We start from the raw sequence: 139,665 nt of genomic DNA, 5'->3' as shown, positions 1-139,665 counted from the left end.
GGATGGCGATGTTGGGATGCAGTGATGTAGGGTTTCAGGTGCTGGGTTACGTAGGTGTTGGGATGCAGGTGATGCTGGGGATGTGGAGGTTACTGGGGGATGTGGAGGTTATTGGGGGATATGGATGATGTTGGGATGCTGATGTTTGGTGCAGATGTTGGTGAATGCAAATGTTGTTGGGGATTCAGCTGATGTGGGGATGCAGATGTTGGGGTACAGTTTGTGATGGGGTGAATGTGGGTGTTATTCGGGGTTGGAGACGTTGGGGGTGCAGATATGGGGGTGCACATGTTGGGGACGTGGATGATGTTAGGGTGCAGATATTGGGATGCTTGTTTAAATTCAGGGTTTTGCATACTGCCCTCAGCAGAGCAGCACTGAAGAAGTGACTGCTGGAGAGGAGACTGGCTGCAAAAGCAAATCAACTTGTCTTGGGGTTGGGTTTCTTTGCTCCCACCCCGCTGCAGGCAGCGTGGTCCCAGATGCCTCCTTTCACCTCCAGCCTTCACTTCCAATCTGCGAAACCAAGCAGAACAAACTGCTGCTGCTCCCTACAGCCCCACGAGCTGCTCTGCACGGTGCACGACACAGAGCTGGGGCGCTGGGCAGTAGTGTTTTATTGGGGCAAAAATAGAATCCTGAGCTGAAATTGCTTGTTGTGCCTGATGGGGGACCGGCGGCTGCTTCGTACAGTGCAGGATTCATGGCTGAGACTTAAATTTGGTGCAGTTTGTTCAGTGTGTTCCACCTTATGAGAAAGCATGTAAGAAAAGCTTGTGAGGAGAAATGCATCCCTGGGGACAGGTGCTTTCTGACTGCACTCCTGCCCAGAAGGCTGCCTGGCCGGTGTGTCAGCAGGGCAGAAGGGACATCTCACTCTGGCTGGTGATGGAGCGTGGCTTGAGAATGCTTTTTTGCTACAGATTGGGTCTGAACCTGCCCAGTTTTACTGCAAAATCTTCATCCGTTTGAGCTGTGCTTTAAAGTAAAGGCTCGTAAGAAACTGGGGGTTGGAACTGGATGATCTTTCAGGTCACTTCCAAGCTAAAGAATTCTACAGCAAGCTGCCACTATTCTTTAGAAGGCAGTCCGTGGGACTCTCAGCGGGCTGTGCTTCTGATGGCTGGGGGATGGCTCTCTTCTTGTTAATGAAATGTCTGTCATTGGAAATGAATAGGAAAAGGGTTACAGTAATGAAGTGGATCAATAGGAGATGCTAACGAGCGCTCGGCCATCCCTGGGTACCCGGGTGATCTCGGCTGGAGCCGGCAGCGAGCGATTCCAGCTCCGTGCAGTGGGCCTGGCCAGGAGCTGGAAGCCAGGAGTGTGCAGGTGATGTGTGACCGTGTGCCTGTGCAGATGAGCCCGTGTCTGTGCAAACAGCCCCGTGTGTGAGTGCGTGGGGAATCCTGCAGCCAGGCGCCAGGCACCTGCCTGGGAATCGCTCAGCGTCTCTGGCTGGCTGTGCTCGCTTGAAACCAAATCTGTCCATAGGAGCTGGAGCAAGGAGGTCACACGTGGGTTTGCAGGGCAGGCGTAAGCTCTGTTATTTAGCAGTGGGTTGAGGAGAGAGCAATGAAATAATCAGAAAGCCGTTAAACAACAGCCTGCAGTGAAGGCGGAGGGCGCTGAGTGCTGCTGCACCTCTGCAGCACCCCGTCCCTGGCTGCGTGTTCTGTGTGTGCGTCAGCTCCTGGCAGGAATCGTGTTTTGCTACAAAAGTCCCTGATAAAGGTGGTAAAAAAAAGATTCCGTGGGTTCCTTGAGGACTTCTGGCCTCGGGCTCTGCCGCCCCTGTCCCAGCTTTCAGTGCATCCCGGCTCTGCCACCATTTGGAAATGCAAGCATGTGGCTCCGTGGCGTGTTCCCAGAGCCCAGGGATTTGCTAGAGAATCAGCAGCGCTGCTAAAAGCACGAGGGCATATCAGCACGGTCCTGTTTTTAAACCATCTCCGTGGGGGAATTCCATAGGCACTGGCCTGGCCGGGGGTTGTCCACGTGTCAGCAGTGGGACTGGGGCCAGTACTTTGCATTTCCATCCCTTTCAGCACGTTTTCTCCTACTCGGCTGGCGTTACAGAGAGTTCTTGAAGCTGAAAAAGAGAAAACTGAACAAAAATCCCAACACAAAAAAAGCCCCACCAGCAATTCTTTTCCCCCCAGCTTTCCTTTTGCAGTTCACCTTTCTTTCTGGACTTGTAATTTCTGCTGGGGCTTCTGGCTTCCTAAAGGATGGTGAAAAAGTAAAAAGAAAGCAGACGTTTAATAATAGATCAAAACTGAGATTAGGCAGTAAGTCAGCCCTGCCCTACGCTCTCGCTTCTCAAAAAGCAACCAAATAAATTGCAAATTACACTGAAAAAGGGGAGTAGAAACAGTGAAGATCAAAACCCAATGTTAAGAATAGATGAGGTGTTTATATTTTATTTAATGGCTGTACACTGCCACCATCTCCCAAACCAGCCTATGGTTCTGTGAAAAGCTGCCCTGCCTTGAATGGCTGTTTGTGATGAATAAAACAGCAGAGGTGAACTGGAAAAGGGTAAAATTCAGCAGGTGCTGAGCCCTGCAGGTGGATGCAGTGCTTGTGACTAGTGGGTGACATTGGTGCTGGCCCTGGTTGGAGGTGGCTTCCAAAATCCACGATAGTTCTTGCTGCTGTCTGTCTCTGATGGTTTTTGGACCACGTTTGGTGGAGCAGAGGTCTCGGAGGGAAGGAAAGCCCACAGGCTGTGCGCAGGATGGAGGGAACGGGCAGAAGTTGCAGTGAGCTCACGGTGGTTACTCAGCAAAGGAGTCTCTTGGCGTGTCTCAGCCTGGAAGAGCATTCGATCAAGGCAGATGCGTGATGAGACACGAATCTCCTGGGAGGGAGCCCTCAGCCTGGCACCAGGCGTTGAGGCCTTCAGCCCCGGGCTTGGTTTTGTTGCTGTGGACCTTCTGGATCCTTTGGGCTGTGGTTTTTGGACCTTGGTTTTGGTGATGCCGTTGCTGCCTCTTCACTCGTGGAGATCCTTGGAGTTTGTGGGGAGCTGCTGTTGTCCTGGCTTTTTCCAAAGGCCTCCAGAGCCCACGTGGACGTGGCCTAGGTTGTCTGTGTGGTCTCAGGGAGTCTTGCTGGGAGAGCTCTTGCACTGTCCCTACAGGAAGCCAGGTGGCAGAGGAAGGAGGTTTCGTTCTGCCCCAGGCTGGCTGTTCCTGAGGTCTTGTTTGCACTCATAACCAGCAAAACATCATCCAGGATATGAAGTAAAGGCAAACCTCTCCGATGTCATCCCTGCCATCACAACAAATGGATTGACATGATGGGTCAACAGTTGGACAGTGGGTTGGTGGTTGGACAGGATGGTCGTAGTGGTCTTTTCCAACCCTAATGATTCCGTGAGTCCAGCCTAGGTTGCACCGTGGAGATAAAGATGCATGTGTGCAGCTGTAAACCTTTTCCTTGCTCAATAGCCCAATATTAAGTTCAGGTGGTCTCACAGCCCCTGTGACCAAAGTGGGGGAGCTTCATCCATCACAGCTGGGGGTGGGCCGGGCATGGCAGGAGGATGTGGGCAGCAGCCCTGTGTGTGGGTCTGGCACGTGGGGCTGTGGACATTGCTGACGGCTGCCGTGGCAGAGATCTGCCTTCCTGCTGGGAAGCACTGCTCCCACACATGATTACTGTCCTCTCAGTACTGTTTTCTCTTGTTTGTCACCTCCTTGCTCACAGCTCAGTACTTTTCAACTTGGAGGAGGGTTTCATTACCTACAGGGCTGCTGCTCTTCTTGTTTGTTCTCTAGAAGGAGAAAACAAGATGTGCCAGAGCTTAAACTCTGGGGAAAAAAATTACAGAGCTTGGAATAGCTGCTTGAAGGTAGGATGAGCCTCAACAAGAAGACGTTTTCCTTCTACCTTTTTCTGAGGCTGGGTACATGTAACGTGCAGGGAGAAGATGGGGCAAGGTTTCCTTTGTGTGAATGCTGTTGTCTTCCAAACGTGGGGCAGTTGGGATGTTCTTGCAGAAAACCTCAGCTTGGTGGATGTGGGATGGAGGCAGGGTCGCACTTCTGTGATCTGCCTGCTTTTACCTTGAGGCAGAGCAGCAAAGTGAGGCCGTGCTGCCCACTGCGTGCTGCTTTGAAGAGCTCTTTCCCCCCGTGTCCCTTTTCCAAGGACGGTATGGGAATGAAGATACGCGATTGAGTCAGCAATGCAGATGCCATCAAACGCCTGCCTTGTTCCAGGATATGAACTGGAGGGCCAGGTGTCAGAGCCTGATACCCTGCATCACCTGATAACAGCGCAGTTACCTCCAAGGAAACAAAACATGGAGGGATCCCAAACCCCGGCTGCTGTGAGCGCTTATAACTCATTGGCACCAGCAGGCCTGATGTTATTGCAGCTCTTGCAATAGTGGGTGTGGGTTTCTTTTTTAAATCCTGCAGACTGTAGCCAAATTTGCAGAAGTGATCCAGCACACATTCATGAGTATATAAATAGGGCTGTTTTCTGGAGCAAGCCTTTTTGTTAACCCTGTTAGACCATTAAGGGCCGTGTGCGTCACCAGCATGGGTACCGACTGCTCATCCTGCAGGCTGTGTAATGCAGCATCTGTTGCTTTTTTGGGGAGCTTCGTTTGACTTTCCAGCTGTTTGTTTACCTCCAAACTCATCTTAATTTGAGAATTAAAATTCCTCCCTTGGTTTGATTTGGATGTTCTATGAAGGAGTGAAGCCCTGGGTCCCTAGAGGTTTTCTGCTGCTCCCTTGCCAGGCTTTTCCATCACCTCTTGCTGGTTCTGCTGGTACAGACTCAGTGACAGCATTTCTTCCTGTTCTGGTGCCCTGCACAACGGTGATTTTGTATGAGCCCCACAGCCATGTGCTCCTGCAGCCCCATGCCTGCACCCAGCCTCGCAAGGGCTCAAAATGGTGCAGATTATATCCTTCTAAACCAGATGGAGTTGTGACATTTTGCACAAAGCTGGCTGTGTTGTCCCCTGGTGACAGAGGGGAATTGTGTAAAAGGCACTCGTGCTGCTCTGGCAGTGGTGGGGGCAGAGAACAACAGTTTCTCCCCAATCCCTCTTTTTGCTCATTCCTTGGGGTCTTAAAATGGAGACTACAGAATTTGTGGGGATGAAGGATATTTGTGGGGTTCCCCATCTGTAGATTGGAGGGAGCCCTATGTCAAATGTCCTATGCTGCGTTACAGATCTCGCTGCAGAAATGCAGGGAGCAGACATCAGTAATCAGGGATTGCACAACAAAGTGCTGGAATGTCTCACACGTGGCTGATGTCTCGCACACAGCTGATGCTGTGCAGAGATCCATGTGAAAGTTCTATGCAGCTGGGCTGGAGAAGGCTGCACTCCCACCTGAGCTTCTGTAAGAGAAGGAAATGGGAAGGAAAAACCATATTGCATCCCAAAAGGCTTTGTGTTCTGTAAGGCTCAAGCCTGGGGACTTTAAGGTGCCCCCTATTATACAGTGTTTGTATAAGGAAATGATGCACATTAATGGTTATTTCTTCCCACTTCTTCAAAGCCAAGCTGCCTCCTATTGGACTCCTAACATGAAAAAAGAAATAAACTTCTGCACTGTGATGGAGGATGAGAAATGTCTGTTCCCTGGGGTCTGTGTCCCTGCGGTCTGATGGTGAGAGCTCTGGGCCGTGGGATGACAAATGCCACTTCTTAGCTGCTTGTTCACACCGCTGCAAGCGCGTGCCTAAGGTGTAGGCATCTCCCAGGGACAAAGTTCTTACCAGCTCTTAGGTGAATATTCTGCACTTTTCCAGATGCAGTTAAAAATAATCTGAAGGCTGGTGGTATTTTGAACAGCCACCTCGGTGGAAATGATGACCTTGGATCTATTCAATCAAATATTATAAAGATTAAGAGTGAAAATAGCTGAGCTTGTCAGCCACGAGGAATTGTCTTGGAGCCCGGGCTCAAATCCATCACCTGAAATCAGGATGCTCTGGCAGGGTATTCCTCATTCATCAGCAGAAGGCATTGCAGTGAGATCATTTCGCTGCCATTCATCAATTTGCCCAGCTAGTTGATGAAACAGGGCTGGGAGAGAGGCAGGAGGTGGGGCAGTGCCCAGGAGCTGCGCACAGGCAGCTGTTGCACGAACAGCTTTTCACCCTGCAACTGTTAACAAGGTAATTTACATAATACTGAATATAATTTTTAAGTGTAGAGTACTTTAGTAGGTGAGCATAGGCTGAGTTTGCTACTGAATTGACTTTCAGGAGTCAACTGACAGGAGTCTTTCAGCTCCTTGCCTCTTGATGCTAGCTTGAAGCACGAGGGATGGCTTCTGTATTCTTTTGCTGTCCAGGTCGTCTTTGCAGCCCCTAAAACTGCAATGTCATGACTGCAGGCTTCTTGCCTCTGGATGCCAAGGCAAGTCTGCAAGGAGTGCTTTTCTCATCATCCCACTTCCAAGCTCTGTTAAAAGCAAAGCAGGGACACCTCCCTTATTCCTGAGTATTATTTTTTTTTTGAGTGGCTATGCCAGAATCTTTAGGTCTCTCTGCTTGGCTCCACAGTGGCACTCCCTTGTTTTGCCCTTACGGCATCCTTGTTGTTTTCTTACTAAGTTACACTCCATCTCATCCAGTCTCACCACACGTTTGCACCACCCCCATCCTTCCTGAACCTGCTGGAAGATTTCAGCCAAGCCTGACGAAGAGAGACAGGTCCGCAGAGCTAATTAAGGTTGCACAAGTGCAAGAGTAGCAGGCAGAGGGACAACCCAGGCGCTCACTGAGCCTTGGGAGAGCTGCAGCTCAGCCAGCGTGAGCAGACACTGGGCAGGAATCGTCCCCTGAAGCAGCTGTAGCCCCTTGTTGCCTGTGTTTGGTGGCCTTCATAGGCAGCAGCAATTGTTCTGCATTTCAGTGGGGTGGTGGTTTGGGAAGAACTAGAAGAAACCTGTTACTCCATGGGAAGTGGAGCTGCTTAACTTGCCAAAGTCCTCAGGAAGGACTCAGGATAGCGAGTGCTTTTTTCTAGTAGGGTTTCCTTCAAGCCCAGTTGTTTTCCCCCAACAAAACCAAGGAGATGAAGCAGAAGAGATCATTAACAAGAGGACAGATGCGGGATGTGGTTTAGTAGGCACAGTCATGATGGTTCGAAGGTTGGGCTTGATGGTCTTGGAGCTCTTTTCCAGCCATAATGGTTGTGTGATTCTATGATTAAAGCCAAATTGCCTCGTGCTGTCCCTTGCACACGTGTGCACCAGGCGCCTTCTCCTCGTCCACCATGGGCAAACCATATCGAGAGCGAGACTGTACAAATTGGGATGGCAGGAAAAAAAGGTGATGAGTCGGCTGTAATCCTGCCTACCTGCACCCAGGAGGCCTGCCTGGTGCTCCTGACAGATTCTTGCAGAACAGATGATGCATCAGGTGATGACAGCCCTAAGATTTACTGCAAGCGGCCTGAAAATTGCCGGTAGGTACTTGAACGGCGCTGCCTGCACAGGATGAATTGTGGTTGAGTCGCAACAATTTCCCTAAAGCTGAGTATATTAGCATACAAATACCAAAGATGTGTAATCTTTGAATTTTTATCTGTTTCGGCTTGAGAGGCAAATAGGCGCATTATCAAAGTGCCATCCATTTGAGTCAATTGTCATTGCTGCATTGTGAAAAGGATGCAGCTGGGTTTATTGATAACAGCATTAAGGTGCTTAAAAACACAAGTGTGCTGGGTTTATTCTCCCTTTAGGAGCATATTGTTGTTCCTAGCGTTTTTTAAAATCATTTTTTCAGTTCTCTGTAACAGAGATGTACTGCATTTCCATACCGTCTTCCCTCCAAGAATTTGTTGTGAGCCTGAACTTGTTTCATGGCTTTCTTGAAAATTTCAAGGTAATTCCTTTTGCTGGAGGAAAAGCAGGGGTGTGGGCCAACGAGGAGGCTCTGCTTCTGTCTGCCTTTTTCATTTTCCCTTGGTTAAAGCCCAGCTGAAATGCAAGTAGTTGGCCAAAGCTTTCTGCTGATCTCCACCGTGCTATCACTGCGCCCATTTTATTTCCTGAGCTGCTCTGCCCGTCCGTTTTTGTTCATAAATGGGAATCTGGGTTTTGGGGGAAATACCTGAGGTTGTGGGCGCCTCCCAGCACCAAAGAACCTCAGAGGAAGCCATGCCTTGTGACTGGGAGCCCAGCATTGCTGCCTTCTGCCAAGCTGATTTAAAACATTCCCTTTTAGGAGCTGTGCCCAATGACTTCAGCGTTTTTCCTTTGTCCCAGTCTTTCAGCAGCCCCTGCACCCCAGGAGGTGGTTGTGTGGATTAGTGGTTGGTTTCGGAGCTCTTTGAAGATGGAAATGGTGTGTGACAGCTCAGCGTTTATGAATGGTAGAGCTTAATATCGTGAGTAGGAAGTTGAGATCTGCCGGGATGGAGCCTCAGCCGTTGGAATGGGCACAGCTTCGCCGCTCTGCCTGGCCGAGCGCTGGTGCCGCCCGATGTCTGGATGCCCGAGTTGCATCCCTCAGAAATCCTGGCTGCTCCTGTAGCGAGCTCTCCTTCCCCTGGCCTCCTGCCATGGCGTACGCCAAGTTCAATCTGCTTCTGTGTTTTTGGCTTCATTCCTCCTCAGTGTTTTCACTGTTGGCTTTAACTGATCCCAGTGGCATCTTTTCACGATGCTCTATATTCAGCTTCTTCTACTGCTTCAAGTATAATAACGCTTCTAAAGTCCAACCAATTTTTTAATCACCAAAAAAGAGAAAGTGCAGTGTTGTTCTGTCACACTATTAAAAATAAAAGGGATTTTCCTTAATCGTGAGTTGGACTCACTGAACCTCGTGGTCCCTTCTGACTCAGGATATTCTGCGATTCTGTGGTCTTTAAATTTGAATGAATTCAAAATTCAGCCTAGTGGTTTTGGGGGAACATTGCTGTAATTGGGAGGGCAAGTTATTCTTTTTTCGTGCTCTCTGTGGATTCATATTGATTAAAGAGGAGTATTGCCATCTGTTGGATGATCTCAGGGTTTCTGATGAGTTCCAGAGCATAGAGCTGCCCCAAAACTGTCCCAAAAGAATCAAGTGCTCGTGCTCTGCCCAACATTTAAGACAGGACTGCAATCAGCAGCTCTGCTCTTCCCATCTGCCTTTGCTTGCTGATGTTGCTCTTCCTTCGCTCTGCTAACAGAATTGTTGGGAGCAACACCCAGTGTGGAAGTGAGTGGTGGAAGTGATCCAGGTTAAAAACAATAAAATGTTCAATGAAAGAGTTTTTGCTGCGTCCATTTTATTTTAGGAGCAGCTCGTCCTTTGTGTGAGAATAGAAATTAATTTTGTTCCAAGTTCTGAAAACCCAAAGACATGCTGAATAGATGAAATTGTTTCTGTTTATAGGCTGCAGAATTCCTTTGTACAATAAAAGTGTTTTAGTTTAAGCTATGCATTCAGCACATTTAGCTTAATTTTATTTAACTGCAAGTCTTACATGCTGTTTTCCTGCATTCTAATTGTTTTTTAAGTTTGTGGCATAAATTCTAAGTATAATTAAAAAGTCAGGCTGCTCATTAGCAAACTTCATTTACCATTTTTAACATAAAATGCGTTAACTTCCTTAGTTTATTAATTTATACAAGTGCCCAACTGTGGAAGTAGGACAGCTTTCCCGTTATCCAGAGGCCTGATTTACAGAGAAATGAGCCTTTGTTGTTCTCCAGCAGCAAAAGGCAGACTTTAATTAAGGGGAAAAAAAAGACTAAAAATACAAAGCAAGACAGGTTAAATCAATCACTTAGGAGCAAAGTGTGGCTTTGCATCCATAAATCTTGTCATCACAGAGGTAGGAAAAGGGAGGATGGCCGAAAAAGGATTGGCAGACAAGTCAGCAATAGCGTTCCTCAAGGACTGCTCCCAGCACTGCTGTTAAGCACTGTATTAACAGATGGAATAGCAGAAATCAACTTTTTGGGGTTTCATCAAACCTGGGATAATAGAATCATAGAGTCTTTAAAGTTGGAAAAGATCTCTGAGGTCTCCAATCCCAGCCCACCCCACCGATGACCACTGTGTCCCTCAGTGCCACATCCCCCCAGTTCTGGAGCACCCCCAGGCACGGTGACCCCCCACCTCCCTGGGCAGCCGTGCCACTGCAGCACTGCTCTTTTGGAGCAGTTTTTCTCATATCCAACCTGAGCCTCCCCTGGCACAAATGAAGGCCATCACCTCTTGTCCTGCCGCGTTACCTGGGAGAACAGACTGAGCCCCACTTCACTACAGTCTCCTGTCAGAGAATTGTAGAGTAAGACATGGAAGAAGATTGGATGGCTTCAGGACTGGCAGAGGGCACAACGAAAAGGAGCCGGGGTGGTAAGCCAGTGGCAAAGGCAGGCAAAGGAAAAGGACATTCCTGGTCTATAAATACACTGGTGTAAACACCAGAGAGGGAGAAGAGTTAATTAAGTTAAATGAGAGTTTGGGCATGAGAACTAATGGCTCTGAATGAGTTTAGGCTGGAAATGAGCAGAGTGGCTTCAAACCAAGAGATCCTTGATGAGCTGTCTAATAGGCATTGTGCAATGGGGTAACAACCTGAGAGCTATGGGGACGGAGCACGATAAAGTGTTTTAATGGGATTATGCAACGTGGTTTACTTCAAAAGCATAGGAGGTTTTCATTTAAAGAAATGTTTTCATAACGATTCACCTCTGAGTTGGTTTCTCCATTTCTAATGCACTAACAGTGGAACTGAGTGAACTGTGGAGAGAAGAAAGTATCCCTTCTGTGCTGAGAAAGGCACAGTTGGCAACCGCTGCCCTATTTTAGTGGTCGATTTTGGCAGCAGGCCTGCACCACCTGGATGTAGATATAGATATTCCCATTTAAATCATTTTGGTGCATGATAGTAACTTTAGGCCTTGAAATAGATTGTGCTTAAAATGGTGACAATTATTTATTATCATTTAACTTTGTAACGATGCTTTTAAAAAAACCTGCAGCTCTTAATGCACAGCAGTGTTTATTATCGATCTCACCGTTCTCTCCATCGATGCCTGTTTCCCCCCTTTGCTAATAATTCCCCAGATTTTTTGTTGCTTTGCTAAAATCCCAATAAATAAGACTGAACGCCCTTTTGTCAAGAGACCAGTTATTTTATCAAAGGCAGGTGCTGAGTTATTTTAGCACGGTGTAACTTGGATCCAATGGTGCATTTTACACTCAGTATTTCCATGCCTGTTACGTTTCAATTCAAACTCTGTCCTCAAGTTTTGCGTGCAGTTGATGCCACAGCTTTTCTGAGCACTGCCTCCTCTTTCCTTGAGCAGATTCTGCACAAAGGCCTCTGCAGTAAGAGAGCTGCTGGTGGAGGTGGGCTGGTGCTGGTGGTGTGTCATGCTGCTGCTTCTTGAGAGTGTCAAACACACGTTGACACTCTCAAATGCAGGCTGGGAAGGTTCATCCCAGAACTTCTTGGCTTGTGAATATCATCCCAGCACTTTGAAGCTTGTGAATAATTGTGAATTTTAGGTCGGGTTTTTGTGTAAACTCTGAGCATTCCTTGCTTCCTTGGTGTTTCAGCAGCACAGAGCTTTCTTCTCTTTGCTTGCCCCTCCTGGCAGGTGCAGGTAGGCTTCCTCCTAACGCACCTTTACCCTCTGCTGTACTCGTGGAATGGCTTGGGTTGCTGAACAGGGAGGCGACCATCTGATAGCCAGGTGCTTCTGTATTTGTTAAGCCTAGAGGCCTGTGGCTATGTCCAATCTCCTGCATGTTCTCACAACTTCCCTCTGTGTGCTTTTTATTCACCTCTTCCATTCAGGATGCACGTGACAGATGGGTTGTGTTCTCTGGTTGGATATTAGGAGACATTTCTTCACAGAAAGAGCAGTGCTGCAGTGGCACAGCTGCCCAGGGAGGTGGGGGGGTCACTGTCCCTGGAGGTGTTCCAGAACCGCAGGATGTGGCACTGAGGGCTGGGCATGGCGGGCTGGGTTGGGCTTGGGCTTAGCAGTCTTTTCCAACCTTAATGGTTCTGTGGTGCTGCGTTCTTTGGTTTAAAATCTCCTGGAGCCTTTCTGCCTTTCAGCCTGGTCAGATTCACAAACTTTTCTGTTTGAATTGAAACCCTTGCGGTTTTGCTTGAACTGAACCAATTTGTGGCAAATGGGCTTGAATTGAGCGATCACAAGCAGCTATTATTATGACATCCTCGCTATTTGTCAGCAGTCTGCAGCAGGATCACCTCGTGTTTGTTCAGTGATCGTTTTGTAAAGAAATCTGTCAGCTATTACAGCTAAGACTTAGGGCCCCGCTGTTACTATTTGTTCTTCCTTCTAGATCCAGAATTTAAGATTCCCTTATCAGCCAGTTCCTAGGAGTACGTCTTTCCCTCTCTAGGCACTTTAGAATGCTCTCAGCACACTTCCAAATCTGATGGCACAGTCTCCAGTGGACCTCTAGCACAATCTTGGCAGGCAGCCTTTTACAGCCTTTTCCCAAAGTGACTTTAATCCAGAGTGATCGTTTCATGCATGCTATCGCTTTGGATTTCCAGCAAGCACAGATGATTCACTCAGCTCACAGAAACAACTGCGGAGCGTTGTCCCAAAAATTATTTAAGCACAGTTTGGGGAGCGCACATTTAGGGCTACGCATGCAATGTGCATGCTCAGGTCTGGCTTTGGTTTGGGGTTTTGAGGGTTCTTTCTTTTTTAACCATGTGTGGATGTGTTTATTGACCCTGAATGTATTCTGGCAATAATTTCTAGCAGAGATTTTTCTAGCAGTCGCATATTATTTTCTGGTTTTGGGTGGGCTTGGGTGGAGGCAGGAGTTGGACTCAGTGGTCCTGATGGGTCCCTTCCAACTGGGGGTATTCTGTGATTCAGTGTCTCTGTGTAGGAAGTATTAGCTCCAGTTTTCACTTGGCAGCTGGGCTGGGGGACAGGTGAAACACTTGGTTTGAGCGCACAGGTCTCAGTGAGTTTCTCAAGACTTCTGTCTTCCCATGCACTGCTGGGGGTCTGGCAGGTTGTCAGAGCCCCTCGTATTGTGTGGACTTGAGGGTGAGCTGAAGTAGTGGAAAGTGGCAGCCCTGAGCCTGGTTGTCTGATGTAACAAAGCGCACGCTAAACACGATGCTTCGTGCTTCACCAAGGAGGGGCTGGGCTGCTTACTTTGCGTTCAGTTTTAATTTCATTTTTAATACTGCTGAATGCTTAATTAAAAAAAGTGCTTTTGGTAGGCAAGAGTGCAGTGCCCAACTGCACTGCAGTTCCAGTGTGTAGTTTAGGGATTATGTTATATACAAGTGAAATGATTGCTTCTTTTTTAACTCCCTGTTTAAATATAGTTCAAATTATGGAATATTTAGTAGAACAGAATCAGCTGTGGCTTGCCAGCTTTTTCATACCAGTGGTTACCAGATGCTTCTGTATTTAAAACCTCACCATCTGTTACAGGGTGGAGTTCGGGGGTAGTCTAGGTGTTTGGATGTGTCTTCCTTCTTGGGTGTCTCTGGAAAACTTCAAAGCATCTGTTTGGAGATGAAGGGGAAGCACGGCTAGCTGTAGCACTTCAGGAATTCAAGGGAACTTTACAGAAATGGATTGCTGCTTCCTGCTTTGGAGCCTGTCTTTATTCAGTCACTGAAATGTCCAGGAGTGTTGTGATACGAACACCTTTTAATGTGCCTTGTTTTTAATTTCTGTATCTGAATTTTATATAGATGCGTTTTAGTTACTCTTTTTTTAATGCTGGGTGACTCTTTTTTTTTTTTTTAAATCGGGGTGATAGAGTTAAGTCTAATAAAAAGAGCAATGTGCAGCATCTTATGGCTTACTCACCTTCCTGTGAGTAAGTGCACATCCCATAAGGAGCGAGGTGAAGGTGGGAGAGGACTTGCTGGTAATTCAGTCATCGAATCATGGAATTGCAGAATGGTTCAGGTTGGAAGGGACCTTAATGATCATCGAGAGCCAAGCCCTGCCATGGGCTGGTCGCCACTCACAAGATGAGGCTGCCCAGGGCCCATCCCACCTAGCCTTGAATTCACCTGGATAGACTTGATTCCTACAGAATGACTCTGCGTGACTCTGAGCGTTTCATTTTTGAGGTAAGTGTAAAAAAATGCAAAGGAAATGCAGGCAAGGTCCACAAAAGTACAGTAGAATTGCTGCAAGTGGTTACAGAAACGCAAGGTAGGAAGGCAACACCCTCTGCCTTCGCCCTCTCACACTGTGCAGCTCCACCAAAGCCTGGAGGGACTTGCCATACTGAAATCGGTGTGCAGTAGTTTTGGGGATGAGCAAAACCATATTTGGGTCAATAAACTGCTGGTGAAAAATAGTCAGTGCTAGTAACAGCTTTCAGTCGCTAATGATCTGGGACATGCTGGGGGAGGAGGAAAGCTGCATGTCTCATTACCCATCCTCTGAGCCATCTGGTCTCTCACGGTTTATTTGTAACCACTGTCCTAATCTCTCTTAACTACATTGTTGCTGAAATACTGAAATTACCCTTTTAGGCACGGAGGTTCGCCAAAGATAATAACGTGGTCTGGTGATGTGTAGTTCTATAAACAAAGCATAATGCAATCATTTAATGAATTTTTCCAGAATGTTTATTCTTCAAAAAATGTGTGGCAGTGCAACTTGACATACTCTAAGTGTGATCCATAATATTACATCTTAAAACCTTCTGCCCCGTTTCTTTCCTTCTTATGTTCTTTCTTTCAAATATCTAGCTCAAATAAGATACACTCATCGGGCCTCTGTGAACAAGGGAACAGACATTTCTGTTCCTCGTGCCTTTTCACTACCTGGCCGTATCCTCAGACATCCCAGCATCTTGCTCAAAACTTTCTCTGCTTTTATAAACTTATTTTCTCCTGCCATCATGATCTCGTTTCCCTGTGCAGGATGCTAAGAGTTCATTGGCTTTGCTCTTCGGATTCCAGCTGGAGCTGCACTGGGTCCAAGCCTGAATTAGCATTTTGGAGGAAAAAGTTCTTGTGCTTTATGCCTGTGTCCATTCTTACGTTAACTTTTCAATTACAGGTTCATAACATGCTCTACGCTTCACTTTATGCCCAGCAGTGGAGTGTATTATTAACAGCACTTCTTGTGCCCATGGGGTCTTCGTGAGGTACTTTATTTAAGCAAATGAGACGCCTTTGCCTATTGCTAAAATGCGGCTACTTACATTGCAGAGCCTGGCAGCTGCTCCAGCAGTACCAGACCACTGCTTTTATGGCATAAAGGAAGGAGAAAAAACCAATCCATATTCACTCAGAACTGCAGGGAGAATGTAAACCATCCAAATGTTATTACTTAAGCTGGAATTTGGCCAGCATTCCAGATTAATTACTGCTCTCTTGTGAAGCATACTGTGAGATACCTGAGGGACAAAAGCGGTCAGAGCCTCGGCAGAACTGAAAATTTAGCTTTCTCACGTATGTGTAGTTGTCCCAGTGGGGCTGGGAGATGTGTATTAGAGATGTGTTTTACCTGTTCAGCACCAGGAGCACCCTGGGGCTAACAAGCGACTGAATCCTGTGAAATCTGATAGGACTGTTGAGGTTAGGAGTGTGGTCTAAAAAACATTCCACAAGGCTTGTGGAGTCTGCAGGTGGTCAGGCCTTAGTACTGTCTCCTGTGGAAGGGAGGAGAAAGAGGTTAAAAAAGTTTTGCCAGAAGGACTGTAGCCTTCTGGCAGGGAAAAGATGTAAGTTTAGTCTTCCCCTCAGACTGTTATTCCTTTGAAGAGGAACGGATGTTTTCCTGAGGTTTATTTCAGGCCATGGAAGTATGCCATGGGGCTGTGCACTAGCTGGCTCTGAAACTCCTTAATACCTGCTCAAAATGACTTGGTGTAATCTACAGCAGAGGTGAAACGTTAACGTGTTGGAAGTGAGAAAAGCTTGCAGGGGGGATGAGAAGCAGAATTTGGTCCAGATAAAGAAAAATGGCTAAGTGGAGACTATTCAAACAGAGAAGAGGGCACGAAGGAGTGATAGCATCCACGGCATTAAATTGCAGCTACAGAGAGACCTGGGCAGGCTCAGTGCCTGTGCCAACTTCGTAAGTTCAACAAGGCCAAGTGCAAGGTCCTCCACCTTGGTCGGGGGGATGGAGAATGGCTTGAGAGCAGCCCTGAGGAGGAGGATTTGAGGGCGTCTGTTCATGAGAAGCTCAAGATGAGCCAGCCATGTGTGCTTGCAGCCCAGAAGGCCAACTGTATCTTGGCTTGGTTGGATCAAGAGAAGTGTGACCAGCAGGTTGAGGGAGATGATTCTGTCCCTCTGCTCTTGTGGGACCCCACCTGGAGTACTGCGTCCAGTTCTGGGGGCCCCAGCATAAAAAAGCTGGGAAACAGGACCAGAGGAGGGTGACAGGACAAGGGGTAATGGCTATTAACTAGAAGAGGATAGATTCTGACTAGCTATCAGGAAGAAATTCTTCACAGTGATGGTGATGAGACACTGGAACAGGTTGCCTAGAGAAGTTGTGGGTGTCCCCACCGTGGAGGTGTTCAAGGTCAGGTTGGATGGTCTGGAAAAGATAGACTGTTTCTGAGAGCCTTAGAGTACCTATTCCTACCCCTCCGTCCTTGTCCCCTGCTTGTAGGATTGTATTTCAATGTCTAACAACAGGTAGCCTTGCTCCCCCTCTCACCCTCACCATTTTTTCAGGATAAAAGTTAGTTTCTCCTTGCATGCTTTACATACGTGTAAATGACTGTTAAAAAAGTGCAGAGTGGTGGAAAAGTGGTTTCTCGCAGTTTTGAAGTGCTCACGTTGTATTAAAGCAAAGATTCCTGAAGATACGCCACAGTTGCCACCCTTCCTGCTGCTCCTATGGAGGTAAACCTGTTTCTTCTCTCAGATCCCTCAGTCCCTCACAAGCTAACAGGTTTTGTGTTTTGGGGTGAGACTTGGTACCCATAGATATGAAGTCCTTTATGGGGCATTAATACATATGTAAAATGAAAGCACATAAAGTAATAAACAAGAAGTACTGAAGCTGCTGGAGTTGGCTTTCTTGTAGGATGATGGCTGTCGCCATTCCTTGCCTTTCTTCTCTTTATTTCCCCACTGCTTTGTTACTTGTTTGTTTTTTGGTTTTTTTTTTCCCTAATTCTTTTGCTTCAATCCTCATCTTTTGCATGGTATGTTTGGTACTTGTCTGCATAAATTTGATGTTGCTGCTCTTACTAGGTGCTGTTGGCAGTGTAAATGCTGTTAAGAAGTTAAATCCAGAAATCATATTCTACATCACTTTTGTCCAGACCGAGTTTTAATTTGTAGTATTAATCCAAACTGTCCAGCTTGGATCTTGAGGCAACTCAGTAATGAAATCCCATCTGTAGTGGTCTGGCAGTACTCATAAGCAGGGCCTGCATGTACCAGCATCCCAAGACACTGTGGTTTGTAAAACCCCTTCTGCCAGCAGCCATCTGGACATCTGTGCAGAGAATGCGCCACCTTTGCAGTCCGCATGGTAGTTTCACCACAGAGCTGAACTCTCTGTGTGCACTCTCAGCCTTGCAGGGGTGCTGGAGCATGGCTGGAGCCAACTCGGTGTGCTGTGGCTAAAGCTTGGGGTGTGTTTGCCCACGCAAGGGCTGCGTGGGGCACTGAGCGAACGCAGACCCATCATGGCCGCTACTCGCTGAGGAGAGCAGGCAGGGCAGCACGTGCCCACCTTTAGGCGGGAAAAGAGCCTCCCCGCAGTGCGCATGCGTGCTGGCCAGCGAACCCCTCTGGACTGGAGGGCGGTGATGCTCCGCCTCCTGCGGCACTTCGGCTCTTCTCGGTAGTTTCCGGAGAGAAGTCTCCTCCTTCGCCGTCCTGGCTCCCGCCCCTTTAGCCCTTCGGCTGTCTCCGTCCGTGGTTCGGCTCTCTCCGCTCACCCTTCGGAACGGGCCGTTAAGTTCCGCCGCCACTTCGGCAACTTCCGCCAGTTCGGTCGGAAATGGCCGAAGACGTGAGAGATCCAGCGGTTTAGGGTAGAAGACCGGCCGGCTTTTCGGAACAAACCAACTGCGCCCAGATCTGGGGGGGGGGCGCCGGCCCCGGGGAGGGCAGCCGGGGGGGGAAGACGAAACGGAGGCTGGGGCTCCCCCCCCAGCCACTCGCAGCGGGCGCCGGCACCGCGGTTCCGCCGGGAGGGTGAAGCGAGGGCGTCTGGAGGTAGGCTGGAGCGAACCACGCGGCGGGGGGAGCGCAGGGGGAGCGAGTGTGAGAGAGGGGCGGCACGGCCCGGGGGAGACACTGAGGGGAAGGCCGGGCGGGGTCCCTCGGGGATGAGGGAGGAGGTGGGGGTCCCGCGGGGAGCCAGGACTCCATCCCGCGGCTCGGTGATGAGGGGGGCTGCGGTGGGCTGAAGCTGCGAGGGGCCCTAAAGCAGCCCCTCGTCCCGCTGTGCCTCACGGGGCCGCCGCCTCCCCGCTGCTTCCGCCCGCCGCCCCCGGCCCGAGGTGGGTCTGGGGGCTCGAGGCCTAGCACCCTGCTCGGCCTTCAGCTCTTTGCTGAAGTTCAGCTTTGTGCTGGGCTTTTTTCCCCCCCTCCGATTTCCTTCGGCGTTCCCTACTGCTTTCGACCTTAAAAACATTCGACCTTAATCAAAAAAACCATGGGCTAACTAACACGTTAATGCCCAGCCCCCGGTTGTGCCCTAAGCCAAAAAATTTTGCAGCTGGAAGTCATTCAGTGGGTGTTCAGGATACACAGAGGAGCAAAGCATCCGCTGCAGGAGCGCCTTTCTGCCGCTGCGTGTGTTATAAAGCAGCGAGTGTGTCTCCCTGCTTGGTTTCTGGTCTCTTGTTGCTTATGCATGCATCTGATAAGTGTGCCTCGATACCCTGATATGATAGCTTGGCTTCAACATTTCTGGGTTTCCGTGTGGCAAGTCTGGTATCTGTAAGTAGGAGATTAAATAACTTCGTTTCCTGAGTTGTGTGTCACGGGCAGGTCGCTCTGACTGATATTTCTGCTTTTGTGGAGAAATCTGTGTGAGATGTCAAAGTCTGACGCACGCGTTGCAAATGTGTTTTGATTGATATTTCTGTTATAAGTGAGATAATAAGGTTCTTGGCACATCGGGTGTGTTTTCAGGCTTTAGTAAGTAGTAAATAATCCGAAACTTCTTTCTATGCAAAGGTAGCATCAGAAATGAACCACAGTCTGAATTTGGAGTGATGGGAGAAGCGTTCCCCCCACAAGCTCCCCTGGTTTCATGTACCATCTGAGGATCACAGAATCACAGAGTGGCTAGGGTTGGCCATTGAACCTCAAGGATCACGAAGCTCCAACTCCCCTTCCCCCCCCCCCCCCCGCCATGCAGGGCCCCCAGCCTCCCCATTTCATAGCAGCCCAGGCTGCCCAGGGCCCCATCCAACCTGGCCTTGAACACCTCCAGGGATGGACGGGGCATCACAGCCTCTCTGGGCAGCTGTTCCAGCACCTCACCGCTTTCATGGTAAAGAACTTCCCCCTGACATCCAACCTAAATCTTCCATCCCTCAACTTAAAGCCATTTCCCCTTGTCCTGCAGTTATCACCCCTTTCAAAGAGTTGATAAGAGGGTTCTGCTGTTACTCGTGGCTTTACCCATATTCACTTAATGGCTTTGTGATTTCTCTTTTTTTTTTTTTTTTCAGTTTTCCTTCCAGAAACCAGAGTTTGCATCAGTTCAGCTCAGTGTTAAGAGATTCTAGAGCAGGGGTAATGTCTTCATTTGAGGGCTGTCTTCATTTGAGCACGGCACAGCCAAATTCTTCTGGCAGCTCAGCTGGGGTACTGACAGTTCTTGAACTTCTTGATGTCTCTTTGCAGAAGGGAAGTCTAAAATAGTTTTTTGATATTCTCTAGTTTTGCAAGTGGAGACTGTTAGCTCTCATGTTTGTTTGCATGCGAGGATGGCTTTTGGCAGTTGTCAAATCAGAGCAAAAGCAGCAAATGTGCAAAACAAGAAAACCACAGTTGTTGAAATGCTGTCGTTGAGGCTGTTTCTCAGTGGTAAAAATTGGAAGGCTGTTTGTGTGCTGTTAAGGTGGGATGGGAACGATCATCTTCCCCTGGGTGTTTGTAGCATGTCACTGTTCAGCTGTGTTATTAGGGCTTGTTAGCTTGTGGGGAGCCAGAGGCCACCTCGAATCTGCTTTCTGTGACTATTCAGTTTTGAAATCCCATGATATCATCTTCTTAATGTTTTTAGAGTTTACCTTTCTTTTTTTCTTCTGGCTCTGTGTATTTGTTCTCTCCCCTCACGATCTCTGGTGCCTGATTTTCCTCCCTGCTGTTTGACTCCTGTCACCTTCCCGTTTCCCCAGGGCATTCCTTCCCCTTCTCATGCCAATTCCAGCGGGCTGGGAGATGCAGCTAACCAGATGTGCCAGCGATTTGAAGCCGAGATCACTGTGGTCAGATGTCTGTTGGTTCCTAGTCCGGAGGCAGTTTTTCTGCTTTGGAAGCCTCACAAAACACAGAGCTGGAAAGGACCAACCGATCACTAGATCACGACTCCTCACCAGCAGGGAGGTTTTCCCTGTGCTTGTTGTCTCACTCGCCTACCTGTTATCTGTGCTAAATACCCCTTTTTGGGTCATGCACAGGCAGAAGCAGCTCCTAACACTGGGGTTTTAACCCAAGCTGGAATTTTTGCATTGCTGTAATGAATGAATCCTAACCCAAATGGAGATCCCTATGACCTAACCACTCAACATGCAGAATACGTGGGGGTCTGTGAAGAAGACAAGCGATATCCATGTGCGGGTTCAGGCATGGGGCATTTTGGTAAAGTTAGTTTGTATCTCTGCTGGAATGCAGCTGCTGGGGTAGCATTTGCATGGGATTTGAGGCACGCAGCTGGGCCAGACAGCTGTCCGTACAACTGCCATTGTGCTTGCTGGGCTATGGCTGCCCTGAGTGTGCTTGTAGCACTGTGGTTGCAATTTAGACATATCCTCAAAAGCAGAGCCCACAATTTTCTTCTTGGACAAGACTTTAAAGTGCTGTTTACTGGTGATTGTCGTGGTTGAGTTGGCTCCTGCAGCTGAGATGTCTGATTCTCAGATGCAAATAAGGTGGATATTGCCTGAAAAGAGGTGCAAAGCCAGTTTGAGGTTTCGGGGTTTGGTAAGAAGGATGAAAGCAGGAGCGTATATAGCTCTATGGCTCACACCTAATTGATCCCTATCTGGCCTGGGGTGTAGGAAGCCCTGAGTGCTGGCCAACCAGTAATAGGTGTTATTACACAGCAATCGCAGGCCCAGTTCTGAAGCACAGATTGCAATCCTGTTTTTGTGAAATCATTGCTGTTAGTTAATTGATGTCTGCTACCAGCAGGAGCCATTTAGAGGACTGACTAATCTATTACAAATGTATTTGAAAGGGCATTTCGTAGTTTTTTCCTTGGCTTGCTGGACGTTTCTTACAGGATTGTGACAATTTTAAAGCAGGTTTCAATACATGTTTTTTAATTCAGTGTCTGCTGACAGTTCGATCTACCTCGGCTTTTATGTAAGGAATGCACAGGTGTGCTGTGCTCCCTCTGCTGGCATCTGCCCCTGCTCACTGGCAGTGGCTGGCGGTGGGTCTCAGGGCTGTGGCATTCACAGTGACTACAGAGCGAGCAGTCCTTTATTGGTCACAGGGAGTGGAACACAGAAAACTGAGACTTGTCAATGAAGACATGTAATCTTTTCTTGTTGTCCAGGAGAAGGGAAGCTGAAGGCTCCCGCTAATGACAGTGACCTAATAATGACTTAGGACAAGGGGGAATGGTTTTAAACTGAGACAGGGGATGGTTAGGTTAGATCTAAGGAGGAAGTTTTTCCCCTAGAGGGTGGTGAGGCACTGGCACAGGTTGCCCAAGGAGGCTGTGGATGCCCCATCCCTGCAGGCATTCAAGGCCAGGCTGGATGTGGCTCTGGGCAGCCTGGGCTGCTGGTTGGTGACCTGCACACAGCAGGGGTTGGAACTGGATGAGCATTGTGGGCCTTTGCAACCCAGGCTGTTCAATGAGTACAGGTAGTTTGCTGTAAAGGAGTTTCTTGCACCCTTACCATCAGTTCCTTAGATGGTTGGGATCTCAGTGCATGGAGTTGGCTGTGTGTCTTTTTCTACCTGTCCCCTCCCCTCCATGAGTTTTGATGCATTTTGCTACAGATGCGGGCATACCGAGGGCAGTATGAGAGCATCCCATGAATGCAGGAAACCCTGACAAGTTTCTTCTAATACAAAATGCTAAGAACATTTCTGTCTCTACAGGTAACACTGTTGGTTTTTTTTTTCGGCATAGTTTCCAGCTGGTTAACCTTTTACCTGTCTTGTTTCATAAAATGCCTTCCCCATGATTCAGAATACTCAGAGGTGTCTGCTTACCTGACGTTCTTCTCGGGGATGCTGGCAGCACACGTAGCCTGAGGATTGTTCCCTTCCCGTTGTGTTTTGGTGAGAGCACTGCTGTGCTGAAGCACGCGTCCTGACAGCTGGCTCTGCAGGATGAGCTTTCTTACTGATTTGTACTACTTTGTGTTACGTGAAGGCATTGTGGAGCTGTGTAGTCATCCCAAATCTGCGCCAGTATGTTGGTCATCTCTGTATTCGTTTGAAAGTGAGTTCTATTGGAATGCCAAAATGTCATCTAGCAGGAAACAAGTTGTTCCGTGTGTGTGTGGTTTCCCTTAGGGGACGCTTTATGGCAGGTTGAGTACTTTCTAAGGGCAGTCAAAGAGAAGATGAATTCATTGGGCAACTTATTGTGGAAATTGGACCCTTTGCTTATATAGAGGCAGCACAATTAAAACCATCAACACCCTCCATTACATCGTGCCATCAACACGTCCTAACTGCTTTGCTTTTCCTTGTCTAATATGTACCACACCTTGGGTCCAGATTTGGATGTGATGGAATAAAGCACGTCACTGAATGTGGGGAGGATTATCTTCTCCCTCCTCGATTAAATGCCTTCACATCGTATGTAATGCCAGAGCACATGGGAATGGGATTTGTACTCATCTTTTAGTGCTTCTGTTATAGGCACGAGGAAGTAATTATAGTGTAGGTTTGCTCTGTGCAGGCACTTAGTGGGAAATGATGTGTTCTGGACTGTGTTGGTGCTGCTGCAGGGTGCTGCTGACATGCAGATGGCTACTGTAAAAGGTTGGCATAAAGGCATTGGAGCTCGTGACAGGAAGAGCTGCTGAACAAGTGGTGAGCTGGGAGTGAGAGCAGAGCCCAGATCTGTGGAGCACGGGGTGAGCTGCTCTGTGGGTTTCTTCTGGAGGATCCATAAGGCTTTTGTGTCTGCAGGGGATCTTGCAAGGGTCTGCTGTAAATAAAACAGACCAAAAGCCTTTGGTGTAAGCGGATCAGTAATGTCACAGCCATGATCTGTAAGCAGCAGGTGGGCAGAAGGCAGGGCAGCACAATCCTGCCTTCCTCTATTTGCATTAAGTTGCTGGCTGGACACGTGCAGCATGGCTCCCATCATCTAGAAATGCACTGTACATCTACTTCATGTCACTGGGCACATTAACATCTTCTTCAGATTATTAACGAAGATAGCGGGCCCATAGCAGATGGTTTAAAAAAGCAACAAACCAAGCAGGCATTGTTTAGGGAAGATATTTCTTTCCTTAGGCATCTCTTCTGGGAGGCCCTTGGTAAATGAATCTGCTACCTTGTGTGCCTTGATTTTAATGTGGGCATCGAGGAGGAGGCAGCTATCAGAACGTGGCCAGAGGTGGATGCACTGGGAAGCTGCCACTAATTGCTGTGGTGTTTGACAATTCACTGGTGTTAAGACTTCCCTTGCAGGTTCTCAGCTGTACATTTGGAAACAAAAACTAAGGTGTGGAAAAAGGTGAGAGTTTGCCCTGGTCGTGGTCACGGTGTGCTGGGTGGTTCTTTTGCTGCCCTTCCTTAAAGTGGAGCACAAGGAACCTTTTTGATTTAATGCTGCTGGGCTGCACTGAAGCACACTGCCGTGTGTTATTATTGATGTAAATCTCAGGCTTATTAACGGGAATTAAGACTCGATGCAAATAATAAAAGATGGAAAGAAATCTTGCCACTGCTTTCTCCCGTTTGCCTCCAGGGTTTGCTGACTTTGTTTTTACTTCATGGCAGTGAAGAATAGCACCAAGTCTCTTGCAAGTGTCTCAAGGGTGCAGTTAGTTGGGAGCAGCCATTGAGCTGGAGCTGGCAGGTATCTCAAGGCTTTTGCACTGAAGCTAGCTCTTTTTCCTTAGGAATCAGCTCTGCTTTTTTTCTTTTTTGCAAATGACTTTTAAAAATACAAGGACGACAGTCTTGATTAGAAAGGCCAAGCTATGCAATTATTTCTTCCCTGTGAAAGGAGGTGTCAGGGAAAAAGGTATTTTTCTCTCCGTCGTCTGTCTGCCTTGCTGAGCTCGCATTTCAGGCGACGTTACTGAGGCAGCAATGCCCAGAGCATCTTCGGAGCAGTTCACACAGGTGCAGCCCGGGCTCTGCACCGACTTGCATCTCGGTATCATTCCATTGACTTGGAGGAGTGACACATAATCTCCAGACAGATCTCAAGTCTGTTTCAATATGCATCTCTGATACATAATACATGCGCAGCCACAGCGATCCTTTGGTTACTGCTGGCAGCGGCTATATTGGGCAGAGAAAGTGGCAGCTGTTTGACAGACGTAATAGAGTAGGTTTATAAAAAGAACCAAAGTGAATTTCCTCTTCCTAAAACTGATGGAAGCAGGAGCGGCACCGCAAGTATTTCTTGTGAGCTCCGTGCTGCTGTGCAGGGATGTCTTATTTGCTGTCCCTGTGCCTGTTCTTAGCCTGGTTTATTAAGAGCTCGTGTGAGCGTATTGAAGAGGTGCAGTGCTAAGTCATGGTTCTGTGTTGGCTGTATGCTTGTGTGGTGCCTTCTGGGGAAAGAGGGGATTATACCAGACCCCTTGGTCACCTTCCGTTTGTTCCAAGCTTCATTAATTTTCAGGAAGTAAAGGTTCTCGTTCCCATGGTATCCCAGTGCTGGAGCTAGGGAGGTGCTGGGTAGGAGCTGGCCTGTTCCTCAGGAGGCAAAAAGCTTGAGGCAGCACAGGAAAGAAGCTGGGTTTGCTTCTCCTTTGCTGCTGAATAGGAGAGTAGGGACGGCTGCCTGCTCCTGAGGAAGGTTACGTGTATGCTTTGCCTCTTCTTTCAGCAACAGCAGTAGCTGAGCACTGTAAAGCGTGGACAGGTGGATAGCAGGTATTGAGGTCATATCTGGTGTCGGGGGCTTGCTCCCAGCCTCTTTTATCCTAATTGCAAATCCTGAGCCTGCTCAGGACCAGGAAGGGTAATTTAGTGAATCTGTGGGACTTGCTATACATGAGCATGCTGAATGGACAAGAATGGCTCACTGTTGTGTGTGCCTGTGAAGGTCACTGGGATAGGATGCTCATTTTTCAGTTCCTGCGTGCTGCTAGGCGAAAGTTTTGTGCTGACGCATGCAGTCCCTGTTAATGGGGACTGGAGTTGCACTGAAAGAAGAAAATGCCCCATTCTGAAGGCTGCTTGGCAGGGAGACAGCTGGGAAGACTTGTGCTGTTGGTGCACATCTTTGAGATTTGAGCGCTTCCTTTTATTGCCTGACTTTTTATCCCAAAGCCTCCTTCCCGTGTCTTCTGCTCTCCTATTATGAGAAGAGAAATTAATAACCTCCGTTATTTCCCATACATGGCAAGGAATGTCTTCGTTCTGGCCCCAGTTTGACTGCGGATGAGATCTGTTTTGGGAACTGCACTTGGCAAAAGCAGAGGCAGAAGAGGAAGCAAACACTTGTGCAGCCTGCTCACTTTGCAGTGCAATTCTAATGGTTCCCTGGTATTTGCACAATGGCTGAACGTGGCTGTGTAATCCTCGATGTTGTTACTCCTTCCACGTAATAACTAAAGCTGTAAAGATATCTTGTTAAACTGAAAAAAGCGTAGGCATATGTTGCTTTTAGCATTGCGTTGTAGTAATTGTTTGCAGTGACCTTTTGCAATCTCAGAGTGAAAATTTGTTTGCTTGACATTCTCCCAAATCAGCTGCTGGCTATCTCCATATGGAACAGAGCGGAGTGGTTTTGTTGTTTGTTTCTTTTTTTAATTACATCCTGACAGCAAAGCCCATTCTTCTCTGTTTATTACAGTTCTGGCTGTTTCGAAGGGTAATTTACCTTTAACAGGACTTCCACAGAGTTTTCTTTTCTTTTTGTAGAGTATTTTATTCTTAGAGCCCCCATTGCTCATCTATTATTCAAAACAAGCCTTTCACGTTTTTTAAATTGAAAACAAAATTTCTCACTGTACTTTTGAATATCTAAAGGCGTGCTGGTGAAAGAGCTGTATTCCAAACCTGTGCCAGTTTTAGAAGGAGAGTCCTTGTTTTACAGAGTTTAAGTTGTTGTAAATCTTGTTCCTTGCTTGGATGCCCTGCCTTGTGCTCAGTGGCCATCGTGGGTTGGTACACATGTCAAACATATCAGAGGTCCTCAATCTGCACAGGCCGTGTACCTATGTGTAAAACTTTCTCTTCTTGGGGATGAGACCAATGGTTCCTACTTTAGCTGTTTGGAAATGCTTTGCCTGGCATTCTTCCACTTTCCAACATCTGACAGCTCTTGAGTTTGACGAGCTGCAACACCGGCTTGTGTGAAACCTCTCGGATCAACTGGGTGCTTCAGTTTTGCAGCGAGAGCCCATTGCATCATGGTTTTTGAAGCTGCGCCGACAGAGTCTGTGAGAGCCTGGCCCTTCAGCTTCACCGAAGAAAGCTCTGAGAAACAAGTGTTGAAAAGCAGGTGCTGCGAAATTAGGGTTCTGCCAAGCTTTGAGAAACGAGATTGCACCAACAGATGTGTGGGGAGTGAGGGAAAACAAGTCTACAAGTTGAAGAGAACAGGCACTGATGCCTCCAGCAGCTCAGTTTGCAGCTGATCCTTCTCTGCCTCTCAGTGAGGCCCATTAAGGCGGTGTGGCAGCTGGGACTGGAATCTGCAGCTATTTGGGTAGATGGCAGAAATGGAAGGAAGGATCAGGTGGGCTCTCACCGCTCGTCTCATCACATCTGTGTCTGGCAGAGCTGGGTGAGTTCAGCCCCCAGTCAGTGATCCCTGTAGGTCCCTTCCAACTTGGGATGTTCTTTGATTTTGTTCTGTGATTCCATTATTTTGCACAGCAGAACTTTGAAAAAATGGGCTTTTCATCCTTGAATCTGAATAGATAGGCCTGAAGGGCACTCTGCATTTCCTGCTAAATTCTAGATAAAATCTGCCGTTTGAACTTGCAGAGCAGTTTAGGTGTGTGCTTCCCTGCAAAGAGCTTGATCCACCCCTTCATTTTGTTGAGTCTGTTAGGAAGAAATGATGTTTTTTAAGCTGTGAACAGAGCAGTTCAGCTTGGAAAAAAAAATAAAATCCTTGCAAATAGATGATGTAATGCCTTGTGTTTCAACAGCAGCTAATTTGCCACGGGATAAACTGGGTTAAATCATCAGGCTTTCCAATTCCCACATTCAGCAGAGCTTTGTTCTTTGTGCTTTCAAATGCAGGATAGGATGTGTGTGTCCACTGCTGTCAGTGTGATTTCCTTCAGCTTCTCCAGCTGCAGGCTGTCTAGAGGTGCAAGAAAAGTTCTGCTAATTAGTTGCTACATCCTTTTATATCTTTTTAAGTTTTGCACAGTGATGTGGACTAAAAGCACAATGCCACCTGAACTGCAGCAATACAAAAAGGGGTTTCTCTTGGTTTGGAATTTTTGTGGGTGCATTTTTTTGCCAGGTGAAGTCAAGTCCTTGCAGCACTGCTGGGTGGGGGACTGTGTATGGACAGGCAGACAAATAGGAGTCGTAGAATCATAGAACGGCCTGGGTTGCAAAGGCCCACAGTGCTCATCCAGTTCCAACCCCCTGCTGTGTGCAGGTCACCAACCAGCAGCCCAGGCTGCCCAGAGCCACATCCAGCCTGGCCTTGAATGCTTGCAGGGACAGATGTTAAACTCCGTGGCCATTTATAGGTGTATTAAGTATTTGCCTGGCCGTTGTGTGAGCAGTGTAGTGTTTCTGTTTGTGCAAAAGATACAGGAAACTTCAACCTCCTCTGCCTGTGCTTGGAATGGCCACTGACTTGCTAAGTTGAGAGCAATGGAGGCACTGTTGGAGAGGATCTGCAAGCACATGGGTTGTTTTCCAAATGAAGCTGCTAACAAACAGCGCAGAAAACCAAACCTGTTGCAGTTAACTGTTGTTCCTGTGTTTATATCTGTCCTCCCTGCTTTTTCCTTTCCCTGCTTTGTCAGGGGCCTGGGCCTGTTTCCTGTTTATTTACTTGGTGTTTGGACTCCTTTCCCAGTCTGTTAAGTACAGCGCAGGGAACGTTTGGTTCATGCACACGTAGCTTTGTTTGCAGTGTGCAGCCTTCTCTGCTGGTGGCAACTCTGCCTTGGTAGTGCAGAGAGGGAGGTTTGGTCAAAACATTGTTTTTAATTCCTGTCTCCCTGTGATGCTCTGTTTGTTGGGATTTTGCACTGACCTGTTGCTTTTACTCTTCAGCTTTGGCACTGCTCCCAAGGGCTCGTATAAGTAAGAACTTTGCCAGCTAGCAGGAAGAACCAGCACATGTAACGGGGTTACGGAGATCTAGAAGCTTTTGTATTGGTCTTTAACCACAGAGGAAGAGGAAAATTTGCTCTTGGTTCTATTTTATCTACATTTTTATGTTGATGTTGTTCATATGAAAGCTGATGCAGTTTGGGGTAAATCTATTTCTTTGCTATGTTGTTAAGCCCATTTGGCATGCTGGGTGCTTTTAGCAGTCTTTATTCTGGCCTGTGCTGGCACAGAGCTCAGGGCTGCATTGATGCTGTGCTTGGTGTTGAAGTTGTGGGCTGGTACAGATGACAGGCCTTTAGTTGGATTGCCTTAGCAACCCCTCTTCTCTGAACGGTGGGACGTCCTCACTTGTACACAGCACAGCGTTGCCCCCAGGAAAGCTAGTTGTTCCTCGCAAGGTTTGGAAGATTGAGCTCAGATCCTGCTTTTCCCTCACCTCCTTTTTGTGACAACAGGAGGCATCCAGCTGAAAGAATTCTGTGGTTACGAAGTGCAAGTTTTTGTCCTCCAAATCCCGAGCAGCGTGTCCTGTTGTGTCTCATCCTCTGCTAAATCCGCTCTTGTGGGCACGATTTTAAATAAATCCCAGTCCTTGCTAAATATCTGTCAAATATTGACTTAGTCTGTGGTGAGAGCTGACTAAGCTGAAGTTAATGGTGTAATTTGTGCTTGTTTTGCACGTGCGTATAGGCAGTTTCAATGTGGATGAGCAGGAGTGGAAATGAAGATGTTGCCTTGAATCTATTTCAGGGAGAGGAAAGAGGAGCCTGAGGCCTGCAGTGGCAGTAATGGAAGTAGAGGAGTTGCTAGTAAAGGTGTTGTGTGAGTGTTATTAAAAAGCCCATCTTCCTAATGAATGAGGCCACGAGACAAAATTGAGGAGAGGCTGTTAATTGCGTGCTGTTACAGATGTCTTGAAGTGATCTCCTGCACTCTGGTCGGTTGCCATACCCCTGGGATAATCTTTCTTAATCTGCTGAAAATGAGATCTAAAAAACAAGAGTCTGGCTGGGATTTCTGTGTAGATCAGCAGACACAGTGCAGGTATCTGCTGGTTTCATTTCTTCTGTGGAAGCTTTGCCTTCTGTGAAGATAAGAGAATCCAGAAGGGCACCAAGGCCTCTCCTGCCCTTGGGCTGAGGTTGCATGGGCAACTCCACGTGTTTGAGATGCTACAGCAACAAGATGAAGTGCATCCAAACAGCCAAGAAATGGAGATGCAAAGAGCTATCAAATGGCATGAGTCCTTGGAATGAGCTGCTGGCAGAACAGAAGCCAAATTGTTCAATTTCCCTCATGTTTCAGAGCTGTGGCCTTCAGCCTCCTGGAAGGTTGGTTTCTTGGAGTCATCTCCAAGGGATCTGTTGATGGCATAAGTGGGGTTTTGGGACTCAGCACAAAAAAGGTGCAGCTTTAAGACTCTGAATCTGTTGGAAGCTTGGCAGCCCATGATTTGGACAGGTATACTCGTTGCTGGGTAAAAACTGGCTTGAAGGCAGGGCACAGAGAGCAGTCATGAATGGAATGAAATCCAGCCTGTGGCCGGTCACAGCCCCAAGGTTCGGCTGAGGCCAATGGCATAAAGTTCAACAAGGCCAAACGCCAGGTCCTGCACTTTGGTCACAACAACCACAGGTAATGCTACAGGCTGGGGGCATAGCGACTGGAAAGCTGCAGGAGAAACAAGGTGTGAGGGTGTTGGGTGATGCTAGGCTACCTATGCTCAGGTAGACAAGGAGGCCAGTGGCATCCTGACTTGTGTCAGAGGTAGTGCAGCCAGCAGGAGGAGGGAGGTGATCATCCCCTGTACTCAGCTGTGGTGGGGCCTCACCTCGAGGATTGTGTTCAGTGTTGAGCTCCTTGCTACAGGAAAGATAGTGAGGCATCTTCGGTGTTTAGAGAAGGGCAGTAGAGCTGTGAAGGGTCTGGAGCACAAATGTGATGGGGAGAGCCTGAGGGAACTGGGATGGTTCAGTCTGGAGAAGAGGAAGCTCAGGAATGGCCTCAAATTGCATGGGCGGGAGGTTCAGACTGGATATTAGGAACAACTAAAGAGCAGTCAGGCATTGGAACAGGCTGCTAGGGAGGTGGTAAGGTCCCTGATCCATGGTGGTGTTCAAGAAATGTGGAGATGTAGTACTTAGGGACATGGTTACGTGGGCAGTATTGGTGGTAGTGGGTTAATTAGATGATCATGCACACCTTTACCAACCTTATCGATTGTATGAAGTGATGAGCTGCTGCATGTTTGGTTATTTCTCCCTCTTCTCTCTGAACCCTGCAGCTTTTCAATGCAGTTTTGTTCCAGGTGGTAATGTCTCTGTTGTGGCTTCCAGCATTAGGGAAGCTTCATGCCTACAATTGATCCTTTGTAGACCAGAGAGCAAACATAATGCAGCAAATGCGTTCTATGCTGAAATGTTTATCAAATTACTGTAAAGGTCCTGGATGGCTCAGTACAATGAAATCCTGAATCTTTCCAAAATGGCCAGTCACCACTCTATTTGAATGCTGTGACTTTTTAAAGGGAGTGAAATAGAATCACAGAATCATTAAGGTTGGAAAAGATCTCCAACTCCATTCAGTCCAGCCCCAGCCCACCCCACCATGCCCACTGCCCACATCCCTCGGTGCCACATCCCCACGGTTCTGGAGCACCTCCAGGGATGCTGACCCCATCTCCTCCCTGGGCAGCTGTGCCACTGCAGCTCTGCTCTTTTCAAGAAGAAATTGTTCCTAATATCCGGCCCCTGGAACAACTTAAGGCTATTACTTCTCATCCTAAAATACGCTCTCCTGGGCACATGCTCTTGAGATGTGGGCTTGGATCCTCTGTAGGCCAATACAGAGCTGCTGTACTGCATCTGAAAGTTCACAGCTGTTTTTAATTTTACTGTGTGTACTGAGGCAGGCATGAAGGACAAAGAAGGAAAAAAGTCTTCATTTAACCTTGGTTTGTTGGTGGTTTTTTTTTTTTTTTTTTTTTTTTCTTGATTTAAGTGATTTGCAGAGTCATGTAACAAAATCTCTATGATCTTATTTCTATTAACATTAAGTAATCTTGCTATTAAGTAGACTTGCTATTAATGCTGAAGGGTGTTTTTGCTCCTGCATGTATTGGAGTGTATTACTGCATAGCACAATTCGAAAAGATAGCAAAGGCGATACTTCTTGGCCATGAGACAGGCTGGGATCTGCCTTCTCTCAAACATGAAGTATCAGTTGGCAAATGGCTGCAGGACTGCCAGGAACCTTTCAGATGTTTTCAAAGGTGTGTGGCTGTTCCCTGCTGAAGGGGCCCTGCGTGGCGTGGGGCACTCAGCTGGGCCAGTGGTACGCAGTCCTGACGTCTGGCAAGTGTTATTCAGGCAGCTGCTACCCAGTTCTTTCTCATAATGGAACATAGAATATCTGAACTTGGAAAGCACCCATCAAGTCCAGCAATAATGCCATGACTGAAGGAGGTTTAGCTTGGATGTTAGGAGGAAGATTTTCACCCAGAGGGTGGTGAGGCACTGGCACAGGTTGCCCAAGGAGGCTGTGGATGCCCCATCCCTGCAGGCATTCAAGGCCAGGCTGGATGTGGCTCTGGGCAGCCTGGGCTGCTGGTTGGTGACCTGCACACAGCAGGGGGTTGGAACTGGATGAGCACTGTGGGCCTTTGCAACCCAGGCCGTTGTGTGATTCTATGACTTGAAGCAACAGTTAAATGGCTGAAGAGCATTTTGGAGATAGGCGTCGTGAATATGGATTAACTGAAGCTGTTTATTATCAAGGCTGCATTTCAAGCCTTGCTGTCTGTGCTAACAATATTCAAGTCTTCCTGGCTTCTCATGAATGTGATGAAGTGATGAAGGCTTGCTGCCTGCTGTCGGCCTGCGATCCTCACTTTAGTAGATGGGGACTCGTTCATCTGCCAGGCAGTGGCTGCTGGCACACACATTTGTCACCTGTGGCCACTCCTCTCACTGTGTTGTGCTCTTTCCTCGCTGCACAAGGAGTTTTGCTAATTGGAAGCGAGCACTGAAGGGGCCACGTTCGTTGTTCAGCATCATGAGTGAGCTCTCTGCCTCAGTGCCCATTTCAGGCAGCTGCATGAGGTTCAGCAGCTTTGTCTGCCACCATCAGACAGATCTCTAGATAATCTAGCAAATCTCTTTATTATGAGGGTGGGAAACAATGTGCTTTGATTTACAGATGTTGCTGCACAAAAAGTGCTTATGTGGAGTCTCTGAATGGCAGTATCTGGGTGTGTTTAGCATCCTTAATTTGAGTACATCCCTGTTCTGAACGCATCCTGCATTTCTGCGTGCTCTTCTGGACAGAGCACTCGTTGGCTTGCATCTGTAATGTGGATGGCCCTTTACAGACAAGCAGATGATGAATAATTTTTTAGCAGTGTTTCAAGCCAACTTGAGGGGTTTCTCTGGGTCAAGAGTCCTTGAATTTAATGGTAAGAAATACGAAACAAGCACTTCATCCCTTCCCTCTTCAACCCTGCCTGTAAAATTAAGACACACAGTTCTGCTCTCTCATCCTTTCTGTTTGTTTTTGTTTGTTTTTTTTTTTTATTAACTCCTGTAAACACCTTTGCTTTCTCTCCCTCACGAAGCTGCAGAAAAACTTGAAACCATTTTCAAGTGCCGGCTCCTGTATATGCAGGCACGTCTCTATGCTGGCTGTGTGGTCAGCTTGATCGGTAAATGATTGGGTTGAAACCAACTTGCCTGACAGAAAAGCTTAAATGTAACCGTGCTATGCTGTGCAGGTACACCACACTTGTACTGGGACCAGGGAGAGGAGAGAGAGAAATGATGGTGGAGTAGGAATACTCCTGTAGGCTCGGCTTGGTTTGAAGAGCTAATGAACTTAGGGTATCAGTTTCTTTACTGTTTAAGATGAGGACAGCATTTGAATGGAGGCATTTATGTCTTTTATACAGATGTAGCTGTCTGTAGCTAAGCTGTTTCTTTTCTTTCCCTGAGGTCTGCTTTATAGTCAATGGAGAAAAGCAGCCGTTTGTGCGGGACGATTCATCTTGTCCTAAGTAGACATCTTGAACCAATCAAGTTTTATGTGGCCTGGAAGTGCCTGCTTCTTTTGCCAGCTACAGAGAGCCAGATCAAGCTCGTTCACATGCAGCAGTAATTGATCATGGCCAACCACATCTCACTGAATGAGAAGTGGCATGCACAAGGCCAGAATGGGAGGCTGGAGAGGCTGTGTGAGCTGCTCTGAGCTGCAGCTTCCTCCCTTTTGAAATAACAACGAGGTGATGTGATCTCTGGATCCAGTTGTGCTGTATGGTGGCAGGTGGGGCTTTGTGATCCGTTTCTTCCCGTTACAAGGAGAGTCATGGTACAGTGATACAGGTTGCTGTGAAGAAGTTGAAGGGTTTTTTCCCCCGCTCTCCTGATCCTGGAAAGATGGACCAGTTTGGAATGATCCAGCTGGATGGGGAGATGTCTTTGTTGAAAGTTTGGAAAGAGACTTGTACTGTCACAAGGAGGAAGGGAACAACATGAAGGGCTTTTCCCAGTGATTTTTGTATCTCTGGTCAGATGTTACTGGAGGAAATAGCACTGCAAATGTTTTAACTCTCTAACTAGAGCTGAGACCATACAAAGCAAACCCTCAGAGCCTGAAAGGGGGGTTTTGTATAGGAATCAAGCTTATTGTCAGATGTGGTGTTCAGACCCTTGGGAAATCGTGACCATTGTCTGGGCTATTATTGCTTAATAAAAGCTTTGCATTTCCTCATTCAGACTCTCAGAAATCTGGTTCTCTGCTTTCAAAAATAACTCCGCGTGAGCTGCAATTGGGAGCGTTCAGAGGAAATTCTTCAGCCATTTAAAACAAAGTGAAGGGAGGGGAAAGAAGCCTTCCTTGAAGTGCTTTTACTTGTCAGCAGAGAGTGATTGTGTCTGAGTCGTGCTTCTGCTCCCTGGAGGAAACGCATCGGGGCGAGAGCTTGCTTCTGTCCTGCCGAAGGTTTGTTTGCTGCAGCCTTGGATTTGGAGGATTTGCTGGGGAGACCTGATGTTGGGACAGGTGCAGTGAAAGCCTCCTCTTGGCACGCCGCTGGTGCTGGCTGTCTCCAGGCGGGTGATGGGACAGCTGCAACTGATGCCTTTGGCTTTGAGGCTGCTCAGGAGGAAAAACCTGTGCCCATGGGCACCAAAGGACGTGCAGCACTTAGGGCACCCACTCGTGCCGACTCGGTGCTGGCCTCTGGGTGCAGCCCAGGGCAGGCACTGGTGGGTCCCTAGCAGGGGACAGACACAGAACCAGCACCTTTCACAGCTGGCCTCTTCACTGCTGGATGCTGGGCTGGGAGTTTTGCTGAGCAGGGGAGGAGGCAGGGAATGATGCTGCGTGCAGGAGAGATTGTGCTGGGGGCTCTGCGGGATGCAGCAGCCCTGAAGTCCGTTCTCTGTAGTTTCTTCCTGACTCCTGCTGTAAGGCTATGGCCTGGCACTGAAGCCCTTGAACTATTTTGAAAATGCATTTTTTTGAGACTTGTTTCTTTCCTCATGTGTGTGTTCTTTGGGTTTATTTTCCTTCCCCTTGTGTGGGAATAATTACATTGCTTGTTTCTTATGCTCTGGCTTTGAAGAGGAGGAAGAACGTATTTGGGTTTGGTTTATTTTTTTCCTCCCGCATCAAGCAGTGCGGTTTCTGCTGTTAAAACGTTCTGGACAGCAGTTGCTGCCCACGTAGAGCACAGAAATGTGTGTTTAGTGGTTGTGAGGCATGCTGGCTCTGGGCGTGCCGCCTTGCTTTGTTCAGTGCCAGTGTAGAGCCATAACTTCTCATCCCATTAAGCTGGGGAGATATCATTTACGTTATTAGCAAGTTGTGCACTGTGCAGGCCAGAATATATATACTTGGACATATACATGTATGGGGTATGTACATAGGAAATGTGTTTTGAACTAGGAATTGGACGTGGTGATCCCTATGGGCCCCTTCCAACTCGGGATGTTTTATGAATAAAGCCTTTCTTTGGAGCTGCAGGTGGCTTGCAGGATGGAGGCCACAGCAGGAGGTGCATGGGATCATGCAGTGCCATAGGAGGTGGTGGTGGGAAGGCTGTCAGCAGGGGCATGGGCTCAGTTTTACCACCGAGATAGTAAATTTTCCACTGACTTGCCTTTTCATTGCATTGAGCAGCTTACAAGCTGTAATGAGGTAAGAAAGCACAAAGAGGAACACTGGAGCAACTGTGGGCTGAGGCATGAACAGGCATTTGCTGTGTGAGAACGTGGGGAAAAGGCACGGTCCTGCAGCAGCAGACTCTTTTCACCTTTGTGCAGATTGATGGTGATTTTCTGAGTCCTCGTGTGCACCATTAACATTCCACACTTGTGTTTGGAGTGTCTGCTGTGGTTTAGTTTGTAGCCATGTGACTTATCCAGGCCCATACCTGAAGAATATAGGTGCTCCCCCTTCTCTCTCTTTATTTATTTTTTTAATTTTTGTTGTTTTTTTAACCACTGGCATCTAAATATATCTAATAAAAATGCAGCCTGGGGCTCTTTAATGAGGCAGTAAGTCATTCCTGCTCCTTCTCTTTTTCAGAAGAAACCACCTCACACGCTGCTTTCTCTTTGTGCGAACTTCTGCTTTGCATTTCCACCCATTCATCGTAGTGTGAAGCCTCGCACAAAAGGCAGTAAGAAAAGGCTCTGCTGCTCCGACCCTTTTGGTGAGCGTAAACCCGAACTCTCGCAAAGGGAAGCAGCGAGTCCATGGGTTGCGGTGAGATTCTCTGATTTTTGAACCTTGAATTTCTGGGAGGAAATGGCTCTGCTCCAGGAACAGCTCTGGTTTTCGAGCGCGCTGCTGCTGCAGCAAATGGGCCGCGGTTGCGGTTTGACAGCTGAAGTCGGGAGACGCCTGTGAAATCAGATTATGGTGGTGGCTGTGCGTGAAATCTCGGGTGGCTGAGCAGCACCGTCCCCGATGCACCACGTTCCTGGAGCAGCATTCCCTGAGTCGCCGTGCCTGAACGCTTGTTTGCTTCGCAGTGCTGCTGCTTTCAGCAGGACATCTGTTGCAGGGTTGGGCTGTGATCTGCAGCACTGAGGTGTGTGAATGGGGGAAGAGATGCACTTGTTTTGGAAGGGCTTGTTCCTTTTTTTTTTTTTTTTCTCCTATTTTTTCCTCTTCTCCCACAGCTCATAGGCGTGCGACCGCCTCCCGAGGTTCAACAGAGCCAAGTGCAGAGTCTGCACCTGAAGTCACAGCAGCCCCCGCTGTCAATACAAGCTGGGGATGTAAGAGTAGAGCACAGCCCTGTCGAAAAGAACCTGGGGGTAATGATGGATGGCAGCTGAACGTGAGCCCGCACTGTGGCCTCGCTGTCCAGAATGCCAGCTGTATCCTGGGCTGCATCCAAAGCAGTGTGGCCAGCAGGACAAAGGGGGGGATTCTGCCTTTGTTTACTGTTCTGGTGAGGCCTCACTTGGAGCACTGCATCCAGATGTGGAGTCCTCAGTACAGGAGAGACGTGGACCTGTTGGAATGCATCCAGAGAAGGGCCACAAAAATGATCCATGGAACGGGACACCTCTCATAGGAAGAGAGGCTGAGGTTGCTGGGGCTGCGCAGCCTGGAGAAAAGAAGGCAGCAGAGAGACCTGAGAGTGGCCTTTCAGTACCTAAAAGGTGGCTGTAAGAAAAGAAGGGACGGATTCTTTATCAGGATCTGTTGTGATAGGGCAAGGGGAAATGGTTTCAAACTAAAAGAGAGGAGATTTAGGTTGGACTTAAGGAAGAAGATCTTTACAATAAGGGCAGTGGGGCACTGGCACAGGTTGCCTCGAGAGGTGGTGGGTGTCTTGTCCCCTTCAGACAGCCAAGGTCAGGCTGGACAGGCTCTGAGCTGTTCCTTCTCATGGCAGGGAGTGGGAGCAGGTGGCTTTTATGTGTTCTTTCTAACTCAATTCTGTGCTGATTCCAGGTGGGCTTTCATGTGGTAACAAGCTGTAAGTTGGGGCTCCTTTTGCCAAAGATGGATTGTGTAGCTGTGCTGCTTTACCATGGCTTTGGAGGAAGAGGAGGAAGGAGCCTTTGCAGCTCCATGCTGTGAGGGAGGACTGAAAGTCTGTGTCTTATTTTAGTGCAGAAAACAATGGGTCTGTGAGTAATTGTTTAACCACAAGCTATGTCAAAGCAGCTGTGGAGAAAGAAGAGGAGTTGACTGAGACTTCAGAGATGCCAGTCCTCATGAGAAGCTTCTGGGGGAAGGCAGGCAGGGCTGTGGTTTTGAATTTAATACCTCTTTTGACGGCCAGTCAAACCCCAGCAGTCAGATGCAGCTGGGCTGTGCACAGGCTGAGGTGCTTTATTTACAGACTGGGCATTCATTCGTTCGTGGACATTAAGGCCCAAGGATAAATCATTAACTGCGATACTGAAGCAGCAGCCAGGTGCTGAGCTGCATCCTCTCGCTGCTCCCCAGCGCTGTGCGTCTGCTCGCTGCTAATCCACAAAATCCAGCTGTTTGCAGAACAGGTCTCTCAGTTATTGACATTAATTAGCCAAGTTCTGCTCTATGAATATTCCTGTGTTCTGCTCTTCCAAACCATACAAAGTGCTGAACCCGTGTGACGAGCACCTCTGCAGCCATCACTAATTGGCTGCGTGCTCCTGAGGATGTGTCCACCTCTGGGGAGTGGGAGCTTTGGTGTTCTGCTGCCGGGGAGCCAGTCCCCTGTGGGCTCTCTGACAGACGTGTGCAGTAGTTATGCTGTTACATTTCTGGCCTTTGTTGTAATCGTTAGTTTCTCTTCTGTGCGTTCCACTTAATAAACAGCATGGTTTTTAATGTTATTTATTACCAAATTTGTCATTAGTGCGTTCCTGTAATCGGTGCCGACGAAGCGCTGCGTTTGACATATCCTCCAGGTGGGGGTTGTGATTTAAGTGCTCTTCTGAAAAGCTTTTATGCCATGAGAGAGGCGCTTCTCGTGCTGCCAGCAGCTCTAAATCTCTGCCTCCAAAAACCCATCCCGCAGCACCACCTCTTCTTCCAGCTCTGCACCACGGAGAGTCGCATCCCCTGCAAATGGTGCTCTTTGCTCTATAGGTAAACAGGAGGGCTGCAAAGAGGAATCAAGTTGGGCTTGAATTTTTGTGTATGTTGGGGTTGAAGAAGCAGTGTGAGCCCAGCAGGTGTTCTGTGTTTACGGCAAGGAGGGATGTTCTCTCAAAATCAGTACGCCTTGTCCTTAATTTGAAGTTTTTGGTCTCATCCAGAGAACTCCTGGTTTTGCCATTTGATTATAATTTGCATTTAGATTGGCTGCCTGAAGCGGTGTCTCTCACGAGGGGAGATGGGGCTGAGTCCTTTGCAGCTCTGACTGAGAGTAATGGCATTTACATAAAAGCCATTAGCTCTGTTATTGATAAACATGAACAACATCCGTTTCGAGTAATTTTCTGATGAGGAGTCTTTAATATAAGCACACAATAGTGTGCCAGCAGTGACTCTCCTGCCCCTCATCCCTCCTCGCTGGCCCCTTGTTGTTTTAAGGGCAAGTTTGAATGGAGATGTTATTGGCAGGGAGATGAGGAGGTTCCTATTCCATTTCTGTGGAGTGGCCAGTTATCTCCGTGCATGGTAGGGAATTATTTAATGCCCATCTTAAGGGAGGTCTTTGTTAATTGAATGTGGATTTAATGTCTCTCTGAAGCACAATTGGTCTCTGTGTGATGTACATTAATGTGTATGGCTAGTGATGTGTTTTACTTTTCTTTGCATCATAACACCACTCCGTAGGTAATCTGCTTGATCACAATGGGGTTAAGCAGAAGCTGAGTGGCCCCTTCTTACAGAGGTACAATTTGTTGAACCAGTGTGTCTGTTAAAGGCACTCCTCAGTGAGTGCTGGATTACAGCCCTTGTATTCCTTCTGGGCTGCATCTTGCTAAGGGAGTTCTCGTTTCCCCGTGTAATAGGCAGAGCACACGTGTCATGGTGCTTTTGGTGGTCAGGTGTGCATCACAAACAGACACAGTTCTCTGTAGCAGCCATTTTTTGTAGCTGTTGGTGCCATTCTCTTACATAAATATCTTGCTTTACACTTGGATCAGGTTGGCCCTTCTTGTGAGCCTCTGGAGGCAAGCAGTCTATAGCTGATTTCAGGCACTGCAGCAGTGCTCTGAGCTTTGCCAGCATTCTTAGTTCTCGACTTCAGTGTTGTGAAGGATCTGCCCAGCTTTCCTCAGCTGGCCTACTTCTTGGCTCTGTCACTTTGCCTATACTGACAGCCTTTTTTTCCACTCCGACAGGATCCAGGTGAATGAGTGGACAGCTGGCTACAGAGGAGAGACAGATTGTTTGATCACCTTTTCCAGTAAGTACACTTACGTTTCTAGGATGGGACTTTCTGTAATGCCTTTCTGAAATGACTTTCTGTTGTCACACTGTGTAGTGTCTTCAGGTTGACTTCACTGGAGAGGAGCATTAACTCTGCTTACTTGGACAACGCTGCCGTAGAAATGCAAACTCCCTTGGCTTAACTTTTGTTTTGAGAGAAATGGAAGCTGATGGTTCCAGTTCCTTTTATCCAAAGTGCTACATTCTGCCTGTACCCCACTTCCAGTGGTGTGCACTTTCCAGCAGAACAAAGAACCAATACAGCTGTGCCTTGTACCTGTTGGAGGCTGTGGGAAATCTATGCTGAAGGCATTGCCACATAATTCAATCATGTGTCATGTGTGGTTTCCTGTGCTGCAAAGCAGAAAAGGCCCTGGGGTCAGGAGAGCAAGAGTTCACCTGCTCTATTGCAGCCTTGCTGAACTCGACGAGCAACCTGCTCAAATCAGGGGTTACTCTTAGAGGCATGCTGTAAAGTCAGTTAAATGAGGCTTGACTTGACTTATGGGATGGAAAGGCTATGAAGACAGAACTGGAAAGCACTGCCTAGTACGTGGCAAGGATGGCTTTTTTTTTTTCCTGAAAGGAGAAAATTCTTATTTCATGGGGACTTTTTACACATTAAAATATCTTGCACGCATACTAATGGGCTGAAATAACAAGCCTATGCTTTATGAGGTGTCTATAAGTATTATTAAACTTGTTACTGTGAGGGACCTCAGTTAATGCATACTGGTTAACTGGAACATGTTGGTCCATCTGGTGCACAGCCAGGCTGAAATAGTTAACTGCCTACTGTAGGCATCTGCAAGCTGACTCTCAGCTTTTGGATGTAAAATGCAGGCACAGACACAGCAGGTGAGCGTGGGAGCTGCGATGGCTGAGACCACAGCACAATTAATTTCATTGTAATGACCCTAGCAGGTCGCTCTCCTAAGGATGGGGTGGTGAATTTTAGAACTGAAGGTGTTCATAAACAAAGGACAAGGGGAAATGGTGTGCCTGGAAACTGGACTGTGTTAGCAGGTTGGTTTAAAAACATCCTGGGAGCAGGGCAGATAATGCTTGTGCTTCTATGCAAGAAGGGGAAAAAGAAGCTTTCTGATGTGTGGCTTCTTATTTTCTCACCTCTGGCAAGTATCGTGAGACATGCCTGATGTCCTTGGTTCAGCTGATCTGTTCCTACCTTACGCACCATTCATTTAGCTGTTTGCTTCTGAATTCAGGACAGTCTTTCTACCTTTGGCACCTTTTGTAGTGTGCCATACGCAGTGGGGACTCCCTTCTCAGCTGGTACGATGGCTGCTGCAACAAACAGCATGAGGAATGCTAAAACTGAAAGGAGCAGAGAGGTTGTGGGAAGAACAAATGATGCTGCTATTGGTCAGTGCTGCCCCGTGGTCATAATCGACAGGTCTAATCCCAAGTGTGCTTAGAGTCAGATCCGCTGACTTCAGGAGCTAAAATAAGTCAATATCATTGAATTCTCTTTCTCCTTGTGTATCTTAAGGAGAGTACTGTAAGTTGTAGTCTGACAGCTGTGCAATCTGCAAAAGGCCACAGGGCTGCGTCTGCTTCCCCAAGGGCGTAATTTGGCCTGCAGAACTCTTATTACAGCCAGTGCTGTGTATGGCAGGCTCAGCACTGACCTTCAGAACCAGGTACGCTTCTGTGAGCCTGATGAAGAACAGAAGTGGGAGACAAGGATTTGAGGCCTGGAGTCCCTTTGTAGGGCAGAAGATTGTGATTCAAGCAAGAAATCTGCGTATATGAATTCAGATCAGTAGGAAATGGCAGAGGAATAGAACAGATGAGATGTTGGAGACAGGCTCTGTCTTTGACTGCCATGGATTGGAATGGGAAAAGAAACTGTTTCAAAGAAGTCCTTGACAAGTCATTGTTTCTCAAGACTGTGCGCTAAATGTGTATGTAACTGGGCTGGGGTTGCAATATTAGGAAGCTTCTCTTCAAGCATCACGTGAGGCTTCGTGACTTGGCAGGAAAGGTACGTGTTGGGGGAGGCTGTATTGCAGGGCCCTTGCTGTCAATGGAGGTGGTTGATGCTTCCTGGGCTCACTGTGGGTGTGCTTGCCCTCTGTCTGCTCACAACAGCAATTAAGAACTCAAAGTGAGGGCGGTTTGGTATTGCACTCTAGTATTCCAGGCTGAAGGATCCAAAGCTGATTCAGCTGTCCTCATTACAGATGTTCAGTGACTTCAACCATCTTCGCTGCTCTTCTGCCCTCTTTCCTTCTGATCAGAACTTCTGGTTGTGGTGCACATCTGGGTTTTCCTCTCTTGAATGTTCTTGGAACCTTACTTGTTAGAAGCTTGAAAGAGCCCTTTGGTTTGGGGGCCAGGCTTTTTGTTTCAGTGCTGTGTTTATCACCCTGGAAAAGAGGCCAGGAATTTTGTGTGCTCCACATAATAATAAGCCATAGATATCTTTTTTTCTAAAAGGCAGAAATTTGTGCCTAATCTAAAGACTATCAGAAAAGCTATGAATAAACGTGATGCATTCCAATGCACTGAGTCACTGGGACAATGTAGTATTTAACAAAGAGCCCGGGCACATATTGTGTGCCTTTGTGCTAAAGCTGTCAGCCAGGATATGTGACATATCTTTGTATCCTGCAGCAATTTCAGGAAACTAGATGGCTGTTAGCGTGCACTGCCTCTTCTAAACGGGGACACACAGTGCTTCAGATGTTAAAGCTTCTCCCACCCTGCATTGGTTAAGAGGGGAAATTGTATCAAAGAACAGTTCTTATCTGGATAAACATAGAACTGTGTCACCAAACAGGTACTGATTCTGCCAGGAAGAGACATGCTCCTCCATCCCCAGTGCTTTGCATAAGTGCTGTTTATTTTATTAGTGCTGAGCTTCCCAAAAGTAGAACTGAAATACAACACAATTAAAATCTTAGCGTTGTGGTCCCAGGTCTGCACTGATGGTCTGCAGACTGACGTGCCAGGGGCTGAGCCAGCTCTGTGGTTTTGTATTTCAGCCCTGACTCACATGTGTGGCTTTTGTGCTACTCTAAGGTGAATCACAGCTCAGGTGAGTGTGGTTAAGGTCCTGCCCTGCGGTCAGACTGAGAAGCCAGGTTCTCAAGTCACAGTTTTCTTCCTCAGCACTGAGTTCACAGCTGTGTGACCTATCTAGAGAAGTGTGCGAATCTCCATGTCCCAGGGCATCCAAAAAGTGGATTTCCCTTGGGCAGGGGATGTGCTTGGCACGAGGAGCAGGAGAGATACATGCAGAAACCATGGGATGATCAGCACTCTTCTTGTATAAAATAGTTCTTTCTCATTATTCTTTTAACACATGCACATGTGAAGTTGCATGCGGCTAGCTGAGCAGCCTTCAGGCAGCCCCCAGCGACAATTTCAGGAATGGTTTAGTAAAATAGTAAATCGAGAGTAATTTTTAATGTGGTTAGGATCCAAACAGCCAAATAACTGTTTCTCTTGTAGGATTCGATGTTATTTTTGGCTAGGCTGTCCTTACAGGGTGCAAATGTGCCAGATGTTGATCTCTACAAGAGATCAGCTCTTCCTGGACAGCACTGGAACACGCTCTGTGTATTTGTCCTTGTATAGTACACTGATTGAATAATATGGCCAGCATGGAAAGGGCTTGTAAAATGCTTACTTAAGTGTTGCACTTCTGCTTTGCACAGGAAAACAGCCTGTGGTGGAGACACTGCATATAGTTTTAGTCCTCATTTTGCTTGGAGCAAGGGATGGTTTGGTGCCCTTGCTGGGATCCCTGCTCTGAATGGGGAGCTCCAAGAAGCCAACTTACACCATCACCCGATTACTTCTTCGTTTAATACAGCCATTGAACTTCGGACTTGAGGCTGCATGGGACAATGCTGTAATGGTGGAGTGGTAACAGGGAGCCTTTGTGACACAGTGACAAAGCCAGCTGTATGTGCTGAAGTGCTCCTGCTTGCTAAGCCTGTAATATCAGTCCCAGTTCTGTTCTCCTCCCTTCCCCTCCAGGAATTGGTTTGTACTTAGGTAGAATAAGTCACTGTTTGTGTGTTTATTTCTTTTCTGCTTACATTTCTCACTGAATCCCACAGTGGGTAGGAGGGGGAGAGCTCAAGTGAGGCTAAAATCATGTCGTATGCAGATTTGCAGTTCCCCATCCTTCCTATCCTCTTGGTGTTAGGTTTTTTTCCCCAATATTAAATCACAAAGTTCAGCTGTTCCCCAGCTGATCTTCTCCGAACTGGGCTCATTGCTGAGCTGCTCAGGACAGTGCCTGAGCAGGTTTGCCAGCCGTATTTGCCATGCTGTCTCTGCTACAGGGACAAGCTGTAGAACAGTTTCTTCCTGCTCCTCTTATGCCTCCATCCTAAAAAGGAGAAATATACAGAATATACAGAGATATCATTCAGGACTTGTGTCGTAGAGAAGAGCTGGAGTGCATGAGCATGGATATCTGTGGGATGATGTGAGGCTTTCCCTGCAAACTGAAGAATACCTTGGCTCCAGCCTGCATCCTGACCAGGTGAATCAGTCCAGATTACCTCCAGATGTTGCCAGAAGGATGTTGAATATGGATAATAGATGATCTTAAATGCTGGATGGAGGCCAAAGACCTGACCCAGCAGAGGTCCTCCTGGTGGTCAGATGGTTGCTTTGATTTGCTCTGTTGTCTTCCATCAAGCACCCCAGGTACTGTAGCACTGAGGTATGGCTCTTTGGCTTTCCTCAGTGCCTCCTGATTACAATATTACTCATGTATCCAAGGCTGATTGGAAGTAATTCATGTATGTCTGGACTTTGGCACCTGGGACTGGTGTGGTGTTGCAGACTGTTAGCAAGAATACTTGAAAGTACAAAACATGAGAACAGATGATAACTTGCGTGATAAGAAGATGTTCTGGTGGTTATTTAATAACAAAGCTATTTCAAAGTGGTTAAAAAAGTATTAAAGGGGCTCTCCAGGAGTTTCACATTACTATAGTAACAACTGCGAGGCAGGGAACAAGTTAAATAATGTTTGCCAGAAGCACTAATTTGCTTCTGTGAGTAAAATCTATAGACAGCTGGAGGTAAACACTTTCTGAATAGCCTCAGACTTGATAAAAGATTGAGTAGTGAAGTTTCAGTTTGGATGAAAGTACATCATCTCATGCTGTCAGCTGGAGCCATTGCTACGCTGCTGGTTTGCTGGGAAGTTTGGAGAGGGGTGCCTAGGATTGATAAGGGAAGCACGAGTGAAATCCTCCTCCTTTTGTGTGATTGAGGATGTTTCCAGTGCAATTTGATCACAGAAGGCCTCAATATGAAAAGGATTTACTTTGTGGAATTGTTCTGTCATTACTCAGTGGGATAATTGACTTCTGATTAGGAAGAAAATAAAGCTGAACGTGTGTGTTTGAGGTTATAAAGTCTTCTTCAAAAGGCAGAGCTCTTACACAGCGACAGCTCTGACAAGAACAGGATGCTTGTGACTCCTTTATGCTGGCATTGATGTAACAGCTGTTGTTGTTTAAACAACTTGTTCCTTCCTTCTTTGTGCTCCTTCCTCCTCCTGTTGTAAATCAAAGGAAGAAGAGTGGGAATCAATGTTGTTATCTTATAAAAAGAAAAGGTAATTACATTTTTTCACCTCTGGAAATGGTTTTGTCATGTGAATCATAGAATCCTAGAATGGCCTGAGTTGAAAAGGAGCACAGTGCTCATCCAGTTCCAACCCCCTGCTGTGTGCAGGTCACCAACCAGCAGCCCAGGCTGCCCAGAGCCACATCCAGCCTGGCCTTGAATGCCTGCAGGGATGGGGCATCCACAGCCTCCTTGGGCAACCTGTGCCAGTGCCTCACCACCCTCTGGGGGAAAAACTTCCTCTTAAGATCTAACCTAAACCTCCCCTAAGTCATGGCACTATCACTGGACTTGATTATCCTTATGGATGCTTTCCAACTTCAGATATTCTGCGTTCCATTTTGAGAAAGAACTGGGCAGCAGCTTGCTGAATAACACGAGCCAGACTCTGCTAAGGAGTCTATGCCCTTCTTTCTTGTTGCCTTCCTTTAGATTACTGGGCTGAAGTTTCATTTCTGTTTCTATGTGCAAGCTTCAGCTTGGATCTCTTTTAGACAGTGCTGCAGGAAAAATTACCTGGAAACACGAGTCTTTAATAATCATCACTGAAGAGCCAGGTTATGACCCTGCCTGTTAGTATTTCCATTTCTGACAAGAGTCAGGGTGTGGGTGGCTGACCTGGAATGGGTTCAGCAGCATTGCGCAGTGCCTCTAGCCCTCTTGTGCAAATGTCCAGCTTGGCTGCTGCTCTGAATGATGCAGATCTTACAGGTGTCCTTCAATTCTTAAAAGAACACTTTCAGAGTAGAGTTTTCAGTTGGAAGAAGTGGAAGATGAATGCATTGCTACATTGAAACTGCCCATAAGGAGGGGAAAACACACTTCTTCCCATTCGTCCTGAATCCTCTGTTTCATCTTGTGCTGATCCAGCTGCTCTCTTTCCCTGCAGACAGATTTAGTGTCCTTTTAATTCTGCCTAAAGCCCTCACTGTGAGGCATGGCAGAGCTGATGCCTTTGAGAGGGAAAGGAAGCCTGTCTTAGGTCTCTGGGGAACTAATTTGTACCCTTACTCTTGGTTTGCTATTCAAGTGTGCCTCTGTTGCTATATGCTTCTACCTTTGAGATGCAGAGTGAGATGGTTCATCAGGTCTGCTGCTGGCTGTGGGACTGTAAACACAGTTCTTGATCTTTTACATGATGGAGCAGGAGGGATTTTGTATCAGCAGCAGTGTAGCCTGCAGGAATGGTGGTAGTTCATCTGTACTATGCACTCACGTTGAGTACTGTGCTCTGTTTAGGCCCCTCGCTACAAGAAAGACATTGAGGTCCTGGAGTGTGTCCAGAGAAGGGTAATGAAGCCGTGATGGGTCTGGAGCATAAGTGTTAAGGGGAATGGCTGAGGGCACTGGGATGGGTCAGTCTGGAGCAGAGGAGCTCAGGGGAGACCTCAGCACTCCCTGCATCTCCCCAAAAGGAGGTTGTGGTGAGGTGGGGATCGGGCTCTGCTCCTGAGTAGATGTTTGCCTCAAGTTGTACCGGGGGAGGTTCAGGTTGGATATTAGGAAACATTTCTGCTCTCAAAGGGTGGTGATGCAGTGCCACAGCTGCCCAGGGAGGTGGTGGGGTCAGCATCCCTGGAGGTGTTCCAGAGCTGTGGGGATGTGGCACTGAGGGACGTGGGCAGTGGGCACGGTGGGGTGGGCCGGGGTTGGACTGGATGATCTTGGAGGTCTTTTCCAACTCCAATGATTCTATAAATTGACAAAATATTTGTCCTGAAATAGGATGGTTCAGTAATTCTGGTCAAAGTTGGATTTTGTTCTTCTTTCTCAGCAAGTTGTGGATTCAGCCCTTAACCTTTTTACAGAGGAACTTTTATTTATTATTAGTAGTAGTTTTATTTTGCAAGTGACACTAGCAGATTAGGATGTGTGGGAACAGAATAACTTCACCCTTGCCAGCCCTGATAGATAGCACTGATATATTGTTGTCTGGTTGGATTTTATTTCGGTATGGTAAGAAATCCTTGCATATATAAAGAAAGTATATAAAGAAGGGTTTATGGCTGTTTGGTTTTTGTTTTTTTTTTTGGTTTTCAAATTGTAGTTAGGAAAAAAAATGGGGCAGTAGTTGGCTGCTAGCTGCTGAAGCAGAATATCCGAAATAGAAGGATGTCTGTGTCTGCCTCGAACACGGAGTTCACACGCTCCAGAAACTTGAAGTGGAGCAAATCCTGAATGGGAAAAGCTTTTTAAAAGCTCTGTGAGAAATCCCAGACCAACAGGGGGTAGATAGAAATATCAACAGGAGGAAACAACCGTGTCTTCTGCCCACGCAGCCCGGAGTCTGTGCTCAGAGAGGCTTTCCTCTTGCAGAGAAGGTGGAAATGCAGAGCGGCTGAGGGAAGTGAGCTGTGAAACCCAATGCCTGATGCCATCACTGAGTCTTCTGGTGGTTTTCTCAGGCAAATTGAGGCCTGCAGTTTTGTTGTTTCTTTTCTTTCTTTTTGTTTCTCCTGTTTGTTTGTTTTATTCAGAGCAAGCATTCCCATTACACCATGCACATGAAAGGGATTTGGTGCTGTCTGAGATGGATGAGAAGTGAATAAGCTGAGAGCAGTGTAGGTCATCACCTGTCAAGTGATTCTCAGAAGCATTAATGAGCAGCAGCCCAAGCCCAGGTAAAGTCATCTATAGGTTTTTTTCCCTTTCCTTCTAAACCTGTGATCATTCCCCTCCTTGGGCAACCTGTCCTTCACCACCATTAGCTTTGTCTCCCTTTTCTTTCTCCGTTCTGAAACGGAACCGCTTTAATGACAATTGATGTCTGCTCCTGTGGGGTAGAGAGCTCTGTGGTGATATCAGAGCATTTATAATAGAATAGCTCATCCTTGTGTTGGGAGAGGAATAATGGATGTGAGATACGGCTTTATAGTTAGAAAGCTATCTAAATTTAGAGTGCACTTGTGCATTGTAGCTGAACTGATACATTGTCAAGCCGCTGCTGTGAGGGAAGGTTCAGCTCCCAGCGTTGTGCTCCCACTGATCTTTTTGTGCTGATGTGTGCCTGATTCCTCCCAGCCTAACTCCCCGAATCCTCTCACTGAGGACGCAGGCTTTGGAAGTAGGGAAGAGATCTCTTTTCTGCAGCAAGATGCCTTTAGATCTGCTGAGCTACAACGCAGAACCACATCCTAAGTGAAGTCTCAAGTGTTAATGTTTGAAAGGTATTTGCAGTTGGCCAGCTCTCTCTCACAGAATCATTAAGGTTGGAAAAGGCCTCCAAGATCACCAAGGCCAACCCCCAACCCGTCCCATCACCACCGCTGCCCGCATCCCTCTGTGCCACCTCTCCATGGTTCTGGACACCTCCAGGGACGGTCACCCCACCCCCTCCCGGTGAGAAGTGATGTGTGGGGCAATTGGAAAAGCAGTGCTTTCGTATTATGGTGCTTTCCTAAATCAAATTGCTCCCCTGGAAATAGTTGTGTTCGCTTACAGCCACCTTGCTTCAAAAAAAGGGCAGGACTTGTGGGCACGTTGTTTAGGCAGCATATGCTCTGTGATGTTTTCTGTGCTAGAGCCAACTTGGAGAAAGAATGAAAAAAGAAATGTTTCGCTCGTTCTTGCTGGATACTTAATGAAGCTCATTGGCAGCAGTGTTTCCTCCCCAGAGATCTTTCCAGAGTCATTAGGCTCAGTGAAGGATGATCTGGAAGAGTCTGCCTGTAAGAAACTTCTGCTTCTCTGAAGTGTGAAATGTTTCCTGGCTATAGGAGCTGTCAGCCACCCCTGAGCAGCTGCAAAAAGATAAGAGGAGCTGGGAAGGGCAGGCTGAGAGATTAGTACCTCTGTCTGTAAATATGTAATAACATATAGGGCAAAAAATCCTTCAACTTAAAGGGTAGTACTACCCCTGCAAAGGGAGGTGGATAAGAATTTGCTGCTCTTCTGCTCAGCTGGGCTGCCCTTTAGAAAATGGCCATTTTCAAGAAGGGTTTTGGTGCAATTTCCAGGTGTGACTGTGATGATGTTTTCAGTGCAGCATTTTGAGGTAGAAACCTTTACTGAGCATAACCTTGGGCAAAATTTAAGAAAATCAAGGGCAATAGGGAGTGATAAAAGAGTTGGCAGTCATGCAGCTGTGGATATGTGTGGGAAGGCCGAAAATGCGCTCTGCCTCTTGTCATAAGAAAGGGAATAACTCTGTTGTCAGGAAAGTAGAAGGGTACCTCCTGCTGGCTCCTGTCCTCCTGAGTATCAGCCGAAGCACAGCTGTATGTTGTGTTGCAGGGTCCTCACAGGGAGGTGGATGTGCCAAATGAGCTCCAAAGCCATGAGCATTTGTTGGAAGGACCCCAGAACAGCAGCCAGGTACAGTCAGTGCAGCTGCATCACATTGCAGTGTGTTAAAACAGAACAGCAGTTCTTGTCTGGAAGTGCCTTGATTGGAAGGTGTCAACAAGATGAGGTGTACTGCAAATAAATAGATTTCTGCAGGACTTGTTCAGCATGCAGTGGATGCATTTAATGATGTCACAATATTTACTCATTTATCTAGAAGCCAAGGGCATTGGTGAAATTTTGAGCAAAAAAACCCCCACCATTGATTCTATCACTAAAAATGCAGTTAAGACACATTATTTTAACTCCTGTGTTACTTTCATTCTCGGGGAGCAGATTGGAGAAGCAGCAGTGAGCAGTGAGATGGCAAAGGAAACAACCTGCAGCATGGGAAGAGCCAGGGCTGGGGCTGAGTGCAGTGAGCACATAGGGGCTCCCACGAAGGCAGGAGATCAGAAGGGCTAACCAAATGCAGCTGCACACATCTGCTGGCCCCACTCCAGAACTTTTCTGATGTCTCCTCACAGTGGCAGATTGTAACAGCACGTGTAATGTTGGCATTACACCACTGGCTGTCTGCTTCTTTAGTCAGGTTTCAGATTTGCTGGTTTTAGGCACTGCCTTGGCCTTGGATTGGCAGAGAGAAGGTTGTCAGTGCCCCATACAGTAGCCACTAAGCTGACTTCTCAGGGATGGCCACAGTATGCTGTTCTACATAGCAGCCTGGTTCTGCAAGCCTTGCCTTGCAGCTCCTCCAGATCATTGCTCAGGCAGTCCATGAGTCCAGGGGAAGCTTTGTGTCCCTGCTGGGTCTCCCTGTCTTTAGGCAGGCAGGCCCATGCTGCTGGAGAAGTGAGGTTAGAGAGCAGGTAGAGTTGTGATGGACAGTTTGAAAAAGCCCTCACCTCCCGTGCTGCACGCAGGGAAACGTGTCTGGAATGATGCTGGATCTGAGTAAAGTATTCTAGACAGTGAGACTGGATGGTTTGAAGGACAGCTTGTATCCCTAAGCTCCTATTTCCTGACAGGTATTTTAGTTTGAAGAATGCTTTAACTCAATGTGCTCAGCGCATAGTAAGCCTCATAGGTGAACTGGTAACTGCTGCTGAACTGGTGCATGCAAGGGATTTGAGATGGACTCGGCTTCACTCAGGCATCAGTTGTCTCCGTAGCAAGCGTGGGATATGCGTTTGTGCTGAGGTCAATGGGCATCACTGCACGAGCAGCAGTGTAAGGCACAAGGGGTCTTTGTCGAGTGTTACAGAAGAAATTAAAACGGGAACAAGGTTTTAAGCTATGTATTTTACACTGTGCTCGTTTCCAATCTTCTCCTAGCTGTGCTGTGTTGAAATGAAATGTTTTAAAGTAGTTGATTTTATGCCTTTTGCTATCTAAAGTCTTTGGACGTGCTCCACTTATTCTTAGGTTCCCTTTCCATTTACATCATTAGATGCATTTCCATATGAAATACATACATAATCAGCTGTCTGAAGGGCATTTTTAGATGGGGAAGAACTCCAAATATTCATATTCTCATGGTAAGATTGCAAGCATTGCTGCACTGTGTATTTTAGTTCACACTGTGTGTTTATACATATTCTTCCTGTCCCTGCAGATGTTCCCAGCTTCTCTTTATAGATCCATACACTGACCCTTCTCAAGAATACAAAATTCTCCATGTCACTTTAGCTAATGACTGTTTTAGGTTTTTGGTTTTTTTAGATCTAAGCTATTCTGCATAAGACAGGAACGCAGGTGTCTCAAATTCTTCATGCCTCTTCATGATAAATATTTCACCAGCCTTTCTTTCTCCCTGCTTTCACTCAGGACACTGGACGACATTGGCGCTAACAGCGTTTTGTTTTATCATGCTGAGGAGCAGTGTCTAGATAGTGCCATATAGAATAGGCAGCTCCTTTGGGTTGGTGGCAGTTGCTGTTGATGTCTAAGCATAAAGCTACTTTCAAATACTTGGTGTGCTGATACAACGTGTAATTAGAGAGAGGGTGGATGGAACTTGTTTGCTGCTGGATTCACAGGGCTTGCCTGGGGCTCAGCGAGGAGGAACTCAGCCAAAGCTGAGGCTCCAGTCCCTAACTGGAGCATTGCGTGGGGGAGATGCGGGAAGCATTCCTCCTCTTTCAGCAGAGCAGAGCTAAGGGTGACAAGGATGCGCTTTTCCCTCCCTGCTGTGGAGCTCTTGAGCTGGAAACGCGTGATCTGAGCGTGAGTGAGTGGCCCGAGAGCACAGGACGTGTGCCTGGGCTCTGAGCACACAGCGGTGGGTGGCTGGAAAGCAGCGTTGGGCAGCACAGGGAGTAGAGCAGAAGTGAGGGAGAAATTTCACAGCTTGAAGCCCTGTATTCTCGCAAGGCTGGATGACTGTGATAAAGGAAGCTCAAAGAAAGAGCAGTTGCTGGTTTTTTTTTTTGTTTTTTGTTTAAACAAATCATAAAGGGGTGATATTGCATTAAAGCTTGTATGCAGCGTTTGTGTTTGCCTCTGCTGTTGATCTGCGCAGCCACAGCTGGCTTGCTTCCTTGTGAAGTCAAGATTTCTGCTGGGGCAGTAGGCATGGGGAAAATAGAATCATCATCAGCCCTGCCCTGGCTGTATGCTGGGGACAGCTGCTGGACTGGGAAGGGTAACGTGTGCTTTTGATGCTGTGTGTATCTATGGGGCATTTCATAAGCAAAAAGAGCAGATACCTGATGTGAAAAGTACCAGAGAGATTAATTCCTTTCTCTACAAAATAAGGATAAATACTTCTTGAGCTGCCAAAGCGGGCTGTGTGGATTTAATTAACTTCAGTAAAATGCTTGTGGATAGCATCTTTCATCTGAGAATGTAAAGGCAAAATATATTCTAGGCATTCTCACTCAGCTTTGCAATTACTCCTCCAGCTGTCGTGAGCCGTGCCAACAAAAACTACTCTCCTGTCATCAAGGGGTTGTTGATGCCTTGTGACTTGTTTTGAGTTTGATATTCTCTTTCCCCCAACTCGTTCTCCATGGTCTCTATGCAAAATATAGCATGCTCTCCAAATTTGGGGGAGAGAATTTAACCTTTTCTGCCACAAACTATTTGTGTCTCATGTTGTCCTTGCTCTCCTCTTTTGGTCTGTGCCCTTGGAGAGGAGGAGAGAAAGGCTCTTTTAATTATTGTTTTTTGTATTATTGAGTTCCTGAGAGTCTGGATAGTTAAGACTTACAGCTTTGCTCTTCCAAATGCTACGGTTATTGCTAACAATACTTTATGAAGGTCTCCCTATAAAAGTCAATGCTACTCAAATTTAGTTTATTTACAGTTTCCAAGAGAATAATATTAAGCCTACCAGTTTTAGATTAATAAGTTAGAAGCTCAACTCAGGTGTCACCGCAGCTTCTATGGGACCCTAAGCAGATGTACAATGGGAAGAGTAGGATCATAGAATCATGAATGTAGTGGAAAAGACCACTAAGATCAAGTTCAGTTCTCAATCCATCACCACTGTGCTCATTAAACCATGACCCTCCAATGGAGTAATTCCATTCCCAAATAGATTCACTGCTGTTGATACTTCCTTTGGGACTGGGTCCTTGTGCAGCTTCTCCATCCATCCTGACGTGCCCTTGCCACAGAAGTGGGTGCACACTGCAAAGCTCAGGTGAGTTTTCAGGTGGGCTGGCTGTGGGCTGCCTCCAAGGAAAGTGCAGAGATGGAAAAACTGGTTTTAGGAAAATTGGGTACCGTCAGACACCGCTGTGAGTCTACGGTTTAGGAAACGATGGGTATTGCTGTTATTCTTGGAAGGATTCATTAATCTTGACTTTAAAAGCATGAGAGATTTTTTTGATATATATATATATATTTATTTTTAACTTGAAGAAAGTGCAAGGCATCATTTGAAGTCTTTGAACATTTAAGCTCATAATTATATGCGGGAATTAAGGCTACAAAAAAATCACTTGAAGAGTAGCTGTGTAACGGCTGCCTTCATCAACCCATGTGTTGATGCTGGATCTTGTTGCTTCAGCACTTACACCCTTGCTCCTGTCTCTCTTCAGGCAGAGATGGGAGAGTGGGCAGGAGCCTGTCCCACTGCATGCATCTGTTGGACAGTGAGCAAGCTCTTTGTGACAGTTCTTTTCTTACTGGCAAAGCAGAATTTTCTTAAGAAACAGAGGAATAAAGTGTGATAACTTGTTTTTCCTTGATCAGATCCCAAGTCATACATTGCAGAGTACATGGCAGGATGCTGTTGTTCGCTGATGCTTCTGGCTTGAGGGATTTGATGCTCCAAATTGAATTGAATATCTCTGGCTCCCATTAAGGGGTGTGGGAGTTGTGTGACTTCATGAAGATTTGTGTCCATGTCTGTGTGAACTTCGTTATGAGAGCAGAGTTGTCTGACTCCCACATAAAATGTAGCAAGCTTTCTTCTGCCTGGAAGAGAATGCTGAATTCTGCCAAGTGTGTCGGTAATTGTTTTTAAAACAATAAATCTCAGCACAGTGCAAGCACTTCAATCCTTGTGGGATTCCGTGATATTTGTTGGGTGAGGACAGCAGTAGCAGAGGCACAAGCCAGCACTGCCTCCCTGTGCTTTGATGCCTTAAGAGGGAATGGAAGATTATTGAGTGAACGATAACTTAACGAACAAGTTTGATGAGAACGAGAGATGAGCTCATCTGAGCATCATAATAATTACTTGCTCCTTTATGCAACTGTTAAGGCTTGAGCTTGTCACCACATTTCCAGCTGTGCTTGGGCTGTTCTCCATCATGGAAGTGGTGTGCTGGGAGCAATGGTCACGGTGCCGGTAAAGTGCTCGCTATGTTTGCTTGGAAAATGTCAGGAAAATGTTGCTTGATGTATGGAAATAGTTTTGCTTCAATGTTTGTTTCTGAGATGTTGATTCTATCCCTTTTTTTCCTATTGACTGCATGCCCCATTTCTGGCAAGGCTCTTGGGGCAGCTGGTACCAGCCACCTTGGGTGGGGGAGTGAAGGCTGGTTGGCTTCAAGCACACGGTTGAAAGAGGAAATGAAGCAAGCTTCAGGGATTTCTTGTGCAAAATTTGGTTTGTGTTGAGTGAAATGAGTAAGCAGGAGGCTGTCAAGCTACAGCTAAACTCCTCTCCATCAGGCATCATCCTGTGGCTTTAATGCTGAAGAATAGCCTTCTCCTGATCTCACAGGAGTTTTTAATGTTCCAGTAGAGCTTCATTATGTGAAGATGGTTCAAAATTACATCTCTGAATTTGCAGTTCTGTTGTTTCAAGCACAGCCTTGTGTATCATTGCTGGATAATTCCTTTCAGATGCAGGGAACCATCGCCACGTGTTTCTCTCTCTGCTGCCCATTAGCTACTTCTAGCTCTGGGGCTCTTCTGTTCCTGGATCATCAGAGATCACCAAATGAGTTTGTCATTATTTGTTTCCTTCTGCATGTCTTAATTATGGCATTTAGAGGGGGACTTTTCCCACCTCTATCTTGTTTACTTGATCTTGTTGGAGGTCTTCCCTTTTGGCTTTAATTTAATTGCTGAATTGTATCTCAGGAACTTCAGCTGGTATTCAGCCACCCCTCGCTTTAAAAGCTGAGTGGAAGTCCACTCCTTCTACTTGACCTCTGTTGCCTTTTGATTTCCCTAGCAGGTCTGCTTTTCTGAAGTTGTTTTCCCTAAAATGGTGTGCTTAATTCCATTTGTGCCCTCTGAGCAGCCTTTTTCGCTCAATAGAGTTGATGCAATGAAATGAATTTGGAAGATTAATTTGTTATTCTCTAATATTTCCCAATTCCCCAACCTCCCATTTTTTTGAACAGAAACCTCCCACTGAGCTCTTTTGGAAGAGCTTAGTTTCTCAACTTTTCCCTTAAAGGCTGGCTTCCGGGCTACAGCTATAATAGCCTTAAGTGTCCAATAATGCTTTCCACTTGCAGGCTCTCTAAGCCTTAGACCAACTGTATGTTCACAGCTCTGTGGGAATACAGCTGTCTGGGAGGTGGAAAGATGACTATCATCTAGAGCTAGTCAGGAAGAAGGCCTTCCAGGGGATGGCTCCAAAAATGCTAAGAAGGCCGAAACACCTCTCCCAAGGAGAAGGGCTGAGATACCTTGGGGGCATTTATCTATAGGACAAGGGGTAAATGGCTTTAAAATAGAATCACAGAATGGGCTGGATTGGAGGGGACCTCAAGGATCGTGGATCTCTAACCCTCCTGTCACATGCAGGGCCACCAACCTCCCCATTTCACAGCAGCCCAGGCTGCCCAGGGCCCCATCCAACCTGGCCTTGAACACCTCCAGGGATGGACGGGGCATCACAGCCTCTCTGGGCAGCTGTTCCAGCACCTCACCACTCATAGTGAAGAACTTCCCCCCTGACATCCAACCTCAATCTTCCCTCCCTCAACCTAAAACCGTTTCCCCTTGTCCTGCTGTTATCTCCCCTTTCAAAGAGTTGATTCCCCTCCCGTTTATAGCCTCTGTAAAATAAAAGAAGGTTGGTTTGCACTGAGTGTTATAAGGAAATCCTTTACAATGAGAGCAGTGCTCAAGGCTGGGCTGGATGGAGCCCTGGACAGCCTGGTCCATGGAGGTGTCCCTGCCCACATACCCACTGTTTTGTATCACTTGCCTGTCTTTGTGTGTCTTGAATTCATTCTCTGCACTGCAAGTCCACCACGTCATCAAATGAAAGCTGCCTTTCCTGTGCCTCTACCCAGCAAGATGCCTCCAGTCTAGCAGAGCTGGATTCATTTATTCGTTTTAAAATTATTTTAAGCTCAATAATGTTGCTCTCTTTTTTTTTTTTTTTTTTCCTTCTTCCCCAGAGTAATAAAGCAATAAATTAGAAAAGCTTCTTTTATGCTTTTAGGAAATTGCAATTTTTGTTTGTATGTCTTCTGAAATCTACAAGGAGAGAAAGTGAGCGTTTTTGTGGAATGTAAAGGTTTTGAAAACGCTCCAAAAATACTCAAAACCAAGCGAAAGGTTGAGCAGGTCTGTTTTCTCCTGGAAAATGCTTTTTATTTTGTGAACTCAAGGCTGAGTAATCTTATTTAGAACTTGGTTCTCAGTTCTCAGGGCAAGTTGGCTTTGAACCTCTTGAATGTCCACACATAATTCATCCTTCCTGGCAAGTGCTCCCATCCTGGTGTTCCTTGTAAAATCAATAAGTGGAGATGAAGGAGAAAAGCAAGCGCGGGGATCTTTGAGTGAAGGGCAGAGATGCTGCTTTTGCAGGCACTCGGAAGAAATGAAATTGGGGCAATTTTCCTCAACTCAAGCTGCTGTTCTTTTTCTATGTACTGACTTTCAAAATCTTGCTCATTCTTCTATTTCTGCTGGGAGGGGAGCACTTGTACTCCAGCTGATCTCCAGCAGATGGCTGTTAGGTAAGTGCGTGATTGTGAGAGAGACCTACAATTTCACTCAAGCATCACAGATTAAATAACATTTCTCTCTATAAAAAGCACATATGCATTCTCTTAATGTTAGACCTTGTCTGTTTGATTGTGAAGCAATCTCATCTACTGAAACACGTTACAGAACTTTAACAGATTATCTCCTTAGATTGCAGAGGATTGTTTTGTAAGCTGAGACTTTCCATGCCTCTAACTTGTCTGGGCAGCTTAGGTTTGCATGGAGAGCTGTGGTCTCAGCGTTGGTTTGAGGCAGTGAGTAGATATGTGAAGCTTGTGAGTTGCATTGCCATTGTGTGCAGTTACCAGCTGTCACAGACATGATAATGCTCTTTTGTCATGAGGATTAAAATTATACCGCTCCCTTCCCTAATGAGTTCATTATTTAATTATTAGGTAAAGGTTAAATGAGTGTATTAAATGTGGTTTAATCAGCCTGATGATTCAGATTGATCTGAACCTGGTTTTTAAATTTTAAACGTTTCAATTCTCTCAGTCCTTTTTGTTTAGCTATTAAAGGGAACGCAGCTGGATTTGTTTGTGTACCTGCTCCCTTTGTGCTGGAGGAAGCGCCTCAGGCTGTGCAAACCATGCTGCAGGAGCTTATGTTCCTTCTTGACTTTCTCTCATCTGTAAGCACTAAAAAATAATTACAGTGATGAGTCAGCTGGATCTGCTGCTTTTCAGTGCTTGCAGAGCCTGTTCCATGCAGGACAGCATGGCATTGCCAGGACTTCCCAGAGGGTGTTAGCCCTCTGCACCCAGTGCTGCACCATGAGCATTTTAAGACAGAGCAGGGACACTTGAAACGGTGGGTAAGAGGATGGACAGTGTTGTGGTTCCTGGTGCTCTGGGTTGGTTTCAGAGCATTTGGGGGAAGAAAAGAAGCATTCGCTTCATTTTTTTTCCCTCTTATGTTCTTCAAGTCAGGACTTTTTGATGGCCCTATAGGTCAAGTGTTTTCACAGGCAGGAGGACAGGGAATTATCAGTTAAAAGCTGAAAGCTCTTGGGACCAAGAATACTTGTTCCCCTCAAGCTGCGGTGTCTCAGCAGTAAAGCTGGAGTACGCAGAGTGCAGAAACCTTGAAGTGCCTCCTGAACTGCTCAAAGAAGAGATTTTCTCAAATCTTTGATTTTTATCGAGTGTGTTTTAGTCATCAGTGGTGGCCTGTTGGCAGGGGCCTTGGAGTGAATGCTTTCTTGTGCCGTGATGGTATCAGAGTGTGCAGGTTGCTGTGTGGCAGGTGATAAGAGCAGTCCTGTCTAATCCCCCAGAGAACAGTTACTGCCCACAAAGGGGGATGTGAAGCAGCTTCTTTCTCACTCTTACAGGGAATTTGTGTATTTCTTGTCAGTGTGATTTGAGCAAATGCTCAAAAAGCTAACGTGTATTTGGAAGATGGAAGGATTTCCCTGAACGTTGTCTCCTAGGATGAGAGGTAATGGCCTTAAGTTGCACCAAGGGAGGCTCAGATAGGAAACTAAGAAAAATTTATTCTCCAGCAGAGTGGCCAAGCATTGGATCAGGCTGCCCAGGGAGGTTTATGGAGTCACTGTCCTTGGAGCTGTTCAAGAACTGTGGAGATGTGGCACTGAGGGACGTGGTTTAGTGATGGGTTGGCAGTTGGACTTGGCGATCCTGGAGGTCTTTTCCAACCTTAATGATTTTACACTGCCTCCATATCCATCCACAGGCACTTCTTGCTGGGCAGTTCACCTGGAAGTCCCTCATGTGAGGCTAGCTGTACAGTAGGGAGCTCTATGAGCTCTATTGGACAGCCTGAAGGCTGTTTAAGGGCACTTGCTTGTGATAAGGGTCATTTCATAGAATTGTTTGAGTTGGAAGGGACCTTTAATGGTCATCAAGTCCACTTAAGGGCATTAAAATTAAGTCCATCAGGTCCCCAGCCTGTGCCATTCCCTGACCCTTAGCGTGGGGCTTTTTGGACCAGCTCTGTTTAGATATAATACACTGCTGTAGACACAGCCACTGGTTTTGGTCCTTGCCCCCTGTCATTTAACTGCTTGTGTGTTTTCATTTCTGTCATCGGTCTGCGTAGGGTCTGAGCTCTTCCCACTGAGGCACTGTCTTCCCAGATAGGACCTTGTTCTTGGGGCCACCTGTTTGTATTGCAGTGTGCAGCAGTATTGCCATTCAGCTTCCTGGTAATAATTTGGTCTCGGCAGGGTTCTCTGTTATAGTTTCTCTTGTTGGATTTAATACAAAGGTAATACTTTGTCTTCCTTCATTAGAAAATTGCTCTGTAGCCCAGTCAGCAGCCTTAAAACTCTATTTTTATGTTGGCTTTGCCTATCACAAAACAGATTTTTTCCCTGCCTTTCTATACCTCCAAATATGTAATCCTGGCAAATTCCATCCCTGCCAGTGCAATTGGTGCTTAGAGTGAAATGAAAACACGGGGAATCCAAACAAACTGGTTCACCAGAGAGCTTAAACTACAAGTCCTGGTCATGAGGCAGCCTCAGTTTCTTCATATATTATGGCTGGAACTTGAAGACTTTACAAAAAATGTTGGTTTTTCTGTTTGTTTTGTTGGTTGTTTTTCTTTTTTTGAGGGAATGTTTTGCTTTTTAGTGTTCTCTTGTTTTTTTTTTTGGTTTGTTTGGTGAAGTACCTGACAATGAAACTTGTTTGCAATTCATTTTGAGGCACGTAAAACATCTTGTGTTAGCAGAACCAGATGCAGTTGAGACTAACAGATAAAATGTGTGAAAAGTGGGTGTTTTTATTCCTTTGTACTGTTGAATAGGAATTTCCCATGGAAGTCTGGATATTCAATTTTCACTTGCAAGCACAATTTTGTCTCCTTGTTGGCTCAGATCCACGTGATAACGCTGTATTTCCAACCTCCACGTGCACCTTTCTGGGATGTGATTTCTTCTTTAAATGGTGTGGGGCTCTGCACACTGAAAGCAGGTCTCTGTGGCTGGCTTTACTCACATCAGTGCTTCTTCATAGTCTGTGCAGTCTGGAGACGTTCTCCCACTGGAAGCTGAGTAAAATCGAAAGAGATCTGAGACTTCAGCCTCGTGGTTCTTGTTTGCAACAGCTGGGTGCTTATCAGAGATGTGCACAATGGAAAGGGTGTCTCAGATAGCAAAGTTAAAAGCCACCAGCTGTTATCTGTGTGACCAGTGTGTGCTGATTGCTTGAGGTAATGCAAGTTCTAGAGGTATGTGAAATTACCAGGAAATTACCATTATTTAGGTCATTTCCATATCTTCGAGTTGCCTTTCATATACATGCATTTCTTATTAATTAATAAATAAATTAATAAATAAAAAAAATCATGGCTGAAGGAGCAAACTGCTACAGACAGCATTTGTGTACCAGGGCCCATGGGATTGTGGGGAAGTGACTGCTTGGAGCAGCTTTGCATGGAAAGAAGTACTTGTGTGTAATATTCAGCAAGTGTTGTGTACAGGTCTGCTGTCTGTTCTGGTTAGCTGACCCCATTGATTGTCAGTGGAGATGCTGATACTTTTGAAATAAGGACAAAAACTAAACCCTACCAAAACTCAATGTTTTGCATTGAAGTCAAGTCATGAGGGTTATTTATTGGGAATCAAAGTGTGTGTTGAGGGGCATGGTTTAGTGAGAACTATTGGTGATCAGTGCATGGTTGGACTGGGTGATCCTCTGGGGCTTTTCCAACCGTGGTGATTCTGTGATTCTATGATTCTGCATCTGACCGAAGTCTGGATTTGGGTTTGTTGTCCCCAGTTTGAATGAATGTGAAGACTGAGCTTGAACCTGAATTAATCTAGTCTCTGTCATCCTTAATGGGATTGCCCCTCTCCAAATGTCTCTGCATGTAAAGGTTGCTGAGTTTCCCTCTGATGTGACAGTTCTGCAGAGGCTTTGGAAAAGCCTGTTGTACAAAGTTCACAGTGCAAGATTGAAGGCGATGCAGAGCTTCTCTGTGCAGTACGAAATGCAGGCACTTTGATGGAATACAGTTCTGTTCTCTGTTAATGGAGTTTGACAGGGGAGGTTTGGGTTGGATCTTAGGAGGAAAATTTTCCCCCAGAGGGCGGTGAGGCACTGGCACAGGTTGCCCAAGGAGGCTGTGGATGCCCCATCCCTGCAGGCATTCAAGGCCAGGCTGGATGTGGCTCTGGGCAGCCTGGGCTGCTGGTTGGTGACCTGCACACAGCAGGGGGTTGGAACTGGATGAGCACTGTGGGCCTTTGCAACCCAGGCCATTCTGTGATTCTATGGTTCTATCAGTTGCTGTCTCTGGAAATGTTCAGGAATCATGGGGATGTGGCACTTGGGGACATGGCTTAGTGGGCATGGTAGTAATGGGTTGAGGATTGGATTAGGTAATCTTGGAGATCTCTTCCAACCTTACTGATTCTATGAAAGCTTAAGATTTTGGGATTAAGGGAAATGTAGAATTCATTTGATCTGTGAGCATTCATTCACATGTGTGCGTTGTCTCCAAAGTTCTTGTTCCTTAATTACGGCTTTGCTGTTGGTGCTGGGCAGCTCACTGGTGGACAGTGTTGAGAAGCATCCAGACTTGGCTGAAGCTTTTCACAGAATCACAGAATGGCCAGGGTTGGAAGGGACCTCAAGGATCATGAAGCTCCAACCCCCCTCCACACGCAGGGCCACCAACCTCCCCATTTCATAGCAGCCCAGGCTGCCCAGGGCCCCATCCAACCTGGCCTTGAACACCTCCAGGGATGGACGAGGCATCCACAGCCTCTCTGGGCAGCTGTTCCAGCACCTCACTGCTCTCATGATAAAGAACTTCCCCCCGACATCCAACCTCAATCTTCCCTCCTTCAATTTAGAGCCATTTCCCCTTGTCCTGCAGTTATCACCCCTTGCAAAGAGTTGACTCCCCTCCTGTTTGTAGGCTCCCTTTAGGTACTGAAGGCTGCACTGAAGTCACCCCGCAGCCTTCTTTTCTCCAGGCTGAACAAGCCCAGCTCCCACCTCAGCCTGTCTTTGGAGGGGAGGTGCTCCAGCCCCCTGATCATCTTTCTGGCTCCTCTGGACCCTCTCCATCAGCTCCCTGTCTTTTTTGTCCTGGGGGCTCCAGACCTGGACACAGCACTTCAGATGGGGCCTTACAAGGGCAGAGTAGAAAGGGACAATCACCTCCCTGTCCCTGCTGGCCACCCCTCTGCTGATGGAAGAGGCTGCAGTTGTTCCTCTCCACCCTGCAGCAATCCCCACAAGTCTCCTGCACTGTCTTTTACTGCTGTTCTGCCAAAGAGTGGGCTGGTGTGCATTGAGCCTGAACAAATGGTTATTTTGCATGGTTAGTTCACGTGTTTGCAAAGTCTGTTTCATGCTATAAAGCACTGGGCTTCATTTATGATGAGCGGGTGTTGTGCGTGTGAGGAAACATCACACCACCAGCTGGGGTAGAGGAGGAATCTGCTACTGGAGTGTTGAGTCAGAAGTCATGGCTGGTGTTTGGGAAACTTGGCTTTGAAAAGCTGGCAGAGGTTCTTGGCTTGCAAATGTGAAAAGATAACCCTGCTGGGCTTCCTGGGCTTAGAAGTGGTGCTGTTCAGGATCTGTTCCTAGAGTTTGGTGATGCTGCACATTGTGAAAGAGGAATGGTGGGCATCCTGGGCTGCTCTTTAAATTAGTCAGCCTCTGCTTAGCTTTCTGTTATTAAGGAGCTATCACCGAGCCTTTTGCAAAATCTGACTTTTTACTGATCTTCTGAATTTGACTCAAAGCCATAACTTAAAAAAAAAAAAAAAAAAAAAAAAGCAGCCAAAACAAACAGATGAGGGCCAGCCTTTAACTTCACACCTTCCATAGATGGGGAGTCAGGTGTTGGGGTGATTTGGGGATTTCCCATACTCCACCTTGCTGCAGTTCTCTCTTCACCAAATCCAGAGGCAACAGTACCAATTATTTTAGCAGCACCTGGGGCGGTCTTGGAAAGCCCCAGCGATGCTGTATTCTTAACAGTGAATTTCTCAGGGCCATTTCAGAGCTGTGGGAATTGTACACAGCAGGAGCCCAGGAGGAGGCGGTGTCAGATGCTGTGCAGCACAGCAGGTCAGTGTTGCCAAGTGGTACTCGTGACACCCTGGAAGCAAAGCACAGCTTTGTCTGTTCTCTGACCACTGCAGAGTTGTGCTCTGCATTCAGACTGGCGCGTGATGGTTGACATGAGTGCGAGGCAATGCTCTGCTGCCTTTCTTCCAGGGATCTGGCAAAGCTCTGAGCTGTGAATCCTGTAACGCAAACATGCTGAGTAACTCGTTGGATTGCTGTGCTGCAGGTGGGTTTGGATATATAAAGTGAGGTGGGAGTGTGCATACTGACAGTGGGTTTCCACTTCTGCATCTTTTCTTTCCAGATTACCTCAAAGATGAGCTAGGAAAAGGTGCCCAGTGCCAGGATACATTCAATTCTAACAGAATTTCAAATGTCAAAGCTGCATTACCAAAGTACAAGAAATAAGCACTCCTCTCCTCCTTCCTTTTATTCTTTCCTTCTTGAACCATGCAGTTTGGGGTTGATGGAAGAAGAGAGGCCAGGAGGGTTTCACAGAGAGTTCTTGCATGCTCCTGGCGTGTCCCACTCCTGCACCTGGGTTTTATTTTGGAGTTTGAAAGCTATGAAATAATTTAACCCAGACTAGCAAGAGATACTGGATTATTATTGTTACTTTTTTCGTGTCTCCTAAGTCATCGTTTGAGACCATCAAGAGAAATTAGTTCCCAGATTAAGTTCCGTGGTAGTGTGGGGCTACAGGCATGGCTTGGCACGAGCATCTCCTTGAACTCCTATCCAAGTGGGATGGTTGAAGGGACCAGATGGATCAATTCTGTGTAATTAAATCCTTTGGTCTTGTTACAGGCAAATTTGTAAGATGCTTTACGTCCTTCTGAACAGGAAGTTGCTCTTGATTACATTCCTAGCCTCAGTTGCTATTTGTAGCATTCTGTTGAGATCCCCTGTGAGTTCCTGAGGAATGCTGCAAACCGGAGCAGATGAAGCGAATTCCCTGAGGTTGCACGGAAGGTCTGAGACACAGCTGGGAATAAAGCCCCAGTCACCCAACACCCCTCACTGTAACTGCTGTACAGGAATTTCCTCCTGCGTGCTTCTAATAGAAACTGCAGGGCCAAATTAAGTGGACAGATTGCAATCGCTGCTGCTGAGCTATCCCAGCTGTAGAATTACTGCAGCCCTGTGCTCTTTGCTACTCATTTGGGAAGTTTGCTGTCTTTTCCCCTTCAGTGCTCCACCTTTCTGCATTCCAGGCTCCTCGTTGTGGGAAAAGAGCTCAAATGACCATGAAGAGCCCAGATGTTTCTGGGGGGCAGGAAGCACGAGGCAGCTACCCCTGATTTGCAGAGCTAAGAACGAGGAGGGTATTAATGTCCACCTACATTTGGCTTGGTGGGCAGATAAAGGAGGCACATAGAGCAGGCAGGCAGCTCGCTGGGTTTACTTCTCAGCATTTCTTTTTATTGTTCTCCTTACAGGAGTGCCTGCAGGCCTGAAGGGAAGTCAGGCCTCTGTTAGGACATGGGCTGGGCATGAAGTGAATGTGAGATTCCAGATGCTGTAGGTGAATATGAGATTAAGCTTGTACGGTGAGCGATAGGAAGGAAGGCAGCAGCTGTGTGACACAGGCCAGCAATAAACATGGTTTTATAAGGTTGAGATTGTGCCAAGAGTTATGTTGTTATCTACTCCTGGCTCAGTGATTTCAAGTCAGCAGTAGTGAGTGGGAGAGCACACATGGGCTTCTGGGGGACTGGAGAGTGTCTGGATGCCAGTGTCTCTCATTATGGGAGGGTTGGAGAGGGTAGGGAACAACACGATCAAAGTACCTTTTGTTCCCTGCAGCATAGATTATAGTAATGTTGCTATGGCCACAAATCTTCCTCAAATTACTGCAGCCAATTCATGAATTTCCTTTTTTATTACATCTTAATGTTGAAAATCAGCTAGGCTGCCAGAAAGCTCTCCCAAGGAAAGCTCTACTGTTGGCAGTGTTGGGAGCTGCACCCGAGCTGGGGGCAGGTAATGAGTATTGCTGTACAAGGGGGATGCTGGAAGGAGAATCTCTTGCTGGTATAATTTTGGGATGCGTTTGAGGCCGAAGTAATTAAATTAATCCTAAATATCTAACTGCTCACTTACATCCCATGACTGCTTATTAATTAGTTACTCTTGTCTCCAGGGTTTTTGGAGTACCAGGGCAGCTGAGCCGTAGGCACTCTGATCCTGTAAGTGTATCCTGCTCTGCTCTGCTCCCTGCGGTGCTTTCTCCAGAAGCCTGGGGGCCAGGCAGCTTCCTCATCCCATGTACAGCAGCAGGGTTTCCAGAGCAGGGCTGTGACATCTCTGGCAATGCCTCCTGCTGCCGCAGTGCCTGCAAGGCTTTATTTTATCCTTCTGTCTGCAGCTTTGCTCGCTCACAAAGGAGCTTGTACTGTACGGCGTGTCTCAGGCAGCCCAGCCAAACAAATGACCCTTCCTTCAGCCTTCAGTTCTTTGAGACCTGAGCACGAGGGGGGTGAGGGACTTCTGTTTGCTTTTCTGCCTGTTCTCAGTCAACCATTCATTCCATCTCTCCTGAAATCACTCAGCCAGCAGAACTCCTGGCTTTGTGGGTGGAGAGGAAAGGAGCGGGGAGAAAGTTGGCTTTGGCTGTTCCACAGCTTTCCCCACTGGTGGTTTGGAGATTCTCACGTTTTGGGATGCTAATGCTTTGTCTGACAGCTCCTGAACTGATCTCTGGGGTTGCATTAGGGCTTTGGGACCAAGCTGTAAAGAAGAGTCTCCTAAATGCCAACCGTTCCTCTGTCTCTGTCCAATGGCCATGGGCAAATTATTTAGCTCTTTCTTGCCTTAATTTACCTAATTACTGCTTCTTGATATCTAGAGGTTCAGGTAATCTGTGTTGTACATTAAGTAGTGATGGTGAAGCTCTCTTGTCTTATGGTGAAGTAAACAGCAACACCCCTGTCTGCTATGTTTAATGTGGCAGCTCACTGTGTCTTTTAGTAAGTTTATCAGTTTGGTGCCCATTGAAATGTATCCTTGGTGCTTGGTGTCTTCTGAATCATGGGTTAGGCTTTTCTGATGGGAGGGAGAGGACCAAGGCTGGAGGAGCTGCATGAGGAATGGAGCTGGAAGCAGAGGAAGAGAAGGCCAAATGAGGAATGACAGATGAGGAGACAGGTTCAGACTGTAGGTGGAGGTTGTGTGCCATTATCCATTGCACTTTCTTCTTTGTTTTTACTTCCTTCTCCTGCTACTCGTGCTGACGTTTTGAGTTAATTCCTAAGAAAAGAAAAAAAACCCAACAACCTAAACTGCTTTTGCAGCTTCAAAAGCAGGAAATCCTCATTAACTGCAGTGCAGCTTTATCAGCCCATTCTCACGCTGGCAGTCTGAGCTTTTCCTTCCTTTTTTCCTTTCAGAAAGAGGGCTGATGCATTGGAACAGGCTGCCCAGGGAAGTGGTGGAGTCACCACCCTTGGAGGTGTTTAAGAAAGGGCAGCTGTGATACCTAGGGATGTGTTTTAGTGGGTGATACCAGTGTAGGTGGACAGTTGGACTAGAGGATCTTAGGGGTCTTTTCCAACCTTACTGATTCTGTGATTGAATTCCCCTTGCCGTGTCCCAGCAGGTTGGTAACTGGTAACTTATGGTAGCTCCTGGGAGCTGCAAGAGTGGCTGGAGAAGTCAAGGCTATGTGGACAGAGTTGGAGCACTCCAGCAGCCTCAGTATTGCGGAGGTCTTTTGTCCCACGTCCGTGGTAAGTTCTTTCATTCACCCAACAAAGCGTTAGTGTTCTCCTGCTGGATTTGACAGAGGAAATTTATATCTGGTAGAAGTCATAAAGAATCCCTTTTCCCACAGCTGACTTCCTAAATGACTTCTCTTTTCCCCTGTGTGACATTTTTTGCCATTATACAAAACTATTTATATGAAGTGTCACAAATGCGCGTTGAGAAAGACCACCTCACCACCCTTGTGCCACTAAATCATCTTCAGGGCTGCAGGACTTGGTTTTGCTCTGAATCTTTTATAAAAATTTCCTGTACTGCTCCCTCTGTATGCCATCAAATGTAGATAATGAATACTGCAGATCCTCCTTTTGAGTGCATGGAGGAGGAATGGGGATGTTTTTCTGGGAAAAGGATCATGAGGAGCTCTGTTCGTGGGATCAGTGTACAACATTCTTATTCTGTATTTCAGCCCTATCACCATGATCTTGATTGTTCTGAAATTACTTATCTGAAAGAGACAGAGGTTCATTATGATAATTCGCTTTTCACAGAATCACAGAATGGTTGGGTTGGAAGGGACCTCAAGGATCATGAAGCTCCAACCCCCTGCCACATGCAGGGCCACCAACCTCCACATTTCATAGCAGCCCAGGCTGCCCAGGGCCCCATCCAACCTGACTTTGAACACCTCCAGGGATGGACGGGGCATCACAGCCTCTCTGGGCAGCTGTTCCAGCACCTCACCACTCACATGGTAAAGAGCTTCCCCCTGACATCCAACCTCAATCTTCCCTCCTTCAACTTAAAGCCAATTCCCATTGTCCTGCAGTTATCTCCCCTCCTGTTTGTAGGCTCCCTTTAGGTACTGAAGGCTGCACTGAAGTCACCCCGCAGCCTTCTTTTCTCCAGGCTGAACAAGCCCAGCTCCCTCAGCCTGTCAAATCATCACATTAAATATCTGTAGTTGGTATTCTTATTATGGACTTGAAGTGTCCTGAGATTTTTAGCATGCAGAAGTGAATCTGGACACCTGCACTTTCTGTTGTGGTTACCTGAGTTGGGAGCATGTTGCTTACGGATCTCCTTCAGTGCCCCATCTAGCAAAGAATGGGTTCAGGGGAAGCCATGGCGTGGCAGGGAGATAGCAACCACTGAGAGCTTTCTGTCCCTGGGATTGATATCATACTGTTTGAAAGAAGCATTTGTAATCACTTTATAAAAAGATCTATGAGTACAGGATAGACCCACTGGCAAGATCAACCAGGAGCACACGTCTGGAGAGTAATTTGGGGAACAGGTGTGGGATAAGGTGGTGCTTCTGCTTCTGACTGTGCTGCCTGAAATCCTTTGGAAAAAGGAAAACTTCTCCAGCATGGTGAGTCCTGCTTGTGTTGACAGCACAATTTTTACTCTGTTATGAGATCCTGTTACAACCAAAACTGTTCTCCCTGTTGGCCTCTCTAGAATGGCCAAGGTGGTTTTCTCTTCCATCAGGCAGAGTGAAAGCTCTGGTAGTGGTTACTGACAGTGTCGTGGGCTTTGATGAGCTGTGGCATAACTCGATCCTCCCTTAATGCAAAGCACAGGCAGTGTTGTAGTGATCAGCTGTAACAGGATCTCTGCACCCAGCAGAAACTGTAATGGAGACTGGAAGTGGGTGTTGGCAACGACACCAAAGAGAAGGGAGGAGGGGAGAGAGAGGGTTTGGGAAGGAGCCAGAAATCAGAGAAGGGGCAGCATTAGGAATGGGATGAGAAGTGCCTGGGGAAGGAACGAGGACAGGTGGCTGGAGCTGCCTGGTCAAGGGAAGGTGACCTGTGCTTTTCATCCCTGTAGGTGAAACCATTTCTGCGTTTGTCCTTAACAAATTAGGAACATGTGCCATCTCTGCAAGGTAGCATTCAAGGCCAGGCTGGATGTGGCTCTGGGCAGCCTGCTCGTGTGGTTGGCGACCCTGCGCATAGCAGGGGGTTGAAACTAGATGATCCTTGTGGTCCTTTTCAACCCAGGCCATTCTATGATATGCAGATGGTGCCAGATTCTGCCTTTGTATGCTCTCAGAAGTAAGTAAAGATCCTGCTTCATCTCCCATATCTTCTCCAATTCTGTGCGTTTGCAAGTGCTTGACAAAAATACTCTGTTCTTTGTTGCCTTTCCAGCACCAGAACAAGCATGAAGGGATGAGCCAGACTATTGTCTGCGTTAAGCATTGATGATGCAAATTAAAAGCTACATTCAAGCTTTAGTCGTTGCTTCCTGGGAAAAAGCTGTGACTTGGAAAGTGTATTAGAGCCACGTTACATCTATATGGGACACTTCAAAAAATAAAATAATCAATTTGCAGAAGCAAGCTATTTAGCTCAGAGTCACTGGATTAGCACACTGTGAGCAGGGGAATACATTTCCCACTCTAGCTGCCTGTGTAGATGCCTGGAGCTTTGTAAGGAAATTTTCCACAGTCTGATGCACGCATTGTAGAAATAAGGGCAAACTTTGCTGCTGTTCTGAAACTAACTTTTCTCATTATTTGAATCTTTGACCAAAAAAATGTGTCAGGGTTTGTGCCATCATGTCTGAGTCTTCTCTGAGCAATGCAGGGAGCTGCCAGCCTTTCCATGGGCTCAGATTTCCTGAAGCTTTGCATGTTTTTAAAAACAACAACAACAACAAAGTATTTTTAAGGTTGAAGTTGAAATGGTGCAGCTTCCATCTGGAAACTGTTGTAGTTTTAATTTGGAAAGACATACTATAAAATGTCCCATAAAACCAGATTGTCCTTCCCAATGTACTGGCAAATGATTCTCATCAGCCTCTTCAGGCTCTCTGCTTTCATGTGTTTAAGCTCCATGGTATGTTCAGGGAGAGAGTTACAGTGGTTCTCAATAGAGGGTCATACATAAATTTCCACAATGGAGCACTTGGGGAAGATTAATACAAAGGATGTGTTAATAACAGTGAATCAGAAGTCCTTGCAGATTTTGCAGCGCTTGCTATGTGCAGGTAGCTTAGTGACCATGAAGTTGCTGTCTGGTTTTGCTTGTAAATGAAATGTGCTCTGAGGGCTTCCTTCTAACCTGGGAAGCTGTAGACAAGCACAAATGCTCCCGCTTTCCTGTGGAAGGCAGTTAGCACATAAGTGTTGGCCCTGGGCTAACAGTGTTGCAGACTGACCTTCTGTCTTCTCTTGCTGTTGCCTTGCTGTGGGAGCTGCAGGGCTTAAGAGTGGGTTGCCAGGAGCTCACCAGCTTGCTAGTAGCTTGCTGCTGTCTAAATGCATCGGTCAGTTTACTGGATGCCAGCATTTGTTCCCTGATTTTGTGTTGTTGATATTCATTGCATCTTCAGCTCCTTCCAGCACCATTGAGTTTGTGGTAGAGAGGCAGGACTTAACACTGTAAGACCCTACCAGGACATTTTCCTAAGGGCATCATGGATTTCCCAGGCCTTGATTTGATTTCTTATTTCCGAACCTTACAGAGCCCATGCTTCTCCATCACCCTCAGGAAGATCACTTGCCTGAGTCATTTCTGTTTGATGGGACCTCATGGAGATCCCTGCTGCCAAAAGGAAGGAGCCCAAAGGACCAGCAGTGTCAGGTTGTATCTGCATCCTTCACAGAGCTCTCTCTTTGTTGTATGCTCTCAGTGCATTTAGCTCAGCTGCCCCTGGGTTTGTGCAGTATGGGATTTCATGGGCCGTGGATATGGAGAGGCAGATACAGGCAGCAAGGTGTCTGGGAGTGTCTCCCTGCTGTTTTTCATCAACCCCTGAGATACCACAGGGTGTGCAACTGCTCACCATCTCCTTTGTCCCAAGCTGTACGTGTTTCAGGGATTGCTGGAGACTCTAAGAAAAAAAAATAACTGCTTTTGAGTAACATGAAATCCTGATTATGGAAATACTGTGTATCACAACAAGCATTCATCTTCTGCTCGCTCAGAAATCCTGCTGTGAGGGATCCATGCATGAACACAAGGATGCTTAAAGAGAATTTTGCTTAAATGCACTTGTTAGGATGCTCATGTGAAACTGGTACCTTCATGGCTAAAATCAATGGTTTTGCTTGCAAGGCAGTGTCTGTGCTGAGTAATTTTTATGGATGAGCAAGATGTTGAGATCTTTATCCAAAGGAACATGTGTCCTTAATTAGACAATGCAACAAAACTGCAAATTAAGGTAGGTAATGAGAGAAAGGAGATCAATGCAGATTCCATCTGGGAAAGGTAAATGGTTTCTAAGCATTTTCCAGCCACAATTTCCCTGTGGGAATAGATGGTTGTTGATGTAAAACCTCTCTGCTGTTTGGCCAGCAGTTTGCTGGTCAGTGCAGTTGGGGCTGATGGAAGTAGTCATTATTAAAAGCTTGCCAGGTGCTCTGTGTTTGAAAACCTTATTTTCAGTGGCTTATATTTTGTCAAACATCGTTTTGGCGAGTTGTCTGCAAAGGGATGTGCTGCTTGGGAATGCTCCAGTGAAAACAATTCAGCTGTTGTGGAGAACGAGGCTGAGAAAATACACAGTTCTTACACTGAAAAAAATAAAACTGAAAGCACAGTGACCATTTTTTCCCTTCTAAGCTGCCTTGCCCCTGCTCTTGGGAGCAATGACTTGATGTTTGGCAGATGTCTCTTTTGCAGTTCCCATGCAAATCCACCAAAATTGAGCCAATTTGGAAATGTGCTGGGGAATAGGGGCAGGGAATTGGAGCAGGAGAGAGAAAAGCTGTGTTGCTTAAGCACTGCTGAATGCCTCCCTGGAACTGGATCCTCTCCTTGCTGCTGTTACAGTGTGTGTGATTTTGGGAAGCTGCTGGAAGCGCGCTGTGAGAGCATCGTTCTCAGAGCACTGGGTGCTTTTTGGAGACCCCGTATCTGGTTGTGCAAGGTTAGTGGGGTTTGTGCTCTGTGTGTGTGAAAATATGTATGCGTGTATGGTTGTATGCTGGTGAAGGCAGTAAAATGTGTATCTGTATGTGGGTACATTGAGATCTGAGTCATTTCTAGGTTAGTAGAAGCTGCTGTTCATGGAATCACGGAATCACAGAATGGTTGGGTTGGAAGGGACCTCAAGGATCATGAAGCTCCAACCCCCTGCCACAAGCAGGGCCACCAACCTCCACATTTCATAGCAGCCCAGGCTGCCCAGGGCCCCATCCAACCTGGCCTTGAACACCTTCAGGGATGGACGGGGCATCCACAGCCTCTCTGGGCAGCTGTTGCAGCTCCTCACCACTCTCATGGTAAAGAACTTCCCCCTGACATCCAACCTAAATCTTCCCTCCTTCAATTTAAAGCCATTTCCCCTTGTCCTGCTGTTATCTACCCTTTCAAAGAGGTGATTCCCCTCCTGTTCCCAGTCCCTCCCTACCTCTGAGCCTCGTAAGGCTGAAAGAACCCTCTTCTCAAATTCTTACACTTAGATTGGCTGGTTTTCTAAGTTAATTTTGTTTAATGGTCAGTAGACAAACAGATTTATTTTTAAGGATGACTTTTCCCACTTAATTCATTCTTCCATTGTGAAAAGAAATGGGCTGGATTATCCTGTGCTTTTAGGTGGGAGTGTGCTTCCTTTGAACTTGTGGTATATCACAGCTATGAACAAGTTCAGTGTTGGGTGGCTGGGCCGTGCCAGAGCTGTTGAAGGAGGTTTAAGCCCTCATCTCTGCTCATTTCTTTACCAGTATGAGAAATAAAAGTCACATAAAGGCTGTGATAAAGCTGCAGCACTGCAGATGTGATCACAGTAGTTCATAGTAAGTTTGAACGTAGTAATTCCTAGTAATAACTTCATCCTGGCTATTCTGATGATCTTCATTGAGTGCAGAATTGGTGCTGAGAAAATCTGTGGGCTTCAGAAAACCGATGGAGTCATAAATCATTATTAGAATATGATAAATGGCTTGGAATAATCCAGATGACTTTATGAAACCACCGTTCCCACAAACCGGATTTGAAGCATTCCAGGACAAAGGCTTTGCCTGGAGAGATGTGGGCACTGGGAAGAGGTCTGGGGCTTGTCCCAGCCCACCAGCCTGCTCGAGTTCCCAGAGCGATGGTGCAGCAGTGAGTAATGCCATCTATGGATGTGCAACTAGGGGATAGGGAAAAAGGATGTTTTTACTTCCCAAAGCTGATTCCATGGGGATACTGGTGAAGTAGCTTCTATAGCTCTCGTATCCGTACTTTTAAAATAGACATGGGAAAAGCTAAAGAACATGTGCAGAGAGCAGCAGGGCAGGGGGAAGAGGGAGAAAGATCTGGGCTTGAACTTCTTAAATCTCCTGCTGTGTCTGGAACAAACAAAACCGAACTCCCTTGCTTGGGGAGAGAGTCCTGGGTACTGCCAGGTCTGCTGGAGGGATGAGAAGTTTGAGTGGTTCAGAGTGGGAAGTTAGGAGATAAGCACTGCTGTGATTGGGCATTGGAGGAAATGACCAGGAGGGGATGGATTCTGTCTCTTTGGACCAAGCCTCAGTGCTTCTTTGGAGGTCCTGTGACTAAAAGGAGGTATTTGGGCTCATTGGGAGACACGCAGCCACACTTTTATCTGTGGGGATGCTGAGATGCAGAGATGCTGAGTCTGTTCTGCTCATGCAGAAAGCCCGTGGCATGGTCGCAAAGGAAGGCATGGGATGTATCAATCCAGTGTCACAACGCAGACCACGTCAGGAGGTGGCTTCTGAACAGCTCGTGCCAGTACAGTTCTGCACAGAGACACTGCAAAGGCGGTTTCTGTTCCCTTTTTCTGGGGGCAAAATCCCTTAGCATCATTTCTGCTGTGAAAGCAAAATGCCGTAGCGAGAGTGATTTTTGCACAGGAGGATGCTGGAAGTTCTTGCTCGGACCACTTCCTTTTGAATAAATTTCCACAGCTGACGGGAAGCTTAGGAAGTGTTCTCAAAGGGAAGTGCTGCTCCTGTGTGCTTTGCTGCATTATCTGTCTGCAGCGCAGGGAAGGACTTCTGTGCAGGAACAGCTCTAATGTGCCTCTTGCTTTTCTCTGAAGCAGCTAATTTACCCCTGCTGAGCATCCCTCTGCTTGCATGCTAATTATTCATGCCACCCAACTGCTCTAATGTGAAAAGGATGTGTGATATCTCCAACAGGGGGTTGGATGACTTTGGGTGAAGCAGCACAAGCCAACAACAGAGGACCTTCATTTGAAGATCCAATGTTTATCCCTAAATGTCTTCTTGAGCATAAGCAGTAAGCAAATGGCTTCTATCTGAAAGTTCTTTTCTCCTGTGTTACAAAGGATTTTTTTCCTTGGCTTTTTCTTCTGCAAAAATAAATCCTGGCACTGTTCTGCTCCTTATCCACCTTATTTCTGCATGGAGCATCCTTGTGCACTTGTCCTTTTCTCATATCAAGCCCCACTCTCTACAAAGCTCTCATCATAACAGCTCAATTGGCTGACTGGAGCACGTGGAAGGAATTGAGGGATTGTTTAGAGGAGAGCTTTGTCGGCGTGGGATTTCAGTGGTCACTTGGTCATTTAAAGGCACGTGATCAAGAGTTGTGTCTCTGTGCCTCATCGTCATTCTGGCATAACAACAGGCGCCCCAAATGGTCCCTCATTTCTAGTTCTGTTCTCCACATTCTTTTCCAGAGTATTAATATGCTGGGTAGTCTGTGTGCTCAAACGAGGCATAAACAATTCAGACAGCAAATGCTATAGTCCAAGTGTAGTTAATGGGCCCAGATGGTTATGTTCCCAGTTTTATGTGACGTTGCCTGCATTAGCCTGGAAAACTTTCAGCTCTTAAATATCAAAGAGCTCTATTTAATGTTTTGCATTGTCCAAACTTCCACTGGACTTTTGCATCTCCTTAATATCATTTAGTGCAGCAGAAGCTGGAGGGTCTGCTGTAGGTTCAACAGAAATATGCATCTACCTGAGTGCAGGAGAATGGGCTTAAATAGCCATGCTGAAAGCAGGTTTTAGATACATAATAGCATGTGGGACAATATGGAAAATAATGATGGTACAGGCAGGTGAGTGAGATAAAAAAGCAGCGTGGATGAAAGCCTTGAAAGAAAAGAAAATAGGGAAGCAAGTGGATGTAATTGTCAGGAGAAGATGAGATGAAAGCAGATTGTGTTGGTTTTGGTACTGAAGGGTGAAAGTAAAAGCTTTTCAGTGGATATTGAAAGGAGAAGTGGAAAAAAATGGTCACATTTAGCAAGCTGCAGAAGAAGGAGGTCAGAGGAGAGGACTGATACATCCAAATATTCCACAGTATTGCCATTAGGTTTCTGGCTTTGCTTTCCCTAGCTCCTGGTAAGCACATTGCTCACGGCCACCTGGGACTGCAAATTCTCCATCCTCAGTTCCTGCTGGATGGAAGGTGAGCTCAGCTGGGTCTGCATCTGAGGTGCTGGGTTTAATTTCCAGAAGGATCTTGTTTGTTTACATTGGAAATTTCCCATCTCCAACACCTGTTACATTCATGAAATCTTAAAGGTTGGAAAGGACCTCTCAGATCCCCAGGTTCAACCCAACCCACCCCACCATGCCCACTGCCCACATCCCTCAGTGCCACATCCCCACGGTTCTGGAACACCTGCAGGGATGCTGACCCCCCCACCTCCCTGGGCAGCTGTGCAGCACTGCTCTTTCAGAAAATAATTTTTTTCTGATACCCAGCCTGGTCCAACATACTCAATGGCTTAGCTTTGCCTTAAGCATCCATACTCTCTTCTTATTTTCCAAGTGATTCTCACATGTGCATAAGCTCACTGGTATTCCTTCTCTGCAGCAGAGAGCTGCCTTCCTCCCATGGACAGCAGCAACCAGGAGCTGGGTTAAGGCTGACAGCGGTGTGAGCAGCAATGATGGTGAGCACGTCTGTGTGGTGTGTGCCATTCTCCTCCATCTGTGCCAAATGCAGCCCTGTTTGCTTAGCAGAATAAATGAGAATTAAAGACTGAAATGCAGTTTAATTCACATGCATTTTTTTAACAACAAAACTCATGTTTTGAGGAACGGAGGGATTCCTTATCCATTAAGTATATAATTCTATGCAGATTGTTGTTATCTTCAAAGACCTTTAGGAGCTTCAGCTCACCGAAGGTTAGCACATCAAAGAAGTGTCTTAGAGTGCAAACATGCAATGTGCAGATGGCACAGGGGTTCATAAGGCTCTGAGCCCATGGGTAAGGAGCAGGTACTGCATTACTGAGCTGACAGCTGACAGGTGACTCTCTGCATCAGAGGTGACCTGAAGCACTTTTAATGCAGTAAAAAATTGCTTCCAGGCTTAAGAATCACAAAATCCCATGTCTGGTTCCAAGAGCCATCTCTGCTTAAAAATCCCATGCTTCACAAAGCACATTCTGTTTGTTCCTACTGACTTCACAGGGGCATCTTTGGCTCTTGCTCTGGGCAGTGTGGAACAACTCTTGGTGCAGTGTCTGCACGTGCAGAGGGTGACATGGAGGGACCTGCAGCACGCTAGGAGCTGACAACAAGCTATTTTCCAATAGAGCAGGCAGCAGCATCGTGGTTGGGGTCGGGGTTAGGGGTTGGGTGGTTTTATCTTGGAGTTGCTCAGGTTGTTGGTGTGGGAATTTCTTGTGGTTGAAAACTGCGCTGAAGCTTCTGTCTCTGCAGGTCAAATAAATTACCTATAGAGCATCAGATCCTGCAGAAAACTTCACCTTCATAACAGGGACACTTTGGAGGCAACAAATAAAGCTGCCTTTTGCCTTAGGATACATAGGTTGGGTTCTTGCTTCAGCTCAGCGGTGTAATTGAGATGGTGCAGACAGCAAGGCTGCCTCTTCCCATGCCCCAGGCAAGCAGTGACCTGGGTTCAGCTGCCTTCTGTCTTCTTCTGAGTTAGGATTCAGTGGTGCTTCCACTCTCTCCCAAGATACTGCGCTCTTTCTTCCCTTTTCCAGGTTAGTTCTCATTATGGGATGTAGGAGCGAGTGCTGTGCTGGTCAGGCAGGCAAGGGATGTTGGAGCAGTGTGATGTGCTCTGCCCAGCAGAGCTGGGTAGGGCTGAAGATCAGCATCCCTTTCCAGATCCAAGCACTTGAGTTGGTGCATAGCAACAAGTTGAAGGGGTAACTGATGCAAATTAAATCATTTTTTTGATTGTCAGCAGTGAAGAGTCCAGCAGAACCCCTACGTGGTGCCTGGACAAAAAGCAGCTGCCTTCTGTCATGGGAATCTTGAAAGCATTTCTGCTTGTGCCAGTGCTGTCTGAGTCTTTCCTGGCCTAGGTCTGAGCCAGTCATGCTGCATTCCAGCCTCTGCCCTCTTCTCTGGAGACTGGCACTCAGGGAAGTGGCATTACTGCACCTGAGCGATAGGGCAGTAGTGGGCAGGACACACCAAACCCAGTTACAGCCTGTTCCATCCCTCTGCAGTCCATCCAATGGAGAGCCCATCACACGCCTCGGCAGATCCCACGCTTCATTTGTAGCCTAGGGGAGGTGAAGTCAGCTGTGTTACCATGTCACAGATGTGTGCAGGGCTGCAGAAATCAATGTTTCCCATGTGCTGTGGAACCACCTCCCCTTCTGTCGAGCACAAGCAATATCTCAAAGGCACATCTCCACGGGGAGCACTTTGGTAGCAATCTGCAGTTGTTGATTCTTGTTCTGTGTGTCCAGTCAGTGCTCTAAAGGCTGCTGGTTGCTTTTTTTTTTTTTTTTAAATTAAATGGCAGCTTGCTAAGGGCCAGGTATTGTTGTGACAGTACCTCTCAAGTCCTTAAGCTGCTTGAATCACTCCAAGGAACCAGCAATAAAAGAGCTAGAGTAAAATGTATCCCACAATGTCCTTCACTTCTGCTGACAACTGCAGTTTAAATTCCTGATGCAATCTTTTAGCATAGTTGGCTTGTAAGAACTAATAAAAAATAAAATGTAGCCGTAACAGCTCCTTGCTACTGCATCTCTGATGGGGAGTGGGGAGAGAAACAGCCTTTCTTTTAGGGTGAGCTGGTGGTGGTGTAATACTGCTGCTGTTAGTATTGTACTCTGGTCGCTGTCACTAATATATCTTGTAAGTTTTACATTATGCGGTAAACAAAGTTTGTTAGAGAGGAGGCATTGCTTTTATTGTGAGGTGTTGTTCATCCCATGAGCACCTTTGTGTTAGAATTGTGCTTGAAAGACTCAGGAGAGTGATTAGTTGGGATGATGCAAGTTTGAGCATCGCATTGAGCAGTGGGTTAAAAGGTGCTCACCATTCGTACGTGTCCCCATTCTTAGGTCCTTTGCCCCAGGAGCAGTGTGTCTTGAGCTTCATGGACCCGGAATAAACAATGACTTAAAGAATTAACCAATATAGGGTTTTATTTTGTGAACTGTATGCATTCAAAGCTTGCACTAAAGCCTTGCCAGCTAGCACAGTGTGCAGGTGCTGGACTTGTGTCCTGTTGCTCGTGGGTTTTGCAGGACTTGTTGAAATAAAATCCTCAGCTGTGGCTGTTGAGTAACACCATCACTTGTGGTTTCTGAGGAACTCTGGAAGGAGTTTGCAGTTCTGGGAGGAGCTGAGATTGGAGGGGCCATGGCTATTAGTTCCTGTTTCTGCAGACACCTTGTAGCCTTTTGCAGATGGAAACATGCCATCCCTTGCAGCTTGCAAGAGAGAAGAGCTCCCTTTGCGGCGTGTTTACTGCTTCTCAACTCAGAGATGGAGGAGCTTGGGAAGCATTTTGCCAGCTGAACAGAAGAGAATGGAGGAGCTTCTATAGGCAGCTGCCAACCTCCATGCCAGAGCCCAGCAGCAGCCACCAAAGCTCCTTTCTTGTTCCTGACAGCAGAGCTTAGGCAGCGAACATGGAACACGTTAGCAACGGTAAGGGTGGGAAGAGGGAGACTTGGGACGTGCTGCTTGTGCTGGCTGCCAGAGCTGTGTAGGAGTATGAAGGCAGGATGGGCATGGCCCTGATCCACAGCACTTATGTTCTGAAACAAAAGGGAATGCCACATGCAGCAGAGACATCGGCTGCTGAGCAGCAGTCCTGTATCCTCAAGCTTCAGTTAGCAGAAGGTACTTTGTTTTCTTTCAGTTTTCTGTATGTTTAAATGATTATTTGCAGCAGAAGTGTGTCTGAAGTGGGTTTTGAGCTAGGAAAAAGGGATGAGGAATTACTGGGAGTTGCTGGACTTGAATGTGGATCTGGTGGTGGAGTTCCTGGGGTGTTGTGGAACAGGGCAGGGGATTTGTGGTGCTCCCCTGGGCATTGAGGGAGTGAAGTAGCTGCCTTTTTATGGTGGGAAATGGTTCAGTGTGTACTCCAGAGCTGTTGGCTGCCAAGTGCTGTCGTGGAAGTGTTTTATGCTAAGGGAGCTGAGAACACATTGGATATTAGGAACAGTTCCTTCTCTGAAAGAGTAATAATGCACTTGCACAGGCTGCCCAGGGTGGTGGTGGAGTCACCATCCCTGGAGGTGTTTGCTGCAAGCTGGCTTTGTGCTGATGGAGCACAGAGCTGGTGACCTTCATCTCCTCCCATTAGCTATGAGAGACTTGAAATATCCCTTCTTTCTTGTTAAGAGCCTGGTATTTATGAAACGTGCCGGTCGCTTCTCGCTGTGCTTCTGTGGCTATTCCTCCTGGCTTGGGGCATCGTGGCACTCAAGGTGTCCTTTGCTGTATGCCTGTTGCCATGGCTCGTGTCCTCTAGCCCAGTTCAGCTCCATGGGAGCTTTGGTGCTTCACGAATCTCTTCTGGAATGCATGTTTTTAGCCAGCATGCTAATGGGCAGCATCTCTTGCACAATGCCTCTAGGCAATGGGTAATGTGTTTCTTAAGTACATATGGCTCTGTTTGTTTTTTGTATTAAAGAGAAGCACCCTTGAGATCAACACTAAGGGAAAGAAGAAAAGTAGTGAAGGATTGATGTGTGATGCAGGACAGCTCTGAGCCAAGAAGCAGTGCAGAAGGTAAGGCACAGCCAAGCTCTGCAGTACGGGTCTGCTTTACACCTGCCATGAAATTGCTGCTTCCCTGCCGTATTTTAACCATCTACCAAAACATCTCTGTGATTTTCCAGTGCCGTTTTCCCTTCTCACCATGTACATTACAGTAATGGTAACAGATGGGGAAAGCTGGACGGCACCGGTGCGGTGTCACTCACAGCATCTGAGTCAAGCCCTTTATGTGTTTGGCCACCCACTCTTTCATTTAATCACTTGCAATTTGCCAAAAGCCCTAGCCAACTTCACTTGGCAGAACTGCAGGCAAAGAAGTGATGTTTCACAAGATTCTGATTTCAGCAATTCTGTTTTTTTAAAGAAGCACTGATTGTCATGAACGGGCTGAGCTCACTGGCGTGCTGAGGATCCCAATCCTGGCACACAGCTCTGCAGGGAGGTTGGGCTCTGAAATGATGCGTGTGATCTGAACATTTCTTACCTCAACAAACTTCATAGCCAAGGGAGGCTCACCCTGTAGGAATTAGTCCATGGGCTGCTGATGCACAGCTAACATGAGGGTATGTGACTGACAGGGGAGCATGGGCAATCTCACTGCAGAGGCTGGAAGGTGCTGCCAGCAGCACATTTCTTCTTCCCCAACTTTCCTGTCACTCCTGTAATGAAGCCAGAGGATGGGAATTTGTGTTCCTCACTGAGCTGTGAAGTACTGATGAAACTGCTGATGGATCTGGGCTTGAACCAGGAGCCAAAGGCTCAAGGGCACTAAAGGGCTGTTGTATCCCAGGCAAATCTGTTCAGGCAGCAGGGTGCAAATAGCACATGAGTTGTTACTGGGAACACAGTTATTTCAGGTTGCCAGATCCAACTCCTGCTCTTAGGAAAACTTGGATGAAATGTAATGGCCTGTGACACAGCAAGAAGCAGACTGGGTGCTCGCAGGGTCCCATCTGCCCTCGAACTCTGCTAATCTGTGAGAAATCACAGCTGTGTCTCTAATGATGCATGACCAGTTCAAGCCCCTGTTTTGACTTGCTGTCCACAGAGTTGTTCAGGAGTGCTGTGTCCTTGTGTTGAGTTTGGAGCATCTGCTCCACATGTACTTGGGTTGAACTGCTTCCAGCAGACTTAGCAACTGTGCTGGTGACTTCTTTCAGGAAATCCAGCCATGCAGGTACCATTTAACTTACAGGATCATGGCAATTAAGCCATAATGGCAGTCCTGTAAGTTGTCTTTTCTTTTTTTTTTCATTTTTGTCCTTTTTTTCTTTAACCTATTAACTATCTTCCTATCCCCAGCTGAAAATCTGTACATCTAGGGGATTTTTTCTGCCTTGTTTGAGTGAAAGAGTAAATCCTTTTTGATTTATTCCAGAGCAGCCCCTGAGCTCAGCTCCTGTGAGAGCCTGCTGACTTTGAGTTCAAAAGATCTCACTTCTTTGAGGAAGGCTGTGGTCTTCCATCTTGCCTCAAAGTTAAGCTGAAAGAGAAGATTCTTTTTTTTTTTTCCTTTAGATGGAGAGAAAATAAGCATGGTGTAAGGGAATCAGTTATACCTGCAGCAGAAGAGAATGCCAACATGCAGAATTTCAGGTTAAAATCTGGTTGTTAGCATAGGCTTTGTTTTCAAGCACCTAGCGTGTGGTTCAGTGTATTGTGGAGATAAAGACTTCCTTTTAACACAGTGCTGTCGGCTGGCTGAGATCCAGCCTGTGATCCTTCATTAAAACACCTTTGCTGTTGAAACCCCTGGATTACAGTGCTGGCTAGAAATGGAAGTTCTAGCCCTAATTTCCTGCAGAACTGCTGATACAAGGCTTGGGCTGAGTTCTGCACAAGCTGACTACCAAAATTTCATCTTTTTACACTGAGTTTCACTGCAAGCAGGAGTGCTGCTCACGTTCATAACCTTATTGCCTTGTTAATACTTATAGGAAAAAAAACACTAAAAGGCCGAGGATGTCTCAGGTCTAACATCAGGTCTAACATCTCCCCTAGTCTCTGCATTGTTTATCTTGCTGCTCTGTTGTAGGCCTCTGGAGGTGAAAGCTGAGCTGCCCAAACGTGGGCCCTAGCACACACGTGCTGGGCAGTACAGGCTTCTCTTAAATGTGCTTTCTGATGCCTGGCTTCTAGCGTCATCCCATGGAGCAATATCAGTTTCAGCCAGCAGTTATTTGTATCGGCTGATGTCTTCACACAGCACAGGAACTGGGAGGGGTGGGTACCTTCAGGTGCCTCTTATGCTAGACACTGGCTGTGAATATGAGAAGTGATGTGCCCTGCTGACAGTGAGCTGTGTGCCTTGAGATGAGGTGCAGGCAGCTATTTGTGGTGTGTATTACAGGTAGTAGTACAGGGTAGTGCAAAGTAACTGTGTCAGAGCTATTATGTGCTAGCTGTTTCCTGTCAGGCACTCCCAGTCTGTATTTATGTGGTTGTTGCTACAGCTGTATGTCTTGAAGGGCAGGGGTAATAGGTGGAAGATGGATCTTTAATATATATAGACCTTGCTTGTAAAAAAACAGCTTCTTGAGCAAGGTGACCTTGGCTCTGCCTCTAACATGTGCAACCAGCAGTGGAGGGCAGAGCTGGTGCTGAGCAGTGCAGCGAAGGCTCAGTCAGATGTCAGCAGAAGATAACACAGCGTGGGTTGGTCTGAGGTTTAGGTGAAAGTGAGGGGAGAAAAACAGCTTTCTTGCTTGCCTCCAAACAACACAGTGATTTGCTGGTTTGGGCCAGAGCAACAGCTAAGCCGGCCCTTGCAGGCATGGACAAGGTCTTGTGTGATGCTTTTCAAGCCGTTCTTATCAAACGTAACATTTTCAGAAACTATTTCCAGGTTCTGTAGTGTGTGGAAGGTAGCAGTGTGTGTGCAAGCACTGTGGTGGTTCTTCTCCCTTTTCAGGAAAAATGCATCTCAAAAGCCAGCTGCATTTGCAGTCACTTTCTGGCATGCCACTGTACAGTAAATCTGCTCAGCTCGGGTCATGATACAAGGACAGGCAATAGGCCGACTCGCTTTAGTGCTGTCACCACTTCTCCTGCTCTCACTTCAGCAGAGAAAAACCACGCATCGACTTTCTCCCACAAGCCCATGTTCTGAGCCAGCAGAAGTAGGAAAATGTTTTTTTTCCCAAATCTAATTTGAAACATGATGACTGGACCGTTCTTAAACAGCTTCCAACTTAACAATAAAGAAACTTCACTGAGTGCTTGGCAGGAGCCTCTGTATGTAATTTAGATCATAATCAGATGCATTAACACATTTTATATGGATCTCGTGGGGGCCAAGAAGACGAGGTGTGCTGGGTAATTTCTTTCCAGATTTCTTTACCTGATTGTTTATTACTCTTGAGGACTTCATTTGTGGTCCAAATGTCACCAGCAGAATCCTGCTGCTTCACGTGGCTGCGTTTAGAGCAGCCAGGAGCAAGGCTTCGAATCACCTCATTGGCATTATCATCATTCTTTCCATCAAAGGGAGGGTGGGGAAAACACGGGAGAAGTGAGGGAGGCAGGGGAACAAAAGCGGGAACCCAGCTCTGCAGATTGCTGACCCTGAGCTCGGTGAGAGGGAAGGGAGAGAACTCGAGGAGCAGCATGCCTCTTGCTGAGTGCTGTCATGAAAGCTGCACACGGGAAGCTCCCTCCCCACCTTTACACTGTAGCTCTTAGACATAAGTAGCTCCAATTTTATAAAGCTTCTGAAAGCTTTTCGGCAGTCTGTGCAAAGAAACAATCATATATCATTCACGTTGCTTCGTTGTTTTGTCAGGAATCCACCCATGCCAAAAGCATCTTTGTTGTGAAATCTTGCCTTTGACAGAGAATTCTGTTGCTGCTTTGATAAATGATGTTTTGTGTTTCTTTCTGCTCTGTTGGTTTGTATTATACTCTCAAGAGGTGGGAAGTGAAGTTCCTTGACACTTCAGCTTCTCCTTTGTGCATCTTCCCACGTATTTCATGGGTATGTATTAAGAGATGCACTGGTGTGGGTGCAGGACCAGGTGGCACATCCAAACCCACACAGTCCCTCTTCCCCTTTTTTTCCAGTGATACTGGAAAGTGGTTGGTTGTAGAGTGCTGAGCTCCTGGCTAAAAGGCCTCAGGGTTTTGCTGTTGTTTGGTGCAGTGATGTGGCACAGGAACACACAGGCAAACTGCACCCGACAAGAACCCTGTGCCCAAAACAGGTTTGGGTGCAGAGGATCCTTTGAGGTCAGAGGAAGAGCACTGATGTCTCTTGGGCTGGGTCCCTCTTTTTTTTGGTTGCTTCTTTAGTACTTGTTTATCAACAATATTTTGCCAGGAAATGATGATGCTCAGCATCCTAGATTAGCAGAGATCTTAAAGAGACTTTTCCAATCGAACAAAATTGTGATGAAAAGTTGAATATCTGTAAAAACTGGAGAGAAGGGAGTCTCTCCCAGCAGCATCTGCCTTTCCCTGGGTCTTCCAGCTAAGTACTGAGCAAGGACATTACTTGCAGGATGTCCTGCCCCAAGGTATAGAAGTTAGAGTGGTTGGACTCTCCTGAGCAAACCCTTTCCTTCCATCTCCTGCTTTTTTGAATCATAAGAGCTTCCATGAAGGCAGACTGATACAAGCCTCAAAGGGTTTGTGCAGCAGGGCAGGCAGGCGTGCATCAGAGGCAGAAAATACCCCTAGTCCTTGACTATTTATAGCCAGCTCACAAGCAGGCTCCTTGCCTCCAGAGCCCAAGTTACTCACTGTGACTGATGTATTCTCCTTAGGTTTGCAGCACGCTGTGACCAGCTTGTTCCTACAAGTGCAGGGTGATGGCTTCAGCTGACACAGCTTGCAGATCTGCTTGTGCTGGGCTTTAGCTGAGCACGGATGTGCTCTCTTGGTTGAGCTGCAGAAGGGGATCTGAGCTTGCTGGAGTGATGAAGGAAAATGAGTGCTTTGTTTTCCATTTTCTTAAGATCTCCTTGAGCTGGACTTAGGAATTATTGATTTTCAACCTTTGTACCAGAACACTATGACTGTTCAAACAGTTGCTCAGCTGAAACTATTGGATTACCTCTCGCTAAAGCATAATTTGATTTGGTTTGCTGTTTTGTCAAGGCTCTGAAGATAATAGCCTTTCATCTCCAGATAGCACGGATGAAACTGCTGTCTGGGGGGGCTGCACTGCTGCCTTCTGTGAGTTAGCTTGTTTGACACGGGGCCTATATGGCCTTCACTTGTCTTTTTCCTTCATGTCCTGCATGTATCGCCTAGATGGGTAAAGTTTGTTTGAAGGCATGCTAGTGCTGATCTGCTTGTGGTGGGTCACAGCTTCTGTATTCTTTTGCACTGTATTCTTTTGGGTAGCACCCTGACATTTAAGCCTCACATCTGAGGAAAAAAAAAAAACACCTGGGGAGATTCATCAGTAATTTGGAACTTTGTTAAATTCTGAAATACAAGGTGGAAAGTATTGGTGTTCTGATATGTGGTTTGCTTGTAAGGTGTGGCTGGTCCTTCTATATGGTAAGAAGAGCAGAACTTCTGAGCAGGGAGTCTGGAGGAATTCAGGTTTTGTAGCCTAATTTCAAGAGAATGTACTCTGCATGCCCATGGGATGCTGCTTAAGTGTCCTGAAGAAGGGCACAGACTTAAATAAGGCAGAATGGGAAACACTGAAACTCTTCTGATGAATGGGAATGGAAAAAAAGATGCATTTTTTATCAATATCAGGCAGTAGGATGCTGGCTGTTGTGTATGTGTGTGACTGCCCTCCACTGGTTGAAATTAAGGTGGCTTTCCTTTGTCAGAGCTCCTTTTTTTCCCCCCAAGGTTAGTGCGTGTTTTCAGATTGCCTTTGGAGAGAAGCAGGAGCACTTGAGGTGCAGGGCTGGGTCATCCAGAAGTGGTCACTGTGACCAATCACCCAGGATCTACGCAGTCACCCTGGGCAATAGGGAGCTTTGAGCTGGGGCAGCAGGAGCCTCGTTCACAGAAGCAGAATCTTCACCAAACATGGCCAGAGATTGCAGAGAGGAGCAGGTGCTTGCAGTGAGGTGGCAGGAGCTTCCAGAGGTTGTAAGCAGCTTGTATTGCTGTAAGACATGACAACAAGCAATCTCATCAAGGTCTGGCAACTTGTGGGACACTCGCCTCAAAGGGAGCAGCATATCTCTTGCTATGTAAATCTTTGTCATCTGTGGATTTTGGTTAGACATCTGATAGAGTAAGCTGAAAGGAAAATTAATCTGAAAAAATAACTTTAGACTTTAGTCAAACTCAGTAGTTGTTCTTTCCAGTGGGAACAGAAGAACTGATCTCCCTGGTTTCCTTTCATTATCCAAAAGTGAGTTTCGAGAAGAATAAAGCTTTTTTTTTTTTTTTAAAAAAAAAGAGAACAAAAATCCTACTGTCACCTTGAATTCAAAGGCAGAGACTGAGCTGTTGTTTTTTTGTCCTGCTGAGGGAACCAGAAGGAATCCAGTCTGGGATGCACAACTTGTGTACATCTCTGTGTGGGATACATGAAAGGATTTGGGGAAATGACGATGTAGTGGTTGAAAAGAGAGATGGGAGCAGAGGAATCCTTAAAATGTCCTTCAGCGTTGACCCAGCCCATCTAAGCTCAGAGCGTTGCTGTCATGGATGCATATCACCTCCTACAGGTATTAAGTCTTACAACACCACTGAAGCACCTTGAATTTTAATATGAAAGTGGTGTTTGTGCCTTAATTGACCATGTGCTCTCCTCTGTTAACCTCTAGGGAAATGGAGGAGACTTCCTCTAGGTCACCAAATTCTAATAGTTTCTGAAGAGTTTGTTTCTTTTTTAGCTAAGCATGAGAGTTTTATCCACTTCAGATACCTCCAGGGATGACTTCCGACTTCTCTTTGACATTTCTCTAAATCATAGAACAAAGCAGACTGGCAGGGATCTCTGGAGGCCTCTAATCCAGTGTCAAAGTGAAGCTGACTGTGAAGGTAGGTGAGGTTGCTAGAGGCTTTGTCTAGTTGAGGTTTGACCCTGGAGGGTTGGCCACCTCTCAGGCTTCTGTTCCAGTGATTTGGTTTTGCCCTGTCTACCCATTTCTTGGGAGGCTATGGCAAAAATCTTGCAGAAGGTCAAGGCAGTCAATACCATCTCCTCTCACCTATCAAGCAGATTGCTTTGTTGTATGTTGCCATTGAATTGGTGAGGTACACTTTACCTATATACATCTGTGCTGTTCCCACTTCCCCTTTCTGGCCTGGGCTTCCAGGAAGATTCATTCCATCCATCCTTGCCAACAGGCTTTAGCTTCCATTTAGGGGCTGGGCAAGGTGAGTACAGCCATTCCAGCTGCATTGCCAACCTCTTCATTCCCACAGATATTCTCCAGAGCAAACTTTTGTTGTCACAATTAATGCTTGGAAACTTACTGCAGATAACTTTGGCTTCATCTTGACTTGGCTGCTCCAAGACTTTCGTTGTCTTAGCTAATACAGTCTTTACAATTACTTAGAGACACTGAAGTTGTTAGTGTGTTTGAATGAAGAGATTAATTTCAGGCATCCCATTGCTAAGACACTACCTTCAAATTTTGACAAAGTCATGCTTTCCTTGTGAGGTGCATAGAGGCTCTGCAAACCAGTTAAATATCAGCTAAATGGACTGTAACTCCTGGTGAGCAGTGCTGAGCTCTCCTGCATTGATTTACTGGTGCCAGGCAGTGGTAGCAATTTTCTGGGCTCCATGAAGAATCAACAGAGAGGGGTCCTAGGGCACGGATACAGGGAGGTACATCAGGAGTGCCTGTCCTTTAAACACATTACTGCTTGATTTTATCGATGATTCTGGGTATTTTAACCTTTCCGTGCCTCTGTTTCCCTGCCTATAAATTACTTGTCTTCCTTTTGGGTTAATGAGGACTGCTTAGCTATAATGTAGAAAATGCTGTCAAGGTAGAGTGCCAAGTGAATACAAACTATTTTATTTTTAGTGCCTTTTGAATTCTTGGACTTTTTGTCCTTTTATCTGTCTCTCTTTAATCACACGAAATGGAAAGAAACCCAATCGCAGCTGTTGCTGGAGAAGAATCATTAGGCTCATCCAGCTGGCTCTCCTGGGGCCAGTGTGGGTTGTGTGGAGTGATGAGGGGTCTTTCACTTCTGACAGCTCTCTTCATCGATCCAAGTGGGAAGGGCTATTTTTAGGTAAATGGACATCAGGCAGTGCTGAAAGAGAGCTGGGATATTTTTGGAAACCCATCAGCGACAGTTTTGGTGGGTCCTAATGCAAATTTTGTCTTTGGTTGGGCTGTCTCACTTTGTAGGATCACTTTCCAAGGACGTGGGGGTGATTTGTTGAGCTTGTTTTGCAGTCTGAATCGGGGGATTGATTTCAAAATCACAGAATCACACAGAATCACAGAATGGCCAGGGTTGGAAGGGACCTCAAGGATCACGAATCTCCAACCCCCTGCCACACGCAGGGCCACCAACCTCCCCATTTCATAGCAGCCCAGGCTGCCCAGGGCCCCATCCAACCTGGCCTTGAACACCTTCAGGGATGGACGGGGCATCCACAGCCTCTCTGGGCAGCTGTTCCAGCACCTCACCACTCACATGGTAAAGAACTTCTGCCTGACATCCAACCTCAGTCTTCCCTCCCTCAACTTCAAACCATTTCCCCTTGTCCTGCTGTTATCTGCCCTTTCAAAGAGTTGATTCCCCTCCTGTTTGTAGGCTCCCTTTAGGTACTGAAGGCTGCCATGAGGTCACCCCGCAGCCTTCTTTTCTCCAGGCTGAACAAGCCCAGCTCCCAGCTCAGCCTGTCTTTGTAGGAGAGGTGCTCCAGCCCCCTGATCATCTCTGTTGCTCCTCTGGACCCTCTCCGTCAGCTCCCTGTCTTTTTTGTCCTGGGGGCTCCATACCTGGACACAGCACTGCAGATGGGGCCTTACAAGGGCAGAGTAGAGAGGGACAATCACCTCCCTGTCCCTGCTGGCCAACCCCTCTGCTGATGGAGCCCAGGATATCATTTGCTTTTCCCAGTAAATTTTCCCAGTATTTCTCAGTAAACCAAGTGGTGACAAAGCTAAAGACCTTTGGGCAGAGGATGAAGCTCCATGTGTGCAGTCTGCCTGGAGTTGGGATAAACCTGTAGAGATGCCCTCATGAAGGAACGTACAGAAGGCTTGGTGCTGGTAGTGGCCATGCTGCAGGGTTTAATGTGCACTACCCCTTGCTTCAGTGGATTGCAGAAGGGTGGTTTTCAGTTTCCCTCAGCCTTTTTCAGAAGGGTTTTGGGACAGCTCCTGTCTCATGCTGACTTGGTGCCCAGGGCTTGCTTATGTCGTGTAGGTACAGATGGAAGCCTGGGGGCAATGGCCAGGTCCGTGCCTTTGCTACTCACAGAGCTGGAAAAGCCCAAGCCAAAAACACTGTGGATGTGATTTAGTAGCACGTTACCTGCCTTTTCTCAGCCTAATTTCAGAGGTCGGAACATGCTCTCACCTGAGTTTTCCAGGCCTTTCATACAGCTTGTGAAGGCCATTACACAACATTAGCTTGCTGCTTGGGGAAAGCTGGTATTAGTTCTGTGTTAGGACTCTTTTCAAAGCTCTCAGTGATCATTTACGTGATGGGCTCCTATTCAAGCTCATGGGTACAAGGTAGAAAATGGAAGCAAATAGCATCTGATACTGCTTCCTGACAGAGGTGAAAAATCGAGTGGGCTTTTTGGCAGAATTCCTGCTCTCCTGGGGTGGTTTTTTTTGTGAGCTTTTTTTTTTTCTTTTCTTACCTATATGGATCTCTAATGGCACTTTCCTAGCCATGGCCATGGAGTGCCTGTAGAGCTGGACTGATTTTTAATTCCCCCAAAGTTCCTGATGATCCAGGACTGGGAAGAGGAACGTGATTCTGAAGCAGGCTTAAATTGTAAAGCACATTCAGATCTGCTAAGCAACAGCATTGACACGTTTAAATAAATCTGCTGTTGAGTAATACAGAGTGACATATTGAGAGCAATTAAAAAAAACCAAAACAGCACAAATTTGGGAAATGACTGGAATGGAAACAGAGCATAGAGGACATTGGATAAAGGAGAGGGAGGGCTACTCCACAAACAGAGTGTGATGGAGAACAAGAGTAGCCATCAGGAGGGGTGAGACAATAGTGGGAGTGTGAATTGATGCTGAAATTGTCTCTTGGCAGTAGGTCCTTGTGATTGTACTTCTCTGCCAGTGCTGATGGTCACAAGGATTGAAGAGATTTTACTGCCTAGTTCAGAAAGGAGCACGTGGTGGGACATCACACTGAGAGAGGGATTGGAAGGTGCTGTTTGCATTCCTGCAGCTTTCTTGCTGCGTGCAGAGTGGGGTCTGGCTTCTGTTGTATCCATCATTACAGAGCTGTGCAACACTGCATCGGTGAAGGACCACGCCGGTGGAATTTGGAGGTTTTGTACTTGGAGCTGATGAGAGAAATTAACTTGTAGGGCTCAGCTGTGGAATGCCTTGCTGCAGTAAGCTGTGAAGCCCAAGTGCTTATGGTAGTTTTCATTTTTCCTTTTCTTATTTTTTAAACAGTTCAGACTTTGTACTGATAAGAATGTATGTGATTGATCGCTCCAGAAAAGCATTTTGGTGAGAAGCTCTCTTCTTCAAGGTCTCATACAGCTCTTATTTGCTGGCTGTTAGGGAAAAATTGTTCTGAATCAGCTGTTCTGTGATTATGATGCATGAGTATTTGGCACCAAAGCGGCTGGAAATGGGCATTTAGGAGTAAGGGCTGAAGTGAAGGGATTATTGGTTGGGTGTAATGCAGCCATCTTTGTGCTTCTTTATTATTTTACTGGAGTCTGTACAGTGGTCAAATGGAGTTGTGGATTTTGTGGCTACCTTAATGACTTTGTTCCAAGTCGATGCCTCATGTCTGTCTGTGTAGCATGGCCACAGCAGGGTTAGTAGCTCTGCTGCTGAGCCCTTCCAGGCTCTCAGGAAGATTTCCCAAGTCCTGACAACAGCTCCTTTTCATGGCTGGGCACCAGGTGCTTACTCTGGGCATGAACAGCTTGTGTCCCGTGAGTGACAATATTTAGTTTAGGAGTCAGTCAATGCTATTGAGTATAAAAGGGAGATACCTATGCTGTCCTTTGCTATATTTTTAAGAACTGTTGCTGTTTGTGGCTCAAACCATGGAGGGAAGATTGAGACTGCTCACTCTGCTCTCCTGTACATAGTCACTGATGGAAGTGACTAGAAGAGAGATTGGTGGCATCCTTGTTCATCAGGACCTCTTGGCACCTATTCAGCAAGCAGGTCCTGAGGATGGCCTGAGCTGGAAGTGGTCTGGTCTTTGGGATGATGGTATAGCAGGCAGTATTGAAAGCCATTGCTTTGTCTGTAGGAGTGCTTGGCTGGCACAGTATCCCAGTGCCCATTTCTGAACTGCTCTGAGGATACTTGGCCCCACTCACCCAGCAAAAACAGCTGCTGTGCATTGGAGATTCCTGCCTGAGGTCTTCTTAAGCCTGGTGCTTCCCAGCCAAAGTGATTTCCACCTTTCCAAATGTACTTCCTCTGCTAGCGTTTGGATTGAGTTGGACACTAAGATGATCAGAGGGCTGGAGCAGCTCACCTGTGAGGAAAGGGTGAGGGAACTGGGCTTGTTTAGCTTGGAGAAGAGGAGGCTCCAGGGGGACCTCAGTGTGGCCTTCCAGTACTTGAAGGGAGCGTAGAAACAGGAGAGGGAACGGCTGTTTGTGAGGGTGGATGGTGATGGGACAAGGGGGAATGGTTTTAAACTGAGACAGGGGAGGTTTAGGTTGGATCTTAGGAGGAAGTTTTTCCCCCAGAGGGTGGTGAGGCACTGGCACAGGTTGCCCAAGGAGGCTGTGGATGCCCCATCCCTGCAGGCATTCAAGGCCAGGCTGGATGTGGCTCTGGGCAGCCTGGGCTGCTGGTTGGTGACCTGCACACAGCAGGGGGTTGGAACTGGATGAGCACTGTGGGCCTTTGCAACCCAGGCCATTCTGTGATTCTGTTGGGAGCTGGCAGGTGGGACTTTGCTGGTTCAGATCAGTGGGGCAGTTCCATAAATGCAGAGCATATCCACCAGATCCATGGCACATGGTTTCTCTGGGATGTTTTTCCCTGGCCCACAGAAGTGCTTTAGTGATGTTAACTCTTTGAAATCCCGTCAGCTCTCACAGCTCTGCACATCCTGCTGCCAGCTCCAAGAAGCTGTAGAGTCATTAACTTTGCACAGTTGTGGCAGTTTGAAGCAGCTGCCCCAGTATCACCACTCTGCAGCGGATGAACAGCTAAAGCATTTGGACACTGTATGATTAGATCAAACAAATTGTCTCAAAGCCACAAGATGTTCAGCTGGACTGCTTGTTCAATAACAGTTAATAGGGATTTCTTTGAAAAGACATTATTGCTTAGTATTGCATTCTTTAATCTTGTTACAGCGTTCTAATAAAATGGGACTTTGCCATCTAGTTCTTCCAATAACTTTTGAACCTGTCAACTGTTTTCACTCAGATTGGGGGGATACAGCTCACCGAAGCATGAACACCCTATAAGTGCCCTGGAAATAGAAAAATGAAGTTCTCTGCAGGGTTTTGGAGAGCCCCATGAAAGCCTGGAGCCAGTAAGAATTGAGGCTCCCTTTGTGCTGCTGTTCCCAGAACTTGTTAGGGGCTGCCCTCAGACAACAGATTATATTTTTCTCCCAGTGCAGTGCTGTGCATTGTCTGTTAGAAAGTGCCAGAGCATGTTAATCATCATTCCAGCTGTTTCCCTAGCAAGCCACTAGGACACAGTTAGGTTCAGGAGTGCAGTTGGGAAGTTCTTTTGGACCAGGCTGTGTGCTTGGCGGGTTTTTGGTTTCAAAGGCAGAGGATTTAAAAACAAAAAACAAAATCTCACATGAGGAGTCATGCTTTGGTGCATTGGCCTGCAAGACAGTGTTGAAGCTAAAAGCTCCATTAGTGGATTTCAACTTACCCAGCTTAAATCTTTCCCCGAGGATTGCTCATGTTCTGCAGAATTACAGGGTTTGGCATGATAATGGTTCCTTTATTTCCTCCTTTTGCTCTTTTTTTCTTTTTCTTTTTTTCCCATAGTGTGAACAATCAAAACAGCAGCAAAGCTTGAGGGCTGGTGTGGGAATCACAGCTCTGTTAGAGCAGACACGGGCAGTCCCTGGTGCAAAGCGCTCTCTTGGATTAAATATTAAGATTTTTCTCCTGAAGAGCAGTGGTGCAGTGGCACAGCTGCCCAGGGAGGTGGTGGGGTCACTGTCCCTGGAGGTGTTCCAGAGCCATGGGGATGTGCCATCAAGTGAGGTGGGCATGGTGGGGTGGGCTGGGGTTGGTTGGACTTGGGGTTCTTAGAGGTCTTTTCCAACCTGAATGATTCTCTGATTCTGTTTAAGAAGGTGGTTAGTGGACATGATGCTGATGGGTTGATAGTTGGACTTGGGGATCCTATTGGTGTTTTCCAGCCTTAGTGATTCTGTGATTCTAAAGAGGTGAGTGGTGCTCACAGGCTTTGGAAATGATGAATGGCAGTAGAGGAACCAGGCACCACACACCTGCCTGCAGACTGCTGGCTGTTTGCTAGCCTGCTAGGGAGCAGGAGGCTGGAGGCAGGGGACGGGGGACAGGATCATGTGGGTGAGCCAAATATACGTGCTGAGAGTGCTGAGCTGTGCGGGGTGTAGGAGGCACAGTGGGGAGGCAGAGCTTTGGGAGAGGGAACATCAGAGGTGCCGAAATGGGGAAGGTGGGATCCAGCCAACAGCAGGGTGAAGGTGGGCAGAGGCAGGCAAAGAAAGTGATGTCGGCAGCTGCATTTCGTGCGGCTACTCCTGTATCCTGCAGCTGTTCATTAGAAATTCTGTTTATGCCACAGGGAGTTTTGGAGTCTCTGAAGCTGACACAGTTTTAATAGACAAAGACATTTTGAGTGCAGCACATCTGCTCTGGGATGCTAAGGAACAGCCTCCATGCTGCAGTGCCATTGGTGGAAGTGTTTCATCATGCTGCTTTTATTTTAAGACCTCTCCTCGCTTTTATCCTAAAAAGTAATTTTTGAGGTCAAAAGAAGTGCTGTGTCTGCTCATTAGGTTTGCAGCCATGTAGCAGTCTTGTCTTACTGCTCCTGATATCCCCAAATTCCCAGCTTTGAAAGTGTGCAGAATTACCTTCGCTCTGAAGGATCCCAAAGTATTTCAGAGACGGGGCCCAGCTCAGAGGTGCAGGAGTTTGGTAAGGAATGTGCAGCATAATATGTGGGGATGGAGAACATGTCAGTGTGAGTGGGGGATCACATTTGTGCTCCTGGGGGTGTGGTGGGCTGGTGGTGCTCCTTGAGCTCTGGGCATGAGCTGGAAACCACAGGAGTCCAAATAACGTATCAGAGTTACGTATGGCAGGAATTTGATAAAAGTAGGGAGTTCTGCCATTAAGGAGTTGTTTTTTCTTTTTCTCACCAAAACCAAAAACTTTCCAGTTTCGGATATGCAGGAAAGCTTAAAGGGCTGCAGGGGAGGGGAACCTCACTGGGAACCTCAGCACGGGCTGCAGGGTGCACTGATACAGAGCCACATTATTAAAAAGGTGGTGAGTTGGTTAGATTTGATTTAGCAATTTATTTCTAGGCAGATTCCATTTGACCCTTAGCTCCACTTTTATGACCTGTGGCTTGCCAAAGCCCATCTAATCTTGTTCAGTGATGGAGCCTCGCTTGTGCAGGTGTAAAGTTAATTCCTTCCTTCACCTCCAGTGATGGCCAAGTTCCTTCCATCCTTCTTCCCCTGATCTTTCTTAGGCTTCATTTGGCAGAAAAGCTGCACAACTGGGCTGCAACAGCTTTTTCTTACTGCACGTGTCCCCCAGTGTTCCTTGTCTTTTCATTCCTGACCACTTTTTCCTGTCTGTTATGGCAGCAGTCCTTGCTTTTCCCTGAATGTGTGGCAGAGTGGGATGTCTTCCATCCTTCCCCTTTTGGGGTCTGAGTGGTAGCATTCTCCAAACACACAGCTTGATTAGAGACTAGGCTTGCTGCTTGTGTTTCTTGCAGGCAAAGCAATGGGCACCACTGATAAACCAGCATGCAGCAGGCATTAAATTAGCCAGCATTTCAAACCCAGGCAACAACTCCGTTCTGTAAAAATTTAATTATAGTGCATTCTGCTAGTGCTTATCTTCCATCGTACACTTTTGTGTTGTTAATAACCTCGTTATGCACTCCCACAAGCTTCAGGCACCATGTTTTGTTCTTTGCTTATTTTTAACTTCCACATCTGCACATCCTACCCTGGATATGCCTGGCATGGCAGTGTCTTTACAGTAGGAAGCTGTGGGATGCATTGCTTTCAGCCAGCACTTGGGCACTGTGCACCAGTGGCATGGCTGGGCTGTGCTCTGGGGAGCTCTCAGATTGAGCAGAGGAAAGGGCAGAATATCTTTGTTGGTCCCTTCCAACTCAGGGTATTCCACGATTAGATCTATAGCTGCACTTACATTCAGTAATACTTCTGCCCTGGGATGAGGACAGGGTGGTTGCTCCCCAGCCAGTCCTGCTCTGATGGTGGGTTTTGTTGGCAGTGTGACTTCTCCGGTTCAGTTTCTCTGAACAGTTCATTTCCATTCTCATATCTGGACAAATGTACGTGGGTATATGTGGTTCCAGGTCTACCCATGCAGAAGTGCCACCAGTGTGACAAAGGCAGTTCAAGGAGGAAAGGCTTAAATTTGATGTCTGGGGGAAGTTCTTTACTATGGGAATGATGAGAACCTGGAACAGCTGCCCAGAGAGGCTGTGATGCCCCGTCCATCCCTGGAGGTGTTCAAGGCCAGGTTGGATGGGGCCCTGGGCAGCCTGGGCTGCTATGAAATGGGGAGGTTGGTGGCCCTGCATGTGGAGGGGGGTTGGAGCTTCATCCTTAGGATCCCTTCCAACCCAACCATTCTGTGATTCTAAGGCAGCATGGCTGGGATGCTGGCAGAGTTCCAACGAGCCCGATGGAGGTGGTGGCACAGTTACTTGGTGACATCTTTCTCCTGAAACCTCTGCAGGCAGGAAAGATACTTCACTCCTTGGACCACTGTTCCTGCTGCGTTATCCACCTGCGAGTGCAGTAGAAAGGCATTTAATGTCCCTTGCCTAATTGGGAATGTGTGACTGGAGTGTCTGGTATTGAGAAACGGGTTTGTTACCCACAGGGACCCTGTTTGAATCGAGCTGAAATTAATAGAGTGCTGGCAATAGTTGTGTTTGTGCATCTGAATTTCTCGTTTGCCTCGTAATGAACTGTGTCGGATAAGAATCCGCCTGCTGTATAAATATGGGTGATTACAGCGCGTCGGGTAATTGAGTTATTTGGCATGATTGATCAGGCTGTCTGAAACAGAGCGGCCTCCACTTCCGTGGCAATGAAACGTTCTCCAAAAAGTGCAGTAGGCCATCAGCTCGCTGCTGGGCTGCCCGCCCCGTGCATCAGAAACCTCTCTGGGACGAGGGAAAAGGTTGCTGAGAGATGTGTGTGGCAGCACGGATAGAAGTGGGAAGACCTCCTTCAGAGCCCTTCCGTGGAGATGCTGCCTCCATCCTGCATGCAAAAAAATGGGACAGCTTTACAAAATTCCCTTTGGGATGGGATGTGGCCCTCCCTGCTGAGTGAGGTGATGTTTAACACTGTGTTTCTGTGCTTTTTAGGCAATATTGCCTTTTTCTTATAACTCAATTGGGATGAAGAAGTTGAAAATTGTGCTTAATTACAACTTGAAGCATCTGTCTGAGATCAGGAGCCTGAACTCCTCTGTGTGCTTGTTTGCTGCCAAGGAGGCAGTGCTGGTGGTGTTCAGGGAGGTGAGAGAGGTTTGTATTTTAGCCCTGGGGAAAATAAAGTGCCGCAGCTATCTGGGGCTCGAAGCCACAGTGAATCCTGAGTGCTGGAGCTGTCTCACAGTCAGCATTGGGAACAGCTGCCCATTCCTCCTGCCTGCAGCTCACCTCTGTGTGCTTCTCTCTGAAGCGCCCGGCTCTTTGCTGTGGTTTTACCTCCAGACAGTGCCTGTTCATTCATTGCTTCAAGGTGAAAGTAGAAATAGCCTTCTGCTCCTCCTACACCTGATTTATCCCTTTCAGCAACAAACAAGATAGCAGTCATGCACCTACTCCTCATGCAGGTTGTGCACGTGATGGAGCAAGGTAGCTGCTTCCTCAATTTGCTTCCCAAGTGCCCAAAATCTTTTAGAACTTTATAAATGGGAGCACAGAGAGCAGTACCACACCAGCCACTCTGACTGTATTTACCAGGTTCCTTGTAAAGCTCTGCTCTGTGATTTCTTGCTCAGAGACTAGGAAGTTGAAGAGCTTTGTGTTCAGGTTGTTCTGCTGTTCAGTGCTGCAGAACATAAAAGGATTCACTTGTAAGCTGTGTACTTCTTTGTAGAGAGAAGTGCTCGTGTGCAGGCTGCAAGACTAAATAAAACAATACTCCTGCTTTATTACCGGAAAACAGCACTAAATAATAAATTTAAGAACTAAAAGCTCTATATGTAAAGTAGATTGCACAATGCATTATGCAAAAAGCAGGAAGGTACTGGAGAAGGAAAGCAGTGGAAGAAGGCAGGCTGGAAGGTGGACTGTTTTGCAGGCAGGCAGTTAGATATGTATTGAATCCTGAGCTGGCACAGTCTCTGTACTGACCTGGGACAAGTTGTCATGCAGTAGGTTTGGTTGGAGAGGACCTCCTGGAAGTCTCTGAACCTGGGTTGTGGATGTCTTTTTGCCCCCTATCAAAGGGACTAGCTTTGTTGAAGCAGGTAGTGGCCGTGTACTTTTTCCTTCTGCTGATGCTGGGGCCCTGGAAGGTTTGACTCGGGAGGGATTTGGGATTGTAAGGAATCATTAGGAGGAGCCACTACCCTTTTGGTCCTTCTTTCCTTCCCAAGCTGTCCGCCACACTTATCCCAGCTCTCCCTCTCCTTTTCTTCATTTCCTTCCTGTGATGATGACCTTGAGAAAGCAAAACTTGGTTTCACTTCCATGTCTTGGTTCTCTTTTGGGGTTTGTTTTCCCCATTCATCAGTCATAAGCTCTCAAAAGCATCAGCTGAAGTACAAGCCAAGCTACTTTGTGGGGACTTGCCTGTTGGGGTTAGTTGGCTGTTGATTCTTCTTCCAGATTTTCTTGCCCTTCAGAAGTGGAAATTGCTTGTGAGGAAGTCTGATCTTGAACCTGGGGCTCCACAACCAGCTTCAAGGAGTTCTACACAAGCTTAGAAAGCTGCTCTCCAGGGATTTTTGTCCTTGAGTGCCACTTCTGAACTACTCCAAATACCTCTATCTAAATCCCTATGTTTTCTGTTTAGGTTGCGTTTCTTTCCTTTATCCAGATCAGCTGCAGGGTCTCTTTCTGCCTCCAGACATACAACGCCTCCAAACACCATGTAAGAGCCTGGTGAAGTGGCTGAGCTAAAATCCAGCGTCCAGGAGCCCTGTGCTTGTGGTCTGGCTTCCCTTTTGTGAATATAAGGGGAATACAGCAAGTTATTATGGATTACTTCCTGGAAAGGGCACTGAGGGGTTCTCTGGTAGTATTTGCCCAGAACCATTTTGCTGTGTGCAGGGAACATGACTGGAAGCAGGTTTGGCTCCACACAGAGGCAGGAACTTTTCTTGGTTGGGAGAAAAGCTTTATAAAGCAGAGGGTGCAGTTTATCCCCTAAGTGTAGAGATTACAAGATCTTTTGCTGGTTATGTGTTGCAGCTCTGATCTTTGCCTAGGAGTATTTCTCTGTACCTGTGAGCTCCTGAGATGCTACAAATCCCCAGTGATGATCCTTTAGGCTGCAGCACGCAAAGCATTTCAGAGTGAATTTTCCATCTGCTGCTTTTAAAGATCTGCTCTCAAACATCCCTTAAAGCATGCACCTAATAGATTTACTTTCCTTGTTCAATTGCAGGAGGAAAATCCTCTAAATGCTCCTGTTCCAAAAGTGATTGGAGATTTGGAGTGTAATCCTATTCTTTATGAGAATTAGGAAGTTGAAAGTTATCGTTGCTGGAGGGCTGTTTTGTGTTCATTTCTTTTCCGTTTCACTGGAAACGCTCTTCCTTGTTGCCAAGAAGGAGGGTGGCAATGTGCTGGATCTTCTTGCTTTAGCAGAAAGAGAATGGTTTACCCTTTTTACTGCTGTAAAAAAAAATGTGATTTTTATTTGATTTCATTTTTAGTGCTGGTGAAAAAGGGATTTGGCAATAGGAACTGTCTGTTCGAGTCAGAGGAGAGAAGCAAAGAAGCCACTAACACAGCGCCCTGACTTTCACAGTTCATCAGGAGGGAAACCTGTGTGACAGAGGTGGGTACCGAGGTTCTCTTTGATGGGAGTCCCAGCACAGGGGGATGTTTCTGGTGACAGCATTGCAGTGATAACTCTGCAGGCTTATCAGCAGGACAGGAGGAGACTGAGGATGGATAGAGGTGCACACAGAGTCTGGGAGCTCTGGTGTAGGATCCCTGCAGGTTTTCCACTTGGGTTGCTTGTTGCAGTCATTTGTACCTGTGTCACCATACTCTGCATGGTGATTTACCTTTAGGTATGCTCTGCTATGTGAGTTTAAAGTTTCCACTCTCAGGTATGCTGACAAGAAGACAATATTTCATATTATATGGGGAGATGGACAGAAGGAGGGACAAGTAGGAGGGACAAGGAGGAGGAACAGGATCATGTGTCGTGTCTGCAGAGGGGCTTTCGTTACTGAACACTTGCAGAGCCATGGGGGCAATGACTTTCACTAGCACCCAGCCTGGTGCTTTCTGCTAGAAATGCAAAAAGCAGGAGAACCCCAAATATTCCTCTAACTACATCGGCACAGAGAACACCCACTGGGAAAATATCCCTGGATTTGAACAAAGATGTGGCAGCATGCATGAACAGCAATTTAGTTTTGCAGCCCTGTGCTGTGGGAGAAGAAACTGCAGCATGCAAACATGTCGTGCCAAAGAAGTCAGTCAGATTGGCATTTGGGAAGAGGCTGTGGTAATTATTGAGCTTCTGATTTCCCAAGAGCTCTTCTTTGCCTCTTTTTGTGTGTATGTAATTAGCTCTATAAGGCAGCAATGTTGTGTTAAAATGTCAACAGGAGTTTCTCAGTGTGGGACTCAGTTGGGATTAAATAGTGCTTGGGAGGGAGAACCCAGCAACTGCTATCTTTCTCTTCCTCCCAAACTTCTTTTTGGGAACTACAGAAATCACCAATCTTTTTCACCAGGGCAGCTTATTCCTTTGAAATAAAACACTGAAGTCTCCCTTAGTGAAACAGCTGATTGAGTTTTTACTTCATTATTAGGACTTAAAAAAGATAAAAGCGCTTTGTTACAACCTCAGGCTCTATCTAGTTGATGAGGAATGAACTCTTTGTAATGAAGAAGAGTCAGAAAGAGCGTCTAAAGTGCTTTCTTTGTCACCGGCACGTGTTTCATACTGATAGTCAATACTTCTAACTGATCCCAAGCCATGCATGTTGCATTTCATATCCCTGTGCAGCCTCCTCCGCTCTCTCCTGTGTGGTTTTTTCTGAGCTAACAGCAGAGTTCGTTTGTCAGCTTCAGGTTTCTGAGCACGCAGATTGTTTTAATTCACAGCCCTCGTTTTTAGGCCAGGAGGATAAAGTTTGTTATGTGCCTACTGAAGGAGCAGGAACAGAGGAGCCACTGGAAGGATTAGATGGCGGAACAGCTGTAGAGGATCATGTGTGGGGTGATGGCCTGGATTTAGCTTTCCAAGGACACCAGATGCCATTTTAGAGAGTTCACTTTGCTACTTCATTACTGTTTGGAGCTTGTAAATAGGCAGCACTGCTAAAATGGAACAAGGTTTAGATGCAGTCTAACCTGATGGTCTTTGGGTCTGCCTTCACTGCCTGTGGAGCCATGTTTTTTCTCTGGCCAGTCAGAAGAAGCACATGCACAAACCTCCTCTGCCATTTTTTGGTCACATTTGTGTTCCCTTGTTCCTGTATTGTCTCAGCTTCTTGCAGGATTTAACTGTGTTCACCCCAGTGTCATCCCCAAAGCAGAAACAGCAGACCTTGTTTTTCCTGTGCATACCTTGAAGTTGAGCTGTTTCTTAGCTTTGCAGGTGTTCCAATGAGCATGTGTTTCGGCTTTTCTCTCAGAAGCATTAATAGAGCAACTCTCATCTCCTGTCCAGCTGTTTGCAGACAAGTGTTTGCAATTCTAGGATCTTTGCGGACCCTTTGAGACAGCGTTGGAATTGCAGGGACTGACAGACTGTGCATGCACGGACAGTACCAGCAAGAGCTTCCTTTCCTGGGGAGAGCTTAAAAATAAAATACAGGCTTTAAAAGCTTTTTTTTTTTTTTTTTTTTGCCTCACTCAGTCAGCTGCTTTGTACACTGGTGCATGCTAAAACCCTTCTGTTGTATAGCAGCGGTCCCAGCGGCACAATGCAAGCGCGCTGCTACTGCCAGGGCTTCCTGTGTCTGACTGACAGCCTCGTGCAGAAGAGCTGGGGATTTACATTCATCACCAGCCACTCTCAGCCCAGGCAAATGGAGGCTGCTGTACAGAGAAGAGCATTAAAATGTTCTGCCAAGAGAGCCCAAGCCTCCCCCATCTGCCCTCAGTGACAGCACTGCCAAGGTCTGAGAAAGCTGATTTTGCCTTTTCCTGACTTTTTAGTCCTTTTATCCTCCTGGCTTTCTGAGATTTACACCAGTGTTGTTTGTCAGGCAATATTATGAGTTTAAAAGCTGCTTTAATTTTTAACTACTGTGCATCTCCCAGTTGCAGGTCCAGTTTGGGGGAGGATTCTCATTTAGTCTACAGCATTACGTTACCACAGACAAATTGCCTTGTAACAAAACAAACCTAGGAGCTGTGCACTGTTAGCCCACTTGCTTCCCTTTAGTTGCAATTTTTTTCTGCTTAAAATCAAGTGTTCACTTCATTTTTCGGATGCATTTGTGTACTACACTGAAGTTTATTCATTCTCTGCTTCTTTAAGGTGAACTTCTGTTTGCTTTGACCCTCTTGTAGCTGCAGTTTGCTTCCCTGTCTTCTTTCTGCCAATCCTCAAATGAGTAAAGGAGAGGAGTATGAACAAGTTTAGTGAAAAATGACCATCAGCAATGTAGATGACTTTCCTCTAATTAAAAATTGAAGTGGAAATGAATAAGCTTCTCACGAGGCTGTGCAGGACAGTGCTGTATTCATCAGTGATGTGGGAATTCCCATGTATGAAGGAATATCTGAGAAACGTGGGTACCTTGATGCTAATTAAAAGGCAGGGAGAGTTTCTTATAGCAGCATCTGCATGTGGCCGAGTGCTGAATGTGTCACATCCCGGTGTTTTAAGGTGGGTTTTATGCCCTTGCTGCTAGTTCAGAGCCTTAGCCAGGCACTGTATACAGGCACCTTTTTCAGTTTTGGCCAGAAGTTTTCTCCAATGTGCAGTGAACCTGCAGAGATGTCATAGCCAACACTGAGTAGGTGGTCTTTAAACTTCCTGTTGCAATGAATCAAAATTTTCCTGCAGGAAGGGCAAGGAAAACAATTTGTCTAAAAATTCCTTATCAGCTCTAGTCATTAGAGCAGAACAAGAGCGATTATGCTCAGTTATGCAGCATGAATTTACAGCTCTGCTGTGTCTCAGAATCTCAACATGCCATTAAGAGGGGGGCAGAGAGAGCAGGGGTACATTGATATCCCCACTTAGTACAGAAGGGGGCAGAGACCTGCAGATGTTAGGCAGCTTCTCCAAGGCTTCACAGCAAGACAGTGGGTAAAGTAGGAAACCAGATCCAGGGGCTGTGATTTTCTGATCTGGCCACTGAAGCGTGCAACCCTAATGAAAAACAGAGTGCTCAGAGAAGGCCACGTGTCCGGATCTAATGAATCCCATCGCTTTCTCAGGTTTACTGCTGTTAGCCCCAGAGGTGCTAAACATGCACAAAGGTTGCTCTTTTGTAGAGAGGACAGCTGGTTTTAAAAACTAGCAGTGTCTCAGGTCGCTGCGGGGTCGTTTTGTTTGCACTGTCTGAATATGTGATTGTTCTCTTGTAGGAACAGCAGAGCATCAGCCACACAGCAGCGATGAGCCTGGCGCTGGTACGAGTCTCTTCTGGCTCGTTCTCCACAATGGCTGGTGCCCCTGCACATTCATTGGATGATGATAATGCAGGATGTCGAGAGCAGCGGTAGAGTTTGCCTTGATCCCGTCGTGCTTTTCCTCTGCTGGTGGAGTCTTTGAGTCGCCATGAGAACGCTGTGACACTTCCAGCAGGTTACCTGCAGACCACGGGTCGGCAGAGCATGGGCAAGGTCAAGTCCAACCGAGGAGCCATCGTCACAACAAGATGAAATTCCCGTTCTATTGGCTTCTCATTAAGCGGGCGCAGTAACGTTTCTTTGTAGAGACTTGCTATACAAACTCTTTTGGTTATGGCTACTGATCCAACGTGACTGGGCATGCGGTGACTGCTGAACTCATGACTGGATATACGATGTTGCGGAATGGGGGAGTGGGGAACGGAGGCCAGCCGTGGTTGTTGAGGTGGTCCAGTCGGATCCGGCTTACCTGGCTGAGTTTCATCCTCTTTGTCATCCTTGTCTTTTTTCCCCTTATCGGGCACTACTACCTGACCACCATCGATGACGCAGATGATGCCGGCAAGCGCATCTTTGGCCCTCGGACTGGCAATGAGCTGTGCGAGGTGAAGCACGTGCAGGACCTGTGCCGCATCCGCGAGTCAGTCAGCGAGGAGCTGCTGCAGCTGGAGGCCAAGCGGCAAGAGCTCAACAGTGAGATTGCCAAGCTCAACTTGAAGATTGAGGCTTGCAAAAAGAGCATCGAGAATGCCAAGCAGGACCTGCTGCAGCTGAAGAACGTCATCAGCCAGACTGAGCATTCCTACAAAGAACTGATGGCTCAGAACCAGCCAAAGCTCTCCTTGCCAATCCGGCTGCTGCCAGACAAAGACGATGCGACCTTTCCCCTGCCAAAATCCAATCGGAACTGCAGGCTGCACAATTGTTTTGACTACTCGCGATGCCCGCTGACATCTGGCTTTCCAGTCTATGTCTACAACAGTGACGATTACCCTTTTGGTAGTTCCTTAGACCCTTTAATTAAACAAGCCTTTGAGGCGACTGTCAGAACTAATGTTTATGTTACTGAGAATGCAAATATTGCTTGTGTGTATATAATTTTAGTGGGGGAAATGCAAGAGCCCGTAATGCCAAAACCTACTGAACTAGAGCAACAGTTGCACTCTTTGCCATATTGGAGGACTGATGGACATAACCATCTCATCATCAATTTGTCCAGGAAGTCAGAAACTCAGAACTTTCTTTACAACATCAGCACGGGGCGTGCCATGCTTGCCCAGTCTACGTTTTATGATGTGCAGTATCGACCGGGCTTTGATATTGTGGTGTCACCTCTGGTCCATGCTATGTCTGAACCTAACTTCCTAGAGATCCCACCCCAGGTGCCAGTCAAGCGTAAATACCTGTTTAGTTTCCAGGGGGAGAAGATTGAGTCTCTCAGATCTAGCTTGCAAGAAGTTCGCTCTTTCGAAGAGGAGATAGAAGGCAACGCCCCGGCTGACTACGATGATCGCATTATCACCACCTTGAAGGCTGTTCAGGACAGCAAGCTGGACTTTGTTTTGGTGGAGTTCACGTGTAAGAACCAGCCTAAGGCGAGTCTGCCCACTGAGTGGGCTCTGTGTGGAGAAAGGGACGACAGACTAGAGCTACTGAAGCTATCTACTTTTGCACTGATAATCACCCCCGGGGACACCCGGTTAGTGATCTCCGCTGGGTGTGCCATGAGACTGTTTGAGGCTCTGGAAGTCGGAGCCATCCCGGTGGTTCTTGGAGAGCAAGTCCAGCTACCCTACAACGACGTGATCCGGTGGAACGAGGCAGCCTTAATCATACCAAAGCCACGTATCACAGAAGTGCACTTTCTTCTGAGAAGCATTTCTGACAATGATCTGCTTGCCATGAGGAGGCAGGGCCGCTTCTTGTGGGAGACTTACTTCTCCACCTCTGATAACGTGTTCAGCACAGTCTTGGCTATCATAAGGACTCGAATCCAAATCCCGGCTGCTCCTATCCGAGAAGAAACTGCAGTGGAGATTCCTCACCGATCTGGCAAAGCTGCTGGTACAGACCCCAACATGGCAGACAACGGTGACCTGGACTTAGGGCCTGTGGAAACAGAACCACCCTATGCATCTCCCAAATATCTCCGCAACTTCACCCTCACTGCAATGGACATCTACAGGAATTGGAATTCCGCTCCGGGGCCTTTTCACCTCTTTCCCTATACTCCCTTTGACCCTGTTTTGCCATCGGAAGCAAAGTTTTTAGGGTCTGGGACTGGATTTCGACCAATAGGAGGAGGAGCAGGCGGCTCTGGGAAGGAGTTCCAGGCTGCTTTGGGTGGCAACGTCCCCCGGGAGCAGTTCACAGTGGTGATGCTAACTTACGAGCGGGAGGAAGTTTTGATGAACTCCCTAGAAAGGCTCAATGGTCTCCCATACTTAAATAAAGTTGTGGTAGTGTGGAACTCTCCCAAGCTTCCCTCTGAGGATCTCTTGTGGCCAGACATTGGTGTTCCAATCATGGTAAGAAAGATATTGATATTATGGGCTCGCTTCCTGGTGGGGTTTGCGCATTCAAGCTGGCTGTGGCAGCTCTGGAGTGCGTCAGTGCAGCTTAGTCATCGGGACAGCGTTCATCTTGCAGCCTTGGAGATGTCTGTACCTGATCTGGCCTCTTTATCTGTGGCAAAAAACAGGGAGATGAAAGGCATGACTCATCTGGCTCATTTAGGTGTTTGCATGAGAATGCTTTGGCTTGTCTTCTCCAAATGCTGGTTTGAAATTCAGGTGAAATGAACTGCTGTCATGAGAAATCAGTCTGCAGCCTTCTGCTTGTGCAATTCAGGAGCTGATAGGTAGGAGTCTAAATGGTAAAAAAAACTGGGGTCTTTGCAGGTGCTGAGAATGCGGTGCTCTTGAAGCAATAAGTGTAGGGAGCCTGATAGGAATCTCAGGGCTTAGAGCTAGGGGTTCCTTTTTATTGAAAATCTTTGCTTAGGCGTTGAAGTGTCACACGGTGAGGACAGGTGGCACCTTATAAATAGCTAAATAGGGACTGTTTCTCTGCTTTTCCTGATAAATCTTTCATGAAAACAAGAGAGGGACCAACTGAAGCTGTGCTGTGCAGGTGTTAAGGGCCTCAAAAGACATCTATCACTTTGTATTACAAGGGATGGGGGAACACGTAAGCCAAGGCGAGTGTGACTGTGAGTGTCTGTGCTCTGGAGGCTGCAGTGGGTTTGGGCTGTGTGTGGGCTGATTTCTTCCCCAGCCACACTGAAGAAGCAAGAGCTTCAAAGACTGATGTCCCTTCTGGTGCCCAACTATTCACTTGCATATTGGCTCTGTTACTTTTAGGAAATTCCTTCTCCCCAAATTAATATTAATTTCTTTATTTTAGGGCTCCTCTGTTATCTCGGCACTGTTATTGGTCAGTGTTATATGTAAATCTCCAACTGCACTCTTAGAGCACAAGCATAAAGCTTCTAATAAGAAGCAATGCTGTGTTGTTTGAATCCAGTCGTGTTTAGAGGACAAATGGAAGGATAATGTGTTAGGAATTAGGGAAGGGAAAAATAAAAGGGGAAGATGGTATTTAAGTACGCAAACTGCGTGTGCTTTATGTGACACAATGCTGCTAAACTTAATAGCAACGTGAGCTTTATGCTTCATGAGAAGAGATACATTGATTTCATATTTTGTTTTATTATTATTGTGGTGAATAAATCCTTCTGCTTGCATTTAAAAAACCCTTATGGTCCAGGGACAATGAGGAGAGAAAATTGCTTGGATAATTGCAAAGTAATCTTTCACATTAGTCCTGTTGAATGCTTGAATTCTGTAAAATCTTTCTGTTGTGCCTGCTTAAAAACTCTGTGTTCCTTCAGAGCCGAAGCACAGGGATTGTTCTCTTTGGAGGAGCTAATGGGTGTTATTAGTGAAAGAAAAATATCTTTGGTGATGGACATTAATGATTTTTTTTTCCCCCCTCTGCTCTCATTTGTACAAACATAGTGTTGGTGTCCCGCTTGATTTTCAGGGACGTAGGCACACGGAGTGGCTGCGTGCTTGGGTTTCTATGCAGCCTGGGATGGTTCAGCACCGTTTGGCTCAAGAGAAGAAGATGTCTCCAGAAATGTCTGTTTGGGGGTTTTGGATGGTAACTGTGTGCTTGTTGCCAAGTTCTGGGACTTGGCTGGAGCACAGCAAGCTTCGGTCAGGTCTTTATAGAATGAGCAATATTGCTCTGATGACAGGTGTGTTTTTTCTCCAGTTTTTCTAAATGCCATGTTTTCCGGGTCCCTGATAAGAGCCTTAACCTGTTGCAGCTTCCAGACATCCATCTCACTAACCTGTATATCCGCCTCCTGGCTGCTGAAATCATGCTAGGAGCCTGTAAGTACTCATCTATGTGGTGGTGTAGAATCATAGAATCATAGGGTGGCTTGGATTGGCAGGGAGCTTAGAGCCCACCCAGTCCCAACCCCTGCCACAGGGACACCTCCAATAGACCAGGCTGCTGATGCTGAAATGGCTTTCATTTTGTTGCAGGGAAAAAGTGTCTTTTGATGGGGAACATCCAATTCTCTCAGATCTTGAACCAATGCTTTGTTCTTGTATAACAACTATGCACTAGAGATTTCTGGGTGCAGGGAATTGCTCTGACTTTAATCACAAAGTGCTGAGCTTTGTGCTTAAATACAAAGTTTAGAGGGAAGCTGGGGGGGAGAGATGTGGCTGAGGGCAGATTTGGTGCCTCACTGTGATGGAGGTGGCTGCAGGCACTGCCTGACTGTGATCCCAGAGCACAGCACCTGCAGCCAAGGTGATTGAGGCTAATTGCAGTATAACGAGACAAAGCCCTGTGTGGATCATGGAAGAGCCCCTCAAAGCTTTGCTACCATTTGGCTCTAGCAGCAGGCTTGGTTGATGCTTGGAAGTACTTGGTTGTGCTTGGGTGTAAAGAATCACCATTGTATGGTTTCCCTGCTGGGCTGTCAAGAGCGATGAGTGGGGCTGTTTGATCTCTGACACTTTCATGGGTAATCATAGAACCATAGAATGGCCTGTGTTGAAAAGGCCCACAGCGCTCATCCAGTTCCAATCCCTGCTGTGTGCAGGTCGCCAACCAGCAGCCCAGGCTGCCCAGAGCCACATCCAGCCTGGCCTTGAATGCCTGCAGGGATGGGGCATCCACAGCCTGCTTGGGCAACCTGTGCCAGTGCCTCACCACCCTCTGGGTGAAAAATGAGATTATCAGGGCTACAGAATATATCTGTTCTCTTCAGTTTTATCTTTTATTTAGGTATAGTTTTCTTCTGACCACATCAGTTTCTGGGTAAGATTCCTTAGCTTGCATGGGATCCTGCGATTAAAAGATTCTGGCTCTGTACTGGGTTTGATGTGACTGGGTGCAAATATAATTTAATGTAAAGATGTGTGTGTAGTCATTCAAGCTTGCCCTTGGAACAGATGTAGGTAGATTGCCCTCGAATTTGAAGTGCCTTTGTGCTATGCAAGTTGTTCCCATCTCACATTAAATAGCACTGCAGCAGAAAAACACGAAGATTCCAAGTGAGCGTTCTGTTTGTGCAGGTTTAAAAGCTTCCTTTCTGCAAGTGTTTGCATCTGTAGCACTTCATTAGGAGAACTTAGGCAAACAGAAGAACCTGCAGAGCATCACCACTGCCGTGCCCACAGCCACATCTCAGCCTTGCCTGCCCCTCCTGGCAGCAGTGACACTGCAGTGACCTCGTGCTGTGTAACCTTGGTGGTTTGCTTGTCCCTCGAGATGTCTGCACGTATTTTCAAGGAATGAAAGCCTGCCCATGTCACCTGCTAAGTGGGATAGCAGTGCTGAAGATGCTGTTGTGCACCTTGCCTGGGAGCTGTGCTCCTGGAGTGAGGTAAGAGGGAAAAAGGGACTTGCATTATATTTCTGCTCTGAACAGGTGGAAAGACTGCACTGGGGTTTGAGTGAGACGGTGTGCATACATTCATCTCAGAAGGATTTCCAGCAGCAGGACAAAGAACAAGTCATGAAGGAGAAGACATGGTTCAGGTGTGGGATGGAGACTTCAGCCTCCTCTTTCCGCATCTCCACATTCAGGGTTTCTAACTGACATCCAGGTGATGACAACAGAACCTCACTTGTTGCTATGCAATTCCCTGGCAGTTTTTTCACCTATGTGAATAAAAGTGAGAGGAAGCAAATGAAGCAAAACACCAAATAAACGACACATCCAGCCCACACAAATGGCAGTAAGGTGCACCCAAGAAGATTCAGACCTTGTTGCATTCTGCTCTGGTGCTGATGTGCTGGTTTTGCTGGCTGCAGGGCATATGCATGTGCTTCCTCTTCAGAACTGTAGTGTAACAGTTTGCCCAGTCCTGATGCTTAATGAAGCCAGTACGTGGTTTTAGCGGCTCGTAGATCCTCCGGAGGCAGCTCACTGCCTGTCTTCATGTGGCTCTGAGCAGGACATGGGTTGTGGTAGGGGGCAGAATTCTTATTTCTGGTCTCATTTTAATCCTACAACCCTAAAGCAAAGAGTTGAGTTTGGACAGCCAGAGGTACTTGAAGGGAATTTATTTTAACATATTTAGTATGTATGTCAGAAGGCTACCAGTGCTGCAGGTGTTCAGCAGAGAAAACATAAAGCCCCAAACAGTGAGGTGATTAAACTCTGCAGCAGCTTGTACTCAAAACAGCCACGGATCCTCCAATGCAGCAATTAAATTCTCCATTTCCCATTCAGAAACTTGCCTAAAAGCCCCCCAGGACTGCAGCCTGAGGCAGGGAAGCAATCAGAGCTCCCTTCCCTCTTCGATGCACGCTTTTTCCTCCTTGCATTTCTCATTGTGTCTGGAGGAGATTGGGAAAGAGGACTCAGCTCAGAAGGACCCTAAATTTGGTTTTAATCTCAATTTAAACAAACAAACAAAGAAGATTTGGGCCCCAGCTATGCACTTCCATCCATCTTCAGGTCTGTGTGTCTCTCAAACTGAGCAAAGATGTGTTCTTAGCACTTATGTTCTGTCTTCAGTTCATGAGAAGATCTCTTAATTTTTAAGTTTCCCAGCCCAAGGGAGAGATTTTGGGGCTGTGTGCCTAGTGCAGCCACACACATCCCTGCTTGCCAAAGGGCTCTGAGCAACCCCAGAAAAGACAGAAGATGAAAGACTTCATGAGGATGAGTGTGTCATGCATCATTTACAGTAGTGCGTCTGCCACACACTGCCGTTTTCAGGCTGCATTGCCTTTTATTTGTCTTATCCTTTTTTGCTCGTGGCTCAGTGCTGACATTCCCATTCTCATATCCGTTGGTTTGGATGCATAGATGGGAGAAGTGGCAACACCTGAAAGCTTGGGGACCGTCAATAACCTGCATGCAAACTTACAGAACCATCCAGTTTCACTGGAGATTGGGTGTGCTGGAGGCAGAAGACTTGAAGAAGAGTGAGATGAGCTGCTAGGCAAGGTTTTGGTACTGACCTGAAGTTGGGAGTGTTGCCAGGAGGGCGTTTTGGATCAGGGTTACCCAGGTGTGTTGTGGTTTTACTTTGTTTTGAGGTGCTGCAGCAGCTCTGCCTGTGTCCCGGCAATGTTTGATAAACTTTGTTTTGGAAGCCTTCACAGAGGGGTGCTGGCACTGTGCATGGAACACCAACGAATCCATAGTCTAAAGCTTATTCATCCCACAGTGGTGTATCCATAACCTGTGCTCGCGTTGTAAGAACTCATAGCCTGAGTCTCTGACTTCCATTCCTGTGGTCCTTCAGCGATGGAGTCAAGGCTGGAGAAGCCCTGCAGCTGCTCGCTTTCTCCTTTTCCTCAGGGTTAGGAGGTGTTTGCTTGTAGGCATTTATGAGCAATTTGACTGGGTTCACTGCCAAGGCCGGCTACTGTGGCTGTCGGCAGTGACTAATCCTTTCCTTAGAGTTTTGTTGCAGAATAAGCAGCAAGCTTTGATCTCTGCAGCCTGTCCCAGTGGCGTCATGTCCTTTTCTGCTGGCTTGGTGGCCGCCTGGGCAAGCTCATTCAATTTAGCAGCTTGTTTAAGAAGGAATAATCTTGGGAAGAATTCAAATCCAAAAGCATTGATGCCTTGCAGACCTGTTGGGTTGTGCTGGCCCTTGAGTTGCCCCAGTGAATCAGGAGCCGGGGGGAAATGCCACCATGTCCTTTTTGTTGGAGCTTTGCAACAAGGCTGCAAGTATTGTGAAGTGTCTAGAGGGCAAGACGGATGAGGAGCAGCTTTGTTTGGCCCAGAAGAGACTGAGGGGAGGCCTCATGGTGGCCTGCAGCTCCTCATGGCAGCCTCACAAGGAGGAGTGAGGGCAGTGGGCATGGTACAGCTCCTAGGGCAGCGAGCCCGGCCCCAGTGCTGGAGCTCAGGGAACACTGGGACACTTCACTCAGCCGTAGGGTTTGGGTGGTGCTGTGCAGAGCCAGGGCTCGGACTCAGCAATCCCTGTGGGTCCCTTCCTACTGGGGATATGCTGTGGCTCTTGCAAAGCGCAGACTTGCACGGCAGCTGTGTGTTTGCTGGCTGTGTGGGTGCTGCTGCCAGGCGTGTAGCACCACCTGCTGCCTGCCTGAGGAGCCCGGTGAGCCTTCACATCCCCAGGAGTTCGCTGTCTCGCTCTGTACTTTCACCATATCCCAGCAACAAATTGGCTGCTTAGTTTACCTGTGCTGCTAAAACCCAGATGCTTGTCACTCTGGGGCCGAAGCAGGGGTGCAGCGAGGCGTGACTGTGTGCTGATAATGTAACAAGCAGCTCCGGCCTCTTGGGGATTTGCACACTGAATATTAACTAGGCAGCTTTGCAGTACACCACTGCTATTGCCTCAACCCAGTGCTTAGTTCTCTCATGTGCCAGGAGCATTTCCGTAGACAAAATGGTACAGCAGCCTGCCTTGGGATGCCCTTGGCTTAGGATGCAGCAAATGGGGTCTGTAACCAAGAGAAACGAGCTGCTTTGGAGCATCAGGAAGGAAAACCAAGGAAGGGAATAATTGCTGAAGACGAATATGTGTGTAATCAGATGCTTGTTACACGTGAAAGCTTGTAAACGTCTTCAGAGGCCAACGCCACGGTGTTCCAGCCTTCAACCAGGAGATGGTTCCTTATTCCCAGGAAATGTTTCCTTATTCCCAAATTTACCATGGACTGGCAGAGGCACAGCAGCTGCAGTACTGTTCATCTTCTGGACATTGTAGTCCTCTCCCCACAAGAAATCTGACGCTGTTCTCCCTTCTCTGTCTGATGATTGCTTTTTTTTCAGTTTTCTTGCAAGCCAACTCTGTAGTTAGTGATGAAGCATGATGGCTCTCCTTTCTGTGCTGTGAATATTCTTGTGGTGTCACCTCCCAGAAAGCAGCATCTGGCTCCTTCCAGCAGTGCTAAAGGAAGAAGCCCATCTTGTGAAACCATTCAGTAAGCAGAAAGGTGATGGTGGAGCTGAGTTCTGAACCAGGGGCTGCAATTTATTTGCCTGACCGCTGCATCCTGTTTCACTACAGATCTGTGTTAGCCCAGTGAAAAAAGTGTGACATTGAACATCTAAATTTTGGGTTTCCCAGGCTGCCTTGAGTTCGGAGTGTCTGCAGTACCATCTTTTACTATGGAAGAGACCTTACAGGGAACAAAACAAAAGCATTTTTCTGCAAGTGTAGCAGCTGTAAGCTAGATAACACTGTAAGAATGCTCATTTTCCTCTTATTGTGAATGCAGATGACAAAGTACAGTGGCTTCAAAACTCCGGTGATAATTAAGTTGAATTTATGGGAATTTTAAAAAGGAATTGTTTTTAATTATATCTAATTAATGTGAACTTTGTAATTTCTAACACAAAGAGGTCCTTAATTCCTTACTGTGGGTTGTTGGTGGTTTTGGTTGCCTGCATTTACCCCAACCATCTATTTCTAAGTAATGCATTCACAGCCTCTTGATGAAAGCCTTTGTTTCCCCCCTGATTTCCTTTCATGCTTTAATTGAAGTTTAGGAAAGAAGGCATGGTGCTGCTGCCACCCTCTGCTTGTCTGCACAGCAGCGTGTACCTGGAAAATGAGCATCCAGCCCTGCGGATGAGCAAGAGGGTAACCTTCAGAAACCAACACAGGGCTGGAATCCTGTTGGTGACAGCTGGCCCTGCCACATCAGCGAGACGGCATTTATTTCAGTAATGGCCTGTCTGCTGAAACTTCCTTTCCTCTTTGTTTGACCACCGTCAGGGTGGTCATATCAAATATATATGTGATATCCTGACTCTATTCTCTCACATTTTATGGGTATTTATATGAACTGCAGGAAGGTCTTCTTGAGAGCAGCCCCGTGAAGAAGGACATGGGGGGTGCTGGTGGATGGGAAGCTGGACATGAGCCAGCAGTGTGTGCCTGCAGCCCAGAAGGCCAGCTGTGTTCTGGGCTGCATTAAAAAAAGGGTGGCCAGCAGGGAGAGGAGGTGATCGTCCCCCTCTACTCGGCTCTTGTGGGGCCCCATCTGCAGCACTGTGTCCAGGCCTGCGGCCACCAGTACAGGAAGGATGTGAAGCTCATGGAGCGAGTCCAGAGGAGGGCACTGAGATGAGCAGAGGGCTGGAGCAGCTCTGCTGTGAGGAAACGTTGAGGGAACTGGGCTTGTTCAGCTTGGAGAAGAGGAGGCTCCAGGGAGACCTCATGGTGGCCTTCCAGTACTTGAAGGGAGCGTAGAAACAGGAGGGGAAACGGCTGTTTGTGAGGGTGGGTGGTGATGGGACAAGAGGGGATGGTTTTAAACTGAGACATGAGAGGTTTAGGTTGGATCTTAGGAGGACGTTTTTCCCCCAGAGGGTGGTGAGGCACTGGCACAGGTTGCCCAAGGAGGCTGTGGATGCCCCATCCCTGCAGGCATTCAAGGCCAGGCTGGATGTGGCTCTGGGCAGCCTGGGCTGCTGGTTGGTGACCTGCACACAGCAGGGGGTTGGAACTGGATGAGCATTGTGGGCCTTTGCAACCCAGGCCATTCTGTGATTGTATGATATTTGAGCTGATGGAAATTGCTTTTGTCCATGATCTGTGCTCATTCCAGAGAAAATGAGAGATAAAAATGCTGGCGAAGGAATCACAGTATGGATTTGCTGATTCTTTTCTTCTGGCATTATACAGAAGAGCTCTCATCTCTGGGGAATGGATTTGAGGACACTTGCCGGCAGAAAGCTGTCTTTATCTCATCCACAGCCGTCAGATCTTAGTGAGATCTCAACTTTATAATCTCCACAGAAAACTTCTCATCCTCAGCATACCTGGAAGCCAGAAGTGGAGGTGCGTGACTGAGCACTCTTCATGCTCCTTGCTCCCAGCAACATAAGCATTCATACATCCTCTGTCCTCCCCTCACTAAAAATAACCTACCTGCAACTTGATGGCATTGTGGCTTTGCTTGTATACCAAGTTTATATACCAGCATTTTAATAACTGCTCTCTAAGTTGTGAGTAGTGTGTCCACATTCCTTCCTCCATTAATTGAGATATAATGTTCACTTTGAGGCCCCAGATGTGAATGTCTATATTAGAAGCCTTCAAGGATGGGACACATCCACTTCTAAATGCTGAATGGCGTTGTCAGGCATCATTAAACATCATTTATTCAAGCCGGCAAGACATACAGATTTTACCAAATCAAAAAATAATTGCACTTGCTCTTCTGGGCCTTTTTTTTTTTTTTTTTAAATATACTGTTTTAATGGAAATTCTGCTTGATAGATAGCTCATAGAAAGAGAAGGAACCTGCTGAAGAAGTATCTGCACAACACTGAGGATTTGCACTGAAGAAAGTTAATTAAAGCAGCTGAGCTATCAGCTCAAGAGCAGAGTGTGGAAAGATAAGCGCTGCCTCACTTGGTGCAGAGAAACAAGATATTTCCAGTAATCCTCCTTTGGGTTTCCAGAACTTTCTTCTTCCACTGGAGACGCTCTGACTCTGTTGTGTATTTCTGTATCCTTACAATGGCTGTTTGTCTTTCCTTCCCTTCTGTGCTGGTGACCTGGTGCTGCATGGCAGCTGTGGCTTGGCAGGAAGAAGATCCCTCAAGGGTGCTCCAGCCCACCATGCTGATTTTTCACAAGCTCTCTGTCTTGCAGATGAAGTGTGACAGCCTCTCTCAGACCCAGCCCTGAGCTCTCAAGCCATTTGCTGCCAAACTTCTCAGTGCAGGCCAAGGGACAAGCAATGTGTCTGTTCCAAGAGTGCAGGAGTAGGTGAGCAGAGCTTCCTTAAGAGTGAGGAACCGAGAGAGATCTGGACTTCCATACTTAGGAAGTTTTGAGTTTCACTTGTTGTGTGTTTTTCTTTGGCTCTCGTATGGATCTTCCAAAGAAGAAAGCATACTGAGATTGTACTCTTACCTGGCCCAGCACATCTCCTGGCACACCTGTGATGTGATGCAGCTGGGAGTGCAGGGCTGGAGCATGGAATACTTTTACCAAAGTCAGGTCAGGCTTTCCCGGTTGGTTCCTTTGCGAGCTGGTTGGCTTTTCTTCTTCATCTGCATTTCAGTGTTCCAGTGGTTGGTTCAGGGTAGCTGCTGTAGACTCTCTCCTGGCTGTTCTAACACTCCTGCTCTAAATTTTGTGTTTCTGCTCTAGAAACAAATGAGTCCAAACAATGTGCAGCAGCTCTGACTGCTGGTAACACCCCTGCCTCATGCATGGCTGTGCTGCACAGCTCAGTGCCAGGGTCCCTGTGATCCCCAAAATGTCTGGGAGTCAGTTGTTTCTTCACTTAATTGGTGCTGTGCAGCCAGGCATTTGGTGAGCTTTGTGAATTTTCATTGCTCAGAGCCTGAAAGGGCAGTATTCCCATTATATAGGACTGACCTTTGAAAATCCTCTTAATAACTTATTTCCACCCAGAGATCTTTGAGTTGTTAGCAAATGTCCATTGATCACAGCTGCCCTGTGAGATTAGGAAAAGATAGATGGTGCTGGCTTATTGAAACACAGCTTGGTTTGGTGCACTGTATCATTACAGGATTTTCCAAGTGAGTGCAAGTTGCTGATGTTTGCCTTGCTTAGAAGAGTGCTGATGAAGAAACCACTCACCTGCATGTGGGAACTTCATGCCTTCAGATATTGTTGATTTAAGTGTAAAAACTTGGGATGATCAGTTTGGAAACCCAGCGAGGCAGTGCTTCCCTGCTCCCATGGCTTCATCTCAGCGCAGGGCAGCGATCTGTTAACCTGCAGTCCCACAAGTGCCCATGGCAGTCAGGTGTGGAGCTTTGCTGTCCTGTGCCCCACAGTTCTTAATGTGGAATACAGATCAGAGCTTCAGAAAGCTGAGAAAGAAGCAAGGTGAAACCAGGGGAGAATACTTATGAGGTAGCTGAAAGCCCTGATCACAAGTGACAGTGAGACAGAGAGCTTCACATCTCCGTACCCTTCCAGTGAGGCTCTCGTACCTTTGGAGATGAGTTTGTAAATAGCCTCTAAATCCTTTTCATTCCAATTTTGAAAGCTTCTCCAAAGGAGAGGCAGCAGAGCATTGGTGCCTGAAGCCTGGCTGGGTGTGGGGCACAGAGGGAGTGCGACTGCTTCGGGGCGTAGAAGAAAGCAGTGAGGCTGGAGCAGCAGGATAATTAATACATGAGAAAGGGGATAACGGTCACTTTGAAATCCATCTTTACAAGAGAAGATTAAAGGGAAGAAAAAGAAAAAAAAAGATGAAGACTACTGAAGAAGAATCCCATTGCTGAGCATCTCTGCAGAGCTGGTGTCTGGTGTGAATGCCTCTGAATCGAGCAGCAGAGCAGGTGAATGCACAGGAGGTCAATGGGAGCCGGTGTGGAGGAGCAGCTGCTTTGTTCTGCTGCACCGGAGAGAAGCTGTTGCGAACTGCATCCCAAAGTTCGTTAAACATCAGTTATCCTAAAGGCAATCACAGCAGCATCTATTTCTTTACAAAATGCCAGGCTGCTGAGATCTTACGGTGTTTGGCAGTGTTGCTGGAAGGTGCTTTAACACCATATTTACACATTGCAAAGCTGCAATTTCCCCTGGAATTACAACCAGCTGGGGGCTGGCAGATGCACCCACAGTTCTGGGGGATGTCCTCAAGCCTTTCCTTGTGACAGGAATGGCACACTTGCATTCCATCCTCTGCCTGTGCCCCACAGCCTGCCCGTGCACAGGGGTGAGCATAACTTGCAGAGCATAGCATGGATTTCTTTCTCATTAAGTGAAGAATTGCTGGCTGAGCTCCAGGCTTAGATCTGGGCTTTTCAGAGTGGTTTTGGCTGTGGAAAGCAGGATGCTGGCCAGTAGAAATGAGATGAATTTCTGTTTTCTGCAAAGTAGGAGCATGTTCTCATGGAGGGATTTGAGCTCAGAAGGAGGAGATGGTTCTGCATGGGGAGGACAGTGCTGGCAGGCAGGGAGGTGTGGTGCTGTGCCTTCAGGAGGCAGAGCACGGTCTTCACTAAGCACCATCGTGGCTGTCCCTGGTAAGGACAGTCAGGTGGATCTGAGCTCTGTGCTGTAGCCAGGGCTATTTGCAGCATGCTGTATCTCCCTCCGCCATCCCAAACCTCTTGGTTTCTGTGGCTGGTCAGGTCATCAAACCTGTTGTGATGGCTGCACTCCTCAAAAATTGCTCAGCTTTGCAAATGCAGAGAAGCAAATGCCAGTCTGATCTGTCCTGTTGGCTGCATCAGGGGCAGGGGATGGAGCCAGCCCTGGTAAATAGCTCAGATGTATCCTGCTTTTGTGGTTACAAATCCTTGCACACACACAACACCCATGATAAGGAAGCCCTTTGTGCTTTGTAAATCACCTTCTGACTCAGAATTTGTGACTCGGTCCATCCAGTGGCCACCAGGTCTTAAGGACTGAGCTGGACATGTTGTTTTACTGGGATATCTGGATTTTGTCCAACTTATGAACTGAAAATACGTGTCCTGATTACAGAATGATCTCAGGTAAGGACAGAGGATTTCCAGCTACTGCTTGTTGTTCCCTCTCTGCTGGAGTTTGGATCTCCCAAAGTCCACTAATAGAGTTCTCTCTATCAGGCGTAATGTGACATTATCAGGCGTAATGTGACTGATTTTTAATTGCTTTCCCTACCTTGTCAGCCAGCAGGACCAAGCAGCACTGCTTATCCACAGCTTGGGAGATGCTTTGGTCTTTTTTCTTTGCAGTGAGGTTCTGACCTTGCCAACTCCCTATGGCTCCTGCGTGTCCAGGGAGAGGTGGAGTCACCACCCATGGAGGAGTTGAGGAATCATTTAGATGTGGTATAAAGGGACTTGGTTAGTGGGGAATTACGGCGGGTGGTTGCACTGGATGACTTTGCAGGTCTTTTCCAACCTTGGTCTTTCTGTGATTCCCTGGAGGTGTTCAAAGTTGTGTCCTTGGGCCTGTGTCCCCACATGGCACCATCAGGACAAAGTGCGCTTTGTGGAGGTTTGCTGTGGCCCCTGGAGCAGCAGGAAGGCAGAGGGCCTGATGTTGAGCTAGGGCCCTCCTTCCTGCAAACCAGTGACTTGCTTCTCTGGGTCCTACTAGGAACTGCAGGAGATGGTGCCAAGAAAGAGGGATTGATAGCACTGTACTGCATTGTCCCCAGAGGCTGTGCTGGCAGCCTCTGTTTTCCTTCCAAGTATAGATTGAGGTCGAGTCTTTGGGCAGAGGAGGGAGATGCTTTGGGCTCCAGTGTCTTCAGCACGATCATTTTCAACCATGCAGCGCATGGGAGCTCGTGGTGTCCTCAGCCTGCCTCTGGCTACGCTGATATTTTTCCCCAGTTGAATTGGCCCAGATTTGGGAATAAGGAAGAGAATCCTTTTTCTGCAAGCTTCTTCTTTGTCTCCCCACATCATTGCATCCCCCCTAAGGCCATTCTTTTGTGAGTTGTTCTTCTGTGGGCTTTTTTTTTCTGATGAAGGCCTGACATGAGCAATGAGCTTCCCAGTTCTGTGCTGAGTTTGCTCTTTGCCCAGAGATCAGTCCAGTTGTCGAGCTGTCGGAATTTCTCCAGCGCCATCAACATTCTTCATGTTTTCATTGTCAAATTATATGTGACACTTAATTTAAAGCTTAAGCATAAAGCCTCACTAGCAGGGAGATTGCTAGAAGATATTGATTTTACTGCATGCTTGTATTTACATATAAAACCGATGCAAAATGTTGCTGTTGGTCAGGGCATTATTTCTGGGCAGGCCATCGATTTATGCTTTATTTTAATTCTAATGTTTCTAAGATCTGTTTGGCCAACATGACTGTGAACAACACCAAGAGCAAATGGGTGTAATGAAGAGCTTTGCACTGAATTTTGGGGTTTCGTGCTCTTTGAGCCAAAGCAAACTTGTGGAACTGAATCACCTTGATTTGCTGAAAGGAGAAGACATTTCCGACACAGTGAGGAGTGCTTCATGTCTTGCAGTTTGTTTTAAAAGTTTACAAACTTTGAGGGGATTCAGGACTTGGAGCTGAGGATGATGGCAATCTTTTCGTACAGTGCTGCACGTGGTAATTTTGCTGGTGGCAAAGGGGGTTTAACAAAAGACTCCCAAGGAAAAGCCAAAAGTAACCAAAATAAGGGGACAGGTTTGAGTCTGGAGGGGCGGGGGTTTGCATGCAGGTCCTGGCTTTGGTGCTGTGTTTGATCAGTGCTGGGAGCTCCCGTGTTGCCTACAGGGCAAGGTGGCTCTCTGCTAAATGCCTTTGTGTCTTTCAACTCACCAGTGGATTTGGTGTCCTCCTGGCTATTAGAAACCCCTTGGGTAAAGGTCACTGCTGAATCTGTTTGCAGGAGCACAGCACTGCAGTGCGCACATCACGCTCTGCCAACAGAGCACCTTCTGTTGGGTTTTCACTCAGCTCACAGCTGTTAGAAATAAGATTTGTGTCAGAAGCTGCCATTAACATGATGGAGGGGCAGGAGAAACAGCCCTGAGTAAGAAATGGAGAGCTCAGCCTGTTTCAAAGAGAGCCAGCAGAGAGGATGGTTAATGGAGGTGACATGGAAAGCCCTTAACTTTAAAGCCACCAACCCCACCAGCCACCTACCATTAGTTCTTCATAAAGCATTTGCAGACCAACTGGTGCCATGATGTCTGATCCCAAAGCTGTGCCTCGTTCTCTGAGCAGGTTCATGGTGTGCCTTGTGATGAGAATCTCCCAGAGACAAGTACAGAATCAGAGAATCATAGAACTGCTCAGGTTAGAAAAGACCTTAAGGATCGAGTCCAACCACGACCTAACCATCCTACCCTACCCTATCTCTAGCAACCCTCCTCTAAATCATGTCCCTGAGCACCACATCCAAACGGATTTTAAACACATCCAGGGATGGTGACTCAACCACCTCCCTGGGCAGCCCATTGCAGTGCTTCACAACCCTTTCTGTAAAGAAGTGTTTGCTGATATCCAGCCTAAACTTACCCTGGTGCAACTTGAGGCCATTCCCCTCGTCCTGTCACCTGTCACCAGTGAGAAGAGACCAGCCCTGCTCTCTCTCAGCCATAGGCAGAGCTCACATGGGATGTGCAGGTGCCTCCTGTGGCCTGCAGATCCCAGAGATCAGAGCATCTCTTGTGTGCATGTAGAGGTGCATGCCATCCCTGCATCTCAGCTGTGTCTTAACTTTGTGATACAGTCATGGAAAAATTGCTAAATCTCACTTAATGCTGTATGAAGGAGAGAGTTGAACTTCCTTTACACTTGGCTGGTGTAATAACCCTTCCTTTTTCACCCAGCCTAGTAAGCTACAGAGTGCATTTGTGTCCATGAAGTCCATTTCATGCCTGATGAATCTGCTGTTTTCTGAGGCCCATTGAAAAATAAAACCTTGAGAGGAGATAGATACGAATGGTTCAAGTCCTTGATTCAAAGACTCTCCCCATTGCCCCCAACCTGTTTCTACAAGATTAGCTGCTTACATTAAAGAAGTTACAGACAGATTCACTTCTGTCTTTCTCAAGAATTAGATTTCCTTTCTAATGATGTGATGCCCCTATTTCTGTGGCTCAGGTGCAGGTTGTGCATCCCAATTCTGCCTGGGGAGCAGCAGCAGGCTCTGCACTGAGCACCTGGGGATGGGAGGGAAGATGATGATGATGAGGATGATGAAGATCCCTGGAGTCTCAGGCATCTTCATCTTCATCATCATCATCATCATCATCATCATCATCATCATCATCTCTCAGTTATCTGCCTGCAGGTCCCCGGCTGCTTCCCTGGAGCAGCTGCCCAGGGGTGAGAGGAGGACTTTACAACTGAATAGAAGTTGGATGGCACTCAGCTGCATCCTAAAAATGCTGTAAGACAGGACAGGTGCTCTGAAAAGAAGCCATCAAAGGCAGCTTTACGTTGCTTCTAACTTCTGCTTGTGCTAATGTGATGATTTCAATGTGCTCATCGTGTCCTGGAGGCACTTGGCTTCTCTGTAGCTTGTGTCTCTTTAGGGAAGAGTTTCATGCTGATGCTCTGATCTTTCTCTCCCCTCTGGAGTCCCAACTTCAGACATTTCAGGATGGATCTGGTTCACTTTCTGAATTGCATCATGGTCAGCGAGTTACAGGAAAACAAGAAATCAGTCAGTAAGGTTTCCCAGGTGTTTCCTGTGATCCATCAGTTTACAAGCTGCTTTAATCTTAAATGCTCCCCATTGAAAGGCAGCACCTTGTTTAGCAGGAGCACACCTATTTTCTGTGCAGAGCACAAAGCAGGCACTGATTGTGCAGATCTGCAGAGCTTCCCGAAATGCACCCGTGGCAGATGGGGCCACTTGTACTTCCTGTCCAGATCTTTGCAGCCCAAGAAGATGCAATGTCTGGGGTGAAAAACAGAGGTCGTAGGACTTCTCAGCTGAGCTTTGCATCTTTACCTCTCCTTTGAGAGTGAATGGCAGCCAGAGCGCAGGTCTGGCCCTGTGGTTGTGGCTGCTCACAGAGAGCTCAAAGGTGGCCTGGGCACAGAATCCAGGAGATGCTGCTGGCAAAACTCTGTGATGCCCAGCCCCAGTTCTGTGTCCGTGTATCTTCAGCTGGCTGGGTGTGATCTGCGGGCAAAACCTTGCCTGGAAAGCATTAAATCACTTTGCAATGGACTGGGTCCAGCTTCTGCTAATCCTAATGAGTCAGCCACCCACAGGTTTCAGTGAGATCAGGCTTGTTGAAGAAATCTCATTGTAACAGCAGACACAGCGCCTTGTGTGCTCTTGAACAGAAGGATAAATGGTGCATCAGTGCTGGCCTTACTACATTTCCAAACCTACTAGAGGGCAAGGACAACGAAAGTGGTCGTTCAGGAATAGTTGGTCACAGACTTCAGCAGGAGGAGCTTCCAGCAGTGCTGTGACACCCAGGCAGGACTGAGACCCACGTTGTCACCACGCTGCAGAGCGATGGCCAAGCCTGAACGTGGGCTGCAGTTTGCTGGAGGGGCCCCTGCCCATGTCAGCAGGCATGAAAGTGCTCCAGACCTCCTGGATTTTGGATTCCTGCCTCTCCTAAATTGCTCTCCCATGTGCCTCCTCATTGCCGTTCCCACCCTGATCCGCTGTGGTTCGGAGCTGTGGAATTTGTCACCTCCCTACAACAGTGTCCATGCTTTTGATGGCTCTTCCATGGGATATTTTAATGCATTCTTGCCAAACGTTCCATTTTTTTGTCCCCCAGTAGCTACTGACAGATGAAAGCACTAACACTGCCTTTACATGGGAATTTAATGGTACCAGCTGTCATGCAGATCCCCAATACAAATATTTTCTGCTGTTAATGGTTTCAGCGCGAGCTTTTTTATGTGATCAAATGTAATCTTATTTAATGGCGTTTTATTGCCGTGACGCCTGATTCTTTTCACCGGGCTGGACTTTATTTTTAAAGCAAGAGTTGATTGTTCAGCAGAGAGACAGAGAAACGGGACCGAGCGGGGCGGGAAGCGGGGCTGAGATGTGCTCAGAGGGAGGTACTGCAAACGGCTCACATCCGAGGGACAAAGCAGGGATACTTGGTGGAACAGCTCCGTTTGGAGTGAGCTGGAGCAGTGCTACCAGGGCTGCTGTGCTGGCGGCTGCCATGTTTCCCCTCTGGCTGTCGCATGGCTATGCAGAGCCACGTCACAAAGACAGCACTTGCAGCTGGTACCTGGTGTGTGGCTGCTGGCGGGTCTGCGAGGCAGGCAGCAGGTAGAAGGCTGGAGCGAGCCGGTGCCTTTGCTTAGAAACCGTTTATCTGTCACAGGGGCTGCAAAGCAATGCCAAAACGCAACGGCCAGAATGCGACGGCCAAAGGACTGCAGCAGGAGCGTGTCACCTGCCCCTAAATCTCCCTGTCACCTTACAGACGCCGTGACTGCAGTGTTGTTTGTCTGTAGGTTGTCCGCACAGAGAAGAACAGCCTGAACAACCGCTTCCTGCCGTGGGATGAGATCGAGACAGAAGCCATCCTGTCCATCGACGACGACGCTCACCTTCGCCACGACGAGATCATGTTTGGGTTCCGGTGAGTGGCACAGGGTGCAGCTTTTCTGTGCAGTGTGGCCGTCGTGGTTAAAACGAGGGCCTGACCAAGGGTGAGCGCATCCCTTCCAATGGCTTCACGGTGCAGAAATAGCGTGTGTTAATGAATTGTTTAATTCACTACATGTTAACAAGTTGCAGGCAGGTGGGCTGATTCCAGGTTGTCCAGGCAACCTGATTCTCACATGTCTTAACCTCAGCTCTTTGGCTTTTGCGATTCTGACAGCGTTCCCTTCGTGTTGTTGGCAGTGCATGCTTTCCTTGCCTGTTGAGGAAGAAAACTGGAAAACAAACGCAAGGCTTTCACACTCCGTGCTTTGTGTGCCATCAGCGAGGCCACGACATTCACTGCAGGGATTCATTGCTCGTGTGCTCACAGCGGGCTGTCATCCCTCCTCTGAGATCTGTGCGGCGCTGGGATGTGACAGCTGTTTTAGCATCGCTCTCTCCAGAGCATGAAGAAAAGAGATGTTGCACAGAGTGCTGGTTGCTCTCGTTCCTACTCTTCTGCTCCAACACCTACATTTTCCTTCGATGTACGCTGGCACACAGCTCCCTGTTGATGAGCCCAGGGAAGAAAGCGGTTCCATAGGAGGTTTCCCCAGGCTGCTGCTGCTCACCCTCGCTTGGCTGCAGCTTGTCAGCCTGGTGTGGGGCTGACTGCAAATCCAAGGGCTCCTGACGGCTGTCAGGGGGTGGAGGCAGGCAGCAGCTCTCCTCTCCCTCCCACATGGGTTGGCTCTTGCTTCAGAGGAAGACAGAAAGGCACAAAATGCCTGGAAAGCACTCTCTCTGAGGAGTGAGAAATGTGGTGTTAAGTGATTACAAGCAGGCATTGGGACTCCTGGCTCCCTTCCTTGCCCCACTGTGGGCTTTTTATCTGGACTTGGCCATTTTCTGCACCTCTTTGGTCTCCATTTGCCTTTGCCCATCTGCAGTGCCTGGCTGAGGCTGCACTGATCAGGCCCGGAGCACCTTACATGGAGATTGTTTGCTGGGAGCAAACCTTACCAAGGAGTGCAACCAAAATGCTCTGCTGGAGGAACTCTGGGTTTTGCTGCTGAGCTGGGAAAGAAATGTCACATTCATGTGGATGTGGGAGAAGTGAAAGGGGGTGAGTGGTTTCTGCTGCAGCTTTTCAAAACGGTCGTATTGGATCGATAGAATCCCTCAGCACACAAATGCTGGGAGGATGGTGGCAGGGAAGGGAAGCTGCAGGCAGTGTTAATTGCTCAGTTTTCATTATCAGGTTATATTGGAGTTTCCTTAATTTGTCTGAGGATGTAACAACAAACCAGTCTTTGCTGTTTGCTGTGTTAAGTAGCCTAATCAAAGCCCAGAGCCCTCAGGAACTTTGTTTTGTCAGCAGCCCACAGTTGCTCCGCAGCCATTGCTTGTGAAGCTCAGCAGGAAAGAACCTAGGGAGGAGGAACCAGGAGCTCCATGTGTGCTAGGAAAATAGGGGAAGGGCACCTGCTGCCTGATGGAGTGTCTGGGGAAAGGGGAAAACCCTTCCAGTCTCCCACCTGGGGCTCGTTCCTCGTAGCCACTGAGTCACTGAGGTCAGATCAGTGCATCCGAAGGAAGCCATCAGCCCGATGTGGAAGATGGATTTAGTTCCCAGGTTAGACATTTAGCACTGATGTTTTTCTTAATTACTCCTGACAGCATTGCAGCTATCCTGTGGGATTTCTCTGGAGGAGAGCGAGCTTCAGATGAGAGCAGAATGTTAAATGAGCCCACACTCTCACATGTGAACCCCAGAATTAATTCCCTGTGCAACAACTGCGAGCGTGTGTAGGGGTGAAGGATGCTGGCGAGGCTGCTGGGTGCAGGTTGGGATGGAATTGGGCAGGTAACCACTGCATGTCTGTAAGTAGGGACAGGTAGAGGAGCTTGGTGCCTTCCATCTTGGAGACCCCATCTTGAGCATCTCTGCAGCTTTCCTAAAGGGAGCTTTGATTGTCTTTGCTGTATGGAGGAAGAAACAGAGCTGCTGGGAGATACCACGTCCCAGGGAGCTTGGGAAGAGGCTGGATTACCCCAGGCTGCTGTGGGGTATAGAAGAAATAGAAGCAGCACTGGTGCATGTGTCTTGCAGTGATGTGCCTACACATGCTGTGTGAAGCTGGCAGCAGTTTCCATCACACTGGCTTTCCCAGCCTCTTTCTCTGCCTTTTCACCTGAGATCATAGCTTTCCATGCTCTGTGTAATTCAGAAATGAATGATGGGCTATCAGCCTCTATTCTTAGTTCTCTTTTAAACTTGCAGCACAACCCTTTTAGTTAGAAAAAGCGACTCGAAGGCGCCTCTGGAAGAGAACCAACATGAGAAACCCAGCTGTGCTGCTCTGCACTCGCAGCTGTGTGTGGCAGAGCTGAGTACGGGATGCTCTGCTTCACACTCAACATTTAGAACAAGATAAGCTCAACAAATTCTGTATTCCTGTCAAAGCCACAATTTCTGCATTTCTGTAGCCCCTTCCTGCAGTACAGTATGGCACAACTCCATGAGATCAGGGAGGGATCCGTGAGTCACTTGGTTGCTCCTTGTGATGGTGCTGGGGCAGCGGGCGAACTTGCACTGCACAGTCTATGTACACAGGCACCTTTTCATGTGATGTTTTCATGCTTTTGTAAAAAAAAAAGTAAAATAAATGAACTTTCAAGCAAAGTAATTGCACGTTTTCACAATGATTGTAATTCTTGTCCAAGCAACCAGCCATCGCCAAATGCACGCATTTCCATCACGTGCAGCCCTTCCTTGGGAGCTGCTCTGTTGTATTGAGGGCACAGTCCTGCCCTGAGCTCCTGGCTCAGCTGGAGCTGTGCTCACCTCCAGAGGTGCTGCCCAGGTTGGTGTCTGATGGAAAACCTTGGTGTTTCTGTTTGCAGGGTCTGGAGGGAGGCGAGGGACCGCATCGTCGGCTTCCCGGGGCGCTACCATGCGTGGGACATCCCCCATCAGTCCTGGCTCTACAACTCCAACTACTCTTGTGAGCTCTCGATGGTGCTCACTGGTGCTGCCTTCTTCCATAAGGTGAGATGTCATAGAATCACAGAATATCCCAACTTGGAAGGAAGCCGTAAGGATCATTAAGTCCACAGTTGCTCTTCCACGGTCAGCCTGGTGCTTTCCCTTCCTTCTCAGACTAACTGGAGTTCATGTGGTTGTGGGGCTTTTGTTTTCAAAGAAGAAACTCTGCAGCACACTGCTCCTTTTCCCCGGCTCCTTCCAAACAGAAACACTAACAAACATATCCAGCGCCCAGAGGCACATCACAGGCAACACACAGATTCTGCAAGCTAGGAACACCCAGATGCTCCCTCGTTTGCAGTCGCAGGGATGGGCTGATGGTTGGGTTAGATGATCTTAGTGGTCTTTCCAACCTTAATGTGTCTATGAATGGGAGGTGTGATTCAGATTCCCTGTGTCATATTTACAGCTGAGTCTCCCAGAGCTCTTGTGTGGGAGTTGATAACCTTTCTGTAGTGCCTTTAATCTTACAGAGTCCAAGCACTGCAAATTGCACTTTCAGGCAAAGTCATGGTTTTCTGTAGCTGCCTGGTGTGCAGAGCTTGTGGGTGGTTTGTGCTGGGAGGGAGCACTGCAGAATGCAGCTCTGTGGCACGTGTTCTGTCTATGGGACAACCGACAGGTGGCAAGTGGGCCTTAAAAACCAACAGGCTCTTTTCCTACAGGGGTTGTCCTGAGCTGTCTTAGCAAGGTGGGAAGGTCATCCATCCGCTGCTGGGCAAGTGCTGTGCAGCAACAAAGACAGCAGGAGCTGAGGGGGCTGGGGCAGCACTCTCTGCCTGCGGCCCCTTGAGCATTGTTAGAACTTTTTTTCCTCACCAGTACTACGCCTACCTGTACTCCTACGTGATGCCGCAGGCCATCCGCGACATGGTGGATGAGTACATCAACTGCGAGGACATCGCCATGAACTTCCTGGTCTCACACCTCACAAGGAAACCTCCCATCAAGGTAAGGCACCAGGCAGGGCTTGGGTGATTTGATGGATGTCTGAAACGTGCAGCGCCGTGCGGAGTGCAGCTTGGAGGCTGCTTGACTTGGGGAAATGCAGCTGCTGCCCTCCCTCACCGTGCTCTGACTGCAGTGCTTCTCCAAACGGCTGTGCTGTGAGCGTGACCTGCTGCGAGCTGCTAACGTGTCCCCTCCGTCCCCAAGGAGGTGCAGTGTGTGCTCAAAAAGGTGTGAAAGCTCAGCACGGCTCTTAGAAGCAGCCACTGTGACAAGCAGGATGAGGAGGGGTTCGACTCACGCTGGCTTACAGCAGAGGGTTTCTGGGTGAGCAGAGGCCCTGCAGGGCAGCTGAGTCCTTCAGGACTTCAGCCACATGTCCTACTATTGTGGTGTACAGCACAAGTAGGAATTATTTCCTTGCTGTTTTTGTATAGCGTTGTGGAGGCATTTGGGCTCACGGGTGTGTGGAAGGCTGTTGGTGCAAACACTGTGGCCCAGCTGAAGTCTCTCTGCCCCGTCGTGACAAATGGCTGTCACAATTCTGAGCATGAATTTCAGATCAGTCTTCTTTTTATGGCTGCTGGCAGAGTGCTCTTACAGCCCCACATATGTCTCGCTGTCACAGGCCAGCTGCCTTGGAGATGGGCCTGTGCCATGAATGTGACAGGAGGGCTCTTCTGCATGGTGTTCCTTCCATCTGGAACCGCTGTAAAGGGGAGTTGTGGAGCTCAGTGCCCAATCTGAGAGCATCTGACCCAAATCAGAGGGCGCTGCAATGGGATGGCCACATCCAGACCTGTGAGGGGGGATAGGATACCTGTCGGGCAGCTCCTGAAAGCTGGAGCCCCCTCAAAACAACTCACCCTGTGTGCCTAAAGCATGAGGCAAGTTACTATTCTAAAAATACGTTCTGTAGCACTGGTACAAATTCATTTTTAAGGTCTTTCCCTCTGACACGGCTTCTTAAACCCTAAGCAATGAGAGTCAGCAGGAGCCGCTCGCTGTGCCCCCTAAGGCTCTGTCCCTCCCTTCACAGGTGACCTCCCGCTGGACTTTCCGCTGCCCTGGCTGCCCCCAGGCGCTTTCACACGATGACTCTCACTTCCACGAGCGGCACAAGTGCATCAATTTCTTTGTCAAGGTGTACGGGTACATGCCTCTGCTCTACACCCAGTTCCGCGTGGACTCGGTCCTCTTCAAGACCCGCCTGCCCCATGACAAGACGAAATGCTTCAAATTCATCTGAAAGCAGGAGGGAGCAGGGCACCCCGGCTTCCGAACCCCATCTGGAGGTGGGGAGGCAGAGGGGGGCTCTTCAGCTGGGCTTCGATGCTTGACGCCTCCTGCCACGGACTCCGGTCTCCTCCCACGGAGCACGAGGGACGTCGGGGACCTGGCGGTTGTGTCAGGATGCTCCCTGCGATCGTACACTGAGGAATGGTGCACTCACTAGTGGATCTGCCCCTTTCCTGGCCGAGGGCGACCATTCTTTTTAATTATAATTATTGTTATTTAAAATGAAAGTGTTTTAGATTTGCCGCGTGAGGCTTTTTTTTTTTCCCTACCCACCCCGTTTTCCCCTCTTGACCCACCACAGCGAGGCCAGCTTGGAGGAGCTGGGCTGCAGAGGTTTCTCCCAGCATCGAGGCGGCTCTGCTGACCGTGCCGCCCCCATCCCTTCCCTGCCCCTCTCACACACCGTCGGCCTCACAGCCGCAACTGAGGGCTCCAGCTTTCGTCCGTCCGGGAGCACTTTGCTGCTGGGCTGACCACACAGGGCCCACCCAAGAGGGGTGAGTGAGGAAGAACTTGGTCCCAGTGGGTCTTTGCCCAGCTCCCAGCTGCAGGCCCTGTGCCACAGTCACTGTGGTCTTATTCCTGGTGCCCTGTGCTGCAGCCATAGGGAAACCAAGCTGCCCCGTGTGCTCCTAGCTGGCCTGCTGGTGTTGCTGGGATGGAAGGTGAGGTATCGGTCCTTTCGAGATCATGTAATGCTTCAGAGGGTGGGGAAAAGAGATGGGCGTCCTCCTTTGTGCCAGCCAAGCAGCGCCAAAGCGAAGCGCCAGCGATTGCTGGGATCCCACGCTGCCTCGTCCCCATCGCAAAGCCACACGTGTGCCCAGGGTGGATTTACCTGCCTTAAACCCTCGTCCTGCCTGCACACACATGTGGCTCTGGGCTGCGTTTGAAGGTTAATCCCACAAAGACCTTCCATTCAAGTGGGCTGGGGGACGTAACTGCGATGGTGGTGATGGAGCTGGGTTTGGAGCTGGTTCCTCCCCTACCCAGCGGGTGCCGTCAGCTCGACACACTGCTCTGCTTGGCCGTGGTCCCGTGGGAGGAGGAAGGACATGGCTGCTCTCCTGCACGTACCTTCAGCAGCACCACAGAGTGCAGGGAAACGAGGAGTGACGTCTGGTTCTCCCTTTGTGTGCTGTTTCTCTTTTTTGTTTTTACATCAGGCGCTGGAAACAGAGTGTGAAGGTTCAGTCTCTTTAAATAGAGGAGCATTAAATGGAGCATGGGCGGCAGCCAGGGTGGGGGCAGCTGTGGATTGCACTTTATATAAATAGAGATACACACTTCCCATCAGTTTATTTTCAGAAGTCTTAGGGGGAAATGTCCTTATTTTGGTGAGACTGTAATGTAGGGAGCTCAGAAGATGCGGATGTACCGTGAAGTGTTTGTGTTGCCATTTGCATTGCAAGGTCTGGTTGCTGAGCCTCTGTGCATGGCAGCTGTCAGACACCCACCTCCTGTACCCCAAAACCTAAACCTGCGTTGGCCCTCAGTCCCAAGGCTGGGTGGCTCTTCCTTTCCATCATGGCTTCTCATTCACAGGCCAGTAGAAACAGTGGTGGAAAGTCGCGTTGTTCTTCCAGGCTCTCAGCTCTCTCATCCCTTGCCCAGCCTGTTGGTTTTTCAGACATGCCTGGCACCACGGTTGTGATGGGGTGCCTGCGGGGTGGGGTTGAGTTGCAGGATGGTTTCCTGTTTGCTGAACCCCAAAGGGATTTGGGGTGAGGGTGGGTGGGTGCTGCGATGTGCTGGTGGCAGGAGGGAAGGGGACATGGGGCCGTGCAGGGCTGTCTCCATCTCCACCCTCAGTCTTCTGTTGCTAGGAAGATTGCCCTGCTCTGCCCCAACAGACACCAGAACCCTTCCAGAGCACGGATCTGTGATTCATGCCCAACTTTCTGCTCCGGTGGCATCCTGCAGGCTTCCCCCATTGTGGGGGAGGAGAGAGGCACCCCTGAGAACAGCCCTTGCCACTGTCCCCATCATCCTGGTGACCAGCATCTCTGCTGTGGGTTTTGTGATGGTCCCGGGGCAATGCTGAAGCTCAGGTCAGGTTGGGTTCATCCCGGTGAGGGTCCCTTTCCCAAAGGAAGGCCTTTTCCCTTTTTGGATGTTTCTGCTGCTTCATCCCAGGACTGGGGCTGCAGCTGGGTGTGGAGTGAGGTTCTCTCCCGTTCACTGTAAATAGCATCGCCAGTGGTGCCGCCCTGCCCTGTGCCAACTGCCCCGGGGGCACCGGGTTCAAAGAAAAATGGAGGCAAAAAGGAACACTCCTTCAACACGAGCACAATATTCATATGTTGATTTTTTTTTGTAAAAGGATCCAATAAATGGAGAGTTTAACTTGAGTGTGGCTCCGTGCTTTGCTGGGGGCTGTGAGAAAGGGTTTGGGACTGGGATGGGATGCGCAGCACCTTCCTTTTGGGGCACCCCAAAACCAACATCTCCCAGCCCTGCCTTTTCCCTGGCAGAGCCGTGAGCTGCTCTGGTCCAGCAGAACACCTTCAGGGCAGCTGTGTCCATTTCAGCAAACTGCCCTGGGGTAAAGGCTCGTCCCTACTGGGAGCATTTGTTCTTGCTATTATTTCCAGAAAAAAAGACCCAGGTTCTGGTTCCAGAAGAGAGGAAATGGATGCTGTGCCCAGGACCTGGATGTGCTCCAGGCTGTGTTGGATGGGGCCCTGATCTGGTGCCCGACTTAGTGGTTGGCAGCTCTGCCTGTGGCAGGGGGTCGGAACTGGATGGTCTTTGGGGTTCCTTCCAACCCAAGCCATCCTATATTCCTTTCCCCCTCCAAAGTACTGACCAAGGCAGGGACTCAGCAGCGTAATGACTCCTGAAGTCATCTGAAAAGCAGTGACCCGGCTGCAGCCTGGCTTGGAACTGCATATCACCAACAGCCACAGCAAAAGGGCCCTCAGTTTTCCATTTCAGAGGATGCGCTCCTCCATTAAAAAACAAAACAAAAAACCAAAATCCCCAACGTGGAATCGTTCCCTTTGTTTTCATCCTGCCTGGCAACGCCATGAAAGCAACCAGCTCCTGTTAGAATCCAGGTGAGGGATGCACTGCCCACAGAGCGGCTGCTCACAGCCTGCTGGGGCTCTGCCTCACCCTGCACAGAAGGAGCAGTGAGCGGGGGTGCAGGGTGGTAAATACTGAGAGCATCTGAGGGAACAGAGCAGGGAGCTACGAGGCGGGCAATGGATGAAAGCCCCTTGTTATGCAATGGATGAAAGCCCCTTGTTATGCTGCCAGGGGAGGATTATTGTCACAGTTCCATTTAAGCTGCTAAGTAAAGTAAGGAAGAGCAAAGCCACCTCCGTGTGCCTGGAGCCCTGCTCTGCCCAGGGTGCAGCACAGCTCGGAACAATGCTTTCCTCACCTTATAAAACTCCAAGTGAGATGAGTTCCTGCTGCTGTGGTTGTTGAAGGCTTTTGGCTGCTCCTCATGCAGGCGATGCTTGGCACAGGCTGGGCTCTCACGCATAGCAGTTTTTAAGCTCTTTTGCTGGGCTGCCAACACGATGACAGTGACAAAAATCAGTCACAGTGGCAGCATCATTCAGTAGGGTTGGGCTCAGGGTGGAGGCATCAGCCCAATGGGCTCTGGGCAAGGTGAGGAACGAGTGCTGGGTGCAGTAAAGGAGAAAAATTGGGGGAATAATTTCTTGTGTTAAGGCAAAGAGCTTCCAGCTGCAGCCTTAGCCCTGCTAGTAAAAGCACGCGAGGCTCGAGGAATGGGCTCACAGATGGACTCAGATGCTGGGCTGCATGTGACAGGTAAATAGGGACCATTCCACATGGCTGAGCTCCCCAGGGTGAGCCCACCCAGACCAACACAAAGGCATGAAACCACAGCCCCATTCCTCCCAAAGATGTGAGCTGCCCACAGGGCACAGATGCAGGCTGCCCTTGGTTCATCGCGCTCATGTCCCCTAGGAAGGGACACTGATGTGGCCTTGGGGCTGGCCAGTGCACCTGGGCACGGTGTGGGAGACAGCAAGCCTGGAATGTAATGACCTGCTCCAGTTGTTTTTATTAAAGCTCTCATTAACAGAATAAAAACATAAGATACTTCTTTCCACCTAGGAGTATCTGCTACCAGCTGCGAATCTGCATTAAATGTGCACAGGCCGTGGCAGCACAAACATCACACCGTGGCCAGGACGTTTTCCTTCTGGAAGGAAGATGATGCCAAACCCAAGTGCCTTTGCTGCTGTCTGTCCACTAAACACGTCTGGTTAAAATGTATTTGGCGTCCATCTAATTCCACCCCCTCCACTCGCATCCCTCCCAGGCTGCCATGGTTACCTCTGCAGCACTGACCCAGCCAGAAGAAATGCCATTTATTTTTCTTCCTCTGTGCAGAACGAACAAGAGCTTATTTTGTGAGATTAATTAACATTTTTCACTACAGGATCCCCCCAGTATGTTTATTTTTCCAACAGGCACAAGCTGTCTGTTTCTAAGAAAGAAACAAACTGGTTTTCAGCTGCTGGACTGGAGCAGTGAGACGTTCTGCCCAAAACGACAAGAGGAAAAACGTGAACGCTTTCCCATTGATTGCTTTCCCCAGGAGGGGTGGCGAGGCCTTTGGAAATCCACCAGCTGCCAGTGATGTGATCAAGTATCAGCATGGCTGATAGGAGTCGTGGCTTGTGCCCCAACTTAGAGCATTTGGTGTGACAGCCCCAGTCACAGAAGTGGTGAACCAAGCAAAATGTTTTAGGACCGGTGTGTAGTGAGCCAGAAACATCCAGAATCATCCACTGGGGCAGGACCAGGCTGGAGCTCTCTGGTTCTGTCAATTTAGGCAGCACTGAGAGACTTCCATGGGGCTCAGAGCAGCGGGGTTGGTTTGGCCCAATTATACACTGGTGGAGTAGCCACTGCAGCTGACACAAGCTGCCTCATGGTGCCTATTTAAAGATTTCTTGAGTATCTTGAGAGCTAGAATGCTTCTTTGTCTAACCTGACCTGCTGTGCAGCGGGGTTCTGCTGGATGGGACATGAGGAAGCTTTTCTCCCCTCACATGCACAGCTGATCAGACTGCATTGCTGCAGCAAGGACAGCAAAGCTTCACCTTCCTGCCCTCACGCACCTGCAGTCAGAGAAACAGTGTGGTTACAGCTCACGTTGGTGAACACACAGCCCTGCGCCGTCTGCTCAGCTGTCACACCATCTGATGGTGGCACTGGGACCTTCAGGTGGATTTAAATCCTCTGTAATTATAAATGCAAATTAGCACAGTCAAAATGAAGTCTCTGGAGCATTGGGGCCAGTGGGTAACAAGGAGAGGCACTTCAAGGACTCACATGTTACAAGGCGTGTGCGTCCCTCTCCTTCCCACCCTGCCTGCATGCAGTGGCCTTCATGCGTTCAGAACAATCCTTACACAGATTTCATTGTGAGATGTGCCCAGTTCTTTTGTTCTATTGCCTACTGATGATAAAGAAGCTGAACCACCACAGATGTTGTAAACTCTCATTGGGATTCATGCTTCTGCAACCAGGTTTTTATTGCCCTAATGAGACCATTGCTCTCGTGCCCCGACACACACAGAAAGCCAAGGCACAGACGCCAGAGCCTGGACGACCAATCAAGCAGGAACCCTTAATGTGTAGGAAATATGATGTGCAAACTGCAACAGCAAACAGTTTTTATTACAGAGCTGTTCTCCCACCGCCTTAATCTCCCCAAGGCTGTAAACTGGAGACGTTTTGTTTTATAAATATGTACATTTACACACCTGTGGATGTGGACCAGGCAAGCAGATGCTTCTATAAACCACGGGATGTGCTTTCTCCTCAGCATTCTTACTATGCTTTTTATTTTTAACACCAAATAAATACAAACAATCCCATTAAAAAAAAGAGAAAAAGAAAACAGCTGTAAATCCAAGACATCAATCAGCTACTTAGCTACTTTTAAAAGCAATACTATTAACTAAGTTTAGGCTCCAAACACACAACTTTGAAAGGGAAAAGCCCCCCCAGTCTGCAGTACAGATGGCTTTGTATAAAGGGCTATCAGAATTTCAACCAGGATTTTGGAATGTGGGGGCTGAAAGATTTTGGGAAGGCAGAAATGAGAGGCACTTAAATCTCACAGGTTTTTGGAGAGCAGGGGGAGTTTAACTGCTTTAACATACATGAGAATGCCTCCCTTCCCAGCTGGGTTTCTGGGTCCCAGATTGATGTTGCTTACCCTCATGCACCCCGTGGAAGCAGTGAGATGGGAATGGAGCCATCTCAGCCCCACCAGCCAACAGATGAATAGGACACAGAAGGGCAACCAACCATCCTGCCTGCAACTGCAATCCCTCCTGCTGGCACCTCTGCCACTGGTGAGGGAGGGACCCAACATCTCAGGGGACAGATTTGGTCCTAAGAGGTGAGGTGAACAACAGTGAAGGCTTTGAAGTGCTAAAGCTTTACCCAAACCCCCCTGCTCTAGGAGAATGAAGGTGCTCTGGGCACTCTGAAGCTGTTGGCCATGCCCAGCATAGTCCCCATTTTCTGTTTGTGCTTTTATGATCTCTGCCACGCTCCTCTTCGCACCGTATCCAGGGAAACATACACACAGACAGGAAACTGGATGCAGCGAAGACACAGTGGGTAGAAAAAACCCAATCATCTCCTAATATCTGAGGCCAATGTTCGAATATTCTTGCAGAGTTTTGTTGCATGAAGGGCTGGGGCACACACTGCTGATCGACTGCATCACACAGAAATATCTGCACCTGCATATATGGTTTCACCCTGACTTTCTAAATGTACACTCTATTTATTTACTCTGCAATCTGTACCTCCTTTAAGATTCCAGAAAGGAATTTTACAGCACAGGAATCCCCTCTGAAGTATTCCAAAACTGGCTAAAAATTAAATAAAAAACATATAGAGATATTAAAAAATACTTAGTTGCCTCTGCATGAACAAGAGGTGGTTTCTGGTCTCTGAATGTGGATATTCTCTCTTTGGGATCACCCTCTAAAAGCTCTTTGCTCTGGTGCTCTGAGGGCTCTCCCTGCACAGCAGTGTGGTGTCCATGGGCTAAAATTTCTGCAGGAATTTGAGAACCAAGTCACGCAGCTTCACCCTGAGAGGTTCATCGTTGTCACAGATGATGTGTGTGGAGTCCTCCTCAATCTGAATGAGGGTTTCTGCCTCCTGGAGGAGCACGATGTGGCCCTTGGCTGTGTCTTCCACCTTCACGTCACTGAAGCCGTGCTGGATACAGCAATGGGGAGGAAGGAAAAGAGAGAGATATTACAGCAACACAAGCAACAGGGAGAGATGTAAGCTCAGGGAGGAGGAGAGGGAAAGAACAGCTGCAAAATACAGTGGCACTGCAGATATTCGACATCTCTGGGATCAAGAGAGGAAACGCTCACAGGATAAGCAAAATATGACCCTCGTTATACAGATGGATTTACTGCAGCACAGGAAGGCTAAAGTTTTCCACTATACCAATTCATAGCAATCACCAACTTCAAAATCTTATGAGGCAAAGAGGACAAAAACCTCCTTTAAGTACAGAAGTGAACATCTGCTGACATTACTGCCTCGAGAAGATACGGAGACCCACTGAATCTCACTGCAAACTTCCTCACAAACAAGTCTACCTTTTTTCCTATCCATTTCCTTTAAGAGGCCAAGCAGGGGAAAGCTGGGCTCTACAGGGCAGTAACACACAATGCCTGGGAGTTCAGCCATCAGAACCCTGTCCTGAAGCTCTGCAGGAAGTTTTTCATCATTGGTTGGTGGCCCTGCTGTGGCAAGGGGCTTTGAACCTGATAATCCTTGGGGTCTCTTCCAACTCAAGCCATTCTATGAGTCTACGATTCTTAGGTCAGGCTGGATGCAGCCCTAAGTTGCTTGATCTGGTGGGTGGCAGCCCTGCACACAGCAGGGGCCTTGGGAGTGGATGAGGTTCTCCCAACCCAAGCCATTCTATGATTCTATCATCCTTCAGTCAGTCTCCTCACTTTTGACAAAACTTAAAATCAAGAACTTCAAATTTAGGAACTTAAGAACTTCAGGAATTTAAGCATTTAAAACTCCTCTCCACTGTTCAAACGTACTGGAAATCAGCTGATATACATGGGAAATTCACATATGCAGTGACCCTAAAAGCCCAGCTTCTGTAGGAAACCAGGAGGAAATAAATGACACCAAGCACTTACGCCAAGACATCTCCATGGGGAAATATTTCCTCTGTTCTCATTGCAGGGATACATACTCTGGCAATACTTTGACAGCTCAATGGCCTCCCTCGATTTCAAGCCACATAAAAATTATTTCCCTCTCTCCTAGCAAAGCAGCAGATTTCTCAGCTCTGCAGAGAACCCCTTGAACCTTGCTTGCCACTAAAGCCTTATTACCTTCTCGAGTGTCTGCACAAACTGGTCCACAGGAATGGAGCCACTCAGCAATGGCTTCAGAGGCTTGCACTCTGGCACGTCATCACTCACTCGTTTTCTCTTCTTGCTGGTGGGGGGTTGCGGTGGTTTGGGAGGGAGCTAATGGACAAAAAGGTGCACAGTAATGCAGTGTATCACATCAGCTTATTATCATTTAGATGGAGTAACAGGTACATGAGAGAGAAAAGGAACACTGATATTGCTTTCAATGACCAAAGGGAAACACAGCAGTGCTGAAGGGGGAAACGAGACCCTAGCAATGGCCTACACTGCTGCTCTGCAGGCACAGCACTTACAGAAATAAATTAGCAGCAGTAGTTCAAAGTTCTGGCATCTATAAAGCTTTGTCTGACTCATTTCAGAGCTGAAGCTTTCTGCATTTGAGTACTCTGAAATATTTTCCATGAAACAAGCCCTGAAGAAGTCAATGCCTTGCAACTGCCCAGAGAAGATGTGGATGCCCCATCAAGGGAGGTGTTGGAGGCCAGGTTGGATGGGGCTCTGATCTGGTGCCTGATGTAGTGTTTGGAAACCCTGTCTGTGGCAGGAGGGGTGGAGCTAGATGATCTGTGAGGTCCCTTCTCACCCAAGCCTTTCTATGATTCTATGATAATCACAGCCTAAAAAAATGCTGTGCTGGGAAGCAGGCAAATTCAGAGCAAAGCAGCTACTTGGAGAACAAGGAAAATGGTTAATTCTCAGTGGCCTCAGAAAAATGAGACATTAGGAAAAAAACTGAATCCAAACAGGCACGAGAGATGCTGCAATGCCAGAAAAATCACTGCAGTGTGATCTGGGTATAACTTTGAGGTTCTTCAGGAAGCTATCTGCTTTAACACATCCCTGAGAGACTCCTCTGTTAGCAGGGAGGTGGGGTGAGGGGGAGCTAACCTGGCACTGCATGATGCTGTGCACGCAGGCATGGCGTCTTCTTAACTGAGTGCTGATCATTTCATGGAGATGAGAAATAATAAGAGCAGTGAGGAAATTATTTTGTAAAAGAAGTCCAGGTGCCTTGTGCCAAGCCAGTTATGTTGAGGATGTACCAGCACTTGACTTTCCCAGTGACCTAGCAACTCAGTCCTTGGGAAAAAGGCGATGGAAAAAACTTCTCCATAATGCTGGCACCAAAGATGTGTCTGTATACCACAGTGGATCTGCCTGAGGCAGTCCTGATGCCTTGTGCTGTGCTCTGTACACTTCAGGTGACAGACTGGGCTCCTCCCAACTCCACATCTCTCGCAGTGTGCAGCACCATGCCTGAACCTGCTGTTGTGATATCCATCTGTATTTTACAACAGGAAAAGAAGGGTGTTTTTCATCCCTGGGAAAGAAACGCCGCCTGCTGGGGCTCTGGTTCCACAGACAGGGTGTCACTTCACATAAACAACCACTTATCCTGAAGTCTGATGAACCAAGGTGCATGCAGGATGCTGTTTATGCATGGATCACTGCACGGCTCTGTGCTGATTGGCCGAGGTTTTTGGAGCTTATCTGCACAGGTTCTGTAGCTCCTAAGCTCTCAGGCCCAGATGCTGCTTACCTGAAGTTTATGCCTACCTCTAAGTTAATTTGGCATCAGGAATCAGAGTAGAGAATCATAGAATTGCTCAGGTTGGAAAAGACCTTAAAAATCATCCAGTCCAACCGCAACCTAACCATCCTACCCTAAATCTAACAGCCCTCTGCTAAATCATGTCCCTGAGCACCACATCCAACCTGGTTTTGAACACATTCAGGGATGGTGACTCAACCACCTCCCTGGGCAAATGAACCAAACATAAAGGAGAAAGCAGACTCAGACCAATCACATTTTAGCACTTTGATTTTCCTAGCTGCCTAGTGTTATCTAGGGAACCGACCTGAAAAAATCAGGTATCTGGTTTGCTGTGTACTGATGTCAATCTTTAACCACTCCTTATGTCCCTGCACTAACACCACGAGGACCATTGCAAGCCCTCTTCTCAAGTGCTGTGGGCTCAGCCCAGCTCTGCTGCCCAGTGGGACAGGCAGCATCATGAAACGTGTGGCTTCACTGAGTTCTCTGTACTTTCATGCATCAACAGAGAAAGGTGACCAGGCACCTCCTGCTCAACAGCTCCACCAGGCATCATCTCCACGTACAGCACTAATGCCAGGAACTGCAATGGCAGTTAAAGGAGATAGCAGAAAAAGAGGGATTTTCTCCTCACTTAATCTTTAGAGTTCTTTCCAAAGGATGTGCTGATTCCTGGGGAGCAGAGCAACTTAAAGAACACAGGCCTTCCAGGTGTCCAATCTTTCACATCATCCTTCCCATCTGACCCTCAATTCTGAGTCTGTGAGAAGCCAGGTGATGCTGATCCCAGTGTACAGGTTATGGAAGACAACAGCCATGATG

General features: G+C 47.5%; 2 protein-coding genes across 7 annotated transcripts in view; one reads left to right on the top strand and one right to left on the bottom strand.

The window, feature by feature from the left end:
• Positions 1–18,063: 18,063 nt before the first annotated feature.
• EXTL3 (exostosin like glycosyltransferase 3) lies at positions 18,064–129,098 on the top strand. 6 transcript variants are annotated; one of them, XM_042832583.1, is made up of 10 exons: positions 18,064–18,157; positions 39,892–39,956; positions 75,812–75,890; positions 79,865–79,962; positions 99,164–99,288; positions 103,017–105,589; positions 123,428–123,555; positions 126,468–126,612; positions 127,432–127,560; positions 128,597–129,098. In XM_042832583.1, the coding sequence occupies exons 6-10, from the start codon at positions 103,442–103,444 to the stop codon at positions 128,804–128,806; spliced, it is 2,760 nt and encodes a 919-aa protein (XP_042688517.1). In that variant the 5' UTR covers positions 18,064–18,157; positions 39,892–39,956; positions 75,812–75,890; positions 79,865–79,962; positions 99,164–99,288; positions 103,017–103,441; the 3' UTR covers positions 128,807–129,098. The 6 variants fall into 6 exon arrangements, with proteins under 6 accessions (XP_042688517.1, XP_042688516.1, XP_042688522.1 ...); XM_042832582.1 differs by lacking the exons at positions 75,812–75,890; positions 79,865–79,962; XM_042832584.1 differs by lacking the exons at positions 18,064–18,157; positions 75,812–75,890; positions 79,865–79,962 and adding an exon at positions 34,497–34,585.
• Positions 129,099–134,505: 5,407 nt separating this feature from the next.
• INTS9 (integrator complex subunit 9) overlaps positions 134,506–139,665 on the bottom strand; it is a 69,173-nt gene continuing 64,013 nt past the window's right edge. Inside the window, exons 16-17 of the mRNA XM_042832668.1 lie at positions 137,247–137,384; positions 134,506–136,092 (exon numbers count right to left, since the gene is read on the bottom strand). Coding sequence (XP_042688602.1) covers positions 135,916–136,092; positions 137,247–137,384 — 315 coding nt within the window. The 3' untranslated portion in view covers positions 134,506–135,915. The remainder of the gene's footprint in view (positions 136,093–137,246; positions 137,385–139,665) is intronic.

Source organism: Centrocercus urophasianus, unplaced genomic scaffold (assembly GCF_019232065.1).
Source record: "Centrocercus urophasianus isolate 14NV4802_14NV808 unplaced genomic scaffold, USGS_Curo_1.0 seq_39, whole genome shotgun sequence".
Lineage (NCBI taxonomy): Eukaryota > Metazoa > Chordata > Aves > Galliformes > Phasianidae > Centrocercus > Centrocercus urophasianus.
This window is presented reverse-complemented; position numbering and strand designations above follow the sequence as displayed.

What these genes read in the sequence shown, in the direction of transcription:
- EXTL3 (XM_042832582.1), top strand. Translation starts at nt 103,442, where the DNA reads ATGACTGGATATACGATGTTGCGGAATGGGGGAGTGGGGAACGGAGGC. An exon ending in ACATTGGTGTTCCAATCATG is followed by an intron (nt 105,590 to 123,427) that starts GTAAGAAAGATA and finishes GTTTGTCTGTAG; the next exon opens with GTTGTCCGCACAGAGAAGAA. An exon ending in CAAGGAAACCTCCCATCAAG is followed by an intron (nt 127,561 to 128,596) that starts GTAAGGCACCAG and finishes CTCCCTTCACAG; the next exon opens with GTGACCTCCCGCTGGACTTT.